At 36.9% G+C, this 137608-nt stretch overlaps 21 protein-coding genes and 1 pseudogene across 34 annotated transcripts in view; 14 read left to right on the top strand and 8 right to left on the bottom strand.

The window, feature by feature from the left end:
• Positions 1–1768, bottom strand: part of LOC119984877 (COP9 signalosome complex subunit 7-like) — a 6690-nt gene extending 4922 nt beyond the window's left edge. For both annotated transcript variants that reach the window (XM_038829019.1, XM_038829018.1), the window contains exon 1: positions 1337–1768. In XM_038829019.1, the coding sequence (XP_038684947.1) occupies positions 1337–1495 (159 nt within the window). In that variant the 5' untranslated portion in view covers positions 1496–1768. The remainder of the gene's footprint in view (positions 1–1336) is intronic.
• Positions 1769–2294: 526 nt separating this feature from the next.
• LOC119984472 (leucine carboxyl methyltransferase 1 homolog) lies at positions 2295–11401 on the top strand. Its single transcript, XM_038828448.1, has 13 exons — positions 2295–2493; positions 3119–3207; positions 3297–3439; positions 3704–3751; positions 3870–3951; positions 5304–5406; positions 5686–5806; positions 5971–6018; positions 7341–7424; positions 9010–9074; positions 9643–9694; positions 10047–10085; positions 10879–11401. Exons 1-13 carry the CDS (start codon positions 2423–2425, stop codon positions 10951–10953), a joined length of 1020 nt encoding a protein of 339 aa, XP_038684376.1. The 5' UTR covers positions 2295–2422; the 3' UTR covers positions 10954–11401.
• A 4689-nt stretch (positions 11402–16090) lies between these two features.
• Positions 16091–16948, top strand: LOC119984310 (nitrate regulatory gene2 protein-like). The gene has a single exon (XM_038828178.1). The coding sequence runs from the start codon at positions 16091–16093 to the stop codon at positions 16946–16948; it is 858 nt and encodes a 285-aa protein (XP_038684106.1).
• A 1897-nt stretch (positions 16949–18845) lies between these two features.
• LOC119984508 (serine/threonine-protein kinase D6PK-like) lies at positions 18846–24421 on the bottom strand. Its single transcript, XM_038828496.1, has 3 exons — positions 24113–24421; positions 21664–23132; positions 18846–19991 (listed from the first exon to the last, which is right to left on the bottom strand). Exons 2-3 carry the CDS (start codon positions 23103–23105, stop codon positions 19115–19117), a joined length of 2319 nt encoding a protein of 772 aa, XP_038684424.1. The 5' UTR covers positions 23106–23132; positions 24113–24421; the 3' UTR covers positions 18846–19114.
• Positions 24422–29713: 5292 nt separating this feature from the next.
• Positions 29714–42214, top strand: LOC119984200 (protein VASCULAR ASSOCIATED DEATH 1, chloroplastic). 3 transcript variants are annotated; one of them, XM_038828033.1, is made up of 18 exons: positions 29714–30013; positions 32076–32135; positions 32649–32699; positions 32971–33036; positions 33142–33237; positions 33370–33438; positions 34514–34614; positions 34705–34892; positions 35445–35485; positions 35626–35713; positions 35798–35884; positions 35985–36039; positions 37272–37338; positions 38761–38860; positions 40370–40431; positions 40528–40570; positions 40691–40992; positions 41575–42214. In XM_038828033.1, the coding sequence occupies exons 1-18, from the start codon at positions 29819–29821 to the stop codon at positions 41818–41820; spliced, it is 1917 nt and encodes a 638-aa protein (XP_038683961.1). In that variant the 5' UTR covers positions 29714–29818; the 3' UTR covers positions 41821–42214. The 3 variants fall into 3 exon arrangements, with proteins under 3 accessions (XP_038683961.1, XP_038683962.1, XP_038683963.1); XM_038828034.1 differs by lacking the exon at positions 35985–36039 and having other exon boundaries at positions 35798–35837; XM_038828035.1 differs by lacking the exons at positions 33142–33237; positions 33370–33438.
• A 6081-nt stretch (positions 42215–48295) lies between these two features.
• On the top strand, positions 48296–49460 carry LOC119984201 (phospholipase A(1) DAD1, chloroplastic-like). Its single transcript, XM_038828036.1, has one exon. It carries the CDS (start codon positions 48311–48313, stop codon positions 49391–49393), a length of 1083 nt encoding a protein of 360 aa, XP_038683964.1. The 5' UTR covers positions 48296–48310; the 3' UTR covers positions 49394–49460.
• A 6685-nt stretch (positions 49461–56145) lies between these two features.
• On the bottom strand, positions 56146–60574 carry LOC119984889. Of its 2 annotated transcripts, XM_038829039.1 has the most exons (7): positions 60398–60574; positions 60077–60115; positions 59130–59267; positions 58510–58649; positions 58319–58428; positions 57970–58085; positions 56146–57198 (listed from the first exon to the last, which is right to left on the bottom strand). In XM_038829039.1, exons 1-7 carry the CDS (start codon positions 60548–60550, stop codon positions 56422–56424), a joined length of 1473 nt encoding a protein of 490 aa, XP_038684967.1. In that variant the 5' UTR covers positions 60551–60574; the 3' UTR covers positions 56146–56421. The 2 variants fall into 2 exon arrangements, with proteins under 2 accessions (XP_038684967.1, XP_038684968.1); XM_038829040.1 differs by lacking the exon at positions 60077–60115.
• Positions 60575–63455: 2881 nt separating this feature from the next.
• Positions 63456–67815, top strand: LOC119984074 (RGG repeats nuclear RNA binding protein A-like). The gene is made up of 7 exons (XM_038827836.1): positions 63456–63918; positions 64607–64931; positions 65093–65158; positions 65572–65704; positions 66126–66281; positions 66370–66423; positions 67410–67815. The coding sequence occupies exons 1-7, from the start codon at positions 63723–63725 to the stop codon at positions 67587–67589; spliced, it is 1110 nt and encodes a 369-aa protein (XP_038683764.1). The 5' UTR covers positions 63456–63722; the 3' UTR covers positions 67590–67815.
• A 1518-nt stretch (positions 67816–69333) lies between these two features.
• Positions 69334–71307, bottom strand: LOC119984076 (nucleoside diphosphate kinase B). The gene is made up of 4 exons (XM_038827839.1): positions 71155–71307; positions 70580–70628; positions 70154–70385; positions 69334–69752 (listed from the first exon to the last, which is right to left on the bottom strand). Exons 1-4 carry the CDS (start codon positions 71203–71205, stop codon positions 69638–69640), a joined length of 447 nt encoding a protein of 148 aa, XP_038683767.1. The 5' UTR covers positions 71206–71307; the 3' UTR covers positions 69334–69637.
• A 1159-nt stretch (positions 71308–72466) lies between these two features.
• LOC119984075 (probable WRKY transcription factor 12) lies at positions 72467–75186 on the bottom strand. Of its 2 annotated transcripts, none has more exons than XM_038827837.1 (4): positions 74568–75186; positions 74395–74477; positions 73744–73923; positions 72467–72831 (listed from the first exon to the last, which is right to left on the bottom strand). In XM_038827837.1, exons 1-4 carry the CDS (start codon positions 74829–74831, stop codon positions 72666–72668), a joined length of 693 nt encoding a protein of 230 aa, XP_038683765.1. In that variant the 5' UTR covers positions 74832–75186; the 3' UTR covers positions 72467–72665. The 2 variants fall into 2 exon arrangements, with proteins under 2 accessions (XP_038683765.1, XP_038683766.1); XM_038827838.1 differs by having other exon boundaries at positions 72467–72828.
• Positions 75187–80180: 4994 nt separating this feature from the next.
• Positions 80181–83344, bottom strand: LOC119984679 (probable FBD-associated F-box protein At1g32375). Its single transcript, XM_038828748.1, has 3 exons — positions 82025–83344; positions 81526–81687; positions 80181–80798 (listed from the first exon to the last, which is right to left on the bottom strand). The coding sequence occupies exons 1-3, from the start codon at positions 83003–83005 to the stop codon at positions 80529–80531; spliced, it is 1413 nt and encodes a 470-aa protein (XP_038684676.1). The 5' UTR covers positions 83006–83344; the 3' UTR covers positions 80181–80528.
• A 690-nt stretch (positions 83345–84034) lies between these two features.
• Positions 84035–85526, bottom strand: LOC119983965 (stemmadenine O-acetyltransferase-like). Its single transcript, XM_038827708.1, has one exon. The coding sequence runs from the start codon at positions 85468–85470 to the stop codon at positions 84121–84123; it is 1350 nt and encodes a 449-aa protein (XP_038683636.1). The 5' UTR covers positions 85471–85526; the 3' UTR covers positions 84035–84120.
• A 1177-nt stretch (positions 85527–86703) lies between these two features.
• LOC119984708 (dol-P-Man:Man(7)GlcNAc(2)-PP-Dol alpha-1,6-mannosyltransferase) lies at positions 86704–94559 on the top strand. Its single transcript, XM_038828786.1, has 20 exons — positions 86704–86839; positions 86936–87021; positions 87481–87522; positions 87664–87709; positions 88329–88415; positions 88904–88959; positions 89437–89554; positions 89928–89986; positions 90315–90386; positions 91195–91258; positions 91385–91488; positions 91925–91996; positions 92231–92317; positions 92407–92474; positions 92620–92688; positions 92772–92854; positions 93246–93345; positions 93677–93742; positions 94010–94103; positions 94187–94559. The coding sequence occupies exons 1-20, from the start codon at positions 86803–86805 to the stop codon at positions 94283–94285; spliced, it is 1509 nt and encodes a 502-aa protein (XP_038684714.1). The 5' UTR covers positions 86704–86802; the 3' UTR covers positions 94286–94559.
• Positions 94560–94673: 114 nt separating this feature from the next.
• On the top strand, positions 94674–96362 carry LOC119984709 (PRA1 family protein D-like). Its single transcript, XM_038828787.1, has one exon. The coding sequence runs from the start codon at positions 94712–94714 to the stop codon at positions 95327–95329; it is 618 nt and encodes a 205-aa protein (XP_038684715.1). The 5' UTR covers positions 94674–94711; the 3' UTR covers positions 95330–96362.
• Positions 96363–98035: 1673 nt separating this feature from the next.
• Positions 98036–102861, top strand: LOC119984332 (pentatricopeptide repeat-containing protein At1g02150). 8 transcript variants are annotated; one of them, XM_038828223.1, is made up of 5 exons: positions 98036–98450; positions 99303–101086; positions 101523–101651; positions 102104–102405; positions 102480–102861. In XM_038828223.1, exons 1-2 carry the CDS (start codon positions 98094–98096, stop codon positions 100518–100520), a joined length of 1575 nt encoding a protein of 524 aa, XP_038684151.1. In that variant the 5' UTR covers positions 98036–98093; the 3' UTR covers positions 100521–101086; positions 101523–101651; positions 102104–102405; positions 102480–102861. The 8 variants fall into 8 exon arrangements, with proteins under 8 accessions (XP_038684151.1, XP_038684150.1, XP_038684146.1 ...); XM_038828222.1 differs by having other exon boundaries at positions 101424–101651; XM_038828218.1 differs by having other exon boundaries at positions 99303–101097.
• A 757-nt stretch (positions 102862–103618) lies between these two features.
• On the top strand, positions 103619–104917 carry LOC119983908 (cyclin-U4-1-like). Its single transcript, XM_038827648.1, has 2 exons — positions 103619–104120; positions 104426–104917. Exons 1-2 carry the CDS (start codon positions 103786–103788, stop codon positions 104706–104708), a joined length of 618 nt encoding a protein of 205 aa, XP_038683576.1. The 5' UTR covers positions 103619–103785; the 3' UTR covers positions 104709–104917.
• A 1674-nt stretch (positions 104918–106591) lies between these two features.
• LOC119984309 (putative wall-associated receptor kinase-like 11) lies at positions 106592–108924 on the bottom strand. The gene is made up of 2 exons (XM_038828177.1): positions 108060–108924; positions 106592–107977 (listed from the first exon to the last, which is right to left on the bottom strand). The coding sequence occupies exons 1-2, from the start codon at positions 108922–108924 to the stop codon at positions 106776–106778; spliced, it is 2067 nt and encodes a 688-aa protein (XP_038684105.1). The 3' UTR covers positions 106592–106775.
• A 5735-nt stretch (positions 108925–114659) lies between these two features.
• On the top strand, positions 114660–116767 carry LOC119984555 (trihelix transcription factor ASIL2-like). The gene has a single exon (XM_038828556.1). The coding sequence runs from the start codon at positions 115382–115384 to the stop codon at positions 116480–116482; it is 1101 nt and encodes a 366-aa protein (XP_038684484.1). The 5' UTR covers positions 114660–115381; the 3' UTR covers positions 116483–116767.
• An 8895-nt stretch (positions 116768–125662) lies between these two features.
• Positions 125663–126743, top strand: LOC119983552 (wall-associated receptor kinase 3-like). The gene has a single exon (XM_038827217.1). The coding sequence runs from the start codon at positions 125826–125828 to the stop codon at positions 126711–126713; it is 888 nt and encodes a 295-aa protein (XP_038683145.1). The 5' UTR covers positions 125663–125825; the 3' UTR covers positions 126714–126743.
• A 64-nt stretch (positions 126744–126807) lies between these two features.
• Positions 126808–130498, top strand: LOC119983551 (putative wall-associated receptor kinase-like 11). 2 transcript variants are annotated; one of them, XM_038827216.1, is made up of 3 exons: positions 126808–129068; positions 129322–129573; positions 129725–130498. In XM_038827216.1, the coding sequence occupies exon 1, from the start codon at positions 126847–126849 to the stop codon at positions 128101–128103; it is 1257 nt and encodes a 418-aa protein (XP_038683144.1). In that variant the 5' UTR covers positions 126808–126846; the 3' UTR covers positions 128104–129068; positions 129322–129573; positions 129725–130498. The 2 variants fall into 2 exon arrangements, with proteins under 2 accessions (XP_038683144.1, XP_038683143.1); XM_038827215.1 differs by having other exon boundaries at positions 129322–130498.
• On the top strand, positions 129609–130498 carry LOC119984308 (annotated as a pseudogene).
• Positions 130499–131559: 1061 nt separating this feature from the next.
• Positions 131560–137129, top strand: LOC119984841 (putative casein kinase II subunit beta-4). The gene is made up of 6 exons (XM_038828971.1): positions 131560–131695; positions 131849–132169; positions 134151–134369; positions 135922–136031; positions 136124–136289; positions 136662–137129. The coding sequence occupies exons 2-6, from the start codon at positions 131911–131913 to the stop codon at positions 136790–136792; spliced, it is 885 nt and encodes a 294-aa protein (XP_038684899.1). The 5' UTR covers positions 131560–131695; positions 131849–131910; the 3' UTR covers positions 136793–137129.
• Positions 137130–137608: the final 479 nt, after the last annotated feature.

Raw genomic sequence — 137608 nt, 5'->3', positions numbered from 1 at the left:
GAGATAAGATCTTATGCACAATTACTCTACTGCAAATGTTTTACTTGGTCAAAACTCATGGGCACATTCTTTCAGGAACCAAAATAGATCAAAGAAGATCAGCTGAGGACAAATTTACCAAATTCACTTCTCTTCACATAAAATAAGAAGGTTAAAAAAAATTTAGACAAAGACCCTAGGCTTCAATTTCCAAAGACCATTTTTTTGTACAAAAGAAAACTTTATTCTAGGGGCACAGAGAGAGAGAGAGAGAGAGCACTCACAGAAAATATACACCGAAAAAAAGAAAAATAACAGAGAAGGAAAAAAAACAACAGAAAGGAGAACAAGGCTACATAATAATGTTACAATGTCTAGAAAGCAATATTTGATCATGAACCTATATCATAAACCGATATATAACCAAGAGGCCACGCAAATGTAGCTAGTGCTGTCCCATGAAGGTGGAAAAGCACTGACATTACAAAAAAAAAATAATCAAACCACCATTCAAGAGATTATACAATGAACATGGAACCTTGCCAAGGTCAAGCCACTTTGGACCCACCCTTGCACCACTGCAAAATAAATAGGACACTAGCAGTCACTGGAAAACCACAACTGTGGCATTAATTCCCATATGCAAAAGATTCAAACTAAGCCATCCAAGTTTATGGCTGAACCCTAGCCTTCCCCTTTCATGCTTCCCTTATCCATGGAGAACATGCACTATGTAGATTCTTTTTCAGTCATTTATGGACTTGACATATGAGGATCCATATATATATATACATATATTATTCAATCAATCGTGGATTGGATTTACTAGTGTAAAATATTCGTCCAAATGCTTTGAGATTGGAGAAACACGTAATAGATATATATATTATTGCACAAACACATCTCGATATCCAAACTTCCATCTCAGGAAATACATTAACTACGCTAAAATGCCAATTCTTAAAACATCATTAATCCATCATCAACTGAAGAGAACATGGAAAATTCAGTGCGGAATACAGTATTTCTCAGCAATCTATGGACTTAACACATAAGCATCCATATCAAGAAAATAGTCCCCAAAATCCCAACTATTTATATTTCCTTACTTTCTTGTAATCAAATCCATTAACAATAACAAGACCAAAAAATAATCCATCAAAACAGCATGGATCCATCTAAAGAAGCTGCAAACAAACTAGTAGAATCAGATTTATCTCGCTTCTACGTGATTCCGAATTAACAAACCACACACACAAACTTTGACAAAAACAATACTCAACAAAAACAAGTATAAAACCCTAAAATAAATACAGCAAAATAAAGAGTGCAAACTAAACAAAGGCGTTTGTCTTGCCTCGGAAACTGTAGGCACGGCGAGAATCTCCGAGAAGGCGAAGAGGGAAGGGTGCGAGGTGGCTTCCACAATCACAGGCGCGAGAGCGGAGCCCTTGTTAGCCGATGCTTTCTTCACAAAGAGGTCGATTAACTCCGCTTGCTTTTGCTCGATGTCCATCTTTTTAAGAAAGCCGCAACACCAGAATTCAAATAAATAGTATAAATATTAAGGATGTAACGCCGTAAGGAGCAATGAAAAAAAATTAGGGTTCCCGGAAGTCTGTGTGAGCGACAGAGGTGGGTTTCTAGGGTTTTGGGGATTGTGAAGCGAGAGTGAGAGAATGGGAGAGTGATTTTGTAAGTGGCCAAGGACTGTCACTTCGGGGTACGGAGAGCCAGAGAGACGCCTTGTTTCTGGTTCCGCAACAACAATGAAACTCTTTTTCCTGGGAGTTTAGCAAATAAATAGTGATTAATTAATTTTGTATTAGTCTTTAATTAATTACTACAAAATTTTCATTATTTTTCCAACTAATTTTTTTCTTAAAAATCCCAAACATATTTTTGGAAAATAAAATTGACATATTTATGTTATATTTTGTGATGGAAAAATCCCCAACACTACATGTTAGTAGTAATGAAGTTGTGACGCCGATATCTTGAATCTCATAGGAACAATAAAGCGGGATATTATTTGTTGGCCGAGAACACTCCTATGCTCAGATTAGTGTATTTCTCAATAAAATATCATAAATATCTTATATCTCAATTAGCTTCTAGTGCGATATTATTCATTGTCCGACAATACTTCCATGCTTAAGTAAGTGTATTTCTCAATAAAATATCATAAATATCTTATATCTCAATTCGCTCTTAGTGCGTAACTCAATCTGATTGAGTTTGATTTTTTTATTCATCCAAAAATCAAGTAGTAAGTTGACATTCAGCCAATATAGAAAACGCGTTTTTTTGAAGCGTTTCTTGAGAACGGTTTAAACAAACCCTGAAAGTCTGAAACACACCACAATCGTCTGAGCTCTCATCGCATTTTCTAAAAATCTCCTCCACTTCGTCTTCTGTCTCGAGGGAAAAAAAACAGGAGAGGATGGCAGCAGATTCGCACAGCAACAGAGTGGCGGTTATGGCCACAAACGACGACGCTTCTGCTAGTAAATTGTGAGGACACTAATCATCGTTTCCGTATTGTTTGTTTCAAATTTTCTATTCATATGCTCAATTAGTTCCTGTTTTCTCCATGCGTAACCTAAAATTTTCTCCTGCTAGTCTGTTCGGATGCGTTTGAGAACGAATTGCATGGAAGAAAATTCGGATGATAATTCCCTCTGGCTTATTATGCTTGGGAAAGATCTATCGTTCGTTTATTATTTTCAATTACTGTCTTGGATTGGTTTGAATCACCGACGCAACGTTAATTTAACCTGCCACTCTGTTTAGTTATTGCTTGCATTCCTTTGTCTTCGTCAATGATGAATATTTGTTCGTATTCTTTGTACATGCTTCACCCAGCAGAACGGTGAAATTTCTAGACGGACCGTCGTATTCTGTTTTGAAATGATCTATGGTAGTTCCGGTTTTGCCTTGTGGAACTGTTTAGTATCTCCTGGCAAGTCTGTTTAGGAAATAAAGATTAGGACAAAATTTTAGATGAAAATTTTTATTGCTTATATTCCTTTGTACTTGGGAAATAACCTATGATTGTTTGTCATCGTGTGGAAAGTGCAATGATATATTTTCAACCATGTTGGATAATTGTGTATATAAATTTGTGTTTGTGTTGAAGGTCCTGTGTTAAGAAGGGGTACATGAGAGATGATTACGTCAACTTATTTGTGAGACGACCTGTAAGGCGATCCCCTATCATCAATCGTGGTAAATTTTCGTTCAGGGATGAATGATTGGCATTTGGATGTTCTTTTTTGTTACTATATGGCCTGATTTCATCATAATATTATGTGGAGGTTACTTTGCTCGGTGGGCTGCGTTTCGGAAGCTTCTTTTTCAGTTTCTCCAGAGTGAAGCCAATACTGATGAAAACAGCTGCACAAAGAAGCAGATATTGTCACTTGGAGCTGGCTTCGATACAACATATTTCCAGTTACAGGTGCCTGAGTTTATTGTCAATTGGCATAAATACAGACCATCCAATATGTTCTTTTCCATATCATGTTTAGCGTATCATATTTTAATCACAATTGCTTATGTGTTTATATTTTTTCTGAGTTCTTTACTTTTCTTCCCTTTACCTTGACAATGTTAAATAGTTTTCCCCTTTTATCCTTCTGATTGTTTTAGTTCATTTATCTACTTATTTTTTGGAGCCATATACAGCTGAGGGTTTGATGAATTACTTTTTCTTTGCTGACAGGATGAAGGGAAGGCCCCACATTTATATGTAGAGCTGGATTTTAAGGAGGTACAAGTTCAAATTTATCCATAACTATAACTCACTGTTTAACCTTTGTTACCAAGGTTTACATAAAATAAAGCGGTATTATTTGTGATGCAATTAATTGAAGAAAAACATTTCTTAGGTGACTAGTAAAAAAGCAGCACTCATTGAAACCTGCAGCCAGTTGAGGGACAAAGTTGGTGCAACCGCATCTATTTCACGAGGTGAGCACCCTCGGTCTCTGATGGCAGATTGCTGGATGTGCTCTTATAGAATGGCTCACTAGCTGATTTTTTATCTATATCTGTGACAATTGTTTGTGGCTATTCCAGGCGTTGCACTAGTTTCATGCTTTTGAATGCTTTATGCTGCTAAAAGCTTAAATTATACAAGGTTCAGTAGGAAAAATATTCAAAATATTTGAATAAAGCTCAACATTGAACAAATTTACTCATAACGAGTTATTGCAACTCATTAAAATATGATCACTCTGTCATGTCATGGACAAGGTTATTGCAATGATGGCAGGATCTGGGAACTACAGATTGACACGAACTTACGCTTGGATTGCAAAGACATTGTTGCCAGGGTTTGGAAACGTGATGTGACCCCTAGGTTGCAATAAAGTAACTCTAACACGCCACTGGACCAAGTATACTTTTTTTCTCAAAATTTTGTTGCATGCATTTACATGTCCGTATTCTAACATTGTACCCGACAATTATTGTTACAATTTAGTCATCTATTAAGTATATGAAGGAAACAACATTCTGTTTGCAACTCTCACAATGTTTGGATGGTCTGGGAAGTGTAGGCTGTATGAATGTATACAAAAAATTAGTGAGAATCAATCACATGTTTTCTCATTTGCTATTCATTTCTAGCAAAAGCTATACTCTCGACTAATTATATAGACTATACCGGCCACATCCTTGTTTATCTCTTCCATTCATGTCTTTCTGGGTCTCCATATTCTCCTTTTTATGTTTCATACTTGAAATTTTGTCAACTTCTCGCACTACCTCACTAATATTAGCATGAAGTGTGCAATAATATCTCATGCCTTGGGGTAAAAAAAACTTCCATGCAAAATGGAACAGCAATGAATTTCATATATGAATGTCATTTAAGATATGGATGATAGCATTTGGTGAAGGATGTAGAAATTAATGATAGGTGGAGAAGTTACTTCAATGTACTGCTTAATGGCAGCCACGTAGGGAACATCGAGGAACTCCATCTCTCTCTTGAGAATAGGATCCGTGGTATATAAAAACGTATTAGGATGACTGAAGTGAAAGAAGCTAAGTAGAATGAAAGGGTGTAAAGTCATGGGATATGATGGAATTCCAATTGAAGTGTGGAAATGCGTAGGAGATATAAGTATAGTATGGCTAACTAATATTTGATGCATGCTTGGCTGTTACAATTTGTTTGCCTCTGATATAATTTGTGGCAAACTTTCATACTGACTACTAAGTTACTTTGATATAAAACGTGAAAAAGTGCAATGCATGAATGTTCCCATACTAATTTTTTATTACATTGCATTATCATGGCATCTGCTGCTTTGCAGAGAGAGGAGAAGTGCTTGATGATCATTACAAGCTCCTCCCAGTTGATTTGCGTGACATACAGAGATTAGACGATGTTATTACTTTGGCTAATATGGATCCTAGGTATGTACGTAGGTCAGTCTTTCAGTCGACAAAATGATTACTTGCTTCCTGTTGAAGTTTTTATGTGAGTGTGTATCCAATTAGGGTTCTTCAAGAACCGCCCAGATCAGAAAGTCAATTTTAATTGATAGTTGCTAGCAATTTTCTCCCTTCTCCGTGTATCCTAAGTAACCAATAAGATTGTGTTTAATATATGTAGTCCTATTACCTTTTACCTATGGTGATATGTTAGTTTTATTTGTGCTGAATTAAGCTGCTTCATTCTGATATTGTTATCAGCCTGCCAACATTTATCATTGCAGAATGCGTTTTGATATACTTGGATCCTGATTCAAGCCGTGCAATAGTTGGTTGGGCTTCAAAAACATTTTCTACTGCAATATTTTTCCTCTATGAGCAGGTTCTACACCTTTTTGAAACTGAATTTCTTCATTATACATCTGTTAGTTGCAGTTGTCGTTGGTGTTCCTGGCATCTTTATTTTGTTAGATTTAAGTCCAAACAGTGTTAAACCACTTAGTAGAAAAATATGTTTTTGTTGCTTTACTAGTGATTTTTCTGCAGATTCATCCCGATGACGCTTTTGGACAGCAAATGATCAGAAATTTGGAGGTTAAATTTTTCTGAACACTTATTATCAGTACTGTTTTTCAACTAATAGTTAAATTATATTTTACTTCTGGAACTATATTCATTTAAGCCTTTCATTTTTCGTCTTTTATTTTCCCATTCTTTTCATTTTAGTTCTTTTTTATCAGAAAACACATTAAAGCAGTTGGGTTTGCAATTTTTAATATGAAAAGAAGAAAATTCAACCTCTATCAGAATATGACAATGTTTCGCCTCTTACTAAACACATACTTAAGCTTATTGCAAGTTTCTCTCCCTTTCCTTTTGATAATCTGGTTCTCTTGCCTCCCCACTTTGAGCCAAAAGGCTGTTGGAGGCTGGTTTAAACATTCTGGGCACTTATCTTGATCCACACTGAATACGTGAAAGAATAATTATGAACCACATTCTTTGTATTTGACATTTGCATTAGTTCCCTCCTTGAAGCAGTGGCATGCACCATTTCTTTCTTGTTTATTCTCTCCCTCTCTTTCATCAAATGCATCTATGGCTCTGAATGAGTATGAGTTGCTTGCTTCTTGTCTATGGTGCATCATTTTTTAACCTTGAATTGACGCAAAGCTGTCTGTCAGTCCCCTCTCCTCCCCCCTCCTCTTTCTCTCTCTCTCTCTCTCACAGATTTGATTGCTTTGCTGGTGAAAATAGGGGAATTAAATGCATGCGGTCATCACCTAAGCATTGGCTGTCAGTTTCTGGTTCTAAGTTCTTGGAGAGGGAGCCTAATGCATTGAATTTTCAAAAATCTATTAAAAATCTAACGCCTCTTGTGTCCTTATAAAATACATTTTAATGGTTAGTTTTATTGTTTAAAAAGTTAACCAAAATCAATGTAAAATTTTTCTAATGCGAGTGCAAATTCATGATGATTCACTTGTTGCGTGCTTGTGGTACACAAGGCAGTTCTGTTTTTGAATCCTCTTCTAGATACATTTGAATTAATGAAATGTTGTTATCTATAGTACAAACAAGATGAGCCACATTTACTTTGATAAATGGATAAATAGCACCAGACTAGAAGTTATGAAGAATCCCTAAATTCATGTTGTTTTAAAGCTATTAGATGGCTGATTATCCAGGATTGATGCTTATATGGCTTGCGGATTGTAGGCGCTTAGTTTGGGTTCTATTTAACAGGCATCCCCTTGATGTTTGGGCCGCATATTCTTCGCATCGATGCTTGCGAAGTGTATGTGGGTGCCATATTCTACTGTATTAGATGAAATATGACATGTAACATAATCTCCTATGGCTTGTGATTGAGCAAAAGCTTTCCTATATATATAACACTTCCCTTTGAAATGCAGAGTCGAGGTTGTGGACTCTTAGGTATATATGCTACACCTACCTTACATGCAAAGGAAAAACTTTTCCTTGATCAGGGATGGCAGGTATGTTTTCTAATCATCTACTTTTGCCGTTTCATTTCTTGCTTTTCTCTTAAAATAATTCATGTAAATAGCATATCTAAATACACCACTAGAATTTTAAACAGCACTTTGAAAATAGACAATAGGAGTATCTATGGAAGTAATGTGGTGGATTTTAGAGAAAAGATGAGTCATGATTAGTTATATTACTATTATTACGGATATGTATGACGGAGCCATAGCTAGTGTTAGGACTAATGGAGGAGTTACTGAGGAATTTCCCATCACAATAGGTTTGCACCAGTGGTTGGCACTAAGCCCGTTCCTATTTTTGATAGTGATGGATGAACTCACACGACATATCCAAGGTGAGGTTCATTGGTGCATGTTGTTCGCGGATGATATAGTTCTAGCAGATGAGACAATATTGAGAGTTAACTCAAAGCTTGAGATATGGAGGCAAACCTTAGAGTATGAAATATTTAAATTAAGTAGGACTAAAACGGACTACATGAAATGAATTATATGAGAGAGAAGTGACAAAAAATAAGGTTTTTATTATTTTTAAATATCTTGGCTAGTTTTTCCAAGATGATAGAGACATTAGTAAAGATGTGGTTAATAAGATTAAAGACGGGTAGATGAAGTGGAGGAGTGCATCCGAGGTTTTATGCGACCGAAAGATTCCTTTAAGGTTGATGGGAAATTTTATAGGTTAGCCATACGATTCACGATGATGTATGGTTCTGCGTCTGGGGCTATTAAGGGACAACATATCCAAAAAATGCATGTAACATAAATGCGAATGTTTCTTTTGATGTGTAGCCACACGGAAAGATAGGATAAACAATGAGATTATTATTTAAGGTAGGAGTAGCACCAAATGAAGTTAAGTTACCGTTTAAGATGGTACAGGCATGTACAATGTAGAGATAGTGGTGCGGCAGTGAGGAGAATCGAGAGAATTTGTATGAGAGTAGGAAGCGAAGAGGAAGACCTAAAAAGACATGGCTTGAAGTAGTAAGACGGGATATGGAATTATGGATTCAATAGAAGTTTATGAAAGTATGATCCTAGATAGAAATGAATGGTGGAAATGAATACAGGTAGTGTATTCCCGTTGATTTTCTCATAAACTCATGTAGCCGATTCCAAGCTTTTGGGATAGATAAAGTCTTGGACGATGATGATGATTTGAATGTAAATTGAATAGTAAACTAATCAGGTAAATGCAAAAGGTAAATTCCCACCTTTCTACCACAGGTAAGTTTGTTCATGTGGCAGGCATTTGATGGTAGTAGTAAAATCACTTTTTCTGTTAGTTTATTTTGTTGATGGACTGTATTTTATTTAATGTACCTTTGGAGATCGAGGTGATGCTTACACTTAGTCAAGTTTTTGGCCGATGGTTACGTTAATTGAGGGCTTAAAAGTTTTTTTTTATTTAAGGACAAAAATAAAGTTATCTGAGTGTGTTTTTTTTTTTTTCAAATTTTGCGTTTTGATTCTGTTTTGAGTTTTTTTTGCCCTCCTCTTCTCCTCTTTTAATTCACTGAATTAATTTTTTTTCTTTTCTTTTTGTGATGTTAACTCTGTGATGTGTCAGAAAGCTGTTGCCTGGGACATGCTCAGAATTTATAGCGACTTTATTGAAGCTCAAGAAAGACGCAGGTATATACAGACTGCAGTCCTGGTTAATCATAAATTGTGGGACATTTTATGAAGTTTTTCATCTGTATATACATTGCACCCTGTTTCGGCAGGTTTCATGTGTATTTTCATTGGCATGATATTTTCTGCATGTTTTTGGCTTCTTAAGCTATCATCTTTTTGTAGATACTGTGAAATGGACATTGTAAACACCAGTTTGAATTTAACCTCCAAACTGGGGTTTACGTAACATACCCAACGTTCTTTTAGACAGACAGCCTTGCACGTGCCCCCACCACCTTTCTTGATGCTGCCTTTCTGGAAGGCAAATTCCTGATTCCAGTCTTTTGGAATTCTTTTGCCTGATTTGAGTTGTGGAAAAATTCTATCATAAAAGCCCCTTCCCCTTTAAAGATTATGAGATTCTAAGGTATCTGCCAGTCTGATATAAAGGGAAGTTCTTGCATTGTTTGGTTGTGTATCTTTTCCTTCCTTATCATCCTTCCTTTTCATCTACTTCATCTTTTGTAGTTTATCCTTTTCGAAAGATTTTTCGAAAGATTCTTATTGTTGATGTTACCCTAACTAGGATTGAACGGCTGGAATTGTTCGATGAATTTGAAGAGTGGCACATGATGCAGGTAAGTCAAGCCTTCATGCGCTATTGTAAAAGTGCTTGCTATTTCAATGCTTGATAGTTGGTACTAGCATCTGTGGGCCTGGACCAAATAGAACCAACTTATGTGTGAGTGTGAGTTAACTGCAAGGCCAGTACAGCCCATGTGTGGGTCTGCTACTGACTAAAGGTCCACTTGTCGGGCAGTGGGCTCCTTTTTCAGGTGGACATTAGTGGCTGCATTACTCGTGACGTGCATGCTTATGTTTCAAATCCTGAATTAATGCTTAGCTCTGGTGATCATGAATTTCTGTTTGTTTCTCTAGTAGTCTGATTATAATTTCTAAAACTTTTTTGCATGAATCGCTGATCTTTAGGAGCACTACTGCGTGGCTTATGCAGTCAACGATGTGATGGTATGTACATTCATGAGCCCTTAATGCCAGTTAGGCTTTTTTTTCTCTTATCTGCCTTTTAACCCCCTGCCATTTTTATTTCACGCTTAATCTTGATTGTATACAAACTTGCAATTAACTAATGTTAAGGTGTAAATCCAAACATAATGTGCTGGACAACTTGAGCAATCTTCCTTAAAGCATGTCAGAGTATTAGCTATTATTGTTGCTTACTTTTTGTCCTTTCCTTTTTTTCCCGTTGTGGGCTTTACAGTTGTAACGGCCCATCCCGCAGGATCCAGCCGGGCCCATGGACCGCTACCCCCAACCCATCACCACACCAGAGCTGTCGCACAGTTCTCTAGTACCTGGTAGGTTGTTGGTGAGAGTCGTACCCACGACCTCCCCCACCCTTTAACAGAGTCCCGCAGGCACACTCTGCTACCAGCTAAGTGTGCCTGCGGGACTCTGTTAAAGGGTGGGGGAGGTCGTGGGTACGACTCTCACCAACAACCTACCAGGTACTAGAGAACTGTGCGACAGCTCTGGTGTGGTGATGGGTTGGGGGTAGCGGTCCATGGGCCCGGCTGGATCCTGCGGGATGGGCCGTTACAACAGTTCTCCTATCATTTGTAGAAAGAATAATATGACCAAATGGGTGAAATTGTCGGGATTTTTCTTTTTATATGTCCTTTTTCTGACCACGAGCTATATAAGATATATGATATCAGTTTATATATATTGCATATCTGTTTAGAAGTCCACTTAACATGGATAAAGTTTGCTTACTGATATCGAGGTTTATATGACTCAGGGCTGGTTTGGAAATTTTGGGTTCCCTACTAACCAGCAGGACATGCTGAGCACTCCTACAGCAGCATCTCCATGAGCACACAAGGCTAAACCAGTGCATCGCGTTGCCGTATTTGGTTGAACAATTGCTAGTAGCTGAGGAAGACGTGACTAACAGGTGCCATTACATGTTATGGTTTGTCAGGTGAAAAGGTGTTTCTAAAGCTAGTAGTGATATGGAGTTTTTAGCTAAAAGTCCTCATAGGCATTGATGACATGTGGATGCATTGCCAACTGCATTTTTTTGTTTGTTAGTGGGAAAAATCATCTACTTATTATTATTATTATTATAACGGTGGTGCTTGTTGTCGTTGTTCTTATATTTGTGAGATGCCATTGCTAGCTGTTTGGCAAAGAAACTTGTGGGATCCACATCACACCCAAATTGCGTCAATTCCATCAGCTGGTGGGGTCTGGCTCATGAGGGAAGCTATACACATTGTTTTGTTGCTCTTTTAAAATAGCTCCTTGATTATTATTATTTCCGTTCATGCTTGTCCTTATCCTCTTGCCTTTTTTGCCTGTTACTTGATTTGTTATTCTCTGGATGGCCAATACCCGAACCTCCACTAGAGTGGTAAAATATTTGTAAAATCAATGTGATATTGTGAAAATCATTCATTCCAAGATTGGAAACCTCATTCTTTATGTGGCTTTGCCAGAGTGACCTGCACCCAAGGACAATAGAAAAGGAATGTTGCAGAAATTTAAGTGGATTAAAAAAAAGAGAGAGAGACTTGGGTATGTGGGAGGCTATATCAGGTCAGTTTGACATTTTTTAGAATTTTTGCTAGTCATTTATTTCAAAATAGCTTGTCATAGATATTGTCATAAGTTATTGTTGTTACGTTTTGTCTTCTTCATATCTGGTCTCTAATGCATGTATGTGTTCTGAATTTAACCTAAAAGACTGTTCATTATCGTCTTCATATTGAACTTGTAATTTCAAAGTTACCCTTACTCCGTTACTCGTTTGAAAATGAATTATTACATATTTACAAAAGGGTGAGATTACAGGGGTACGGTTATGGAGCTGCTTTTTTTCTTTTGGAAAAAGAAATCGACGCTTACTGGACTGACTAGAGATATTTATAGAATGCCTTTGAATTAATAGATTCTCGAGCAATGTTGTACTTCTTTATATGTTTTCCTCACAGTATCCGAAGGATGCAAGAGCCAACAAACTCCTCACAGTATCCAAAGGATGCGGGAGATGAACTTTGTTGGCTCAAAATTTCTCTTGTTTCACACTTATAAATGTAGTCATATTTTTCTTTGTTTTCCTACTATCGAAGACCACCACATTATTACCATGCATCTAGGCAGTGTGTCCTCTATGGGAGAATGTGTGTTTTGGCTTTGGCTTTGGTCCCACCCAATTGAAAGTTTTGATTGAAATCGAATATACGTTTCTCTTTTTTTAAAATAAAGAGTACTTTCTTGGGCAAGGGCTAGGGACCAAGACCCCACTTATGTTGTTCCTTTTTAAGAAAAACAGTTCTCATCATTTTCTATTGGATTGCTTGCTGCTAACCCTTCCTCCTCATCCTCGTAGATCTTTTTGGCCAATTTCAGGGAAAATAATTTTTCTGGGTGCAGCTTTTGAGTGGCCACTCTGGTTGTGGTACCGGTACTTAAATTTAACAATAGTGTTTTGCTTTGTTCTTGTGTTGGTCGTTATATAATGCATTGTGTTGTGTCTTTTTTTCCTCCTTTAAAAATCAGACACTATTTTGATCTTAAGTTCTCCTGGACTTGGAGTTCATAAATAGTGAAGTCTGCGAAAATGATATTCGTCCCGAGCTACCAGCAACTGGGATCTACTGGACCAGATTTAAAGAGCATGTGATGTGCTCCACATGTATTTTAATTTTGGTTCTTGTACCTCAGCAACTAAGATCACTGTTGAGCCGAGTAGCAGAAGTGCTTCAAGAGTCCGTCTTTGTTGAATTTTTTTAACCAAATGTGATGGTCATCCCCTCACTGACAATCCTCTATGCCTTTCGGTTATGGTCTCAACAAATGTTTAATTTTTGGATAACTGGTGAGAAATTCGAGGTGTGGGGCATGCTGTCATCGCATAGACATTTGCAATCGTAAACATAAAGTTTTCTTCTTTATTTAATGGAAATTTTCAAAATTAACTGTGGATTATGAAATCTGTTGGAACTCTCTCAACTTTTAATTTCAAGGAAAATTTAACTTTTGGAAAACTCAATACTTTTTAAGTGTTTGTTTTGTTTGTTTTAAGTTCTCCTTTACATATTTGCATAGAAAATATGTTGACAATTTTTAAAAGCTTGATTTTCCTGGAAACAAATGGAGCTCAAATCACATAAATATTCTCCTCTTACATTTATACATGTAATAAGTGTAATGTGCATGATGTTAAATATAATAAATCAACTAAAGTAAGAAATACCCTAAATTAATCTAAAATGAAAAACAATAGGAGAAATTCCGCCTTAAGAGAGCTTGGCAGTTGGATTCGGAGGGGGTGGAATTGGGAGGGGTTCATAAGAGTTGAGTTTATGAGTATAAACTATTGCTTGAGGGAGTAGTGGGTTGGAACGTATTTAATATGTAAAATTTTTGGTGTACTCTTAATGTGAGTGATGTTCCAAATGTTCTATTAAAATCAATGATGATATTTTTGTAAGTGTTTAATGAACAAACACCTCCAAATCTATAGTTTTGAGGGGTTCAGAGAAGAAGTCATAAGAGAGGTGTAGCAAGGTTCACGAACCCTAGTCCCTACCAAACACCTTATGCTTTATTGCCAAGCGAGAGTTCGAAACAAACCCCTCCGAATCTTTAGCCCTCCGGGGTAAAATAGTGAACAAATTTCGGGGGTTCCTTGTATAAAGAGGAATTAGATGCTGGCCAAAAGCACTTTCACACCGTTTTAAGATATATGTCGAAATTGTTAATAGAAAAAAGTTCCAAGCTTTTTTTCTCGGAAAATTATTGATAAAAGAAGGGCAAAAATTTTAAAGGAGGAAAGAAAGGATGGGTATGGGAGGTGTGGTCCAGTAAGACCATTGACCTAACTCACCATTTCACTGTTTTCAATCCTGTATCCCTTTGCTGCTTTTCTTTGAAAGGATCCACTCATTGTGGTATATATCTATGCATTCTCTCTCTTTATCATTTCGTTCTTCTCAAATTTTTTAAAATCTGTGAGACTCCTGACTATTTTGGTTGCATTCTCTTCATTTTGATTTTTGTTTTTATATTTTCGTATCATGTATATATATAAGCAATATGTATAGAAGGGAGACAAACATAGAAAAGGGGGTTGAACCAACATTTTCTCAAACAAAACAGGATCTTAAGTTGAAGAAAAGACCAAGCAACTTAATCCAAAAAAACACAACACTACATTTGCTTAGAGCCTCACACTAAATGGTCTAATAATCAACCAAATGGTAGACCCATTAACTTAGTTCCTAAAGTTCTCCCCATCCTCCGCCCCGGATCCGGGAGAACCGATGCACTTTGCACCAATAGTGCACTAAAATAATTTTGAAAAATTTTACAAAAATTATAAATGTGTAGTCTTTAACGTGATGAATCTGATTCTGATGATATAATTTTTATTCAAAACAAAAATTTAATTTAGATGACAATTCTAGACCTTTAATATAAGTTCAAGATATTCCAACGATAAATTTAATTTTTATTTTGAATAAAAAATATATTATTAAATTAGTTGTGCTAAGTACTATACACTTATGATTTCCCTTTTTTATTTTCTGATTTTCTTGATACACCTGTTGTAGTACCTCCAATGCTAAGCGTAGTGGGTCCTTGGACCAAGAAAAAAAAATGTGGTTGGGTCCTACCTCCAATCCCCAACACCCACGTGAACATTCAACAACACCTTGTTTAATCTTTTTTATACCAAAAAAAAAACTAGAAAAAAAAAAAAAAAACCACCGTACAAACAAAACTTTTATAATATAACACAATTTGGCAGCAAAACTTCAAAAAAATTAAATAAACTAAACCAAGAACATATGCCATGGAAAGTAGGGCTGTTACTGGTATGGTAAATTATCCATTGGTATACCGTTACCGACCAATTGGTTACCGAAAATAGCAGAAGATTGGTATACCGTTACCAATTGTTCGGTACGGTAAATTTACCGATGATTTCGGTAACGGTAACGGTAAGCAAAGTTCAAAACCGGTAAATTTCCCGATTACCGACATATATATTAAATATATATTAATATTATTTTTAGTTTTAGTTTTATTTAATTATGACAATTAGATTGATCTAATTTAATCTAGACCATTGATTATTTTTAGGGTTATCATTTATATATCACTCGTAGCAATTTCATTAACTTTAAAGCAGCGTTTGCTACATAACAAAATGCTTTGTTGGTATTGATTACATGCTTTTCTTCTCCCTTTCCATTATGGTCTTTTATCTTTATTTATTTTGTTTCTTCTAGCTTTCCTGCTATGGAGTTTAAAACACTTCGGATACTAAAAATATTAGAAATTAATGAAATGAAAGATTTTCCGTTATAGATTGTTGGAATAATGTTATGTGAATTCTCCTTTCTTTTTTTCTCCGATTGATAGGTATTTTCTCTTATTCACATGTAGCACAATGATCCTTCTCATTAATCTATCATTTTTATTATCGATATTGTAGGCAAGATGAAAGTGTTGTAGTTTCATATAATGACTATTAATCACAATGCTACTTGATGCATTTTTTTTCTTCTCTTTTTTAAATAGGTTTAAGAATTGGTAAATTTACCAATTACCGACTTACCATTACCGATCGATCGGTATACCGACCATCGGTATACCGACTCTTCCGGTAACGGTAACGGTAACATTTTTTGAGTTACCGAAAGAATTGGTATGGTAACGGTATTCCGTGTTTGGTAACGGTAATCGTACCAATAACAGCCCTAATGGAAAGACATTCACAGACATCAACACTAGGCAGTATTTACAAAATTAGATATAATATATTTATTATTTTATATACCTAAAGTACCAAAAAAAATATTTATCGGTGATATTTAAAAAAAAAAGAATATTATTATTTTATAAATAGATTTACTAAAACAGACAACACTCTAAAAAAAGTCTCAACTATAACCTTCTTCCCCCTTAGCTTCACTTCTCCACTCTGTCACCAAACCACTATGGGTTGTGCAGCTTCCAAGCTCGACAATGAGGATGCCGTGAGACGCTGCAAGGAGCGCCGCCGCCTCATGAAGGAGGCGGTCTTCGCACGTCATCACCTCGCCGCTGCCCACGCCGATTACTGCCGTTCTCTTCGCCTTACTGGCTCTGCTCTCTGCTCTTTTGCCTCCGGTGAGCCCCTTTCAGTCTCCGACCAGACCCCTGCTGTCCTCTTACACAGGACAAATCCGTCCCCATCTCCTCCTCCTCATCCTCTCTATTCTGCTTCCTCCAATCCGATCCCTCCACGTGTTGTTCCGCCGTCACCTGCTCCTTCGTCCATCCACCCGCCGCCGCGGCCGTTTTTTCCATCTCCTTCTGCTACCATTGCTACTTCAAAGCTGCCTCACATCGTCTCTGCCTCGAGTATGGACTCGGTGGTCAATCATCGTCGCCGGAAGCCTCCAAGAACGAAGCTTCCGCACATATTGTCGGAGACTAGTCCTTCTTCGTCACCGAAGTCGAATTTCAGTGCCAATTACCAGTTCCCGATGGCGTTCCAAGCCAATTCGACTTACTCAAGCACACCTTCTCAAGCTTCGTCTGTGTGGAATTGGGAGAATTTCTACCCTCCATCGCCTCCGGACTCTGAATTCTACGAGCGGAAAGCACACGCGCAAGCTCAATCCCCAAATCAAAGCAAGCATCACTATAGAAACGATCACCACTTAGACACCGATGATCCGGACTCTTCATTTTACCCGGACTCTTCATTTTACCCTGTCGTACTGGTGTCGGATATTCATGACATGGGTACTGATATGATACCTGGACTCTTCACTTTACCTTGCCTCCCTCTATGGCGACTTCCAATTTGAAGAACCCGTCACATGAATATGTATTCATACCCGACACTCGTACCCGAGTCTAGGTATCATCACTTGTTGAGTCTTTTTGAAAATATCTTACAATCATTGACATGCATTTTATGTCAATGATTTGATGAATTCCATAGTGGAATCCACAAGTAAATCATCACCAGTAATAGTTGGAAGCAACATAATGATGTACATTGATAGCAATCTTAGATGTACATTGATATGATAATGATTCATCCGCCACATGTTTCAAATAAAAAATGTGCATCACACCAAAAAAAAGGACAAAAAGAATGTTCAAATATTCCACCTTTAAAATTAATGATTGGTGGATCGCAACCCAATTGCAAGAGCGGAGCTCTACCAACTGAGCTATATCCCCCCGAGCCAAGTGGAGCATGCATGAAGGAGTCAGATGCTTCTTCTATTCTTTTCCTTGGCGCAGCTGGGCCATCCTGGACTTGAACCAGAGACCTCGCCCGTGAAGTAAATCATCGCACCTACGGTCCAACCAATTGGGAGAGAATCAATAGATTCCTTTTCGGGAGCGATTCATCCTTCCCGAACGCAGCATACAACTAACTCCGATGAGAAGAAAAAGAAGGCGTTAAGAGACAGCTACTGGTCCCTAGACACTCTAAGGGGAAAATATCAAGGGACCAAGTATGAAAGAAAATTTGATGCTACTGAATTTTTGGGTACAAATTGAATGGTGTGACCGTCTGTGTGGCCTTGAGAAGCCCACATTGCCAGGGCAAGTAAGCCCCCAAGTAGATGAAGGCTGAAGATATAGAGAGGGGACCATGAGAGGATAAAAATTAAAAGCAAAGGAATGATAAGTTTGTGGGCCACAATCCTTTCTGCTAATGCAAACACTTTTTGGTTGCTGCTTTAATTTTATTTGTTTTTTCAGTCATATCAAAACATTTTACATTTCCCAAAGTGGTCCTGCTAGTTGGGGGTGACAAAAAATCGATTTCATGTCGAACAATAATACGTGTTTACGAAATTTTTACATATCTGAACCCTAATCCGGATTGAATTTCGGACATACTTAATTGATTAAATCCATATTAATTTTAATTCATACAAGTAAATCGAACAATAATCTAATCCGGGTTAGTGTCCGGATAAGTAAACCGGAAAAGATTTATGTGCTTGCACTTGAACCCGATTTTAAACTGGACAAAAAAAAATTGTTTAAACCCGGATTTCGGACATAACTTATGTCCAAACTTGGTTTAATCCGGGTCGGACAAATTCGGCCATCTAGATCGGATAAAGTTTTGTCACTCCTATTGTTGATGTATATCGCTTCCAATTATTGATAAACAACTTCTTTGATGCCTATAATGGTGCTAAGAGCAAAAACAATGGTGCACTTTCATTTATGACTTGGATGCTCATAAAGTGATGTTTACTAGGGCATGGAAGAATGGATGGATATAACAATGACATTTTGACGGTCTTTTTTTGTTGTGGCATGGAGAGAAGAGGGGACTTTGCTTGGTCTACATCTTGATTGAGCCCTACTTAACATTACAATCAACAACAAATCTCTCATTCTCTCTATCATTTCTTTCACTACCACTACCATTGTAGTATGTGTCACATATTCCTTCCCTTCCATACTCTGCCACATCAGCATATCACACACACTTCCCAATGATTTCTAATGACCCCAACTTAAGTTGATCATCCCTTATAAAAATCAATTCACGAGGTATCTTTAATAAATATAGGAGTGTGACTAAAGTTTACCACCAATATATTCAACCGGCCCGGCCCACAGTCAGCTATCATACGGCCCTTGGCCCAATGGGTTCCAAGGGGCTCAATCCCCCAAAATGAAAAGAAACTGCAATAGGCACTTACCATCTCTCTAGATTGCCCAGGAGAAAAGAACCTGCAATAGATGCCATAGATCATGACTCAAAAGATGAAATGAAACCAATGTCTGTAAATCTATTGGGTAGCTTTGCTGAATTTCATTATCAGGCAAACTCTTTTGGGATTTTAACTGATGATTACCCATAAAACATAGAACCAACAATTCTTTAATCAGAAACTAAGGCCTGCTTGGGTTGAAATTATAAAACTATTAGCCCCTCAATAACCCTCAGTCACTTAACTTTCTGAAACATAGTATCATTGCAACATAAGAGCTTAGAAGAACTCGAAGTCGAGATAGTTGCCCCCACCTTTCATGTCTGTTCCTACAATCCTTTTACTGGTGCTGCCAATGCCAATTGGGTCGACTTGATCGAATTTCCGTGGAACTTCTGCCTCTACTGGTCTTGGTACCTCTGGTGGTGTGCTACATCTTATTAGAGCCCAATTGACACCTTCAAAGAAAGGGTGTTGCTTGATCTCAGTTGCACCCCTCTTCACTCCTAGTCGGTGTTGGGGCTCCTTCACCAGCAAGCACCGGATCAAATCCCGGCTTGCATAACTGGTTGCTGGAGAGTCTGGAAATTTGAGTTGCTGCCCTACCACATTGAACAGTGTAGCACGGTTACCTGAGCCTTTGAATGGGGTTTTACCATAGAGTAGCTCGTGCAAGAAAATGCCAAATGTCCACCAATCGACTGCACTACCATGGCCTTCTCCCTTGATAATTTCAGGGGCTAGATATTCATGAGTTCCAACAAAAGACATGGATCGGGCTGCGGTAGGTTCAGCAACAAGCTCTGGAAGCCAGCTAGCTGGTAACCCAATTTCTGAACGAGGTTTTCGGGTTTTCTTACTCTTTTGGGGGAAGAATCGAGGAATGAAGCAGGCAGGCTGAATGCATACTGATGTAGGCTCAATACAGGCAGGTTGAACACAAAATGCACCACCAGCTCCCCTTTTTGAAGGGTCAGAATCATAAGAGGTTCTGATCAGAGTGGGTGAAACTGCACATCTAAGTGAAAGGTCAAAATCTGACAGCATTATATGCCCATCATCACGGACCAGAACATTTTCAGGTTTTAAATCCCTATAGACAACTCCAAGCATGTGCAGATACTCCAGCGCCAACAAAACCTCTGCGGCATAAAACCTGCTTGCACAAGGAAAAACAATGAATAAAAAATTCATCCGATAATAGTATTTCCACAAGAAGTAACTCCTCATCAAATAACGACATACCATTTAGCTTGATTTGGCAAAAACTTGAGTAGCATAAACATCAAGTAGGCAAACTACTTTTATGCCACCAACAACAATGACAAGCAGCCCCAATACCAAACATTTAGGGTTGGCTACATGAATCCTTAATAGAAACTATTTGAGGTCCCCAAGTATTTGCACTGAATCATTTTAACCTTCATCTCTTTTTATACATTGCTCCGAACCTCTGTGGAAACCTAGATATTTAAGAGGCTTGCTAGCCCACAAGCCATGATGCAGTTCAAGCATGGATCACTTTGTTGAGTGAATGGTCCAAAGCTCTGATGCCTTGCGAGCTTTGAACAGAGCTGAGCACAATGCACTTCCAAAGGTTGGTTTCCTAGTAAGTCTAGTCACAATGTCTTGGATAGTTCATCCGTTTGTTCAGTTTGTAACTTCTTTTTCACCATCTATATACAGCAAACACACTTTCAACTTGAATGAAACCACAGGATATACTTCCAGCATATGATAAAGAAAGCTGATTAGCTAATCTAATTGTTGCTTAGTCATTCTCCAACTATGGGTTTATAACTTGTCATTTCTCCAAGGTTTCAGTGCTCTTTGGAGTTTGGTCTTTAAAATGACCTTTCCTTGTTTCTTTCCTTCTTTTTAGGTTATACCAGTTGCAGGACGTTTTTGGATCATGATACGATTCTATTTTGCTTCAAAGAAGGAAATATGTAGCCAATTAACCAGTGACAATGCATGAAGCAGTTTGGCCATGAATCTAGTAACCTGGAGTACACGAATACAAGTATAATAATTTACTCAGGACTCACTAAGTAAATTACCACAAGCGAAAGGTATCTTAAATCAACAACTACCCCATATGCAGATAGCTTTTCCTCTGTTAACTTCCAATAAAGTAGGAAATCATTATAACAAGAAGAGTAAACCATGGTCTTTGTCATACTAAATAGGCAGACAACAGTGCACAAGTAAGGGTAAACTCTGAGTGAATATTAATAAAGGCCTGAAGCAGCCAAGCATTACTTTTTAGCATTGTAGCTTATTTAGCTCTTCTGATCAAACGTTAGTTCTGGCAGAGAGAAGAATCATGTGCGGTGTAAATTCAAACAGATGAAACCAAGTATCACGCACACGCCATTCCATATAATAGCTGAACCAACATTTTCTTTGAACAGAGTAGTTGAAATAACATTGTGTTACATGATTTATGCAACGTCGTCTAAATGAAACTGGTAGCTACAGAAGCAAACATATGAAACAAGACAGCAAGTACAAGTGAGCGCCATTTTAAGTATTCAGAACCATTTTTTATTCCATTTCTACGCTATGAAGTTGCAGAAAAATTATAAAATGGCAAGCAAGGGCAGCAAAGAAAACAAATTCAGAACAGAAGCCTTCACCAGATGCTAACTTCAATAAATGCAGAGCAAAAATTACAAAAAAGGAATTAAACAAAGACGGAAATAACATGACAGCAAAATAAGGTAGAATGCTAAGCCTTTAATCATGGAGGAGAAGAAACGGTGGAGGAATGCTAAATGCCCAAGATAGTTAAAACTTAAAAGAATGTCAGTGAATATAAACCATACCGTGCAGCATATTCAGAAAAATGTTTGCCAGGTTGCCGTTGCCTCAAAGTGTGCAGATCCCCCCCAGGGCAATATTCCATTACCAAACAAGTAAATCTGTCGGTTTCAAAGTGTGTATATAAAGTTGGAAGAAATGGATGGTCCAACAGCTGCAAAATTTCCCTTTCTGTTTGAGCCCTAGTCAACTTCTTCCTGCTTGCAAGGGATTCCTTGTCCATCACTTTCATTGCAAAATAACAATGAGTTCCACTCAGCTCTGAGAGATATACACTGCCAATATCACCACAACCAAGCCGTTTGAATAATCTAAAATGACTCATGCCCAAAATTCTATCGCGTGCTCGGATGGCAAGAATGGCCTTCCACCTAGGGTCATTTCCTTTGTGAGGTTTATTAGCACTCCCAGTAAAGTTGCTCCAATTACTGTCATCACTAAGACCACTGCTGTGACTTGCTCGACTAAGACTAGTCTTTGCACTTTCAAGTAAATCCCCTCTAACACTCCCTTTTGTGCCCTCACAATTCCTGTCCAGGCTAAGCAGCCCATCACTCATAATGGTATCACTCCTGTATGTACTGGAACAACTATTGACAATGCTCATAGCTGTGACGACACCCATACTGTCAATGCTACTATATGGGCTTACATTACCACTCGGAGGCAAAGAAGCATCCCAAACACATTCATTCTCCTCTGAATCTGGGGGAAGGAGCGAGTTATCTGTATTTTGCGATGCCCGGAGAACTGAAAATGGAGGAGACGAAGTAACCATGTCATTAGGCTCTTCAACTATACTTTCTGCAGGGGAAAGAACAGCTGGACTTGGTTTCTTAGCAGGGACACGGATAGAAAGATCTTCCAAAAAGGGTCCCTTCACAGACATACTCTTCATCAGGCAACTAGCTTCGGATTTGGTTTGACCAATTGGTACATAGACTTGTCTCATTAAATCAGTATCAACAGGTTCTGGGGGATGACTAGCCCCGCAGAACAAACTTGTGCCACCTTCATCAAAAGAATCACCACTGCCTTCGAATGAAAGAACATCGGTCATCAGTTCTTCTGGCTCAGGCAAAGAATCTTTACCTTTCCATGTTCTGATGGGTGCAGGCGAGTCTGAATCTCGGGAGTCTCGTCCATTATAATGACCCAGATCCACTCTTGCAAAACGTTTGTGCATGTCAAATGCTTGACCAACTTGTTTAGATAGAGAGTCTTTTTGTGTCCATGTTCTTATGGGTGAGGCTAAGTCTAAATCCCTGGAGCTTTGTCCATTAAATCGATTTACTTGTTCTCTTACTAAGCCTCCTCTGTGCATGCTTGATGCCTGACCCACTTCCCTCTTCGAGGTCATGCTTGTATTTGGTAACTCAACAACTATGGGCAATTTCCCGGGAAGAGCCTTTGCCTTTGATTCTGGAACCCTTTCCATGTATAACATTACAGAAATTATCTTCAGCGTGAAACCCTGCGAATAAGTAACATGATCCACTGGGAATGTAAGTTCCACACCAGCTTCTACTTCAATTTCCCTCTTACAATACATTTTTACTTAATCAAGAACATAGAAGCAGCAAACGAATATCCTCAAATTCTAGCTTGTTTAAGGAGCATTACATTCTGTTAACAAATTAATTCACTAGAAGTCTAGGACACATATCAATTTTTCAATAATTGGTGGAAATGAATGTCGAAGAACAACCGGAAAACAAGCCACCTCAACCCCATGAACGAGGTCCCAAAATAAAGTAGGAAATAACATAACTCAATTGTATCTTGTTGATTTAATTTCTAAAAGCAGCACTATCATAGTGTATAGGCATTATAGCATAAACACATAGATTACTATGTGCCTTTTGAGCGGCTTGAGCCGGAAATTTGTCTTATCTCATCCCCTCCACAAAAATTAAAAATAAAAGGGTAAATAATCCAAGAAAATACAGCTTTCCCAAGTCACAACAAATGAAAATCAAATGCCTTATATAAGATAAACTACAAGTCTACAATAGATGCTAACCTTCACTACAAGAGCCTTGTACCATCAAACCCCTTGATGTGGAAAAACACTATTTTCTAAGAAAAAACCTCTCACCAAATGAGGCAAATAAATCATATGCTTAGCTGCAACAGCTATAAACTCCAATACATTCATGGTACACTAAATACAAATAAAAAACATAACAATATCAAAAAGTGCAAGAAAAAACAAGCCCATTAACTCAGCAGAGAAAAGGAATCGAAATTCTCTCGCACTTCTTTTGTTCCCATCTGCGCACATTCCCTATATAAACCCTTAAATTCTACGCAAAAACCCAATTCGAATCTAGTTACATAAAGAGATCTCAAAAACCATAAAAGCATACGGAAATTTAAAAAAAATAAATAAAATCAAGCCGACTACACGAAAAATTACATTAAAAAAGGGGACCAAAAAATGGAATTACTCACCAGCTATAGCAAGAGTCCGTACGGACGGGCATGTACAAATCGGAGGACTTCCTAGAGAAGGAGAATGAAGCTCTGGCTCTCTTCACACTACACTACACACTTCTTTGAGATTCGTACTCCACAAAGCCTTTTTCTCCAAGTAGCCGTTCGAGATTTTAAGAGATTTTCAGAGCCCAAGAGACAAAGAGAGCTCTCTGTCTCTGTCTTCTCTCTGCAACCGAAGCTTTTCTTTTTTCTCTTGGATGGCTGTAGCTGGTAGTAGGAATTGTAGCTTTTGCTTTTTCCTCTTTGGTTCTTGCTTTGTATGGACAGAGCCGGTGGCACTTTAGCAGCAGAGAGGGAGAGAGGGAATGTGGGGTCCACCGTAAGGGTAAGGTGGGACCCTTTTTCCTTGGGACCCACTGTGTTCCTTCTTTAAGCTACACTACTTTACAAGCTTGTGGGTCCGCTTCCCGCCTTTCCTCCGTGTCATCCTCATTCACCAATAAGCCAAACTTTTACGGGTTCGGATTCGGGTTCGGGAGTTCTTAAATTCGAGTATTCGAGTATGCCAAAACTCAATAGCTCATGGTTTCTAAAAAATATTATATGGTATAAATATTATGTTATAATTCATTCTCTCCAACTTATTGTTTATATGGCTCTATATTTGTTATGAGTTAGAGTCACACATCGGTTGGACAATGCTCAATCAATTTGTTAATAAAATCAAACTCCACCCTTAATATGTAACAAATGTCTTTTTTTACCCTAAGTAAGTTGAGTTTTTTGACCCATGGATTTTGGCCCTTAATAACTAGGTTAAGGAGAAACAAAGTCGTGCGGGTCCGATATATCCACGGAAACCGAATAATTCAAAACGGACAATATTATTGACATGTATGGGGGTGTGGGATTTCTGATAACATTATTTTTTTTTCTATACAATGCATCCATACGTGCTTAATATTTTGTGGTGAAACATGTTAAGAGATTTTAAATAGATAATACATTAAAGACAAGATAGATTGGAATAATTAAAAATTAATGAGAACATTAGTTTTGGAACAAAACTTAGAGGATAATGATGATGATAATTACTCCTTAATTAATCTAGATAACAATATCCATATGATAATAGAATCATTTCACTTGATTTTTAAAGAGAAAAAGAGAGGCAAATATAATTATTTTTTTATTTTTGGGAAGGAGAGATTGTTTGTGGGCTTCGACACGATGGCACCATACATTTGTATAGGCCCACATGGGCCCATTTCCATATAATTTGATTATTGGGAACTTTATTAACATTGTACATACCATCATTGGACAATAGGCATTATGGATGAAGGGTATGTGGTGGGTATTAAGGATGGCCGTTGAAGCTAAAAAATGTCATTTACAAATGACACTATAATAATACAAACATTCTTTTTATTACAGGAGAAGGGGATGGGAGAAGCTTGAACTCGGGATCTCTATGAGATATAACATATATGAGCGTCATCTAAGTTATTGGTATTTCTAATATAAAACATATATTAAATATAAATAAATATGTAAATGGAATAAAACTTTTCTTGCTAAAAAAGGAACCAGGAAAGTAGTGGGCCATGGTTATAAAACTTGTCTTCTTCTTCTTTCTTCTCATTCTTATGACGGTCAAGTTAGGCACATTTGTCGTAATAATACTTTTTTATTAATTAATTTATTTTATTAGTTAAAATTGTGACTCTCTTTTTTTGTGAAACAGGGATTTGGGGAGGAAGTATGATTCAAACCCACGTCTTAATGGGTGGGTAATCCCTTACATGCAATGTGGTTGTCGTTCAATCAACGACTCACTTGCGACACTTTATGGTCTATATTGTATGATTTTTTTTATTAATATTTTCATGGTTATTGGTTCTCTCCCAAGATATTAGAAGGTCTAAGGTTTATCATTATGAAATCAATTTAAGAAGCCAATTGTTAAAAATGGCCCAACTCATTGAGCAATAACATGCCCTTTTGTTTATGTCCTTTCACATTTTTCTATCATTAAAACCCACTTCTTGTAGTTCATCCAATAAGAAAATGTTAATGCTAATATGTCAAAAAAATGTAATCAAATACTGTTGGAAAATTGATTAATTTTGTAAATATTTGTATAACTTTTTTTTTTTAAATGAAAAATGAGGGATTCGAACCTGATCACCATGGTGGTGATATATTGGTACGATTTTCACCACTTTCATTAGTGGTTCGAGTGTAAATTGTGTAAATTTTAATTAAATATCAATTTAAGAGTATTATAATTTTTAAAATAAACGAGTGTTTGTCCATTAAGGGAATATTGGTGTCATGTCATGTCATACGGGCGTGACCCTACGTAATTAGAAGGGCGCGTTGCATAGTACAAGCGAATCTTAATAATTCCCAAGACGAATGCACCCCTCACTGGATTGTGTATTTGTATAAAATTAATTTACGTCATCAGACAGAGGTCAATTTGGGAATTGAGGACAAGCGCGCGTGCAAAGGTCAGTCAGCCAGCGTCGAGCATGGCAGTCCACAATAGACAAATCGGTTAACAGACACGGTTCGGGGTTTACGGAACAATTGGAGGGTGGGTTCGGACCAGGTCAGTGAGTGGTCAGCTTCTTCTGAGTCCTTTGTTGGCCTAAAGTGTAGCTGCTCAATATGCGTACTCATTTTTAGTTTTTATCATTCAAACAGAATTATTATCAAATTATGTAAATTTAGATTCCCTCCTATGAGCTCCCAATTATATAAATCCGTAGAGGAGAGAAAGAGTGACTATATATATTTTTTGAAGAGCAAAAATGAGTTAATTAATTTATGAACTATTGTTGGACAGAAGAGTTTTTAGAAATTATAAACAAGAATGTAAACTATTTTTGAAGTATGTATAATACACATTTGAAAACGCATTTTACATATCATTGTTGGAGTTGCTCTGAATCAAATCTCCAATATTTGAGCCTCTATTTCGCTTCCAGCTAGCTTTGAGCCTTCGAAATATTTGGGAGAATAATTTTTTCCTTGTCACATATATAATAACCAAAAGTGAGAATAAAAATGGGAGATATAATATATGCTTCTCATAAATAAATGTATATAAACACAAAATAGAATGCTAATTGAGGACATAGATATATAAAACGTAGGACACATTAGTGAATAAATTGTTAACCACTTGGGTGATAGTCTAATTAGTAAATTATTGGGAGATTATCTTAGGATCCTCCTTCGACAATACCATGAACAAGAGATAAATTGAACTTAGAAAAGCAACACAATCACAAAACAAACAATTTACGTGGAAAACTCCAAACCTGTAGAAAAAAATCACTATCGTTGTCAAAAGACAACCAGAGAAACTTCACTATATGTAGAAAAATTTATACAACCACACTCCCAGTGATCTTCTCTACAAGAGAAACCCAAGAATACCTAAGGGCTCAAGAGATTTTCATAAGCCCTACTCCAGAACCTAATCTCTACACTCTATACATCTTTGAATCTCTCACAGTCCCATACCAAAACTCAATTACACTAAAAGATAAACCACAAAGTTTTCTCACCTTACTCTCTCTCTCTCTCTCTCTCACTCACTAGGTCTAGCCGCCTCTCTAACCCATGTTTAGAGAAAACAACACAATAGGAACTTAAATACTTAATTACAACCCTAGAAAATACTTCTATTTATAATAAAAAACTGTAGTCCCGACAACTACTTAGCCCGTTCAGAAGGATAGTCCTTCAGATGTGTTTCCCAGCATACTCGTCCCGACGGCTAACACAAATTTCTCTGGGGCCAAATCATATTGACTAGGGAGTTCATTAATTCGATTCCCGATGTGAGTCATACAATTTGGGCCACACACTGAGCTTTGGCCATACTTACTCTATCGTCAGGTGAGAAATTTTTGTTTTCGCGAGTTCGAGTTTGAACTCACTATCAGATGTCCAAATAACAAACTTGTATGACGTCGTACTTGGTAGAAAAAAAAATTTAGATTGTTAGTGTTTGCTTTGCTAAATTTTTTGTTATTTATTATTTAAATTAGATTCTAGAAGCTTATAAAACTTTTACCTTACTTGCAAGACCAACATACCCACATTATTTAAAGACTAAAAAAAGTGAAGAACAATCATGTGGCAAGACAAAACATGGGTGATGTGGATCATGATTGAGCAACTTTAAAAATGTTAAATAAATATTTTGTCTATTTGTTTGTTGATGGTCAAGACCAAGACTTCTCAAATCCCATGAAAGTGCTAAGACTTACTTGTGATTAAAATGATTAGCACAAATATTTTACTACTCATTTGAGGAATATTTGCCCGCATTTCCAAAAATAAAGTGTTTTTTTTTTTTGAAATCTATGTGGTGGGGCTTGGCTGGCTTTGCTTTATTGAAAAGAACACAATTAGAGGTTTGAAAGTATGAGTTTGTGTTGGAATAAGGGAAAGCGAAGGCATTCAAAGGTCGGTTCGGATTGGGCTATACTCCATTCTTTCCTGATTTTTAGATACAAAATATTTTTAAAATAATAAATAAAATTATGTAAGATTTTGATTTTTTAGGGGAAAAAAACGATAATTTACACATTTTGTATCCAACAATTTATAACCATTTAAGTTTTTCATGTAATTTTTAATTAATTTAATATTTTTATTAAACAAAAATACAATATTAGATTCAAAATCATTGATATTTATCATTTACTATTTTTGATTTTTTTAAAAGTAGCATACAATAGGGTGGGTTCTTTCATGATTCCTTTCTCACTTACTGTTTTTGGTCCACCGAAAGGCTTTTTTCAGTGCCCATTATTGGTTTATTTCTTAAAAAAAAGTATGAATCCTCCCACTAACCATGGTGGATATGTTTACCATTTATGTTCATCTTTGAGCTTCTGTTTGATGGGAGAAAGAGAGGATTTTTTGAGCTAAAATTACATGTAATCCAAGACACTTTTTTTTTGATTAGTGAAGGGAATGAGGCTTGAACTCAGGGTTTGAGATTATATACGACCCAACTCGCCAACTGAACTACTCGAGATTTGTACATGTAATCCAAGACCTAATAATCGGAATTCATTTATAAGTGGATGATGCAATGTGAGAATCCAATGAAATACTACTAATCATTAAGACAGAATGCTTGATAAACACAGATTTTAATTGCAAAAAGTTTCCTTTTTTTCTTTTTTTTTTAAAATAAAAATAACAAGGCCCAAACCATTAGGGTCATGGGAACTGGCCCATAAACCAAATAAAAAACTTTCAGGATGGAGCCCACAGGCCCAAGTTGAGTCCTAGCAAAGTAACAATGCTCTGACTCTGAGGAACAAATCACCCAATGGGCACAAGCAATTACCAGGCCCAAGAAAACCGGTGAGGCCCAACTGGCACTAGCAATTATCAGGCCCATTACAACATATATACGAATTCTTGACCAGTGACCTTCCTCTAACGGTCGCTAAAGCGTTCTGTTTCAGCGGGGCCCAAATGTAATGATTGGCAGATACAGTGCCACGTCAGAAAGAGTCGACGTCACAGTGAGTTAGGAATCCTTATTGAAGTGAAGCCAAGTATTTTTTACTTAACCGACACCTCCTTCGATCAGTTTCTGGAAACCCAACAAACGCCTCATTAGTCATTCACGCTCTCTATTGCGCGCTCGCTTGATCCTTTCGATCTCTATCGGCCATCGCCATGGGTGCTGTTGCGAGTCCAGAGAGGATCGATTCGTCGCCGCAATTGGATGCGTCTCCTTCGAAACGTAACTCCGACGCGTCGTCTGATCGTTCCTCCACAGCTACTCTACCCAGCACCGCCGACGCGCAGGATCGCAGCGATCAAGAGCTATCAATTTCCGGTTCCAGCCCTAAAAGAAGCGTTGAATTTCAGGTAGTTCTATTTGAATATTTTTTGTGCATTTTTTTCCCCTTTCTCTGTTCATGAGAAAAAAACAGTAACATCAAAAGGAAGACTGAGTGTTGAGTTAATATGTGGACTGAGACACACACGTAAAATAATTGAGACTAGGTAGCAATAGCATAGAGGCTTCTTCACTGTAATCCTCAAATTCTCAATTCGTGCGGGTTACACCGGTTGATTTACATATTAAGGCTCCCTTGTTTCAAGAAATAAGGCTTTGGGAAAATCTATGATTCCTTTTGTTTAGTAGTAATTAATTCAGCTATTCGACTAAGTTGATTAGAATGGGATGAGAATAAATGGCGTTTTATTCTTCTAAATCTGATACGTATGTGGTCTGGAGACGTTTAGTTTTTGTATTGGAATATGTTAGGGTGGTTATGGTCAGGTCACCAAAAGAACTTGACGTGTTATAGGGATATCAATATGATTTTGAGGTACAACCTCCAAGCCCATAGCTATTCTCCAACAGACAGCCACCCACCCACAAAATATGTGGAGTACCCCACTACTGTCTCTGCGTTGGGCATGAGGTTGGGAGACCAATACTGTGTCTTTCGATGAAAAGCAACTTGGAAGGGTTTTGATGATTCCAAATCTTCCGAAGAGGTTGAAGGGCTTGGTCTGCGGGTGCCATATACAATAGGAAAGTGATGCACGATGCTGCAGCCTGCAGCATCTTATTTAGTGTTGCCTTTGGAAAAAACAACTTCTGGACATGGATCTAAATATATGAAAATTTTCTGGGCAGTATCTATAGTTAGATGATTAGCTATTTGCTTGGAAAGGTGTGTATTGTTGTAGACAGAGGGAAAAATTAATTTCTTCAATCCTTCTAACAATCATTTAGCGTAGAGGAAGAAAAAGAGGAGATTCTCGTGTGCGTCAAGTATAGAAGGTCTTATGCCCTTCTTTTTTTTTGTTTGGTATTTGATTCCTTGTGGATGATCAGCATTTTGAGGACCTCATTCTCTCTTTTATCTTTATAGCATCTTTTACATATGGCTGGTTTCCCATTCGTTTCCTGACTGGTTGCACCGATCGAAAAACCATTTGAAATTCGTTCTGTGAGTATATCAATGTCAGGCACCGGAGAAATTGGCTTGGTCAATTTTATCAACTCTTGTTTAGAGTTTAGACATAAGATGCAACAAAGGTGGGTACTTGAATTATCATGGGCAGTGTTATAAATCTTGCCTTTGCCCCTCCCTTCACATGTGTTTTTAAATTTCTCTTACTTCTTCAAGAAAAGGAAATAATACCTCTGGACAATGAACACATAAAGTTAATTAATAAAGGTAAACAACTTCCGCGCATAAGTCTCCCACAGTGGTCGAGGTCTGGGACATGTAGGATGTACGCAGACCTTTGGGTTAATCATTTATTAATATTTGAAAATTTGTGTTAATTAGGTCTCAATTTTTTCCTAGTTAATCTGTACATGGAAGATGAAAGCTCTGAATTATTTTTATTTTTTTTCTTTTGAAAGAAATAGAGGAATTCTATTACAAGGGCAGTAAGTTAGTGCAGCCCAATGAAACAAATTACAAGAATCTTGACAAAACTAGACAAAACTGAAATCTACCTCCTGTTACGTAGGTTTTGCTATAAGCTAAGGACTTTCTTTAACTAAACCCAGTGGTGATGGTTTATTGAATCTGACTTTCGTAAGATTGCAGGTGTATCAACATATTTGTCCATGTTTAGGTTTGTACGCACCTGCCGTTGACTTCATCTGTTAGATAGTGTTTAGTTTTCCCTAGAATTACATTGAGCTTAGATGAATGGGCTTTAATTGTTAGAAATCTTTGCTTATATAGTTAGCATAAGCATCTCTCTACCTCTGCACACTAACAAATAGCTTGCCTGGTTTGGATTGTTGAGGCAATTACTACCGAATTTATGTACAAGTTTTTTCCATGTTCTGCTGTTTTAACTGTTTCTTTCACTTTACTGTTGTGTTGTGTGGAAATGAGATATTTTCTAGTTTGTGAAGCTCATTTGGTGTGTTAATTGTGTTTTTCTTTTCCAGTCTCCATCAGCATCGAAAAGTGAAGAGTATCGACAATTGTTTCGTCTTCCGCCCGACGAAGTGAGTTGTCTAGTGTCATTTCTTGACATGAAACTGACTATCCCATGGGTTGAATCTGGAAAACATTTGTGAATATATAAGTATTTTCACAGACTAGTGTCATTTCTTGACATGAAACTGACTATCCCATGGTTTGAATCTGAAAAACATTTGTAAATATTTAAGTATTTTCACTGAATAGTTTTCAGAAGATAAAAGAAACTTTTTTCAAGGGGGTGCAACTCCCTACATCAACCAGAGACACAAACATAAACCAACGAGATAGAGAAAGATTTAAAACTTCTAGAACAGAGCATTTATTGAAGTTTCAACTTCTGCTCCTTGAAAAAGCTCTTGAATTCCAAGCCAACCAGATTTTCCAAGATATAAAAATAGAGATAAAGAAATCAAAGAAATAGTTTTTTTTACCATTTCTTTTAAGATACTTCTAATTTGTGAAGTTCACTAAATACTTATGAAGGTTTTCTTCTCTTCTATCTGTCTAAAAATTTCATTTGTTCTTTAAACTGACAGGTCCTTGTCCAAGACTTTAATTGTGCTTCTCAGGAGAGTATTCTTCTCCAGGTGATAGTGATTCTGCCTTGTATACTAGAAGTTTCGTTTTGAATTGGTATTTGTTAAGCATGCCTCTCACAGTGCAATTGCGCTTTCCTAGCCCTTTTAATGACTGCATATGGTGACTTCTCTTCTTCTATATAAGACTATTTGGGCAATAGTTAATTTAAGCTAAATTTGTGTTTTCCTGACTTTTGTGTATATTGAGCTCTGTAGCTATGTGGTAATCTCTGCAAACTAGGACATATGTTTAACATTTTTACATTTTAACTTGTTTCAGGGTCACATGTACCTGTTTACTCGGTACATATGCTTCTATTCCAACATATTTGGATATGAGACAAAGGTAACTTCCAAACATTGGTTATCTCTCTACTTGCTTCTAAGAGTATAATGTGCTTTTTTTTTCTCAATCCTGATGATGTTTTGGAATTTCGTTTTTATACTGTAGAAAATAATTCCATTCCTTGAAGTCACTAGTGTAATAAGAGCGAAGACAGCTGGAATCTTTCCTAATGCTATAGAGATAGTTGCTGGAGGGAGAAAGGTAGTTCTAGATCAAGAATATTGTCTTTCCCATGTTCTTTTGTGAGGGGACGTCGTATGGAAGTATTGCACAATTTTTTTTTGGAGTTCCTATTTGAGCGGTACTTTCTAAATCCAATTACTGATTTTGCAGTATTTCTTTGGGTCCTTTCTATCCCGTGATGAAGCTTTTAGGATCATTAATGATGGATGGTTGAAGCAGGTTAGAACATCAGGTGTTATAAGTAAACTTATTAAGTGGTTTCTTATCCATTCCTAAAGAGTAGTTATTTCTTTAATTTTCCAAATCTACTTCTAGATGTCAAATTAAGTTTACAATTGGGTGTCAATCATGATGCAGGTATACCATGTTTTGCCTCTGCAGTATGTAATGATGGCATAAGCTTGTATTTGGCCAATTTATATAATTTGATACTTGATAGGGAGACTTTTCCACTATCTATGGACTCATACTGCCAGTGTGCCATATTGGGAATTATTGCGTCAGCTCGATTTGTCTTTGAAGACTCTACTGTCGTACTTCCTGTTCTTTGTTGTTTCTAGAGTAATGGTATTTGAGGATGGACTCTAGCCTAGTGGAACGGGCTCTTCACCCTTTCGAATCCCCCAAACCTCAGTTGTTGTTCTTGCTTACAAAAAAATTACTGTGTTATTTATACATCTTTTTGAAAGGAAGAATTGTATTCTAGGCTTTATTGTTGCTAAATGACATAGGAATGCAATAGATAGTAGGTGAAACTATTAAAAAAAATGGAGTTTTTGGGATAAGGATGGTAACTTGAAGACTATCAATTATCAGAGATAATGCAGTTTTAATTTTATGTGAAAATGCATATTAGTTAGCTGCTAGTAATATGAAGGTTGATTTTTAGTGTCGCACCATTGTCAAGGCGTCCAGTCCTTGGTCACTTGCACATTGAATGGAATGCCTTGCTTCTTTTTGACCTTTTTTGTTTTTCATTATAAAGCTTTCCTCATTAATTCAGGGGTATTAATTTGTGGTTTTATTTTTCGAAATTCAAGATTTTTTATATATATATTGACATTTTGTTAATCAATTTACTGACACAAAAGCAATGTTTTTTGAACTACCCTTTTCAAAAATATATTTCTAGAACTGACTGCCAGAGTGAGTATGCAGCGCATAATGTGCATGAATACTGCTTATATAATCTTCTGAATCCTATTATAAATTGATGAAAATTTTTGGTTGGATTATGGTTCGTGCTTTCTTTTTTTTTTTTTCCCTTTTCACTCACCTGTTGGTTTTACCTCAGGATTCTATTTCTGAATCTGGCAGCCTAGAGAATGGAAGTATTGCGATTGAAAAGGATAATAGCTCCAAACAGCCAATTGATGAATGGGATACTATTGAGAGGTGGCTTCATGAGCAATATAATTGCTAAATCACTTATTTCAGATTTATTTCTTGGGAATTAATATAGGGTTACTGATATATGTCAATCAGGGATAAGGATGCTCTCTATCCTACTGATCCAATGATTTTACCAAATGCTGAAAATGGGGTTCTTTCAACTACCCATACAGAAGTAAATGATAATATGGAACAGGATGTTGAACCATCTGTATGTTCTGACCTTTCATCTTCAACAAATGCTTGGGCATGGAAGGTGGAGAATTCTGATCCACTTGAGAGTTAGTGCACTCTTCCTCTTAACATTGACTGTGACACTTGTCTTCTCTAACATGCCAAATTTTAGATCACTGTTGTTTAATTCATGCCAGCTAATGTCGCTCAGATTGTACTTGTTATAGCTTTGAATTTCTTTTAGGACACTTAATCATCTAACTATTGTCTTATATACTAAATAGTTAATGTCTCTCAGATTGTAATCAATCTTTTATAGCTTAGAGTTTCTATTAGGACATTTAATCCTCTAACAGTTTGCTTATGTACTAAATAGCCCATAAAGGCTCGATAAATGGACTAATCCCAAATTAGAGCATCTATATCTTAATTACGCCTTAGGTTTGTCAAAATATGTTGAGCTTTATGACGAATGAAAGCCATATTTCACCAAGGACATAACAACCACAGCGGACATGAGTGGGTCCTTGTCCTATGTGAGGCTCATGGGCATTATCTTTGGATTTCGAAGGAGAATGCTTCTTTTAAGACTTGTATTTATCATTCTGGGCGTTCTCTGATAGTCTGATTATTATAATCTGCTGTTTTGTAACGTGCAGTGCCAGAGTCTTATACGAAAGTTGCAGAAACAAAGTTTCCGGTAATGCTTCAATTTTCTGTTGCAATAAGTGTAATAAATAATTTAGAGTTTTCTTCTAGTTTTACAGAAATACAGATTGAAGTGTCTATGGCATGTTTGAGAACTCTGATATGATTTCATATACAACATATGAACTGCAGATAAAAGTAGAGGAGTTCTTCAGTTTGTTCTTCTCGGATGGTTCAACTGGTTTCATTGAATCTTTTCATCAGCAATGCAAAGATCAAGGTAGTCTGCTCTGGATTTCCCCTGGTCCCTTGAGCCTAATATTTTCAACCTTTATGTGGTGAACTGTAATATTTTACTTTTCAGATTTTTTGAGCACTTCATGGTCTCAACATGACGAATTTGGGTATGCTCGCGATGTTTCATTTCGACATCCTATAAAAATATATCTTGGTATGTATTTGTATGATTCATCTTCAGATTGATAGATCTAGAGTTTTTTTTTTTTTTTTTTCTATCAATGCAAAATTTACTCTTCTATTTTTCCTCGAAGGTGCTAAACTTGGTAGCTGCAAAGAGGTCCAAAAATTTCGAGTTTACAGGAACAGGTTATAATAGTATAACATTTTATTAAGCCTTGTGAAAGCATTCATGCACTTAGTGCGGACAGTTTCTAATAATTTTCTTAATTTAGTATTGGCTGTAACTCCAGTGATTACTGATCATGTAGAAGGAGGATGTGCCAAAACTTTCCTTCCTTAATTTAGGGTAATGAGAAAACAAAAGTACAAAGCTGAAATTAAGGCTGCGGATGTTTCATGAATATTAAGGCTGCGGATGTCTCATGAAATTTGGGAATGGGATTCCTAGAGTTTTTGTTCAAAATCCCAAGCTTTTATAGTTTTATTCCCATACTAATTATTTGACTGAGAAGGGTCGAGTATGAGGAATTGGTTTAGAGATTCTGTTTGCCAACTAACCTAATGAATGGGTAATGATGATGATAATGGGTGCTGGCGTTTAATGGACGAGGCTTATTTGGATTTTAAAGAGAGCAGAGAGAAATGAGGTGAAGAGGGGCGGTGATTTTCTCATTAGGTTATAGCACAGGGGTTTCCATTACGGTTTTTAACTTTGCAGTGGGCATTTCTGGGTTTTCTTCTTTATTCTCTTGATTCCGCCCATCGTAGTGAAATTTGGCCTTAAAATGACTGTAATTTGTGATAGATGTTTCATTAGTTCAGCAAATAGTTCAACTTTTGTTGAGCTTATTTCAGTCTCAGAATTGAATTCAATGTCTAGGCTGTTTCTAGGCGTTCAGTGGTGCTTTTTGGAGAGACTAGATGTGGATGTCATTGATGTTGACAGTTGATATGAAGAGAAAGACGGACTTAGTTCAGTGCTATATCATTGAGATAACTCTATACTATTGCTAGTTTATGCATGTTTGGGGAGCAGAAAGATCTTAAATTTCTCCTGTAACTGCTGTCAAGCTGATGACTGATTGCTGCATGTATTTTAGCATCATTTTCTTTGGAAAATTATCTTCATATGTTCTCTATTTTATATTTTGAACCTCTCTAACTAGCGCATTTACTATGTTAAGTATCGAGCATAAATCATTTTGCTGGTTTTTAATTATAATCTGAAGACATTGATCATCGTCTTCATCTGAGCCTTTATTCCAAAAGTTTGGGATCGGCTACATGAGTGCATGAGAAAATCAATGCGAATTCTATTTAGGATCATACTTTCATCAACTCATATCAAGTCCATAACAATTTTTTACTACTCCAAGCCCTATAATCTGATGACATTTATTTACTTTTATTTCCTCCAGTCATTTGGTTATTGAGACATCACAAACAGTCAATGATGTACCTTTTGGTGATTACTTTAGCGTGGAGGTATGAGTTGTATTCTCATCACTGACATGAATGATTTTTTTTTCTTCCATTTTCCTACAGTTCAACTGCATCCACTTTCTTTAGGTATTTTCTCAATTTCAAATATGTTATTAAATTGATTATATAAAGGCATTCCTTAATATGTTGTGATCAACAAGTGTATATTACAAGATGAACAACTCTTCTTTATCTATTTGAGTGCAATAGTGAACTTGTTTGACTTTGAATGAGCTTGAGGTACTTTTCCATATGGCAAGTCATTAGGTTTCATGTTTTTGCTGTAAAATATCATAATAAAGATTACGTAATAATCTCATTTTGCTAAACGGTTGTGATGATTGTCAATTGATTGCAGTTAAGTTGCCTATGGTCACTGGTAATATCTTATTATCTGTCCACAAAATTTCGTAAATCTCTTAACCTTCCCTTCCTTCCTTACATGTCTTTCAAAAAGGTGCTATTGAATTAGGAGAATATTATTAATTAGTCGAGAAACCTTACTAGGTACTTGTCAACAGGCATGTGATTCATGTGGGCATATTACACAGACTGCCATGCTATGTCTCATAATTAGTGTGTACTTTTCTTGTTGATGCATGGCTAGTCCTTTGCAATTGTTATAATGTGACTTAAAAACTCAGCCCCTCGATTTTCCAGCTTTAAATTTTCATTTAAGTTCCTCGATTCGCTTCTTGGTTATGTCAGAGTTTTAACATTGAGGTGCAGTGCAAATGATATATCTCTATTAGATTCCCATGGCAAAGTGTTGGCTGTTGTGGATTGAAAGTGTTAAGAATTAAGATTAGTTACTTAGCCATTCAATCCAATAAGTTAACTTCTTGTGTTGGGGTATTTCACATTATTTATACATAATCTAAGACTCCCCCTCACGTGTGGGCGGGGCAATCAGACGGTCCAACATGCGCTCAACCCTAGGGTCACTCTCACAAAAGGCCTTAACCCTCGATGACCATACCTATAACATGTTAAGATTAGTTATTTTGACATTCAACCCCAATAAGTTAACTATATGCTAAGTAAAGTAAAAATGTGGCTTCATAGTTCTTAGATTGCCATGGCAACGTGTTGGCTGCTGTGGATTGAAAGAAATAACAGAATCCTGTGGGACAAAGAATCTCGCTTGATGACTATATGTTAAGTACTGTAAAAATGTGGCATCATAATTCTTATGGTTACATCTTTTAAAAAAAAGACGACATGCCAATTACTGAAGTTTTAAACTCATCATTGTTGAACTGGATGTTTGGTGGTATCAGCTTCCTATTTGGAAAGAAATATTATTGGCGTGGCTCTCTCGGTGTTCTTCTCTTAGCTGATACATTTCTGACATTGACTGAAATTCTTACCTTGTGGCTTTTGTATTTTCTCCCCTCTTCCCCACTTGTTTGGGTTCAATATCAGGTGCGTTGGGATGTACAGAGAGATGGCGATGAATCAACAGAAGGCTGTGTTTTGCGGGTATATATAGATGTGAAATTTACAAAAAGAACTTTCTGGAAAGGTTTGCCTCTACCAATTTGACTTATTGAAACATCTTCTCATGGATCATTTGGTTTGTTGTTAGGCTTGATATGTTAATTGAAATGACTGGTGGAGTAAATGATTTTTTTTCCTTAATTCATTCATCTTTTCTGTCTTGGACTCTCTTCTTTTTCTAGTGTTTTTAGATTTTGGATCACACAGTACTTGGCCCCTTTACCTTACCTCATATGATTCCTACTGGCTACTTTGATTTTCAAAAACCACACTACTAGTTGTCCTTCTATTCATTCTAGTTTATGCTTTAATTCAGCTATTTGGGTTCTAATGAATAGTTAAAGGTAAACAACACTCACGCACAAGGCTTCCGCAGTAGGCGGGGTCGGGGACATGAATGATGTACGCCGACCGCCGACCTTACCCTCACATAATATGTGGAGAGACGGTTTCTAGGAGTTGAACCTATGACCTCTAGGTTGCACAACACATGTTTTGCTGTTTGGTTCTAAATGAATATGTAATGAAAGTTTTTCTAGGCTAATGGCCACTTTCTTTTCTATTCTAAACAAGCTTCATGACCTATAAGTTTGTTGTAGAAAAAATGTAATAAGAAAATACATACTGCAGGGTATACTTTTATATTTACTGATGTAGTGCCGTAAATACAAACACACAAGTAGTATAAGAAAGTGGAGATGAACTAGTCAGAGAATCCAAGATACCAATTCATTGTAGTTTGTCCCCTTCTTTTTAAACAAGAGAAGCACATACTGTCAATCCATGGACTGTCAACACCAGACTAGCTTCTGCAATCGAATCCAACCCATCAATAGAAATCTATGAATCCAATGGCTGAATCGTAAACTTGAATCCAATTATACGCAGAACAAATAAGAAGAAACAATAAGTTGTACATAGCAACGTATATGCCACTGAAGTGACAGTAGGTTTCAACAATTGTCCCGAAATGAATTTCTACGCAACAACCTGGGGAGTTTTTCAATGGGAAATTGCCAGAGCTGACTGACTGGACATTTCTTACTGACAGTGACCAGCTGAGTCATCCATTTCAAAGTCAGAGCTTTGACAGGTATTGAAGAGCTAGTTCTTTGGGGGTGTAATTTGGGGCACTAGTTATTTTTTTAACACGAGATGTATGCGATTCCATTCTAAAACAACCCCATCCCCAGGATTTGGTAATCCAGCTATAGATGGCTTTCTAAGGTATGATGGATATTATGCTATCCATTTGGACGGCCAAACACATTAACATGGATGGATTACATAAATGATAAGTTATGCTACTCACCTACTTATCATTTAAATGACCTCTTAAAGGACTTGAGCTTCAAAAGTTTGATGAGGATCTCCAGGACCCTTTAATCTTTCGAATATATGTCATGCAAAATTTCTCAATTATGATATCATACTTTCAATTTTCCTGATAATTTCAATCTTTTAAATAGCTTGCTTTGCTTTTTGTTATGAATATGAGCACAATTTGATGCCATACAGGTTAATGATGTTACAGGCAAAATAGTGCAGTCTACTCTGGACGAATGTCGTGAAGTTTATGCTTTATGGATTCAAATGGTTAGGTCTTTTATCTTTCGATATGCATATGTTAAATTTTATGTCAAGCTAAGCTTGATTACCTAATAAGAAGAAGTTCAACAATAATTTGCTCAGGCACACGAATTTTTGAAGCAGAGGAACCTTGAGATACAAGAAGGTTAATGTTGTTCTTTGATCAAATGAGTTCAATAAATGAATAATATGTCATGATTTCTGCTGTGTTCCACGTAAAGTAATGACTAACTTTATTTGGTTGTATTTCATTTGCTTTAAGCAGAGGTGGATCTTGCTGTGAACATGATTCAGAATGGAGAAGTTAATTCTGAAAGGGAATTAAAGACTAGAGAATCTTTAGAAAGGGTGCAGGAATCCATTGAGATTATAAGGAGGCAGCGGTTGTCTGATTCAACGGATGTTAACCGACAATCTGGCAGTTTTATGCAAAGAAATCCGAACACCACCACATCTAGTTCAAGTTTGTTGAGTGAACATGTGGAGAAATTCTGTTCATATTTGAAATGTCAGAGTCCAATTTCACTTATCCTAGTTATTGCCTTTGCTGTGATAATCCTGATGCAGGTAAGCAACTTCCAGCTAATCTGTGAAATTCCTCCCACTCATTGTGGAAAAGTTGAATTTAGTTCATTTCTCTAATTAGCTGGAGACTAGTGCATTTGTGTGATTAGCTGGTTCCGTGTTCATCCTGTGTATTTTCTGCTGGTTGGTAAGAGAAGCTTAGTATTTTATGAAAAAGCATAAAAAAAACATTCAAGTTTGCAGATACTAGCCCCCTCTTAAATGGGATGAAAAGACAGTTTGTGAGATGAGGCATCTTCAGGAGGCATGGTTGAAATTAGCTATGCCTGGTCCTCTTATATTGCCTTCACTGTTGATTTGGTTCACAGACCTTTTAAATTATAAAATTATATATATTCTCGATGCTAGGGCGGCTTCTATCCCTATCAGAATTAATAATTGATATTCTATTTCTTGTTTATTTTCCATTAGTTTCCATTCTGAATTATTGCTTTATCTAGTTTTATGTGCTTTCTTCTGTTATAGGAACTTTATATTGTACTTTTTATTCCATGTTCTGTAGTTGCTACCTTCATATCCATGAATTAGATATTGAACTAAGGGTTGCCGTCTTTTGTACTGCAGGTAAGCATACTTGTGCTATTAAACAGACCCCAAAATGTCCATGTGGCTTCTCCAGTAGAATATATGTATGGGTTGAGTGGTGGATCTGGTGAAAGATCAGCTGAAGCCCTAGCGTGGTTGGAGAAGAGGATGCACCATCTTAAGGACGATATGTTTATGGTCGAGGCTCGGCTGGAGAGGATGCGAAATGAGCATGCTTTGTTGAAAGCTCATATGAAAGACCTAGATCTTCGCCGGCGCAGATGATACTTACGTTGTTATGTCTATTACTCAATTGTATATCTATTACTCTTCCTTTCTTGTATATGTTGATCACTTACAATTCATCTGTAAAAGAAACTTGTCATCCGGGGAAGAACGCTGTTAGGTAAGTGGAAGCATTGAGGAATGTGGGTGTACATTCTGTTCCCGCCATTATTGATGGTCGGAGGCCATAGCGAACTGGACGACTGATCGGTCATTGATATCGGATTCCACGGCTGATTTCGACCTCTGATATGCACTGTACGTATTTTCCATTACTTTAATTTCAGTCATCTACATTAACCGAAAGTATGGCTAGTGTTTTGTTTGACCCAATTTCGGACAAGGCTGTTGTACTCTATTTCAAGTTGAAGTATTATCCTCGTGACCATGGTTCGAATCCCCTCTCTCCCGTTTCTAAAAAAAAAAAGGTCGAAGTATTAGAATAGAAAAATGAAATCCACCTTTAATGTATAACTATGGACTATCAGCATTGACACAAATTTTTATTATAAAAGGGATCATTGTCAGGCAGCCATTAATTTCTTTCTTAGAATAGAGATTCTAATTTCGATGTATCAATTCACTATAAATGTGAATTTTCACGGTTTGGTCATAATAAAAGCTGAATATGTAAATGAAGAGGGATTAATTAGTTGTAGGAACACTTTCTTTTCGCGTTTGTTTTGGTTCGCTGAAAACATATATTTGGTAATATTAATTGTGATAAAAAAAATAAAAGGCTTAATCTACTCGTTTTGCAAAGTAGGACTTCTGTGATATTTACTCTTTTTTAATGAGATAACTACTTATCTTTGATTTCGCGTAATTTGATATGGGTTATTATTTGAAAAAAAAAATTCATCACAACTAAGTTACAGCGGCAGTACTCCTCGTGTGTGTGGAGTACATCCCTTGATCAATTAGTTGATTAAAGAAGCATATATATTTGATATTTCCTTTTAATCGTGATTGATTGATTACATATCGAACATATACATGTCTAATCATTGCCCAAAAAAAAAAACCACAATGTTCGTGTGCCCTTTGAATCTATACTTCCATACTTCCATATGTTGTATATATATGCATTGATACACACACACACACTACCTATGTTTAAATGTCCATAAACATATGTATATATATGTGTGCGTGCATATATGTGACGACGAGCTATGGTGGACTTGTAATATAATTAAGGTCAAAACAATGAATGAGCCTATACTTACGTATGGTATCAATGTTTGGATGTCTTAGTAATCACAAAGTGTCCGTTTGGGAGTGCTGTGAGGTGAGGTGTTGCGAGGTAAAAAGTTGTGGTGCTGTGAGGTGAGTTCTGTTGACAAAAAACGTTTTACGTGTCACAAAAAATTATTGTGCTATGAGATGAGGTGCAACTAAACGCACTACAAACATGCTGTCAAACCTCACCAAAGTAAATATATAGGGCTTATATAGAACGTAATAATGTAATAGAGTAGTTTACTATTGTACTCTTAACACGTACGGCACATCTTTTGATGAATTGATGCAATTGCAAACAACATGCAATTGCAGGAAATCCAAATCCAAATCCAATTTTAAAAATATGGCCATAAATATATATGTCTATTCAATTGCGAGAATCTTAATTGTACGTAATGTATTGTTTCCTTGATGTCTCTAATTATTTTATTACAATACACAAACAAGTTATCATCGATCGTGGCCACCTTTAAGCCATGCACAAGTGAAATTCCAATTCCACCTTTCAAGGCTCATGGACCTAATCATGAGCTACCAACCTTTCCTTTCAACAACAGTAATGTGCTTGCAACCTCTGGGAGACATATCAATTGCTCACTTGGTTCTGTTCCTCCCCAAACAAACACTGAATTACATCAACACCAACTTCGCCTACCTACCTTACTCTGCTTATATATATATATATATATATATATATAGGGATGGGAAGAATCAGAATGGCCCATGAACTTTGATGACTCGGTCGAGTGAGCCCTTGAACTTCATTTCGGGTCAAACAAACCCTTGAACTTTGATGAATATCCTCTGTTAGCCCTGTATCATAATTTTCATCCAAAATCGTTGATGTGGCTCTTAATACTTGACATGACACCCTCATTTATAGAATTTTAAATGACATGGCTCTTGAAGTGCTTGTCAAACCCTGAATTTTCAAAACTTTTCCAACACCCCAAGAGATCTATTTTACGGAAAAATCATGTCTGGTCAACGATTTTGGAAGAAAAACATGACACTAATAATAACAAATAATTCGAGTAATTTCTTTAATGGAAAAATCATGCCACATCAACTATTTTGGAAGGAAAACATGATAAAGAGCTAACGGAGGGTATTCATCAAAGTTTAGGGGCTTGTTTGATCCAAAATAAAGTTCAGGGGCTCACTCGACTGAGTCGTTAAAGTTCAGGGGTTATTTCAATTTTTCTCCATATATATATATATATGAGTAATTCCCACATCGCATCAACTTTTTGCATTCAAAATCTAATGGTTTGTAATAAACCATAATAAAAATGGGGGCCACACATTTACAGTGGAGCCACAATATCTATGACTGAAAAATAAGTACGTAAAATTGGTGCGCATGCGAGAATTCTCATATATAGGGCCAGTACTTCAATAATTTCAAGTACCTAATTAACTTCTTGACGGTATAGGGATCCCACATAACTTAAAGAAGAAAAAGAAAGTGGGACCCGTCTTTTTTTAATGTATACGTATTTTGTACATATAATGGCAACTTTTTGCATCGTTCATCTAGATATTTATAAAGCTCTCCCTAAATAGATGGAAACAAAGAGAGGAGAGAAAGAATAAGTAATAATTAATATATTGTTTTCATATATAATGTTCCTTCCTTATTCTTTGGAAGAGATTGTTTCCAAAAAGAGAACTAAATTTGGCGTTTTTGGTTGAAAAGGGCAATATTGTATATCTATGATGAACAAACTTATAAAGTCATAAGTTTCAAAAGCTTTGTGCATTCCATTCCACCTTCCATGCAAGGGAACTTAACTCTTCCGTGGAAGAGAATCATTAATACCTACTCTCTTTATATGTTGTTATGACTCGAAGTCCCACATTGTTTGGGACAAAACCAACCGAATGGTTTATAAATTATAAGGGTAAAGTCTATCCTTATCATGCAACAATACATTTTCCTAACCCAATTGAGTTGGGTTTTGACCCATGAGCTTCAGCATGTAGTAATTGGGCTAAGGAAAGAAAAAATCGTGTGGACTCACATCGGAATCGGATAACCCAATGTGGATAATATTGTTGATATGTATGGGGGTATGGATTTCTGATATATATGTTGTCAAATATTGTGAAAATAAATATATATGTTATTGAAATAGCTAGATATTTTCATGGATAATGTTGACACTTTTTTTTTTAATCAGGTGGGAAGGGTGTAGGACGAAAACTCGGCCATCTTAATTAGTAGTGCTTTCACCCGAATATTTTTTATTGCAAAATTTTGATGGGATTGATATGGTTGTATTAACAGTATTAGTGTAGGTATGATTGCACCCAAGAGACTTTTGTATGAATAGAAAACTATATATATATATATATATATAATTCTTAATAGGTATAGTTCTTGACGAGAACAAAGTGAAAACGAATACACGTAGTAAATTTCAATTTCTACCACCGATGCCAAATAGTTTGGAAGAAATTTAAGACTTTAATGATGATGATGTTTTGTATGTACATATATATATACACGTATAGTAAAATAATTGAAGTGGAACATCGCACTAACTTTTGCTGTCACAGTCTGTAATTTTCCTTCTTTACATTCATGCATGGCTTCTGTTACAAGAAACTATATATACACTTTTTCTCATTTGCTTTAAAGATTAGGTGTGGCTGGTAGAAATATATAAGATGTTAAAGAACTGATAGTTTATAACTTCTCACATTACTTTAGAAGTTTGGAATAAAAGGACAGGTCGATGAGGAAATAAGTGTAATATTAATTAGGACTAACCAGTTTTCCAAAATGTTTGGTCTGAACCCATTTATGATAACAAGATATATACATGCCAATTCTTCCCAAGTTCACTACACGCAACCAAAAGCTATTTCTTTAAGGGAAGCAGACCAAACCCAGCTCGCAAAGTCTGAATTTCTATCACTTTCAATAAAAAAAAAATTCAAATATATATTCACTCTCTAATGTTGTTATATGAATAGCTTTATCTGGGAGTTTCTCAATTTGTTTAGAATAAGAGAATCTAAAATTTTAAGCCAATGATTTAGGAGGGATTTGGGGGTTATGTAATTACTTAGAGTCTACAATTTAAATCCAATATTGAAGAAAAAATTAGACAAGTTTTAAATATATATATATATATATATAGTTTGATGTAGCACACCTCTCACATCATTATATTCAAATTGTATACTTCATAATTTTAAACGAATTGCGGAGCCCCTAGATCCATTTAGGAGATGTGTCACATTAATTACACCACACTTTTGTTTTTCTATTTTTAAAATTTTTGTGACTTTTTCTTCACTATTAGGCGACATCCCCTAACTTTTCCAATAAAACCAAAAAAAAAAAAAAAGCTTTAGATATCTCCTTAACAAAAGAAAGAAGTATGAATGCAAACACAAGCGTGGCCTAAAAAAAAGGATTCAAAACATGCACGAGGGTGTAACATGAAAGAAGCATGAGTTTAATGTGTAAATTAAAAAAAACAAGTCTCACTTCTTATAAAAAGTTAAAACTGCAAGCCCCTCCCACAGCATCTCAATTATGGGCCACAATTTTATTTTTTTAAAAAACATATTTGCGTTTTAATAGATTTAACCGTTTCAATATTTTTTTTTCCTCTCAAACAAAAATTAAATTTATAACAAGAAATAAATAAAATATTTTGAGCTTATTTTCAACTATTCATAATTGTTATGTATTTTATTATTTTTTATATTGAATTTGATTTTTATTACAAACAAAAATATTTCTGAACTCGAAAGAAGATGAAAACACAATTAATTTACTTTTTTTTTAAAACAAAATTGTTGGCCTTTATTGGCGGGCCCTGCCCCTCATTCTTTTCACATCCACGTGTACAGATGGAAAGTGGAGTCGAGGTGTTTGGAGTCTAGTAGTTTTTATGGTTGAACTCGTTCGTACCATTTCGGCGGTCAAAACTCTCTTGTTTGATTGGAAGTGGAGTGGACCGACCAGTCAAAGTATTCCAAATGATATGATATCATTGAAATACAAATGTTTAGTAAGGACTACATCATCGAGAATCACGAATAACTCATATCACACTCATGTGTATCATCTCATGTGATGGATTGAACTTGGGGTTCTTCCCTCTTTAATATGTTAACCCATAACATAAATCTCCAAAACATCTATATGTAGATTGAGGTTTTTTCAGTTATAAATTTCGTGTCCCCACCAACCAAATGTAAATGCTACAACATCTACACCTTCCACTATAACTTTTTTTAAAAATAAAAACGATATCCTACAAGTTTGTCATTTCAACATCTGATATAAATCTAAACTCAAGCCATCAACCCCGCGTGAGCAGAAGTTTCTCACTTAACTACTGGGTAATTAAGTTGAGTTAAAACTCAGCGCGTGGCCACAAGGATATTGTTCTTAATAATAATCGAACTCAGAACCTCTCGAATCTATACAATTTGATCCCATAAAGATTCACCAACTAAGTTATCACCTTAGTGATTCAGCTTTCACTATACTATTGGACCTTCGGACTTCGGTTACTTCTCTACTCTACAAAGTCACTTTTCCGTTATACATTATATGAACCAACTAATTGACTTTGTTTACTACACCCAAAAAAAAATGCAAAAATCGAAAGCAAAAAATAGTTTTTCCCCATCCCTCTTCTTGAATTTGCATATTAAAAAATATGAAGAAGGGAGATTTTTAAGCTTCATACTCGCACACAAGCAATAACATACACTTACAAATATGCTAATTCGAACTTCACATCATGAACAGAAATATAAGAATGGTTAGCCAATTGAGCTAGCACCGGCCGGCATGGAGGTCACCTTTCTATTCTCTCTCTCACCCCTTGCACCTTTTGTCTCTACATCATTTGTTGCTCTCACACACTCAATGTCTCTGTTTGAGGCCTTTTGCGCTTATAAAAGGCCACTCGCACTCCACCATACATGGACACAACCAATTATATTACCATCACTTTTTCTACTACACATTTTTAATTCCTTCAAAGAAAACCCTCTTCTGGTCTCTCACTCGGAGACAAATACGACAAAAAAGATGAGACTTGCAAGGCCATGCACACTCCCACCCACTCTTTCCACACCACCAAGTCACGTGACCTTCCGTTGCTGCACCACCCTCTCTAGAGTTAACCAGAAGTCAACTCGGGTTAATTTGAAGCGCTTGCTTGACCCGAATCCGATCACATCCCAACCCGTCAAACTCGGCCACAGGTGGATGGAGTACCAAGGAGTTCGAAATTGGGAAGGATTACTTGACCCTCTCGATGACAGATTACGCGGCGAGATATTACGGTATGGAAAATTCGTTGACGCAGCTTATCAATCCTTTGATTTTGATCCCTCTTCACACACCTACGCTACCTGCCGGTTTCCCAAAACCACATTGTTGGACCGGTGTGGTTTACATCAAACCGGTTACCGGCTCACTAAGAATCTTCGCGCAACATCCGGGATTCAACTGCCACGTTGGGTTGACAAGGCTCCTAGCTGGCTAGCAACTCAGTCCAGCTGGATTGGATACGTGGCAGTCTGTCAGGACAAGAATGAGATTGCGAGGCTCGGACGCAGAGACGTCGTGATTGCCTTCCGTGGCACCGCCACATGTCTAGAGTGGCTCGAGAACCTCCGCGCCACCCTCAGCCCAGTCCACGATAATGTCCAATCTTCCCACGGGAAGCCCGGTCCAATGGTGGAAAGTGGGTTCCTCAGCCTGTACGACTCCGGCACGGCCACGTCACCGAGTCTGAGAGACATGTTACGTGAAGAAATCAAGCGTCTTCTCCAATCCTACGGCGATGAGCCTCTCAGCTTAACCGTCACTGGCCACAGCCTGGGAGCAGCTCTCGCTACACTCGCCGCGCACGACATCAAGACAGCCTTCAAACGTGCGCCGCTCGTAACCGTCATTTCCTTTGGCGGTCCACGTGTAGGGAACCGTTGCTTCAGGCGACAGTTAGAGAAACAAGGCACAAAAGTTCTCCGGATAGTGAACGACGACGATTTAATAACCAAAGTACCCGGGTTCGTCATAGATGATGACGTGTCGAAAAATAGAGAAGTATACGTGGCCGGGCTGCCCAGCTGGATCCGAAAACGGGTGGAGGAGACGCAATGGGTTTACGCCGAGGTGGGAAGAGAGCTTCGGCTGAGAAGTAAAGACTCGCCGTACCTGAAGAGCGTGAATGTGGCCACGTGTCATGAGCTGAAGACATACCTTCATTTGGTAAATGGGTTTGTGAGCTCCACGTGTCCCTTTAGAGCCACCGTCCAGGATGTCTTCAACAACCATGGGTCATGAAATGCGAGTTAGGGTTTCTGGGTATATGTGTAGATGGTTAAGTTGGCATTTATATTGTAGGGATATATCATCAATCTCCAATTTCTGTACATTTATTTAGGGATAGCAAAATTTTATTCAATCTGAATGATCGAATTAGTCTTACTCTCGGATTAAACCAAGTTTATACATAAGTTATATGTTTAAAATTCGGGTTCAGATACAAAATTTTTGACAATTAAGTTTAAAATTGGGTTCGGATTGAAATACATAAATTTTATCTAATTTACTTGTTCGGACCCTTTACCATATTAGGTTATCATCTGGATTTAAATCAATTCAAGTTTGATAAAATTATGTACGTTCAAATCCAATCCAAATTAAGATTCAAAAGTACAAATATTTCATAAATAAGTGTTATTATCCGAATTGTAACCAATTTTTTTGCCACCGCTTCATTTATGCACCAATTGCGGGTTACAGTAGAAGGTTATAAGTGGTATTTTATCTTTGAAACTCCGTACAATACATTACGGGGGGAGAAGACGGATTTACTATAGTGTACTAAGCGCCGACCATTATTACCGTTGTTGCCATTGAGATTGTGCCACCGACCGAAGAGGACACTGAAGTGAAGATTCTTTCGTAACACCAATGACGTCGTCATTCGATGGAACGCGCCGTCCATGCCGAACTTTTTTAAAAATTGAGAATGACGAGTACAAGTTTGTTCAATCAATATTCGGTATCAGTTTAAATTTAGACATTCAGATACATATATATACGGAAGTTTCTCACATGACGACATGATAAATTAGGTCGAAACCCAACGCATAAAATAAAGGTATTATTCACCGTGAAAATCGAACTAAGGATCTTCAAGTCCATGCGATTTGATCGCAAAGAAATTCATCACTAAGCTATCATGCAAGTGGTTGTCCACCAAACTCATTGTGTCATCTTCCCGCGAATTACAAAATTACCATGAGATTGTCTCTTCCTAATTTTGTTCTTATGCTTTTGTCTCTCCTATATTTGTATTCTTTAATTTTGTTTGCATGCTAATTACGTGTGGATTTGTAATTAATTAAACTTTGTTAAATTGAAGCTTTAAAAGAGATAAGTTTTTCTTGCTACCTAGTAATATCAATGCTACTTGGTTGTTTGTCAATATTGAAGCGTTTAATTGATTGATTTAGGATCATTTTAGAGCTATGGGTTGGTGATGATGCCGATGTTTGCATATAGAAGTGGAGTGTTTTATTTGGCTTGAAATTATATATATATTCAACAAAAAAACGTACATTCCATGCCATTAGATGGGGAATCAATGCATGCAGAGAAATTAATCAACAAATTAAATTCTTCCCTACTTGTATATATATGTTTTTTTATTTTGAAACGGAGAGAGAGATTTGAATCCTGGTCATCAAAGTGATACACACCATTTTTACCGGCTCGGGTGTTACTTGTATAATTATTAACCCACTTATAGACATTTACTCAATGATAAAGAATTCTCGGTGTGAAAATGCACAAGTTAAAAAGGCAGCCTTTTGAACAGGGAAATTAGTTGATATATTTATGATTGGTCCTCAAATAAAATGACTTTATGATAAAGATTTTTCGTTTCGAAGACCACCATATAATAATATTCCTTCAAAAGTTTCAGCCTTTAGTACACCAAATCATGTGGTACGTAGTATGCAATATCTTTGTCAAAAAACAAGTCAAAGTATAAAGAAGAATTAACTTAAACCAATAAATCAAAACAAATTAATGGACCCAAAACTAAAGCTTTAATAAAATACCATGTAAAATCTCTAAATGAGGAATCAAGTTTCGAATAATTACTTAACGGTTAGGAAAGAGTATTCTCTTTTGAGGCCATAGATTCAATTTCTACTGAACCCGTATATATGAAATTTTTATAAACCTTTTTGTCATTCATAGTGTGTGGGCTATTGCGTAAAACCGCAAAGTCATGAGGTTATCCGGTACACGCTCGAAAGATTATCAGGATGGATTCTCAAATTTCTTACATCATAAAAAAAAAAAAATAATGATAATAAACACCGATGATGGTGACCCAGACCCTAGCTTGCTGCACCAGAAATGATCACCACATATATGTTTCGTGTTTGTCTCTACATGCATGGACTCCGAACAAATATTTTAATGCATGAAAACCTCAGAGAATAAAATGATCACCACACACACACACATATATATGATTTTTCTGGCCAGCAAGCTAGTACGTATTACTATAGTACTATGTGGTCCAATCACTCAATCATGAAAATATATGCCAATAATTGACGTTAAAATATATAAATTAACTAGTGATAATAGAGGAGGAAGTAGAACGATGATCCAGAGAAAAATTTGATTATATACGTTGTGAATTAACATACAAAACTTAAATATAGAAAATATGCAGAAACAAAAGAGAGAAAGAAAACACAAGATTTAAGGAGATTCGACACAATTTACCAAACAAGGCAATTGAAAAGTTCTCTTCCATTCTCCCAAATCTCCCAATTCAAACACATTCAAAATATCTCATTGAAACTGAGAAAACAAACTTAATATACTAATTAATTTAACAAATTAAATTATTTTTTTTGGCAGAAACAAAACAAATACTTAATTATATTGAAACATACACATGTAGTTATTTTTTAAAATTTTTTTCTAATATGTGAGGATGACACCTCCAACTTTCTAAGTGTGTGCGTACGACAACCTTGGCATGTTGTTGATATGGTGCCACCGCCACGTCGGTGGTTTGGCTTCTAGTTCTAGCGATACCGCTAGCTTCTCCCTCTAATTCCAGTATTTTTATGAAGGTAAGAATGGGAGAGTTCGGGGTCCTGCAGTCGAAATTTTTGTAATTTTTTTGCATCACTGTCACATCTGTTCAACAGTGTGGCACTCACCCTATTTTTTAGATTTAAAAAACAGATTGAAACGGTGAGATAGGAAATTGTCTGCAATCTCCACTACATGTACACCCAACTCGACAAGAGAATGAGACCTTCATTAGTTTCCATAACTATTTGTTCATACATTGTCATATGATGTAAAATATCTCTATTAAAAATGTTTAGGTTGGGTTTGATTTGTTTTTTATTTTTTTTGAAAATAAAAAATAAAAAAAATATTTTTTCGTTTTCTGTTTTCAAGTAATTTTAGTTATTTACCTGTTTTTTTTTCTAAATGGACAACCCGCGTGTATTCCGAATTTTTTTTTTAATACAAGTACAAATACAATATACGACACACCACCAGATCAAGCCTATGAAAGTACAGGTGTCAACAGACCCCACGCAGGAGGCACAAATCAAGCTCACGCAAAGGCAGACTAAGCCCACACATCTCTTTATAAATATTCGGAGGAGGTGAGACTAGAACCCATGACCTCAGTCAGGGACATGCAAAGTCATTCTGAATTATTTTATGAAAAAGTAAAAACTGAAAATGCATAAAAAACAAGTATACCAAACTTATAATATAATCGTATTTTGGACTTAAGAGTAATATTAGTTAGCCACTTAAAATAGTGGAAAACCAAAGAAAATTCTGTCACTTAAATAAATACGTTCATACACAATTACTCATTCTTTTTTTTTGAAAAGAATTACTCATTCTTTTTTACTTTGACAGAACACAGCAATAAATATGTTCATAAACAGTAACTCATTTTACTTCTACAACGAACAAAAAAAATAGCGTTAAAAGAGAGTTATGATATGAATCCCACCAGCTGGTATCTCGGTTAACCCAAATATAGGCACATGATTTCATGTGCATCATAAGGGACACCAGGAGCTCATAAATCCATTTAGATCTTATGCGTCCAATTCAACAGTTGAGATGCCTATGATATCAACAGTATTCTTTAAAAAAAATAGATAACAAACCAATCAATGAGTTACACTTGTCAATAACCCACAAAACCTTATCTGCACCACTTAGGGGGGGGGGGTGAAAAGCAGGCAAACTCTGCCTCGTTTACCAAAAACAAAGGAATTTGCGGCTTCAAAATTTGGGGAAAGTTGAGTGGGAATAGTCATCCATCACCATCAGTACTCCCATATACCAAACTTAGAATCTTATAATATAATAATTTTGGAGGTTGATTGGTGGTGAAGTCAAGATCATGAAAATCTACTAGTACATTTTTCATATCAGTGAAAAAGAAGAAGATTGACAGATATGTAGATGGTGATATTTGAGAAGGCAAAAAGATCAAATCAAACACGGCGAAACAAGCATTCACACTTTTTTAATTAACACTAGTACCTAACTATTTCTCCTTATCCGAACATATTAAAGATATTGTCTATTTTGAGCCACGAATCCGCACAAATTTGTTATTCATAGGCCGTACGTTGTCAGTGATGTTTAAACTAGAAAAACGTATCTAAGATGTGAGAGGAGTTGTGCTTTTTTTTTTTTATAAACCACTCGACTGAGTTATGTTAGAGTGATGTTAGATTTTAATCTTGACAGAGAGAGTATATATTCATGCACCTATCTATGTTGCACAATGGTGGATTCACTAAGAGGTGAGGGTGGGCAATTGCCACTAATATTATGTACGTACAGAGATGCCTTACTCTTTCCTCTTGACTAAATTGCGAAAGCAACAATTATTACAACTTCCTTTCTGAATGAACAGAAAAAGTGTACATATTTTAACCAAAAAAAAATGGAGGCCCCACTTTGCTGCTTTTCCATCTTTATGCGGGACCCTCTCCATATCGATAAGAAGTTATTACTATTATTACTCTAAATTTTAAAATATTGATCTCATATATGTATGTATAATTATATATATGTAGGTATGATCGTAGGGTAGGTACTTCATTATATGGTGTGTTGATAGTAAAATGATGAAACTATAAAAGTCCAAACGAGTATACAATAGTCAACAATTTTGGGTTTGTGTTACGACTTACAATATCCCGTATCGTTTATCATAACTTAAACGATGTGATTTATAAGAAAAATTCATATATTTATCATTCTATGAGTCATTTTCTTTGGGTTTAAGTATCAAAATATAATGGTTTAAGGAATAATAAAGTCGTGTAGACCCGATATATTCACGAGAATCGATAAAACCCAAACTAGAGAATATTATTGATGTGAGTGGGCTTGAATTTGTGACAATTTGAACAATTTACATGACCCACACTTGTTTATGACTTTTTATTGAATTCATAGTATGAATAACTTTCTAAGATAAACCGAATTAAGTGTTAGTTCATGGACTTTGTGGGGCTCGTTTCCACAATCAAAAGAAGTCAAAAGTCGTTGATGTGGACCAGTAGCAATCCTGCAAAACAAAGACGGAAAGGTGGGATGCTCTTAACATCGGTGTGGTGTCGGTCAAGGAAGCTCGAATGGTCAAGTCAATGAGACAGTGGACTTGAAGATAATGCGGATGAATGCATTGTGAAGAGGGTTTCTGGCCATGAATGTGGTAGGGGACGGGCGAGAGATGTTGTTTTGGCTTCAGATTCTATGGATTCTCTGAGAGAGAGAGATTTTTGTCAGAGAGTTGGACTTATCTTCTTTGGGAAGAATGTTCATTATATATAGTAGGTACGAGGTATGACGTCAGCCTTGTGAATGACGATTACAAGACTTGCGTGGAGAAGAGAGATTGATTGCAGACTTGTGTGATCAAGAGGAATGTCCTGTGACAAGCAAATGAAAAGGTTTGATAATTCGGCTCCATGCCGGAGAAAAGATAGACCTAAAGTCTCAAGGTAGATGATAGGAAAGATACACGGCTTGTGGTTGGCAAATGGTTGGTATGTCGTAAGATCGTCTCGATGTCGAGACTTGTAGACGGAGGGAAGGTAACAAAAATTGTTGGTTCAAATGGTTAGTTAATTGTTTGAACCTTTTAGCGCATGTACGTGGGAGGTCATAGTTCTAACAATCTCTCTGGAATGATTTGACGTTATTTTCGCATTGGATTTCAACTCAAGACTTAACCGACCCATATGGTTTGTAGATATTACATGTGATGGTCGTGAGTTTACCATTAGGTTGGAGTCCAATGGTCTCTATTTTCGATGGATTCTCTCATCACCAAAAAAAAGTGTTAGTTAACGATTGTTAGGGATAGCCTGACTTGGGCAGAAGGCCCATCCATATGTATTCATTGTGTACGAAAAAAAAAATGAGAACTTCAGAGCTGTCATGCCTGAGATAGGCCAGAGACTTGCCGTCGGGCCGCCTTCGTGTTCATGAGCATTGGACTTGTTTATGAAAGCGAGCGGATTTTGGCCCCTACAGAATTAGACAGATAATCGATGTTTATATGGAGGGTAATACAAAAGGGGTAGATTAATTAATTTATAGGAATAACTACATTACCATAGCTAAACCAGTAACATGTCATGAACCCAAGTTGGGTTGGGCTGCCAAAAGAACAAAATGGTTGAGTCAGGCTGGGCTGAATTAATTGGACTTTAGATTCATATGGACCTTGAGCCTTAATTAACTGAGTTTATTGCTTTATAACTAGGATTGGAAGAAGGGAATGCATTCATTGAAGAGTGATTCGTCTAGAAAGAAACCCAATACAAAGACTGAAAGTACTCTAGAATCACAAGTAACTCAAATGACACTCATGTGTGTGGTTTCTCATAGAAGTCTAAGTCTCAAGTTCGAGCCTTCCCCCATCCCCTTCCAAAGAAAAAGAAAAAGACTGAAAGACTCGCAAACAGCCATCATATTTGCCACTCAATTAATGAATTAATAAGGGAAAAAAGCATGAAGCATTAAGATTTAAGATATTTGAATATCCTACAGAAGGATTTCCATAAACAAAACAACAGAATTTGAAGATGCAACATCAATTAAATAACAGCTCTTGCCTCACCCAATTAACATCATCAATTTGCTCGATGATGTTCAAGTCATTTTCTACTTCTTTTTCTCTAGTTGATTGTCTTTAACCTTATATTTCTGATTTTGATTCAAAAACTTAAATCACTAGTGAAAGGCACAAATGGAAGTATCACGTTTCACTGATTTGGAGGACCATTCTCCTTTCTAACCCACTGTACTGTTTGCTTTCCCTCACTTGGTACTCCCTGATTCCGTCGGCCAGAGTTCCGCTGCCCCTGGTTGCTAGGCCTATTAAATAATCTACTAGCATTTGGTTCAGAGGTAGGATCTCTTTGTTGTGTCCCACTGGCATCCCCTCTCCAGGTTCTTGGATGCGTTGAGGTGTGTTCTGAGCTTTGATTGCCCCGGTGACCAGGCCTATAAGGGGAGCCACTGGAACTTGGTCCAGAGGAAACTGTTGGATCTCTTTGTTGTAGCCCAGTGGCTTCCCCTCTAGAGGTTCTCGGATGTGTTGAGGTGGGTCCTGAGCTTAGATTGCCCCGGTGACCAGGCCTATAAGAGGAGCCACTGGAACTTGATCCAGAGGAAACTGTTGGATCTCTTTGTCGTAGCCCATTGGCCTCCCCTCTCGAGGTTCTCGAATGTCTCGAGGTTTGTCCTGACCTTTGACGCCCCCGGTGGCCAGGCTTATAAGAGGAGCCATTGGAATTTGGTTCGGTGGAAACTGTTGGGTCTGGCTGTTGTTGCTCAGTGGCTTCTTTTAATGTCTGTGAATCTGTTGAGACTGGTTGCGGGAGAAACATTCCAGGCAACACAACTAGATCTCTTTTGGGTTCAATTAAGCCACTGTTTTCTTGCTGTAATTTTAGTATAGCTTCAAATTTCTGTCTCCTTATGTTCTCTGAAGTGGCGTCAAGGACCTCATTATCACTAACTTCATCTCTATCAGAACTCTGCGAGCCAATTGGCAAAGACAATGATATTACTACAATTTAGAATATAATGGAAGGCAATAGTGTGAAGTGTTTGGACATATAAACCAGAAAATATAGTCCAATCAGTATTAAGCTGGGACATAACATAATCCAATTAGTATTTAAGTTCCCAGTTTGAAACTCGGGTATCAACACATAAGAAGTCTGATCCTCTTGAAACAAAAACAATGTTCCCTATATTAATGATGAATAAACCATTTACTGTAGTTGTGGAAGCATCAAATGTACCAAATATTAATTTTGCAATTGTGTAAATATGTAAGGCGTATCATCAGAATGTCAATCTAACTTGGGGACATTCACGTAGTAATAGTTCCAACCGCTAATCCTATATAGACAATATCATTGCACCCTTTCAATGTTTGCTATTTCAAAAATAAAAGCTAGAACACGTCCCTGGAGTGCTCCAGAGACTCTTCTACACTCGTAGCACTGAAAACGGCCTAATTCTCAACTTCGAAATATTTGTCGGTCCCGAGTATGGTTCATTGACTCATGTGCCCTTACGCCCAAATACCACAGAGGGAAGCTAAAAATCTAAATCTACAAGCCCTATTAAATTGTACTACATTATGTTATTTCTTATCTAAAGTTAACTAGACAGCCTTTCATTTGCTTAAGAATATCAATCACAGGGCCACAGGACTAGAGTTGTCAACAGACACAACACAACCTGCAAGTAATGCAAGTGCCGAAACAACAAATCTTTTAATCAACAAGAAGGCATACCAGTTGTGATGAATGAGTCCCAACCAGATGAAGCACGTGTTCAAAATCCTTTGCATGAAAAACCTTACGACAAACAGGACAGTTTCCCATACTTTCCTCCTTTACTTCATGCACATCTGGCAACAACAGTACTTCATTAGAATTGATTTATCACAGAGCATTCTAAGGGTTTTCAGATAAACAAAATGTCATACATAACAAAGCTCTAGTGCCAGAATGTGCTTTACTTCCCATGTCATTATAGGGACAAGCAATATAACGGCATGTAGAATGGCAGATCCCGTAGTAACTCTCAAAAAATTGTCCCCATACTTTCTTTCGGTATTTGAACCCCATTTAGGTAACATACCATTTTGATGATCCCCATCTCTCATTGGCCGCAGAGTTGTACCGTGAGAATAATTAGGATCAGTTTCCTTCTCTGTCCTAAGCCATTTCCACCATCTGATAATGCACTCACTGCCATAATTTTATCAAGTAAAGGAAATGAAAAAGAGAATTGAACAAACAAGGTCAATTAAAACAAGAGAATTGAAGTACCTGTGAAAGCAATGAAAACAAGACATCAATTTCATAAACGGCAAGGTTACACATTGCTCATCTTCAGAAACCAAAGGGCACAAACACAATGGACAATCGCCATCTGGATGATTCATGGCTGTGAGCTTCTCCACTGCTGCCTAGAAATAACTCTCAGTTAGGGCCTCACATGGAGACAGACAACTAAGACAGTCTATACATGCAACTTTAAATCACATCTGACCAGACAATTTAAACCTGCAGCTCAAGAATTTAAATCTCACTTTCAAGGACACAAATAGGATAGAACTGTTTTTGCAGGCGAAAAAACTCTGAAGCACTGTATTAAACTTTGTTAAGAGAACATGGAAATGGTCCAAGGTATTCCACTAAGAATATAAAGCCATATTGCATCGTCTAATTTGTAAAACTTTTGTTTCTAGACTGACTTACTGACAAAACAGTTTGCTGTTTGCAGATACTTCAAATAGCTCAAAATTTTCAATTATTTTAAATAGAGTACAAACTGTTAGAATCATCCATTATATCTAAGATTGAAACATATCAAAATTAAAATTTCCCACACCCCAAGACTTCCAAGAAATTATTGCCACTTGCCAGATTAATAGAGCAACAGCTACCTCACATAGTGTTACAAGCATTGAACAAGAGGATAGTTCAATTGCTTTGTCTTGTATACTACTTATCAGGTGACTTTGCCTCAGTTCATCAAGACCCTTGGATTCTATTAGACTAATGCAAGGTGGCTCCTCTGGATACTACAAGTGAAAAAAAAAAAGGATGGAAGTTAGAGGACAAACAAAAAACCATAAAGCACTAAGACCAATGCATGTAGGTTGAGCAACAAAACTCTATATGGCCCATGATAGAACAGGGATGAAAAAAAAAAGCTGGCAAAAATCATTTTAAAGTCCAACCGAGATACAGCAGTGGCTATGTTTTGCAGTCTTAAATGGTTTATCAAACAGCAAGCATAATTAGGAGAAATGTTGTCATGATTTGGAACAAGATTGATGAGTGGAACAACACCTAAGGCAAGTGATCAAAGAATAACGATCAAGTCAAAATAATCTAGCAAAACCATAGTGATAAATGGAAAGGAAGCTGCATCATAAATATATAAAACTAGCAAAGGGGAAAAAAGGAACAATGAATGAAAGAAAAATGACCAAAGGAAGGATGTAAAAAATAAAGAAAATGCAAGCAAAAGGATGAAAGAGATTATTTGAGAAAAGTTACAGAGCAAAAATATTCTCTCTAAGAATATAACTAGCAACATGAATGCAAACAATGTTGAATAGCTAAGAGTTGAATAACCATGTAATCCCATCTCAATTACAAGGGTTGAAGAAATCTAGACCCAAGCGGTAGATTTTGTAACATCTCTAATGTAAAACTTGAACTGTTGAACAAATGATCTAACACTAAGTCCTATAAAAAAAATTTAAACAAAAAACCCAACAAGTCAAGATCTTTTTGTCACAAATTCCTTGAGCAGAATCATCAAAGGCAAACGCCTCAATAAGCCTATGCATTGTACCTGTCTACATAGTATAATAAAACGTACCTTGGAGCCTGCTCGTATCCCTATAACTGCCTCCACAAACTACAATTCACAATCAGTAATTCGCAAAAACAAATTAGAAACAAGATTCATAACCAGGAACACCACAGATATAATTCAAAATTTCACAAATATGTATCGAACATGCCACTTATACAATAAACCCCTTTATACAATTGGATGCGATTAGTGTTAACTAAGGTAGTCAACTCAATCTAAAAACTCCTCCAATAAAGACATGATTAACCGAATTTCTCAGCATCCAAGCAGAAAATCATATCCGAATACCGATAGGAGTGAGAGGTGAGGGGGGATTGGAGGGACCTGCTGAGAGGAGATATCAGCGGTGCGAGGCTTCAAGTGGAGGTGAAGATGAGGGGGAAAAGAATCAAGCACTACGAAATCGTCTCCATACACCGCTTGTACGGCTTCTAGTTCTATCAACATTTCTTCTTCTTCGGCCATCTCCGCACACATGATACATGGAAGGCTTCTTCCTCCTTAGAGTGACGGACTGGTATGAATATTAATTGTTCCTCCAATATTTTGGGCCCACATTGACATGCCCAACTCCTTGGCCCATGGGCCGTCGATGCACGATTTTTTTCGACAAAATATAACATTTGGTCGCTCAATTATACCCTTAGTTTCACTTTCGTCTTTAAATTGTTTTTGCTCTTTATTTCATCCTTCAAGTGATAGAGTAGTCGAAAAAATCTAACGTGACATATATTTGACATATCAGGATAATCATAGTTGACAAACGGGAATGATATTATCCATAAACTATTAATATTTAATACTTTTAGTGCTTAAACTATACAACAAAATGGTTTGGGGATTTGGAAGAGTTTGATATTTTGAGGATTTTGTGAGAAGATAGGTGTAAAATTTAAGCCAAGTGAGATGATATGTGTAAAAATTACATAAACTGGGATGTCAAGTATGATTTTTCTAATGTAGGAATCATTTGAGGGATGAACGGAGTACCTTTGAATATTTGAGGGACGATTTTAAGAGAAAAAAAGTTTAATAATAAAACTGAAACTAATGTTATAGTTGAGGCATCAAATGTATATTTTTGTTGATATTTTTCATATTGGATATTTAAAAATAATCATTTATATATATATATATGTGCACAGGCTAAAATGTTTAGCATAATTAAATACATAAAATTGAAAATTATTAACCTATAAAATTATCTTATCATAGAAAAAAAAAAGGTTATACATTCACAAGTTAAAGAAAAAAAAACCTGAAACTAAATGAAAAATATAATTCAAAGGAAATTACTATTATAGAAAATTAAAGTGGAAATGAAAATATAAAATAATTTTTAAAATTTAGAATCATCTCAAATTACCCGAAAACATATTTGTTTCCAATATATGGAAAATAAGCATCTCTTGAAGTTGTGGAGAGTTTTATATAGTAAAAGTTATAATACTCTTTTAATTCCTGATACTTAAGCTATCTTGTTACATTAATTGTACTTTGAATTTAATCGATTTTATTAATTTAAGAGTTTTATCTATCATCTAATTATCATACCAAGAAAGGCTAGGAGAGTCATAATATAATTACAGGGGAATAATCGAAATGACCCCCGAATTTTGACAAATCGGTCGAGTGAGCCCCTGAACATCATTTCGGATCAAATAAACCCCTGGACTTTGATGAATACCCTTCGTTAGCTCTATATCATATTTTTCATCCAAAATCGCTGATGTGGCTCTTAATATGTGGGATGGGATTACTCACATACCTAAAGATTTACCCGTGTAGGAATTAGGAAAGATTCTAATGCATTTTATCTTTGGATGGTTTAGAAGTAATTGGCTTGTGCTACTCAAGAAAATTGCAATCCTTTCAAAGAACCTGGGGGAGGTCCAGTGTTGAACAACGCTAGACCCAACTAGTGCACCATTTCAATGCACCAATTTTTTTTAAAAAAAAAAATCATAAATATATAGGTTGTGTTTGAGAGTCTAGTTTTCATAGGTTTTTGGATGTTTTCATGGTTTGAGTTATGAGTTACGAGGTGTTCGACTCTAGAACTCCCTTAATCCCCGTCAAATTAGTGCATCGGTTGACGGTTGCCAGGATTTTATAACTAACTGGCTTGCGCTACTAAAAGAAAAGAACTTATTTTATTTCGTATCCAAACAAATGCCTTGAGAGAGACCCAATAATTGATATGCCTTATCCCCCTTTTGAGTTTTGTCCCTTTCTTTAAATTTTTTTTTGTCTATAGTCTCAGACGTTCATAGCAAGGTGTATTATCCTAGTCCTTAGATAAGGAATGATTCTTGAAGTATTCAGCACTCAGCAATTTAAAGCTTTTGGGTTGATTATCTCATTCAATAGACAATGTTGATACCAACGAGCAGTGGTTCGATTGGCAATCGACTGAATTGCATATGTGCGTCCAATATCCGATTTCAATGAAAAATAAATTTCCAATGATGTTTAAAAAAAAGAAGAAGACAATCTTGGTACTCTTTTGTCCTGATACAGGATTTTGGAAGAATTTGTGAGATCAAAATGACAGCATACATTTAGAGCATCGTCCATTTCAATGGGGATTTTCTATAAATACAAAGACAAAAGACAGTTTTCACATGTGGGATGTTTTCATCTTTTATCAAGACTTTTAATACCATATCGGACTGTATAATCCACTGAGTGACATATAAACAAATGCCATGATTCTTGCATACTATAAATGTATTTTCTAGGCTTAAGTACTACTGAGACGGCCTATGAGAATAAATCGTGCGGGCCCGTGACACAAATTAAGGCGGACAATATTTGTTGATATGTATAGGCTTGAATTTCTAACATGATATACGGATCAAAGGCTCGATCCATTTGGCCTCGACCTCTACACATGTCCATTTGTTGGGCCTCATATAACCGAATCTACAAAATACGGAGGAGTGACAAGACTTTAATCCGACAACGGATTGACATAACCGAACCGAGTAGTATATAAATAAAATTCAAACATTTCTCGCACAACAAACATGCGTTTTCTGATCCAGCACTACGAAACGACCCAGGACAACTAATTTGTACAGGACTATAACCCAAAACAGATAATATTTGTTGATTAGATTTCTAACATGAAAACCCAAGTGAAAAGAAGAATCGATTCTCATCAAACAGACATTCTTTAACGATAAGCTCAAAGGGCAGCATGCGAAGCGCGAAGTGGGAAGTGGGAACACTAAGTGGCACATACGTAAATAATCGGAATCAAGGTCTCAAAATGTAATTTCCTTAGATAATAAATAAAAAAAAAATTCAGGCGAATATTATAAATTTATAATCACACTCCATACGAGCTCCATCGAACGGACACCGCCGCCCCCACCACCAACTACTAATAAATTAAGGGGACGTTTTAGATTAGGTTTCGTTCTCACTGTCTCATCTCCTTCTGTCTCTCTCTCTCTTGCGGCTAGGGTTTTTCTCTCTCTACTGTAGCTTCTTTTCTGTATCTAACGCCGGAAACTGTAATTTATAGATCTATGTATACGCATCTGTGTTTATGGAGGTTTTGAAAAGCTAGGGTTTTGTCTTGGTCGCCCGAAGAGGTGAAGTTGGTAGAGAGTCGAAGGGGAAGTTTTGGAATTATTCGGAAATGGCGACCATGAACCCGTTCGATTTGTTGGGAGATGACGCGGAGGACCCGTCGCAGCTGATCGCGGCGCTGCCGCAGAAGGTGGCTGCTGCGACGAAGAAGGAGTTGGGGAAGGGGAAGCCGGTTGCGGCGGCGGCTGCTCAGCAGAACAAGCCCGCTAAGCTCCCATCGAAGCCACTCCCTCCGGCTCAAGCTGGTGACTTTCTTCACTTTGCACTCTTCTATTTTTGATTCATGGCTTAAGTGTTTGTTGCATGTAGTTTGTTTTCGCTTCATCCGTGTTGCACTTTTTGTGTTGCCTGTTCGCTAATGTGTGATAGGTTGATAGTATGTGTTGCGTTGCTCTGTGAGTTGTAGTTGTGGTATGGTATTGACGTTTGCCTAAGTACTGATTTTGGTTTTGAAAGATACAATCTTTTACAATGTTGTTTGAATTGTTTTTTGCCTTTATTCTTAGAAAGTGCTTTCCTTAAGAGAGACTAAGGGAAAATATTTGAAAGAGTCTTCGCTGTATGTTGTGGTTGTTTCCAGTGTTTTTTCCCAATCTGACCAAACACAGTCTTCTGGTTGAGAATCGCTTCTTAATCCCAGAAAAAAGATATCTTCTTTTAGTGGGTGTAGTTGGACTTCTGGTCAGAAAATTGTAACTCGGACACAACAGCACCAATTTTCTTGTTCTCATGACTTTTTATTGTTAATAACCTTAAGGAAAAGAACCGTTTAAATCTATAGTAACCAGATAATATTGTGTGACATGTGGGAATGTTTTAAGTTTTTCTTCTTCTTCTTCTTCTTTTCATCTCCTAATGATTTAGAGCACAATGTTGTCCATCTAAACATGATTATACATAACTATATCTGAATCTTTTTTGCATGACAAATAGTGAGGGAGACAAAGACTGAAGCTGTCCGTGGCGGAGGTCGTGGAGGTGGAGGTGGACGTGGTTATGGGCGTGGGCGTGGTGGTGGAGGCGGACGCGGATATGATCGGGACTCCGTTTTCAACGAGAATTCATACAACAGTGGAGCTCCTGCTGGTCAAGGTGCTCCGGAAGATGGAGAGGCTGGGAAATCCTCTGAAAGGCGTGGCTATGGTGGAACTCGTGGTCCTTACCGCGGTGGTCGCCGTGGTGGTTTCAGTAATGGAGAAGTCGGTGATGAGGAGCGGACTCGTAGGCCCTTTGAACGTCGTAGTGGCACTGGGCGTGGGTAAATATTTATTTTTATAGTTCTTTCTCTTCAAATTTTCGTTCAAAAAAAAAGATAGTTAGTTATCTTCACCAAAGTCTTTTTTGTTATAATTTAGTTGATAGTTGATAGTTTTATCCTTACTGTTTTTCTCAAATATTGTTCCCTGTTCTGATGTGCAGAAATGAATTTAAACGTGAAGGGTCTGGCCGCGGGAACTGGGGAACTCCAACTGATGAACTTTCTCAGTGAGTGCATAAATTAAAAACCATCTCTTGTATTTGAAAATAATGACCATTCTTTATATGCTCTTAGAACACTTTCTTTTGGTTTGAAAGGGCTGCCAGCGGTGATTCTGCCTCTTGGGTGCTTGCCTGGGTCCCCAAGTGAGCAGAGGCCTTAGGTCTGTTTTTGTGTTAAATCAATTGATAAACAAAATTACATTCTAGCTAATAAATTTAAGAAAAAAAGAAAAATTATAAATCCTAAGCAGGTGGCCACTTGATATTTGTGAAAAAGATGGGATAGTTGGGTTTCAGTTCAATTTCTTTTACTTTAGACATGATGATGATACAGGGTCTTGGCTTCTTGTGCTTCTAATGCTACCAGGAGTATGCTTGTAATATCTGTAAACTTTATCTTTTACTGATCTTACATGTAGGGTGACCGAGGAAGTTGCTAATGAGAATGAGAAGAGTCCAGGTGCCGTAAAGCCTGTGGGGGAGGAAGATACAACTGATTTGAACAAGGAAACCCCTAAAAATGAACCTGAAGAAAAAGAACCCGAGGATAAGGTAAAGATTTTTCTATCATCATGTTATGGCTGCTTTGTTTGGATTTATGTCATGCCTCTGTTTTTTTTTTTCCTTTTCTCCTATGAAATTTTGTGTCAAAAACGTTGTAAATGTTTATTATGTGAGATTAATGTCGTTATGTAATGTACTGTCACAGGTTTAAACTGTTTATTTCGTGCTCTAAAGCTGCTTTTCCCATCCATTTGTGTGGCAAGCTTCTTTTTTTATTATGTGGTTTTTGTTCATATGAACAAACTGTTACTCTCTTACCAGGTTACACAATTTGTACTTTATGATCAAAAACCTTTATGCAAGTTCCACATGAGCTTCACATTCGTACTGCAGGAGTGGTGGTTTGGTTTTGCTCACTTTATGTGTTTTATCAAATTGATGAATTACTGGAAATTGGTCCGATATATAGGAGATGACTCTTGAGGAGTACGAGAAGGTCTTGGAGGAGAAGAGAAAAGCACTCCAGGCGCTTAAGACTGAGGAAAGAAAGGTTGATGCCAAGGAGTTTGAATCCATGCAACAGCTTTCAAACAAGAAGGGCAATGATGATATTTTCATCAAATTGGTGAGATCTCTATGGTGCCTTCCCAAAATTCAATTACCTTCTAATTTATTGATCTAAGTATATCTACTTACACTAATTTTTCTTTTAGGGATCTGAGAAGGACAAGCGCAAAGAAGCTGAGAAGGATGACAAAGTGAAAAAGGTACCACCGTCCATTATATCAACTCCATGTCATTAGTTATACATGAATGTCAGAGTGCCTCTCATGTTTTTGCTATTTATTTTCTGATATTTCCCGTCTTCTGATGTAATAATGCAGGTCTTTGCATTATTATTGTCCACTCCTCTATTTTCAAGCATCATCCTTCCTTTCTCCTATGGCTTATTTATTCATTCGTTGACTTGGTTGGCCTGTTGGCTTTTTAAAAATGCTTTGTATTCTTCGTGTGTTGAAATTAGCTATAATAGTATTCTACTTTGAACACTCCTTAACCCATTCTCTTGCTTGCGGTCTATCCTTTCCATTTGCCTTCATCATCCTAATCTAGACAAAATATTTTAAAGTTACTTGTAACCTGGATTTTCGTCAGATTGACATAGGCAAGCTGCTTATGACTTATGTCTGTCCTTCGTAGACCTTTCAACCACTGCCTGCAGAGGTCATGGTCATGGGCATTGGGCTTTTTGGCTTCTCCAGCAAAAAGGGGAGAAAAAAGAGATAATACCTTCAGTCTCCCCAATTCTCATCTTTGAACATTGCTGACAAAATTTACATTCCGCCTTGCACTTTCATCGTCTCCCATTAGAAAAGGCTACGGGAAAATTTTTTAAAGGGAAAAAACTGCATCGTTTGCCATGCCAATATGGAATGCTGTTCCCTTTTTCTCTCTAGTAGATGCTGCAGGATTTTATTTCTACAAACCCATATCTAATCATATTCTTTGATCTCGCATTCATGACTTAGCACGTTTACATTTACTCCCTGGAAAAAGGTAGATAGAGAGATTTTTTGTTACCGAGTTTCTTTGACTATAGGCCTGTTGTTGACTATGTTCAAAATGTTCCTTGGAGTTCTAAATTTTCTCAGTTTATAGGTTTTGATTTCATGTTAGTGTAATGTAATTTCACACTTTTCTTAGCATATGTGACAATACTGAAAGGTGGTATTTTCTGCTTTGATGTTCTTAGTCTGTGAGCATCAATGAATTCTTGAAGCCTGCTGAAGGGGGGAGGTACCAAAGCCCAGGTGGCAGGGGCCGTGGACGTGGTCGTGGTTCAAGAGGATTCAGTGCGAGAGATGGGACAAGCAATGTGCAAGCTCCTGCCATTGAAGATCCTGGGCAGTTCCCAACGTTGGGTGGAAAGTGACCCCACTTCCAATCTCGTTGGTTTTTTTTCTCTTCCCAATTTTGATTTTCTTGTGGGGACAGAAGCTACTAAGAATAATGTTGTCTGTATACTATAGCTGTTCCTTTAGTTCATTCGTGTGCTAATGTGCTATGATACAACAGATTAAATGGAGGATCATGTGACAACGTATTTGTGACCTATATAGTTCTTTACTCGGTTTTGATAATTGATCATTGTCATCAAAGTCTTTATCTCAAAAGTTTGGTTCAGCTTCTGTTTTGATAATTGTTTTTCTGTTTTGATAATTTCATTGTTGCAAAAATCGGCCTAGTCGGCCGACTAGGTGGTAGTCAGCGCTGGCCACTGTGCCTAGAGTGTAATTGGGTCACTTAATCGGTGACCCGATTAAGCCCCTTCTAGTTGGCCTAGTCGGGGCTAGGCCTTGTTTTTTGGGCAAAAAAAAAACCTGCAACCCTAAATCGCATCAAAAACAGTGTGGGAGTGTTCTTCTTCCTCCCCATTTTCTCAAACAGAATAGTGGATAGAGATCGATGAAGATGCAAACAGAATAGTCGATAGAGATCAACGATGATCACGAGATCGACCAACAGCCCAGTGGTGACTTCGATGATTTCTAACCAACAGAGATTGACCCAGTGGTTACGTTGTCTTCCGACTTCGATTTCTGCCCTTAGGTCTCTTCTGATTTGTTTCGCTGCTACATCTCTGTTGCTTCGTCTTTGGAAGCTTCTGGTTGTGGTCTCCTTCTTGGCTTCTCCACCCTAGCTCAGTATTTCACGTGAACAATAAAGTATTGGGCAGTAAAGTATTGGGCTCTAGTTGTTTCTAAACAATAAAGTATTGGGCATGGTCACACTATTTGAGTGGGGCCTTGACACTTGGATATATTAATTGAAGTATTGAGCTTGATGCATGACTCATTCAAACAATGTTGTTATGTGTATATAATATTCTCTCTATGAGAATGATTTATTATTAGTCTCTATGAGTATTGCATATATTAAATATATATATATATATATATTTAATTAAAAAAACTCAAAACTATTAATCCGATTAATCCCCGACTAGTCCCCGATTAATCCAATTAATCCCTAGTCCCCGTGAACCGCCTAGTGGCCGACTAACGATTTTTGCAACATGGATAATTGTTATGGAATATATTCAGGACTCCTTTCTCTTTTCTTCTCTTGCAAAATGGAAAAACCACAAGATTAGAATGTTTTTAAGTCCCAAGTTTTTGCATGTATCCTCGGGCAATCTGATGGGCAGCTGCATGTGGTAGGTTTTGTTGTTTAATTGTTAGCGTGATTGTTAAGCATGAACCTTGGCTGGAGCTCCGCAGATCTGATGACATGTTTGTGGTTGTACTCTCTTTTATGTCTACACTCTCTTTTGCGTTACATGTTCATAATTTATGCACTTATAATGTGTCCATAACTTGATAACACGAGTAAAATGTGAGACTATAACTAGGTGGTATAAGGAGAAGTAAATGTGGAAACCATTTAGAGTTAACAAACCATCTAGATTATAGACACGAAAATTATGGACACATCATTTTTGCTCTCAAAATCCAATGACAATAAATGAATCGAGTAATACATCGAGCCAGAATAGATTGGGGTTTGAAAAAAAACAATGATGAAGCTTCATTCCTCAGCAAGCCCCTTACTTTCTATTAGATTAGTAAAGGGGCTGCGAAAATGGAACATCTTACCTTTTGATTTTCAGAGAGAGAGAGCACAAACAGTTACATCCAGTTATAACTCGGAATTACCAACAAACGAACAGTGAATTGATGCCAGACGTGACTGCCAACCTACAAAGTACAAACCCAGCTTACTTCAATCTGGTGCTCGACCAGATAGATAACTTAGTCCTACTGTCATTTTCATTGACCTCGTTCTAAATTCATAGTTTACCAAATCAGGATCACTACAACTCACTTTCAAATTAAACTTAAAATAAGTCTGAACATACGAAACACGAGTTTAAACATAAATGGAATGATAAGATGCAACCATCAACCCAACAGCCCAAGTCTATTCATAGATCCACGGGTGAAGGCTGCTGCTCCAGCTGACGGGGCCATCAGGGAACCACAATGCAATTTCTTTCCTGGCACTCTCTACTGCATCGCTTCCATGAATGACATTCCTGAAAAGTACAAGAACATAAATCAGATATATCGAATCTCATCTCAGTAGGGAGCAATGCAACAATTGGGAAGCAAATCAAAGGCAATTCATGGATGTACTAAACCTAAAGTTTTCATTTGAAACTTCTTTATCAACACATGACTGTATGACTGTTTACTCGAATATAAATTACACCTAACCATCATGGCAGGACAATGTTTCGTCTTGGCTGAAGAAAACATCCCAACATGATCACTCAATAACACCTAGCCCATAATATTGCAATATTAACTTTTTTGGGCATAAAACCAAATATCTACAAATTTATTGACACCAATGTAGACACATGGTTTAGGAAAAAATGATAATGGCTAACACCATCATATAAAGTATCAAGAGCATATTAGAGGAGGTAGTTACCTGCCAATCTCAATTGCAAAGTCGCCACGGATTGTTCCTGGGGCAGACTCTGCCGGGTTTGTGGCTCCAATTATCTTGCGGCCAGTTGTAACGACATTCTTACCCTCCCAAACCATAGCAACAACAGGGCCTGAGATAATGTAGTCAACAAGTCCATTGAAAAATGGCTTTGCAGAAAGATCCTCATAGTGTTTCTCAGCAAAAGGACGATCCACAGTAATAAGCTTCAGACCTGAACACAGGTAGCCAATTACAGCCAAAGGCAAAAGGCTTATATCCAAATTCAGAAGGTTGATTAATTTCAGTCATGGTAGTAATTATCATAACCAAACCAGGTAAACTATCAGACATTTATTTAAGTTATATAGCAAAAGTTATCATAACCAAACCACGTAACCAACGGATGTTCAATATAGCAAAAGTTACCTTTCAAAGTGAAACCCTTCTTCTCAAATCTGCCAATGATTTCACCAACCTGGAAAACTTAAGCTGATAAGAAAATATGGATTCCCCCTCATAATCAAACACTTAAACTGACTGATCGAACTTAAAACTAAATAATCATTATTCAGGCTATAAACAGGCTTTTACAAACAAAAATACGAATCAGGCGTTACATATGGACCAAGCTCAATCCGAATCAATAAAAGAAGCAAACCGAAAATTCAAATTAACCTTAGAGATGTGAGTTATTGTCTAATATCACACAATCACAAGCTCTAACTAAACTTGAAGAAGCAAATAACCAATCAAAATCAGATTTAACACAAATAAACATTCTCATTTCATATGCTAACCGAAAATATACTTAACAACTGCAATAAATCTCGCATCGGCGCATCCTGTAATTCAAAGGCAATACCAACTAAACACAGAAACGCGAGATTTCTCTTCTTACACTCCACTCAAAACCAAATCAGGTTTAACAAAAAAATAACCAGACATTTCGTCTTCCATGCAAATCATCATCGAAGCCGAACAGCAAGGATCGTGAAACTTACCAGGCCTCTTTGGACCCCGTCAGGCTTGATCATGATGAAAGTCTGCTCCATCTTTGCTCTGCTATCTGGTTCAGCCTTGGGTGTCGGGATGTAGAGTACTGTGGAAGGAGTGAAGGGAGTGAAGGGAGATGGGTTGTATCTATATATATAGTAATTGGAGATGGGAACCCTAACACTACCTCTGAATCTCTGATTGCCAAAAGAATATTCGGTTAAGATTTTTAATTTTATTGTTCCATCCCACGTGGAATGATGACGTGGGCCATTGAATACCGAGTAGTGAATACTGATTTGCTTTCACGGCTCTCTTAGGCCTTAGCCCAGCCCATCTAATGCAATTCTTTTTATTCGGTCCACTTCAGGATGGCCCACAAATTCTAATTCTCTTCATTCAGCCCATTTCAATTGGGTCCACTTTAGATCAGCCCACTTCTTCTTCTTCTTTTTTAATTGTAAATAACTATAATTTTATGGTTCTGCTAAAAATTTCAGTTTCCAGTTCTTAACGGACATTCCTTTTTCTTTGGAACTGGATTCAAACGGTTGAAATTCACAGCCCAACCACTACAATAATATTATTCTCTTTGGTCTTGAAGCCGCAAGTCTTTGTATAGAAAACGCTTTATTGAAGTGAGAATGAATGAGCTTTGCTTATAATCACTTGAGTGAGATTATATCAGACTGAGTTAGACATATGTGTATCTAATATTCAATTCCAATGAAAAATATATTTCTCAGTGATATTTCAAAAGGAGTATATTTATTTTTTCTAGTTTGGTTTTGAACACCCACGAAGATCAACCATTTTTCAGAATTTGTTCTTATGCTAGTGATATAAGTAGTAAATGTTCTTCTTCTAAAAAAAATTCACCCCAACACTAAGATCAACTAATGTTGAAAATGAACGATGGAGCTCGTTCAAGACAGAATCTTAATCAAATAAGGAGTTCTTGGCCTAGCGTAGTAGCGTGTACATAGTCACTGTTTATGGTTTCGAACAGGTTGAATGTTAGAATCTTCTCATACGCTAAAAAAACAAATAAGTAATGAAATCAACATTATTCATATATGTATATATTAAACAAATATCGACAAGAAAATAAGAAATTTTGGAACTTTAGAATAGAAATTAATCCTAATCTTCAACTTCTATTGTTAAAACTGAAATCTCATATCGGTTTGGCATAATCTCCAGCTTCTACCGCTATTATTAAATGTTAGTAACTATCTGAACCCAAAACCTTCCTCCTAGCAATTTTGGGTCTACAGAACTTCATGAGCTATAGAACATTAGAACTTATGGAAACAATAGTTGGCAAGAGAAAGCAAATGTAGCTATAAATTATAATTGTTCAACATTGTAGGGAGTTCCACAAAATAACAATCTTATACATTGTGCACAATACATACATACATACATATATATATCTCAAATTAACAAGGCTTTTGAAAAAGTGTTCCTTGTATAAATGGGGAAGATATATAGATATATAGATAGATATATAGTAGAGCTAGAAAGAGGTGAAGCCGTTGTCATGGTCGGAGGAGTTGGAGTCATCACAGGGAGAGTGATTGTGTCTACCTTCATAGGTTGTTATCACCATTCGACAGTCTTCCGATAGCCTTTCCACTCTTTTCTTCACTCGACAGTTGTTGTGCGTGCATCGGTAGTAACTTCTGTCAACAATTTTCACACAACACAACACTATTAACAAATCACTCTTAACATTCCAGTTTCCATGAACAAATGTAACTGATCAAAGGCTATAAAATTCCTCTGCAATTTTCTTTCATTTACAAAGAGGGGAAAGAAAAAACCACACAAATTTTATAAGGAGCGAGCTAGAAGAAAGCTAAACATGATAGGAAGAAAAAACAATGAAGGAGTTTCAAACTGTCAAAACTTGTAGTCACACATCGGATTGATATATTGGTATATTAACAAAGGTCCAACTCCTCTCAGACAAATGACATGTTTTTATATAAGTAATTTGGAGATGGCTCAAAAGAACAAACTCATGTGAGCATTCGATGAGAGCGGACAATAATATCCGTATAGAAACAACTCTATTTTTTTTAATATTGCATTAATTAGTACATGGCATCATCCCTTATAATTTTGATTTCAATTTGTTTTCATTAGTTAATTGAATAATCTCATCTACATGAGATCATCCCATATATTTGTATAATAAATTAACTGAACAAGAGATGGTTAAAATAATTAGTGAAAAGCTAGAACAACTTAATTTCTTTAACAAATTAAAAATAAGACTACATGTTTAATTCTCTCACAATCACGAGTACATATTCAGATTCAAGATGGAAAAACTAAATCTTAACCTACGTAAATTTTGATTTTGGAAGATGCCTATGTAATTATATATATATATATATATGTGTGTGTGTGTGTGTAGGCATTACTAATTATCCAAACCCAAGATATATCAATGAAATCCAAGCAAGCTTTGAAATGAAAAATTATTGATTGCAGCATATATATATATATATATATAATTATATATAGAGTTCTATGTAAGAAATGAAAATATTAAGATGGAAAGAAGAGATATATATATATATATATACCTTGGATGGAGGCTGTTCTTGACAACTTTTTGGCCATATTTTCTCCACTTATAACCATCATCAAGTACATCCACATCACTCCTTGTTTGGAAGCAGAATCTTGGTTCTCTCAGTTTCCTCCTCACTTTCATTTTATTACTATTTTTCTGGTCTATGGATCCTGCTGATGAGCTCCTCCACCTGACAAGATTCCCAGTAAATCAAACAAGGCCCAATCACCATATATGTATATATATCTATAGTTTATACACAATTATCTTCACAGATTTGGGCATCAATGGGTATCAAGACTTTCTTGAAGTCTGTCATATATGTATGTATATACGTGTACTAATTAACTGCAACCACTAGGAAAAGAAGGAGAGAGAGAGAAAGGAAAAGAGAACATCTCTCTGAAGCTGTCTATTCCATGTGTGTGTATATGTATACAGATCTCTTAATTAGATTTTTGAAGAATATTTTGTACGAAAACGATAAAATTCTCTGTAGTTGATATCCCAGTTATTGAATTGGACGCACATGAAATTCTGTGCGTACAACTTAATAACTGGGATAACTGGAATACCAAATACTAAGATCCTTATCATAACTGTATTTTCTAGGGCATGATGCAAATGATTGTACATACAATTAATTCATAGACATATATACCATGAATTGTTGCTGCCATCGTTGGCATTACCAGCTGCGCAGTTGTCATCGTTAACAGTAGTCTTTGGATCCAATGATCCCACCTAAAAATTTTTATTACAAATCAATCAAAACACAAACAAATTAATCAAGCCTAGCTAGCATGTTAAAGATGAAAATCCACAAATTATTACCTGATTATTGTTGTGATTATTAAAAACGATTGAAGCGGAAGCCGCCACCGCGGTGGCGGTGGTTGGAGGCGGAGTGTGGTGGTGATGAGAAGATATATGTTGGGAGGGGGACAAGAAGCTTAAGACATGGTTTTCTTCAAATTGGACAAAACCCATTTCATGAATCCCTTGTGGAGTAGTACTAGTAGTACTAGATGGGGTAGAGAATGAGACCTGTAAATCATAACTACTTGGAACAACACCTCTCAGCCTTTCTGCTTCCATTGTTAATCTGATCTCTACCTCCTTTTCTTCTTCTTCTTCTTCCTCTTCTCTCGTTATCGATCTCTGTAAGCTATATATATATAGAGAGAGAGAGAGCGAGAGAGATTTCAATCGGTGCAATCGCTTGCTGATGATCCTGTTGAGCTCTGGAGCTGTGTGTTCCACGATTGTTGTTGTTTGTATAGATGCTTTTGGTCAACAAGAGTAGACGCGGAATGGAATGTTTTATTTCTTGCTGGGAGAAGAATTCCTTCTCATAAAGAGGAAGAGGGTATGTAGAAGAAACAAAAAAGAAAGAGCTTAATTTTGTGTACAGGGTAACTCAGAACCAATAATCTAAGGATTGTGTGGTGGGTGTGAACTTTGCTATGGAAAAAGTGTGTGTGTATATATATATATATACACATTGACCTAGTAAGGCTGCCCTCAAGGTCTGAATTAACACTAAACCTCTGGAAAAAAAGAGTCTATAAACATGAATAGTTGGTAAGTTTATTTAGTCCACCTTAAATAATTAATATTTGAAATAAAAAATGAATTGGTTATATATATAAATACGTACACACACTTGAGTCTGCCGACCGGTGTAGTGACAACTGACAAGGATAGTATGTATTTCGTTGATAAGTAATAACTAGGGTTCGAATCTCATATGTGTAAGAATAAATCCACTCCTTACCTTGTAACCACAAAGCCTTACCTAATATATATATATTGGAATATGGGGATTTGGACAAGTGTGCATAATAACATGTATTCTCAATATATATCTTGAATAATTTGGAATTTTTTTAAAAAGTGAAATTATTATATATTAATAATCAACTTACACACAATATATCAATATATACTTTTTGAGCTTAACATAGTAGTCCTAAACCCTAATTATCAGGATATGGAAGTAGACTATCTTTGTTACTCCAACCAGCAATATTGGCTTAGGTCTGGTTTTCTTAAACTATCAATATAGATGAGGTGCAAATCACTATAATTCTTTAAATGCATGTAATCTTATCCCAATATTTGAAAAACAAAACAAAAAAAGTAATTTTTTTTCTTTTAAACTCACGTAACACATTAACATGCAATTCACAAAAACTTTCAATCATGGAGATATATATATATATTACTGAAAGTGGGAATATAGTTATGTTCAGGTACATGTCCCCTCTTGTCACTAAAAAATTGAATATGATTTCTTCATCAATTTAAGTAAGAATCATTAAGAAGAAATGAATTGCTTCAGAACTCATGTTTCATTAATCTCTATTTAATTAGATTTGAAGCCTTATAAATTAAAATAGAGAATTAATTAATTATAGAGAGAGAGAGAACTATAGTCTTGGGGAGCAATGAGTGTTGGAGTACATAAGAACTCTCCATCTATGTCAATATGTCTCTCTATATTTAATAATGGAGCCTTTCAAATCCTGCCATATCATATTCCATTATGATATATATTCACAAATATATTTTTTATTTTCCTGGAAAAAAGATGAGAAAAGGGGAAGAAAAAAAAACTATGATAACCCTAGCCTTCCACTCACTCCTAACCCTGCAACTTCTTCATATACTCCACTGTTTTCCCTCTCTCTCTATCTCCTCTTTCTTCTCCCTCTCTATTTTCCATGAAAAGACCTTCCAACTTCCCCCATTACACCAACAAGTAGCTATAGAGAGGGCTACCTCTCTCACAACAACTCCCAGACACAAACAATATTTGCTTGTTTTTCATATTTTTATTTTATTTATTATCTTCTTATTCAAATTTCGTCTTGTAATCTTTTTATGTACACTGGATCCTCAACCATAATACAAAAAATAAACAAAAAATTCGGCCATTTCACATTTGTAGGTAATGGTTACAGAGGCAGATCTGTAGTAGAATCACTGGGGAGTTGGGCTCTCATGAAATTTTGAAAAAAAAATAATTATATTGAGCTTTATGAACTGGCTTAGGAAAAAATTAATTAGGCTTCCAATGAAAATTATTCAGTCATCCACTAAAAAATAATTAAATCCATTCTCTACATAGGTTTGTCCTGTGTTTGCATAGATTGCTCCTCCTCTTTTGATTTCTTTTGTCAATGGTAATTAGGGCTTGTGGCTTTCGTAGATCGCTCCTCCTCTTATTTCGATTTGTATGCAGCAACACCTCCTCTTTCCATGTTTCAATTCTCTCCTCCTCTTTCAGTTTCTCTTCGATTTGTATTTGTTGATGTAATACAAATCGATTATTTGGGTGTTGAATTGTAATTCTTCCAAGTCAATACAATTGCGTGTTGGGTGAGTTTTATGAATTGAGTATAGTCGAATTGTTCGAGTGTTTGACAATTTGAATATTGTTAATTATTATAGTCTTCATTGATTGTTTGTAGTGTGATTTTATTGCATCCAGGCCACGGGCCTACATGATTATAAACGGACAGGTAGAGGTCCGTCCAACTGGATTGAGACTTGCTTTGATATTATGTTGAAATTCCTAACCCAAACACTTTGAAATATTATTCGCTCTTGGCCACAGGGCCGCACATATTTGTTCTTCATGTACTGTCGTCATCGATTATTAGGCTCAAAAAATACGTTTTCAATGTGAAAGGAGTTGAGTTTTGCTTGTAAACTGTACTTGTCTGGTTTATATTCAAGTCAACAAAATAGCAATACATCCGCCGAAAATTTTGATTGTATATTTGTAATTGATTCAAGTATCCGGAGCTTAGGGTTTACTTGAGCCGAAAAAATTTTCTTCATTGAAAAAGAAAGTTATTTTATTGTGAACCGACCAAAAGATTGAAAGGAACTAATTAATGATGATGAGCCATAATGTAATTTCAATCTTAAAATTATGTACAACATGTGTGACTAATCTCATTCAAGATCATTTCTGATTGTGAAAGCTGAAGGTGATGTAGAGAAATACCTATAGTAATAATGATATATATATATATATATGTATATGTATATGTATATGTATATATTAGTACATGAGGAGGTAAAATGTTGATTTGAATTAAAATTTTGATTGAGTAGCTAATATTTTTGCCTATTATACCCTTGAAAAACAAAAGTATGAAAAAGTAGATACCTACATAATTAGTTTATATTTGAGGAAAATAAACTAATTCTTTTAAAATTGATATTAGCTTATATTTGTTAATTTTTGAAATAAGCTTTCATTGATGGAGTTTATATTTTTTGAACGTATTACACTAAATATCTGGTGCGTTTGATAAAACGATTTATGCTAACGCATATGTTTTACTGAACAAACCCTTAATATTATGACGCAAAGTAACAAAGTAAAAAAGTGGGACATACAATAGAGTTGATATTTAATTATATATTTCAGAAAAAAAAAAGAGAGAAAAAGATAAAATTATTATCAATGGGAGGCACATTTAAGTGACTTCCTCTGTGCCAAGTAATGATTGCAGAATTTTTTTTTTCTAGGTCACCTCTTGTTGTTATAAAATCACTTGGGTGACAGTCTTGTGAGGTCAAATCATATGATTTATATATGTTTTGAATAAATTTCTGTGCACATGATGGACCTAACAACATGAATTTAGACTCACATTAAATGCCTAAAAGATAAACATGCATAATATCATCTTTGGTCATAAAAAAAGATATTCTTATTATACACCTACTAGGGTAATACACACACATTACCTTGCATTGTTGCTTAACTTTATGAGTCTCTCACTATTTGATACAAACCCTCACGCTTGCTGGTATTCTATAAACCAAAAAATAATTAGACATACAAAAATAACAATAAAATGGTACTTTTCATCCCTCAATTATTGGTCAGGTTTCATTTTTGTCCCTTATCTTTTTTTTCCCTCCCATATTCGTCCCCCAATTATGAAAAAGTACACCGTTTGTCCCTCGAATAAATCCGGCAACGGAAAAATCCAACGTGATATCCTATTGTTCGTTAGATTATATTTCTCCGACGTACCATATAGCTGCCATGTAAGCATTTTCCGACCCCAATCTCACTTAAAGGACAAAAATAGGAGAAAAAAAAGCTCAGGAACGAAAATGAAACTCGCCCCATAGTTGAAGGACGAAAAATACATTTTTATTGAAAAATAACATGTTAAAAGGATTCTAACAGCTTGTTACAGGGTAATTTAACAAAATATAAAAGGGTTTGAATTTGATGGTTCTATGTTATTCTTTCTTAAGAAAAAAGATCCTTGTGAGAATTAGTTAGTTCCGCTTGGAGACGGCAACTGAACTCAATTCTGTACTACTAGAGAGGAAAATCAACCTAAATAAGTTCTGGCTTTGGGAAACCAAGAAATTCCATTCAAACCTTACACACTCCAGTATCTTGTGTGCAAAACCCTACATTTCAATCAGGCAAATTAAGAAAAAGGGACCACACGGTTACATTGACCCCGTCCTACATGATAAACCATACGCGATTATGCGATTCTCCGTCATGCTTGCAGCTCCAAAGAAATTTGTTGGACTTGTGAGTTAAACCTAGGATCTCTTGGGTTTAACAAAGAGTTAATCCTGACAATTTATCACCAAGCCAAAAACTTGAGAAAAGATTGTAATTAGAAGCAATAAGAGAGAGATAGAGAGGGAGAAAAAGACAGAGATAAAGCCAGTACATGCTGAATTCCATGCAACAATCATAGCCTTCTCCATCAAATTTCAAAAAGTCTTTTCCAAAATCTAATGATGATAGATTGAGGCATCAGATATATAGAGGGTCCCAGTATGTCTCTCAGATCCCTTGTTCCATTCTTTACTACTTTCTTTTTCTTCTAATCTTTTGTTTTTTCCTACAAGAGAGTATATATTTTCTTGCAGGTAAGACTCAGCAATCTTCAACCAACCTTTACCCTTACTCATTTATCACTATAATCTATGAAGACTTCCTCAGACAACTTTCTGGGTCTTAGATTCTACAGGAAGTAAACACAATCTAAAAGCATGACCTAAGTTGTGAGAAGGATTCACTACAAGAAAATGGACTTGTACAAGAAAATGCAGGTATAAATGTATTATACCTGCGGTTTACAAAACCGCGGGTTTTTTTTTTACTTATACTTGCGGTTTATCTCACCGCAGCCGGGCTGCGGTCGTATTGATCGCATGAATAAAATAACATAACACGGTGTCGTTTTGTACTTTCAATAAGAGTTCCTCATGATTCCCAAAAAAAAAAACAAACTTATCAGCTATAGCAAATCAACCTATACAGCAAATTTTAATTACTTGTAGAAACACTATAAGAGATTAAACAGAAAATAAGACACCTAACCTCAATGAAAGTATAGCTTCTGCAAAGTCTACAGCATTCATTTTCTATACAACCACATCAAGAAACCCTTACTTTTGGGAAAAAAAAAGGGTCTTCCAGTATTCATATCTACCTCTTCATTTTATAGAACTAAAGTTCATATATAACAACCAACTTTTCCAGTAATGGGAATCTTACAGGAAAAGTAGTAATTGCAGAACTGTAGTAGAAAAATAAACAAAAATTACAATGACATGTAATCCTATTTTCTTAGTTTAAGGCCTTTAAACTGAAAGGGAAATAATGTTAATAGGGCACCACAAAAAAGGGGTGCCATGCCAACCATGTACATCAAATAGTTACAGTAAGGTCAAAAGCTTCAAGCACATTAGGTATATCAGAATCACTTACTTTGGCCCAAGAACCAAAACCTAAAGAAATGTTATGGAAACATCTGAAGAGGCTTTTGGAAACGCCATTATTGCCAACCCATTTTCGATTATTTCCATCGGTTTCTCCACATTCAAGGACCAAGTAATTGTCATCTTTTCAAGCAAGCACCCATTCCTTAACAAAAACCTTATCAACTCAAGGATGTTTTCTTGCCCTTCAAAGTTGCCTATCTCAATGGTTTTGAGACAATACATCAAACATGCAACAGCCTTGTCCTCTGATTCCCAGCGATTATTCCTATCACATTCCTAAAAGCAAAAGGAATAGAAAATAGGGTTCATAGATATCAATAACACGACAAATCAAATAATTAATTATGTGCAAATAGAAGTAAGCACAATGACTTTCTTCATTACCGAAAACAAGAGCACAGTGGAAGATGCAAAACAAATTATCATTTAATAAAGTGCGACCGTTGCCGACTGAATCAAGTAACAAGAAGCTTTAATATGGTCCATCAATTAAAGCAGCCATATAGTTCAAGAAAGAGTTTGGCCTGATTCGCTTTTATTTTTTTCCCATGTTTTGATATTTAAAAGCAGCATCTATGCTCGATATTCAAGGACTAGTTTAAAACAGAAAAAGACAGTTGATTACAACTACAAATTTTGCAATCAGAATCACAACTGAAGCAAAGCAGTATTAATAATTGGTCAAGACGAGTCATCATATCTAGTCAAGCCTAGTACTGCTATCAGGGTATACATCAACTATGTGCAAGCCAACTAGCCAAGATAACTTCAAGCAATTAGTATAGGAAACAGGAGTTAGAAAGGGAAAGGAACAATTCTTGCAGCCTAAAATACAAAAACATGCAGTGCACAAAACTAATACAGCTTTAAAGCCACTCCTTTTAAAACTAAAGGAAATGAATGGAAGTCAAATAAAGAAAAATGAACGGTCATATACTACAAGGATAAGAAAGTGAAAATCAATAGCACAAATCGGGTTCACTTCCGCAAAATATATAATTACCTTGAAATCGATTGCAAGGGTCTCTAACATTGGAGAGTGCTGAAGCAAATGCAATATAAATTCCAGGTTGCGTTTATCTGCTCCAGTGTAAAGCTTTACGAACTCCAGATTTTGAAATGGAGCAGGGAAACAATCTGGTGCATTAATCTTTGGGAGATAAAACTGGACGTGCAAAAAATATTTTAAAAAATGAGAAATAAATAACCAAAGAGATAATTTCGAAATTTATTAACAAAGAGAATTACAGAGAAGGGGTATACAGATTTGCAATCAAGAAAAGCAAGTTACAGTAAATGTCACATAAAACTACTACAGTTTAAACCCAGTACAACTGAATAAACGACTAAATAGACTTGTGCAGTAGTCTTGACATAGAAGCAGCCAAGAAACAACAGAGCATAAGAGTATCAGCAGAAAATAGCCTCCAGAACAGAAAAGCATAGAGGTAAGTTTGGAGAATCACGAATAGGCTATTTATACATAGGGGAAGGTTGCACACCTGCAATAAATCAATATGTAGCTTCATAAATTTTGTGCTATGGAAGCCGGTGAAGAGTTTATACATTGGGCAACTAATGCCTCCCTCCCGTCTAGTCTTGAAGCCAATGAATAACTGAACACACACATCGGTTAAGGAGGCTGTGTCTTGTAAATCATAATCCCACGCCTTAGGACCCATCACCTTGAGTGAAAGGAGATTGGGTGCGAAAATCTTGAGTCCAGTTTTTGTCGAGTCATCATTGCCCATTCCAACATTGTCAATAGTTAAAGTCTTCAGATTGATTGCACGTATAATGAGCACTCTCATATTTTCATAGATGCACCTATCCAGTACCAAATGCTCAAGAAGCTTGCACCTCAAGAAAAGCATACGTGCCGAATTACTATCAGGAAATCTAACGGATATAAGATGCAATGAACTGAGCTTACTAAAACGACCCATCATCGGTCTAGGCATTACAAGAACATGATTGAATAAATTCAACTTCAACGTTTCCAAATGATCAGAATCCGCAAGGCACTGAGGTAACACCATTGATTCCTCAGGGCAAACAGTCAAATCAAGCTCCTTAACATTGTGACTCATTAGAACAGTAACCCACATGTCGACCCACTTACTGCAATAGATAAAACTCGACAATCGAAACCTCTGAATATCACTACCATCTCTGAACATTAATACAGATGTCACAAAGTTTGTAAATTTCACTCCAAACTCCAATTGGTTTCCAAACTTGATATGGGGTGACCAAAAGTAGCAGTGGTCAATATCTAAGAAAGGCATTGAGGTCCAAAAATACCTCCATCTCCTCGATAGCAGGCTGCACCTGACAACGTCGATGGTGGGAACAAACGAGAAGATACAATGAAGAATTGGGTTGGGCAGACTACTGAGCTTATCAACCTTGTCTCTCACATCAACGTCATGGTCTCCCCTCCTACGTCCTTCTCGAGCAGTCTCAGGGTCGTTTGAGTCCATGATCAGTAATCCGCCAGTCAGTGGGGAATTTCACCGAACAGGTGGCGAACTATAAAAACTGGAGGTGGAATGCTCTTGGGATCGTGCTTGTGGTTGTGAGGAGCCGGGCTGCCATTCACGCCGGACATTTGAGTTGGTGCCAACAGAGTTAACATCATTGAGCCAATCGACGGTCACCACGTGTGCTGGAGGAGTCTGTAGGTGATATTTGTAACGGACGCCGCAAGTGTTCGGACTTGGATTGTGGCCCTGTCTGGGATTCCATGCATGGTAAGTTTGGTTGGACTTTCAATGAGGTCACTTTGGTCATTACACGCTTTTTCCAAACTCAGACCGTCAAGCCTACGTACACAGAAATTTCTCAACTGATAATAGAATACGTTGGATCAAAACTCAATGTGTGGCCGCAAAAATATTATTCTTAGTCGGAATCTAATCGGGATCTCAATTGTTGTTGTCCATTCTTACCTCAAACTTACCTATTAAAAGAAAAAAAAAAGTGATGGTGGATCAAGGATTAAAGTTGTGCCTCTTTCTTACCTGTCTTTTCCCCACTGTGTGCTCTCCTCTATCAAATGTAGTGGTGCCTCCATCTTCTCCCAACCTGCACTCCTCAATATATACTAATTTGGCCTCCAATTTGTTTCAAAATTTGTTCTATCACTTCATAGTTCATATCATCATTTCCCCACTAATTTTGTGTCCCACATAATCCCATACTTAAACATCAAAATGGCATTGCCAACAGGGTAGTACGATTTGTTTATATTTTATCTACAGGGAGAACTTTGCGCCTCACAAACACTTGTAGAGAAGGGTTCATTGCCAGTTGATATTCTGTTGAGGTTGTGATGACGGACTTTACCCTTTGGACAATAATTATAACTTAAACCAAACATTTCATAACGGATGAATACTCCTATGATCATGCTCAAAAGGGGTTTGCTACACTAGTTGTCCCTCTTCGCTAATCAAAATCATAAAAAAAATCAAAATGGCATCCAATCATGGAAGTGATAATGATAGAAATTTTTTGTAAAAAAAATACAGCAGCACGAATCATATAATTCATCAAGAACAGAGCATAGCATATTTGACATACAGAGAGGCATAATCTAGGAGGATATATCTGGGTTTAGAGTGGCATATGTCAAAAGTTCTGGATCACTCTCAAATATTTCCATTTCTTGCTTATCCAAAACCACCCATGCTTCTATTCCATCGCCAGAGCTTGTCTCCTTCTGAAGAATAAAATTCTTCAACAATGTCTTCACAACTGGACCAAGAGCAACCCATATAGGCCTCCCCCACCCAAAATCAGCTTCATAGAAACCCATTGTACACATACTTGCAACTCCATAAATGATTGGCTTTCTTGAGTCAGAATACATTCCTTGCTCTTCTTCTAATGACTTGTGAATCTCCTTGTAACCTTCTGTGCCTTGCAGTTTCTTCAAATAGTCCAAATCAACTTTGTCCACTGTTTTCCTTATAAGACTAACCAAGCGAGGTAGTTCATCACTGATTGTTTCACTTGTTGGATCGTAACATGTAGTCTTTGTTAAGATAATATTGCCAACAGTATGTTGTGGTAGCGGTGGCTTCAGTCTTGGTCGAAGATTGAGGGAAAATGTCAGTAGCGACGGTCTTTGGAACTCTGAAGATGTCTCTCTAAATGCTTTCAAGGCACATTTCCAAATCAGCCCAGATACAGCTCCTGAGCGAGATGGGTTAGGGACTTGCTCACTTCTTGCCTTAGCCTTGAGAGTAGATAAGGAAGAAGCATTGAACACAAACCTCTGGATTCTCCCCTGGGCTTCTTTAGCCATGGAGGCTAGCTCTCCCGTTGCTGCCATAGCCGGAGAAAATTCTTCATTTGGTGGAAAAATTGTCGCTGCTGTGTTATTGACATTCACTTCTTTATCACAATTTTCACGAGCAATGGTAGCCCATGCTTTCACAAATGCAGTAAAAGTGGCTGCATCGATGAGTTTGTGGAAAAAACACATGCCAAGCGCAATGCCACCGCATGAAAATATGTTAGCCTTAACAGCTATCTGTGCTAACTCCTTCGGCGGCTCCTTACAAATAATTTCACAAGGGAGGAAGTTGTCTAGTAACTCAATTTTGGGTGGACTAATACATTCACTCAGAGAGCAACTTACTCTGGCTTCCACATACAGAGCTCCCTCATCGTTACAATCAATGGTGGTGGCATCTTTGATCCTTCCTGCAATTGGGTAAAAGAGAGTTAGAGCTTTCGACAGTGAATCTTTAAGCTGTGCAATTTTTTTCTCTACTGGGATTTGGTCACCAGTAGCAGGGTAAAAGAACACAAATGGGAAGTACATTAAGGGAGACGACTGGTCTAGAAAGGAGAGCTTGAAGGTTCTAAGGTGAGGAGGTGTTGGCGAAGATGGTTTAATGGCTTCCCTTGTAGTGGCTTCAACTCCCATCTCAACCATTGTTTTGGAACAGTGTGTTAGTTGGACTACAGCATGATCAATGTTTCATTTCATGCTCAGTTATAAAGGAGTGTCTCAGTTTGTTTCTCGTATGAGCACACAATTGTTGTCTGAATGCTAATAAGACAAAGTCCTAAATTAATCAAATATTAAAATCACACACAGCAGACGAACATGTGACCCAGTGATCCTGCCCGTCTCGAGTCCCACCAACTGCAGGAGTGTTGGGCAAGAATTGTTTACTTTTTTTAAAAAAAAATAAAAATAAAATCATACACAACACATGTAATATGAAGTAATCTTACTCAAATAAGCTGACTATTGTTGACTGGGTGATAATAGGACAAAGGATTGGATTAGTGCTATTATAATCATAACACATTTTAGAAAGAAACCCCATGGTCAGGTCAACAATTGTCTGCTCATTTGAGAGACAAAAACAACCACGTGCAATACATGCCTTACTCTTCATGATCAAAACATTATGGATTCTTTGAACTAGCATATATATTGACACCTTGGTTTCTGTCAAAATGAAGCTTTGGCCTCCTACAAATATAACCAGTTTCAGGGTCTTTTGAGTGATGATCAGTATAGTCTGGTCGTCAAAGGGGAATTTAATCAAACGGGTGGTCTGCTCATTTTGGATGGTGGTAATATGGTAGTTGTGAGTTGGTTTGCCACCTTGGCGTCCATGAAGCTATTTTTCATAATACACTTTTACAGCAACCAGGGTATAGTGTAAGTATGAAACATTCGCCTTCAAGCTATTTTTCATTAAAGAAATGGGGGTGTATATTTATACCTTTCCTATATTTTCTCAGCAAAAGTTTGTTTGGCAACCGAGAATAGATGTGTTAACTTCCCACAAATTCTTAGCACTTAGCAACCAAGAATTTATCAAACAAGGAACTAATGGGCCATATCAATCAATTTTTCACATTTTATTGTGTAATTTTCCCACACTTTCTCAGCAACCAAACATTTTCCTCAAGCAATAATCCACAATTCAATAGACAATTGGTAATATATATGACCACTAACTAAAATTAACCCACAACAAAACTAAGCCCAGAAACCCAAATGAAACAAAGAATCCAAGCAAAACGTATTACCTTGGCAGATTAACCATAGAGAGAACAACAGAGGAGGCGAGAGGGAGGCAGAGGGATTGAACAGAAGAATGATAAATAGGAGATTTTAAAAATCCCGTTTAGTCCCTCCCAAATCCCAACCGAGGTCTTTCCCAGTAGGGGTAAAACCGTAAAAAGGCTTCCCCTTCTTTTAAACAGAGGTTTCCTCTCCCTTCCATCAGACCTTCAGGCTGCAACAATGGCTAACAAAGCTTTGAACTTTCTCTCTGTGTACGGTGAGGATACCTTTCTCTTTCAATACCTTCAATATATATACAGACCCACATTCTTTGATTTTTGTTTTATTTCTCATAAATTAATGATTATCACAGGCTACGACTTAATATGGGGATCGATTGCTGCCTTTTATGTCTTCACGGTACCATACACTAAGGTTGAAGAAAGCTTCAATGTTCAGGTAATTCAGTTTCACTACTATGTCAATCCGATTCTGAGAAAATTAAGGAAATAACGACTTAAAATGGTGGGTCTTAGGGTTTTTTGTAGGTGGGACTTGAGGAAATAAAGATCAGTTCTTAGCTTAGCTTAGTTTTTTGAAAGTTCGATTCTTTCGTTTCGTTGAGCCTGGCTCTAACATTTGGAATTGTGGCTCTCATTATACTCATTGAGCTGAGATCCTTTGGTATCGATATCAATTTCAAACTAAACGCATGGAGAATCACAATATATAGCGTTCTTCTTTCCTTGTTCTTTTTGAAATTCTCATTCCTCCACCTTGTTTAGGGTTTAGGGTTTAGTTCCAAATATGATTTTTGCTCTGGTTAGGTTGAATTCTAGATTGATCGAGGTTGTATGAATTCAACCAATTTGTTATACACTAACTCTATTCCTCGTTTGTTTTTGTTCATTTATCAAGGCAATCCATGATATTCTTTTTCATCGGCATCACTTGGATAATGTAAGTTCAAATTCTCTTCTATTTGTTTTATCCGTTGGAGAATTTATTTTCCTTTTTCTTTAGGGTAAGGACTTTCTCCAATTGAATGTTTTTGGAGTTTAGACTGATTTATTTATTTTGAATATTTGTCTCCTATTCTAGTATGATCATCTAGAGTTCCCTGGAGTTGTTCCTCGCACTTTCATTGGTAAGCTTTCTTTTCCACCAAATATTAATTAGTACAGTTTCTGTTTACTTTATTAAGATTATCAATACAATTTGGGGGTTTTTTTTTTCCCTTCCATATGACAGACTAAGATATACCCATAGGAACCTGTCTGGCAGTAGCGTGGTTTTATTTATTTATTTATTTAATTTACTAACAATATCTGCTTGTTAATCAGATCTATAGAAACTAAACTAACATTAGAATTTAGGCTCTTCGAGTATGTTATATGTGTTCTGTTCATATATAGTTTAGGTCAACTGTTAAATTTAGTCTTTATATTTGTGAAGAAGGAACCAAGAGAGGGAGAAACCCTTGTTTGAGTGAATATGCGTTGAGTGAGTCTTCACCTCACGCTTGAGTTATGTATATGCTAAACAAGGAGTGTTAGGCAATGCTAGCTATACAATGTGGGACTAAAATATAAACAAAGAAAGCTATACACAATTATACAACGGAAGCTACACTCGTATATTCACCAATATTCAATATTTGGTTTTCGTGTAATGCATGTCAGCAAATTACAATATCAATTGAATTGAAGGGAAAAAAAAACTTTATATGCAAACCAAAACTCATGCTAAAGAATTTTTTTTTTCAGGTGCCCTGCTTGTATCAATTTTGGTGTCTCCTATTGTATTATTGATGAGTTTCCTGCACTTGCCAAAGATATATGGACTGATTGCAGGTTAGCTCTTATATTAGCAGCTCAGCCTTTTCACCTACTTTACCTATAAATTTTTGAGCTTATTATTTGTCATCGCGTCCACGACGCTGCCCACTGGGAGCCTTGTGCACGGGTATTTTCTACCATTATTTGTCAGTTCACCCCTCCTTTTCCTATCTTAACATTGCATGCAATAAAAATGATTCGTAGTGTTGACCTTTATATCCCTTTGGAAGCAACATTTCAAAGTCATGGCAGACTTGCTGTTCAAACCCTCATCCACCAAACCCGAGAGAGAGAGATGACTATTTCATCTTTTGAAAAATCCTCATTCAAGGTCTCAAGCTCTCAAGCGATTCGTTTTTCTCTTTTCAAAACTAATATTCAATTAATCATTGGAATGTTTTACTATCAGCTGTATGTTGTCTAGTTTTCATCAAATTTATGTCTAGTTTTCATCAAGTTATGCATTGAGCTATCTTAACGTTTATTTTATTGTTGTTTGCTAGCCAGATTGGCATTAGGTTGCATCATACTATTTACATTACGAAGTTTTCGTATGCAGGTATGCTCTTGGTTTTATTTCTTTTATACCTTTCTCATTTGCTTTTATTCATTGACAAAGTTTTCATGGGCTGCAGATATTCTGTTAGGCCCTTTACCATCTTAGCATATGGATGTATGACAACTTAACATGTTTACTTTTTTTTAGTTAGGCTTTAGTTTATCACATGTAACTAAGATTCAATTTTCATGCCTGTCCAGTTTTTTTGTCCATTCATAGGAAGTTTATCACTTTATCCTGTAAGCATTTGAGTTGACAATGTTGGACTTGCAAATTTATCCTTTATCACAACTCGCAGAATCTATTCTTGACTCGATACATTATAGTAGGTATTCCCAAGATAGCCAAAGTAAAATAACTTGTCTTGCAAGGTTAGCTCAAGTAACGTTTATTATGTCGCGCTCTTGTTGTTTAGTTCTCTCTACAGTTACAATACTTGGTTGGTAACTTCCACCACTTTTAATGTGTCGTGTGCAGGTTAGAGATAAGTTTGGACATCATGTAGAAGCTTTCTTTGTGATTTTGACTTCACTTCAGTTTCACACGCTTTTCTATTGCACGCGCACTCTTCCAAACATACTGGCTATGGGTGCAGGTGATTACGTCTTGCCATTTAACCTTATTCTTATATATGTTTTCCTGTGAAATTAGCTGGATTTTGTTTTCTCATAGCCTCAGATAATGTTGGTTTTTTCTAGAGATGCCATCCACGCCCCCTGCTCAATATTCTTTTCACTTCATGTGCTTCTTGTGATATCTATGATCAGTTACAGTGGATTACTGAAAGTCATCTTGAATGAGGACTGTTTGGTTCTTTAAAACTATTTACTTAATTATTTAACACACCATGAAGACTCATACATTAGGGTTCTTCGTTATTTTTATTATGCATGCGTATTTTTCTTCCCAGTCTACGAAGAAAAGCTTTTCATAAGTTTGACTAAATTTCCTTTCCTTTTGTGTTGTAGTCAATTTGGCATATGGGTACTGGTTGAAGGGGAGATTTCAAGCGGCATTAAACTGTTTGGTATGTCATTGCTAAACTTTCAGGTTATGCATGGGATATTCATTATTAATGTATACTGAATGTCGCAAGCTCTTAGTTTTGCATTTTGAATTTTCTGCTGGTTGTGCTTCTTGTTTCATCTTAGATTGAAAGCATAGTAGTATTCCAAACTCTTTTTATATAGTCTCCTCAAATGCATACTTTACGATATCTCATTCATTGTACTTGCACGTATAAATTTTTTGTTGAAGTATTTTCTTGTTTTAGTAGTTTATCTTGTATACAGACTTAGGCATCTGAGACTGGCTTTCTTCACATCTTCTCACAGCTTCGTGTTTTTGATCATCAGATTTTTGCGACAATCATCTTTAGATGTGACATACTGTTACTACTTTGCCCTCTTGGCCTGGAGCTTTTGCTGGTATGGAGTTGCTCACTACCCCATCTTTTGTTTCTTCGGTGTAATTTTACTATCCATTATTCTTTTCTATTGTTAAAATGAGATTACTTTGGATTCAGTCAAATTGTGACTTTGAATGTTGCCTGATTTTTTTTCGTTTTGATAAAATTGCATTTGAATTGGAAGGATACAATTCTGTCATGCTATCAAACATTCTTTTGATGCTCATTAAAAACTTAGCACAAGGAGCTGGGATAAAGGGCAAAACAACAAAGCTGCTTGACAGCTAATATCGTGCAACGTGCTTTACTTGACATATTACAGATGACACCAATAATATTAAAAATATGATTGTACTGGATTTTGAGTACTATTAATCAACTAGATTCTTGTTATAGAATTCCGTCGTAGTTGACTAAGTGGGTGATGATTTCCTTCTTTTTGAATGCTGAAAGTTCTGTTTCAGCACCATATTCATGCAACCCTGGCTCTCATAAAATAACCTGGCTTGTCAGTATGGCTCCTTAGAGAATAGAGACGCATATCTCCAGGACCCCTTTAGGTCAATTTTGACCATCCCCAAAGTCCAAAACATGTTTTCCGAAGCTTGGAAATGAGCCCCAGTATCCTGGTTTTATTAGAGACAGTTTTGCTTGCTTGGTGCTTTTCAGATGGTTCTTTTTAGTTCACTGAAGCCACTGACATGCTATGTTTCATCATAAAAGTGCTACTATGATGTCATTTCTGATCCATTGAAAGCTATAACGTCAAGATAAGGTAAATTATTATTTTTTGCCTCATTATAAAAAGTTCAGTTTTTGAATGACAGACTAAATCAATCTCATTATGGGAAGCGTTTAAAGGGTGCCTCAGAACTGCTTTGTTGTGCATAGGTTGGTGGATTATTTTATTTTCGTTAACTATTTCGTGTTTTTCTGTATACCTTATTTACGTTTAGTGAATTTTTATGTTACTAGTTCCCACATTAGTATCTGACATTTTAATCATTCACAACACAGGTCTTACCATATTGGTTGATTCAATAATGTGGAAGAGGACGTTATGGCCTGAATTTGAAGTTTTATGGTTCAACTCTGTTCTGAATCGGAGCTCTGAGTGGGGCGTATCCTTTTTGGAAGCCTTTTGTGTTCCAAATTTGATTTCTTGTAGAACATGGAAAATGCATTTAAATGGCTTAACTCAAGAAAATCAGAGAGCCAAAGTTGTGCTCTCTCTAATACACACTCACACATGAGGTGTAGTCTTTTCCATTTTCCATTTTCAACCTTGCAAACCTTTTATTTCATGCCCATTTTTATCATAATTCTGTTGAGGACCTGGTTAAGAATCCCATAACAAACAAATCCAATTCAATTGAAAGCATCAACAAACAAAATAAAAGATAGATTTGATTGATATAATTCACTCTAAGTAACTTTCACTCCTATGATTCTCATCAAATTCCTTGGCTTTCTTATCATTTACTTTTGCCTCTTCAAGTAATTGTTTTCAAACTGCTATATGCCTATGTGTGTTTCTTGATCATCTTTTTCCATCAGACACATTCCTTTCACTGGTACTTCACATCAGCGCTTCCCCGTTCGTTGCTGGCTGGATATCCGCTCTTTGTCGTGAGTCGATGTTGTATATTAATCTCCTGATATATAATTATATCAATCTTCTTTGGGGTTTGTTATTATTTCTTTGCAACGTAAGCCTGTTTTCACTGGATGCTATAACTGGTCAACTCTATGCAATGTACTTGATTTGCTTTCTTACTGTGATAATTACCCCGGAAAAAGGGCTAACGATTTGAGTTACAGGTAGCGAGTCTTTTTCTAACCTGATTTTATTTTTTCTTGCAGCTTGGGGTCTTACTCGATAGAAGGGTTCTATTCTATGTCCTTCCAGTTTTTTCCTTTGTTTTGCTTTACTCTAAGCTTCCCCACAAGGTATTTCTTCTGAGATGTAAACTTCATTAGCTACTTGATTGCTATACGTAACTTGACACATTTACATTGCCTTCTATTCGATGATGTAGGAGCTCCGTTTCATCATCAGTTCAGTTCCAATCTTCAACTTCTCTGCGGCAGTTGCTGCTAGTAGGATGTATGTCACTTTTGTTTTTGTTTTTGGTTGCCTATATTTCTGTATTGGTAATCTTTGATAAATAGTGATAAAGATAGGAAATTCTCCGTGCTTCCAATTTCGTGGCTGACTCAGTTTTTCTCTTCCTCCTTGCAAATTTGTTTAGCTACAACAATAGGAGGAAGAGGCTTTGGAAATTTCTGTATTTCACTATGCTGGGGTTATTTCTAATCAGGTTGGATCACGACCTTTTTTATTTTTAAGTAAAATAATTATATAATTTTACTTTCTTCATATGTACTCATTTGTGTTCTGTAGTCTAGGGAGCACCACCATATCATTCATGGCCTCCTATGAGAACTATCCTAGTGGTTATGCATTGAAATATTTGCATCGGATTGGTAAGATCTCTCTCTCTCTCTCTCTCATACACACACGCACACATGCATTCACTTTTGCACATGTTAGTGCGATGAGTCACAAAAAAATTAACACTTGGTTCCCTTAATACCTAACAAGTTGATGCAAAGCCTAATCTCATTATTCTTGATCTTAGCATTGTCAAACTAGGACCGTGTTGCTATCTATTACTGAATGAAGTGGACGGCTGTGTTGTATCACTCTGCAAAACTTGTTGATATCTTAACCTAACACGTTCACTCGATAAAAAAAAATGAGCTTTTTCTTAGATTTTTTTTTTTTGGTTTTGGATTCCTTCTCTGGATTTATCTTATACCCTACTTTCCATATATCATTGTTTCTGAAGAATTATAATATTGTTTGCTTTTACAGGCTGCCTTACTAACAGCACGGATGAATATTGGGTTCATATCGACCCATTTTCAGCAATGAATGGAATATCCCGATTTTGTGAAAAGGATTCTCCTTGGAGGTATGTACTTGATTGCTCCAGATTTGTATTATTTCTTGTAATATATTTGCTGCACTTTTGTTTCCTGGTAAAGTGAAGGAATAAATTTGGGTTGAAAACTAAACACAAAGTAAAAAAAAATGATGCAGCTACTTGCTGAAAATAAAATAAAATATGACAATTGTAACAGTGTAACAGTAAAAGAAACTATTTCATTCAGTGCAGACATATAAGATCTTTTTCTATTGGCGTGTATCTTTTCATGGGCAATGTTCATTTAACATTGTGCACTCTTCCGCAGAGTTTATGCAAGGTTTGTAATGGTTCATGATAATGCTGCTACATAATGCAGGTACTCCAAAGAAGAAGGGATTCATCTGGAAGAATTTCGGTGGAGAAATTTTACGTATCTTATAAAGTAGGTTTTCTCTCATCATCTTCGTTGCTACAAGACTAGTAGCCTTTGTCCAAAATTATGTTTGCGCTCACTTTCACTGAACTTTTGCCTCTCACATAGATTATTCTCTTTTGAAAGCTTTTGTTGATGAGAAAGATGAACTTTAAAAAGATGCTATCTTCTGCTAAATAACCTTGGAATGAGAGAGCATTTTTGTAATGAGCGAAAATGCCTCCTTTGTGTGGCTACATGAGTGATCTTAATCTTTTTTTTCCCTTCTTTTAACAGTGAGCATTCCAACATTGACGGATTCAAATGTTTATTTTTGGTAAACGGCTTCTCAAGGGCTGGTGTTCGACTTCATCTTCCGTTCATCGAAATGGTATGAAGTCAACACAATTGCACTTTAAGCAATTGCATAACATCATATGACAAAGAATTTATTACTTATGCTAATCTCTGCAGAGTTATGAGCCCAAAGTATATGTTCATGGGAATACCAACATTGAAGGCATTATGCATAGAAACTGGCCAGGATGCCTCTTGAGTTTTTACAGTCAATGACCACAACTTACAATTTCTATAGAAGCGATCATGTAAGTTTGAGAATTGTATTGGATTTGTCACTTCCAAGGTTTTGTGTGGGTGGCTGCCATGCCAGTTGATCTGACTTTTGAGAATATTTTTGTTTCTTTTCGCTCTTCTTGTTGGTAGGAACTTTAAATTTATAGAAGCTTTGAAGATTACAATGGTTATTAGGAGAACAAGCAGACTTCAACTCTTCAAAGTCTTGTAAATGTTTTTAAAAATCAACAAATGCATTTAATTATGATTATCAGATTGTTAATCTTTATGACTCCTGACTTGGTCTTGGCCGTCCCCTTCTAACTTTTCTTCCTTTGACGTAAGCGTGTTCTTGACTTACAGTAAGCGTGTTCTTCTTCTTCTATAAACCAAAATATTTTGCATCTCCAACCCAATTGAGAAGCCATGGCTAACTATGGAGCCACACAAAGACCACACTTGAATTCCACACCACCGTCCGATCATGATTTCGATGACTCAACAGGAAAACAGAGGAAGGAGTTCAGGTTTGTTTGCCCCTTCAACATCCCTTCAACCCCAGAAGCTGCAGCAATCAGGATCATCAAGAACTTGCATCATTTCGGATTATACTATTCACTATTTGTATGGATTGTGCTCTTCATAACCCTGATTCCAAAGCGTAAGGTGTCTTTGATTTACTTGGTCATCATGACATATGTGACCACTGTGTATGTGCTACTGATAAGGGCACTTCCTTCGGCAAGTTTCTTACATAAGATCATTGGAAGAGGAGTTGTGTTGCCTTTGATTGGTCTTGGGACCATGGTTGAGCTCATTTTGACCGAGGCTGGCTTGCATCTTTTGATTTGTCTTGCTGCCACCATGCCTATTGTTTTGGTTCATGCAGTTTTGTGGGTTCGAGATGATGTGGTGGTGGGGGTGGAGGTGGAGGTGGAGGTGGACGGTGGTGGTGGTGGTGGTGGTGGTGGTGAAGAATTGGTGGCTTTTGTGCAGAAGAGTGACACTCCTGGTGTTGCTGGTGGATCTGAGTCCATGGTTTAACTCTTTGTTTGACTTTTCTTTTTCTTTTTTTGTCTTCTGGTGTTGGAAAAAAAAATGCAACTAGACCCCTTAAGTTTGATCTACTTGCAGAGACGCCCTTTAAGAAAGGTAAATTCTTTAGATGAGGACTATTTGCACCCCTTACTTGACTAAGCACACCCTATTCTAAATAAACCCTAGACTAAAACATAACATTTCTGAGTATACCTCAATTTCAGTTTTTTTCAAAATTTTCAATCTACACCTTATAATCTCAGCCGTTGGATCTCACCAACGGCTGAGATTAAAGGGAAAAAAAAGACAAATCATCTTCTTCATAACCCTAAATTCATTTCTTCATCTTCTTCAACCGTTGTGGGTATTTCTTTGGCTGGGTATACGTTTTGCCTCGAAATATAAGGAAAACAAATAAATTATGGGTTGTCTAGGTGTTTGATGTTTTGCATCTGTAAAGTTTCCAGGAAACAAAGTACATACCTTCTTGATGTTGTAGGTCATGTGTTTGAAGCTGAACTTCTCTAAGCTATCAAATGTTCTCTTGGGCCCTGGCACAATGAAAGGCGTGCACCTGCATGAACCCGGGCATGTCTGTCACCAACACCTTCACTTGAAGAAATGCAGCCACCGATCCCATATTTGTCTCCACGTGAGACATTGATTTTCTTGCCTCCACCATCTCCTCTGCTCCTCTCCGTCGTTGGCTGTCACCATTGTCAGTTTCTATGTGCAAGGTCTGGCTTCGTAAGGGAAACTGCAGAGATGGAGAGTAAAGGGAAGAAGGAGAAACAAAGGAAGGAGGGAACTGATATGTGGTAGGGACAGTTGGAGTATTATTAGATAAAGGTTTTTTTGTGATTTTGGGGTGCCTTTAGTCAACTTTGGGGTGCAAATAGTCCTCATCATTCTTTAACTTCATGGGAATTGTTTGAACATTCAACAATTTATGGTGATTATTGAGGTTTGATTGTAATTGATGGAAGTGTAATTTGTAAGGTTTAGATATCAATAAATAATAAAAAAAAAATCTTGTTTTTAATAGGTTAACTACAATCATCAATCAATCATCAATTTATATATATAAAGCTAAGGATTCACAGGGCTTCTCCTCAATTCATGGTGCCACGTGGACGCCTTTACAAAAAAGCCTATATAGACAAAATAAAATTTAAAAATATATTAGAAAACTTTTAGACCCACAACCACACACATAAATGTATTGCAAAACTTTAATACCCACAACCACACTCATACACTTTAAACCCACAACCACACTCATACAATTAATAGTATTCAAATAATTTAAAAATCATATTGAATTGTATGAGAATTAATGTTTCATAGGAGTGGTTTGATGTTGTTTTGGTTTCTCAAAGGCCATGTATTGCTAATTATGAGAGTCTTTTGATGTGACTCAATGAAATTCATTTGTAGTATTTAGTTTGAAAACATTTTGTGTATTTTTAGCATTAATTACCATCATTTTGTGGGGATTTTTGTGTGTTTTTATTATTTTGTGTGTTTTTGATGTATTTTGTGTGTTTCTATAATATTTAGTTGATGTATTGTGCATGTTTAGAGTTTCGCTAGGTTTAGTAGTCTGTTTGGATTGCAGCATACACAACATGAGAGGCTTTTCTCATGCTATATTGTTCTAATGTGTAAGTAAATTCAACCCATTTGGTATTGGAACATGTAAGTGGTGACAAGAAAGCATGGTAGAATTCAATGAGTTGTTGAAGGTCAAAGTGATTATAGGCATAAATCTATCAGTCATACATAACATTTCAAAAATATAAATTCAAAAATTTTATTCTAAAAATATTAAGAATTTTATTCCAAAAATATAATTTTAAAAATACTACTTATGCTACATTGTATTTCTCGATATTAAATGTCACTTTGTAAAGATTGTTGTACTAACCATACAATATTGTCTCATAAACATGTATTTGGTGACCTATAACACTTTGTAGATACTAGCGACGCAAATAAAAATTGATAAACTCTTAGCATACTTATTCCTTATGCATCAAATTTCTTACACCTTATTAGAAAAATTTTTTCTTAACAAATTAAAAAACAGGTATTGTACATATTTTATCTCCATCTCATAATCATCTTTATTTTCTACCATTAAAGCTCTATTGCTCTTCATGTTAATAAAGTATCGAAAAAATTTCACACGTATTTATTTTCCAATCAAAATATGTGCCGCGCGAAGCGCGGGCATGCAACTAGTTTTCTTCTAAAATCGAGAAAGACACTATTTGGTATGAGTTTATACGAACACATAATTTTTCACCTGATGACATGATGTAAATTGGGTTAAAACTTAATGCGTGATCATAGTTTATATTTAAATTATAAAAAAATATCAAAGATTTAACAACATATACTAAAAAAAAAATGAAAAATTGAGATCTAGAGAACACTAATTGTTATTCTATGCAATAATATATTCAAAAGAATGGGTAATTTTTATAAAATTGTGGGCAGTATTCTATGAAGTATAAACAGTAACATTAGCTTCCATTTATCAAATAAAAAATGGATATATAAATTCATAGAGGGATGTTTAAAGAACAAATCCAAACTCTAGGGGTGTTTATACGTATTTTCATAAAATTACGGACAATCTTGAACACAAAACTTACAAAATTTTAGCAACCCCCGACCTTATGGTAATTTCACGTACTTTATCCCAAAACACTGGCGAACTATTACTTGCTTCACTGAGGGCGCTCTCTGCAAAACCCTAGCAAGAATGCTTCTCCAACCTTCTCTTCACCACCACACCAAGGTGTCTCTCTCATCAACCCAAGCATACTCTATAATTCCCCGTTTTAATCGTCCCAAAACACTGAGTTTCCGTAAATCCCAGGTCACAGTGACATGCTCAATTTCACAAATCCATAGCTATGGCACTATGGACTATGAGAGGAGACCCGCGATCAAATGGAACGCTGTGTACAAAAGAATCTCTCTCATGGAGAAACCTGAACTGGGTGCTGCTAGTGTGTTGAACCAGTGGGAGAAAGAAGGCCAGATGCTCTCCAAATGGGAGCTTTGCAGGGTGGTCAAGGAGTTGAGGAAGTACAAACGCCACGAACATGCTCTTGAGGTCAACGAAACGCTCATCTTTTCACTTGTGGGCCTTTTGTTTTATATGCTATTGGCTGTTAACTACGTTGATGAGGGGTCTTTGGTGCTTTGTTATATGGGTCTGTTTTTTTTTATTGATGTTTGATATTTTTCTCAGGAATCAATGAAATGCTACTCTTGCTTGTTGTTCGACATTTTAGCATGTTGTCTAAGTCTAATGAGCATTTGTTAGTGTTTTTTGAAGCCATTAAATTTGTAGCTTGTTCTTTCAAGCAGTTGAACTTTGGGTTTTAGGTGCAGATAAAACTTGCTTTATTGGATATCTAGTAACAACCCTTTCTCTTATTGGGTTATGTACTGGAGCTCACCTTGTTTGATAATTGAATCCGTGCCAATGTCGCGAGAGAGCTGTTTTATTTTCAGGAGAGTATTTTTCAGTTAAGGATTGGATAATCATTTATGTTCAAACCCGATGTTGTCAAGTGATGAGGACCAAGATCACATCAGTGGAGTAGAAAAAGAGGATAAACTTCAAGCTCGAGCCCCTACCTATGCAATTGACATAGAAATGCCTAAATGAGGGAATATGATGCTTTTTAACCTTTGGAAATTGTTATGGACATTTTTTGAGGTCAAAATTGACAGCAAAATAGTTTAGTCCAAAGCCATATTTCCGTAGGTATTAGTCTTTCGTTATATAATTAGTGCATAAATGCATGATATTGTTTATTTAATAGGTTGCATGTTTTGTTTCTTTTATGTTGAAGCAGGTGATATATTTTAAGTTTTTAACATATGGTTAGTCCTTTTGAAGTTGTGTTGACTCTTTCCTGACTTATTATCAGTTCTGAAAGATCATTTGATTCCGCAGGTGTACGAGTGGATGAACAACAGAGGTGAGAGATTTAGATTCTCTAGCAGTGATGCCGCAATTCAGTTAGACCTGATTGCCAAAGTGCATGGAGTTTCTAGTGCAGAAGATTTTTTCACTAGGCTTCATGATTCTTTGAAGGATAAGAGGATATATGGGGCTCTTCTGAATGCATACGTACGGGCTACTATCCGAGAGAAGGCAGAATCTTTATTTGATGACATGAGAAGTAAAGGTTATGCCACCCACCATCTTCCATTCAATGTGATGATGACTCTGTATATGAACCTGAAGGAGCATGATAAAGTTGAATCCATAGTTTCAGAGATGATGCAGAAAAACATACAATTGGACACATATTCTTATAATATCTGGTTATCATCTTGTGGATCACAAGGATCTGCGGAAAGAATGGAACATGTATTTGAGCAGATGAAACAGGACAGGACCATTAATCCCAACTGGACAACATTCAGCACAATGGCTACCGTGTATATTAAGCTGGGACAGCTTGACAAAGCTCTGGATTGCTTAAAGAAGGTTGAAAGTAGAATCACAGGTCGAGATAGGATACCTTATCACTACCTCTTAAGTTTATATGGTAGTGTTGGCAACAAAGATGAGATTTATCGGGTGTGGAATATTTATAAAACAATTTTTCTTAGTGTTCCAAATATGGGATATCATGGAATGATTTCTTCTCTCATCAGGGTTGGGGATGCTGAGGGAGCAGAAAAGATTTATGAGGAGTGGCTGGCCGTGAAGTCAGCTTTCGACCCTAGAATCGCAAATCTACTAATGAGTTGGCACGTGAAAGATGGAAATCTGGATAGAGCTGAGAGTATTTTCAATGAAATGCTTGAAATGGGAGGAAAGCCAAACTCCATTACATGGGAAATACTTGCTGAAGGTCATACTGGAGAGAGAAGAATTTCTGAGGCTTTGTCTTGCTGGAAGGAAGCCTATGCAGCTGTAGGATCAAACAAATGGAAGGCAAAGCCTGCCAGCATTGCTGCCTTCTTCAAGCTCTGCGAGGATGAAGCTGACATGGAAAGTAAGGAGGCCTTGGTTGAATTGATGAGGCAATCACATGTTGGTTCGTTTGATGGAGCTCTCATTGGCAATAAAGTATCTATAGTGAACGGCGAAACTGATAATGACAATGATGAAATTGAGAATGAGGAGGTGCTTCTCAATCAGGGGCAGGGTAGTATTTGAAAGCTTGTGGTTCTGTCTTTGCATTGGACAATTTTGTCTGGACCCTAAGTGCAGAAAAACTTTCTGCCAAGTGGCTTTTCCTTAACCTTGAAAGTATTATGAGCTTTTGATAGACCTGTTACTAAAATATCCAAGAAGAGGGACAGTAAGCAAAAAAAGGGACTCGTGGCTGAGATGAAGAGGAACACTTGTTGTGTTACTATTATTGGTGCAAGCTATTATTCTAGTATTTTCTGTAGCTTAGGGGTGGTAGCCAGAGTAGGGGAATTAGGTTTTGAGAGTTTGGTGAAATTGGGAGGTCCTATGCTCCTTGAAAGCTAGGGTTGCACATTTTCCTTTAATTGTCTCTGTAATTCTAGTTTCATTTAGTAATATCAGTTTGATTTTCTCATTATCGTCTGTGGGTTCCTATCAGCTTTTAATCACTGTTGTCTGCTAATTGTTACGCAGAAAATGGAGGTTCTCTGTGGTTGCTATGCATCACATGCTTGCTAATATAAAAGGCATTGCCTTGCAGGAGAATACCCTTGGAACTGATGCAACTGCTAGCTTTCTTATTTTCTCCTGTATGGGCTTGGTATAAGTTTTCATAAACTTTTGTCTAGTACTTTGAGCCACGAAATTGCAAGCTTCATGCATTGTGAAATGATTCATATCATGTTACATTATTACCAGATCCTGGATTGATTTGTATTCTCCTAGGTTGAAAATTCTCTTTTCAACTCCTCTGTTTCTACCCTTCCATTTTTTGCTTGAGCGTAAAATTTGAGAATTATTTTAAAAGCCGCAGGGGATTGTTTAAATACTAGGGCAAGAATCAGTAATTCTTAATTTATTCTTCTCAATAATTGTCAATATTGATGGCAATCTTTCACTGCTCTAAATAGAGGTATGATGTTGCAGATGCATTGTCGCCTTTCGCTTCGTTTTTCTCTCAAGTCACTTGTTCGTTCAGCTAGCGCCTCCAAAGGATTTGTAGTCATAACTGTCTTTCTTTGGCAGATTTGTATACAGGAGAATCTTCTATGAAGGCATCTACTTACTTTGGTGACATGAATCTCAATGGGTAATAGCCCTTTTTTAAAATTATCTTCAGGACCGATGAAGGCTATGTTGCTGAACTGTTTACAGGTATGTTTACCGTCGCTAGAGTACTTCTATAATCAACCCTATTGAGTTTGGTCTAGACTTTAATGCTTTATTGAATTGATGTAACTAGACTTGAATCTCAATGGGTAATAGCCCCTTTCACTTTAGTTAATGTGCCTACTTTTATGCTATATTAAGGTGCGACCTGAAAACTTGGCTGGTTATGCAGTTGGCAATACGAACACAGAAGTCCATTTCATTTAAAGCAGTCTATAAACAGCCTGATTTGTTGCTTCGAAGTGGACAGAAAACCACTAGTGGTCCTTGAATTCATTACTTCAATATTTTGTCATTGCAAGACTCACTTTCTCATGTGGCTTGAATTTTGGCCCCTTAAATATTAGCCTTTCATGTACAATGACTGATGATAACTTCTTAAAACTGACATCTTGACTACAAGCATTCTTACTAATAAGTTTTTCCTTCTTGATCAGCTACTTGACAGACAAAGCAGTCGGTGACAACATCAGCTTGACAGAAGATCAAGAAAATATCACCAGGTAGCCAAGAACATGTGCTCCACAACCCAACAAATCCAAAAGGCTTTGATGGCCATATCTCTTCTGTCACAGCTTGATTGGTAAAAAAACCCTAGATTCTTGTCCAATTATTGTGTTGTACTATTCATTTTTGTTTATTGCTGAAGAAATTAAGTACTGTACTGTAAAGTGTCAATATTTTGAAGATACAGGAACACCCACTTGCATGCATTGAAGAGAAAAGAACAAGTTTGATGGTCTATACTCACAATTTGCTCTGTATTTTAGATTTTTTTAATTAAATCAATTTTTTTGTGGTTGGCTATTACAGGAGATTGTTCACATGGGACATCACATGGGTTGGAGAAGACACTTGAAACAGACGGGCTTTAGAGTTTGAGAGTTCTTTAAGACACTATTGACCCCTAAGAAATGCATGCTTTGCTCTTCTTTCACTCCAGTGAGTAAACATGCCTCCAGCTTGGCAGATTACTATTTTTCAAAGATTCCCAGCTCGGATTTGAATTTGGATACTACCAAGTCGAGTATATCTAGTTAACCTTGGCTAAGAAACTTGAGGACACCTAAGAAGTATTGCTGTACAAGTAATTCTTCTGTTCCCTACAAATTGGTTATATGAGTGCTTTTTTACTTTGTGTGTAATTTTACTTGCATAACTAGAAATGCTGTTTTTCTGGTTTGAACTTGTAAAACTCAAATCTTAGACACAATAAGTGCATTGCTTAAACTAGCCAAATGTTTGGATAGATCATGGTCCTCTAATGGGATCTTATTGTGCTTTTGAATTTGGGGACCAAAAGTATGCAGAATCCTCATATACTTCCATCTTAGTGATTGCTAAAGCATACCTTTTGTTTGTGTCATGTTCAAATGACCAAAAAAACCCCCAAGGACTTGAAGCCTAACTCCTCATGATTCTGTCCATGCTTGGACACAACACAACAAATCTGGCTAATGTCAACCAACTATCTATGGGAATCAAAACACATGCAAGATCTCAAAAAGACAAAGAAGTAAAAAAAGGAAGTGGGTACCTTCTAAAGTTAAAATGAGAGGTTCTTCTCACATGTAATCACATGATGGGTATGGCAATGCCCATGATCACCCAATGCCGAAAAATTAAAAACATCCACAAAGAAAAAAAAAGAGAGAGAGAATTCAATCCCCACTGAAACCCATTTTTGTGGAGAGATTTTTCAAATGATTCTGGCATGTCATGTCATATGATGATGTGGTGTATCATAATCAATGGAATGATGTCAATTCATAGGTGGTTGGTGACAATACATGAGTAGTTGAGAATTGAGATGGATAGTTTGCAATTTAAATTTAAAAAATGCATCAATCGCCTGTGAATTAACACTTTGTCATTAGTTTTGGTGCATGCACCACATCATGGTGTATTTGGACCATTAAATACTTTCCCTCTAAACGCAAATTAAGTTTTGAATAGCAAAATTAATAATCATTAGCACAAAACTCAAAAAGGGACATGAAGGTCATAATTCAAATTCTTGAGGGTGTTCTGAGTTTCTTACCTATAAAAATACCTGTCTACTAGTATTACTACCACCTTCACCTGTTCTTTCTTTCAAAGCACAAAACTTTGGTCATCAATGGCAGAGCTAGAGAGCCCAAATGCGATGTCCAAATTGATTACATTCCTCTCTTCTCAGCTCCAAAGACTAGCGGAATCGAACGATCTCAACCGTAAATTCCAGCCCCAGAAAATCTCAGTCTTCCATGGCCTAACTAGGCCATCCATATCAATCCAGACCTACCTTGACAGAATCTTAAAGTACGCAAATTGCAGTCCTTCTTGCTTCATTGTTGCCTATGTTTACCTTGATCGGTTCGCTCAGAGTCAACCCTATCTGCCCATCAACTCTTTCAATGTTCATCGATTGCTCATCACAAGTGTCATGGTTGCTGCCAAATTCATGGATGATATGTAAGTAGGATTCAAAGTTTTCTTGAAATTGATTTTCCTAGATGGGTCTTCATTTTTCTTGAAGTTTGCTTTAATGGGTTCTCAATTATTTTTCTTGGATTGGAACTTTTCCAAGTTTTCTCATTTAAAATAAGCCTGTAAATGTCAAAGAAACAATGATTGTCAGCACTGTTTAATTAACAACAAATAGTTAGAAACACCTATTTTATGGTAAATATTATAATAGAAAGATCATTTTTACCTTGTTTTTCTTTTTGAAAATTACCTTATTAATATTCCTTGTTTGATGAACTATTTTTTTTCAGGTATTATAATAATGCCTACTATGCAAAAGTTGGAGGAATCAGCACAACAGAGATGAACTATCTTGAACTAGATTTCTTGTTTGGGCTAGGCTTCAACTTAAATATTACTCCAAACACATTCTACATCTACTGTTCCTACCTCCAAAAAGAGATGGTGATGATGCAACCTCCTGTCACTTCAGCTGGAGACTCTTCTCTAATGAGATCACCAAAACTACACTTGTGTTTCAATGAAGAAGAATCCTCCCATCAAAAGCAGCAACAACAAGAAGTAACAGTTTAATTTAGCAAAACTGCTAAAGATCTCAATGTTTTCTTTTATTTTAAATTATCTCAAATGTTGAGATAAACGCACATCATTCATGTAAAATCATGGTCTCCACATGCCTCATATGATTTATATGAACTTGTGTACATCTATCTCAGCATTCGGGAGAGGTTGGGACAAAAAACAAACACTAGGTCCGTAAAACTGCTGTTAATTTAGTTGGGTAGTGAAAAAAATTCATTTTGATTTCTGGGTCCAATTTATTTTTTTTGGTTGACCCCTTTTGGGCTTTGTGGTATGTACAGATGGGTGTATGTTCTTTACAGTCTGGCTAATGTGGAAATCTTTTCTTTGTATGGATTGGCCAATGTGAAGTCTAGATCATTAAAATTGTGTGGAACTTCTTTTGGTTCATTTTTGTGCTTATCCCCATTAGGGAATCCACTACATGTAGAGGAATATATGAGTGGTGGGTAAGAGATGAATGGGAGGTACCAAAAAAGTGGTACTATCTTGTTGTCGGTGTGTAATTATTGTTGATTTCTCCATGTAAAGACAATGAAAGAAGACAGACAGGGAGTTGTGAATTATAAACTGAAAACACAATCACAATGGTTTTGATATTGCCAAACCAGAATTTAAGGTCTTGATTAAGGAAAGACATTGAGACAAGATAGACCAACAATCATCCTTCAATGTTTTATTTATTTTTATCTACTATAATATGCTTCAAAAGTTTGATTACACTCATGAATGGTCTCAACTGGTCCATGAGATTACGGGGTATTTCATGTGGCTCGGGGTTAACTAGTTAGTTGTCCGGTAGACAGCTGGGTAGGTTCACCCTACAAAAAAAAAAAAAAAAATTTCATGTGCTGAGTCCTGACTGGCAATTCAATTATGAACACACAGTACTTCTTGCTTGCTGGATTCCTGCCAAGTTAAGCTTACAACTTGCCTTTACAGCTCCTTTTCTTGTAAGGATTTCCTGAAATCCTCTTTTGCATGCTTTGGTTTTGGCAAAGTTGCAGAAAGTCAAGAGCTTCCAAGCCTTTGTATTCATTTCTAGCACTCTCTTGCTTGTGAAATCTCCATTGAACAAGTCGTAAACCTGTAATCGTGGTCTCTAGCTGCACTAAAAAATAAAGGAGGATCTGAAAACAATAATTGTAAGAAAGATGCAGAACAAATACCTTCATATTTACATTGAGAGCAATACACTTTTGAGCACGCGTTGGGTTTTGATCCAACTTACTCTGTCGTTAGGTGAGAAATTACTGTGCACATGGGCTTAACGGCCCAAGTTTAAGCCCATATTGAATGTCCAAATGACAAATTTGTATGACGCCATTTTCTGTTTTAAAAAAAAAAAGAGTACCTTCGGCCAATGAAATCTGTACTGTGCAGGATGGCGTTGCCATAGTGATCTGCTTCTGTAAGAAGACATCCAACTTGTTGAACTGCTGGAGATGCTTTGGCAAGATGATAAAGGCTTCCTACTGGTTGTTCTTCACAGCAATATCAAGTCTCTTACTGAGGTGTTACCTCATCGACTGAATCAGCACAAGCGGATAGTTAATTCTTTATGACAAATAGCACTTGATCTCTTTTTCTTTTTACCAAAATAGCACTGGACGCAGTTGCAAACAGCGTCACTTACGATTTGTTTTCTTTCACAATTATGTTGTTTCGAACAACTTCATCGCTTTGGAAATAAAAATAGGCTAATGATGTTGTTGCGAACAACGTCTTCAATCTCTAGAGGGTCTGCGTCTTCAACTCCATTAGAATTGGTTTTCGATGCCTCCGTGAGACAAAGTGTCTGATTGAAACTCGGATAGTGTCTTTTCAACTATCAGAACATAGGAAATGTCGGTGTTTTCAATGCCTGATTGGATGACAAGAAATTGACAGTACCACATTTCCATTACACACAGGTAATAAGTATATGCATGCATAATAAAAATCTTCCAACTCCTAATAAATGGCATCAATGCCTAAAGAACTAGTTTCTGGATATGATTCTGTACTTGAACAAAGAAACTCCTCCCATGTCCTTGTTGTTTGATCAGTTCCTATGTCCTAAAGCTGCTCTTCATTATCTTGTAGAATGATTGAACCCGTTTGTGACATTCTGAAACTTTCCAAATGTTGCACGACCTCTTTCATTGCTGGTCTGTTCTTCCCATTTAGGTTCAAGCATCTTTTTGCAAGGTTAGCAACTGCCATAACTTGTTCCTTGCTAGAATGCCCCAAAACTTGAGTATCCAGAATATCGAAGACATTATTGTCTTCCATTGATATCACAAATAACGAAGCTAAACCTTGTGTTTCTTCCAATGTTGAGGTGATTGGTTTCTTTCCTGTTAGGAGTTCAACAAGAACTACCCCAAAACTATAAACATCGCTCTTCTCAGTGAAATGGCTTGATTGAAAAAACTCAGGATCCAAGTAACCAAAAGTACCTTGTACTCGAGTAGTGAGATGAGTTTGGTCAATGTCAATTGATCTTGAAGCACCAAAATCCGCGATCTTGGCTTTATACCTCTCATCCAAGAGAATATTTGAAGACTTGATATCTCTGTGGTAAATGGGTAAAGATGCAGATGAGTGAAGGTAAGAAAGAGCTCCTGCAACATCTGTGGCAATCTGTAAGCGCATTTCCCAAGTGAGCGGAAATTCCTCGTTCTGTTCGGAATGCAAGTACTGATAAAGTGTCCCATTTGGGATGAACTCATAAACCAGTAAAGGAACTTCTGTTTCCAGGCAACACCCCAATAGCTTAACCACATTCCTATGACGGATTTGTGAAAGTATGACAACCTCGTTAATGAACTGTTTCACCTTTCTTTCATCAATTAATTTCGACTTCTTCACCGCCACTATTTTTCCATCAGCCAGCATTCCCTTGTAAACAAACCCTTGCCCTCCCGAACCGAGTATTCTGAAGTTGTCAGTAGCCTTCTCTAACTCTCTCGAATTGAATATTCTGATCTTATCAACATTGACTTCATTAGACGATAGTTGTTGCTGTAAAAGTAAACCTCCATTTCGCTTGAAGTTCTTCTCTTTAAGCTTCTTAATCTTTCGTTTTGTAAGTAATCTATGTAGCCACCACAGCAGAGAGAGGGTAAATATTGCTAACCCAAGTCCCCCTACAATAGCTGATAAAATCAAGTGTTTTCTGCGCTCGGAGAGGTAACAAATGTAAGTTCCTGGACGGTTTTCGCAAATCATTGGCGACGGACAGACACCATGTTGTGGGGATTGACATTCATCTACATCTGAAAGATTTAACAGAACATATTTTGTAAACGAAGAATTCACGATCCTCTTATCAGCTTGAGCAAGAGAGAACTAGTGTACCTTGACATCCTTCATGAAGATAGGGATTTCCCTGGTAGCCGTGATTGCAGCGACATTGAAAGAGCATTAAAGAAGGAATTTGTCTGCTGAGAGTGGAGTTGCATTGGGTGGTTGAATTATTATAACTTGGAATCGTTTCGTTTATTGGCAGAAAATAGAAATTCATCCCCCAATCAAGAAGCACCGGAACGTGTGTCATGTTATGAACTATTTCCCAAATATTAGATTTGGAAGAGTCAATCCATTGCTGGTCTACCAGAAAACCATATCTGCAACCAGCTCCCATGGAGTCGTTTCTCATTGTAGACAAACTAACATTAAACGCCTTGAGTAATGAAGGGATTCCGGTCTGGCAGCAGTTGATGCCTAAACAACTAGAAGTAGTACTCAGAGGATATTCATAATTTTCGCACATTGACACGCAACCTGCAACAATAGATTCAACCCAGTACGACGACATGGAAATTAAGTTGTTGCAACCCACTCCGGTGAATCTATTAACAGTGCCGTTGTACTCAAAAGGGGATTCTCCCAAGTCTACACTTGCGAAAGTAGTTCTGGTATTAACTTGGCAATCGGAAAATATTGGATGATTTACGCGAATGTTGCTTTCTTCCGCTGAAATACTGAGAACCTCCAGGCCAGTGCTTTTTAAGAAAGGCTGGTGGTCTTCTTTGCAATCGATGTCGAACCAGTTGTTGAATGAACAACCTGCTCCAATGCCAAAAGGAAATGGTATGGTGATGTTTCCGCATTTCGACGGACAACCAGGCGTTGCCATAGAACGAGGTTGTGATGCTTGTGCCGATACACCAACAAGCCACATTAACAAAACACATACCAGAGAAACCAATTGTGTAGCCATGGTGCTTTTCTTGTTTATCGGTCGGAAAATATTGGAACTTGAGATTCATTTCAATTATCAAACAAATCTATATAGGTGTTTTCGATGCATGTCATGACAAGTTTGCTAGTTGTTTTTACTATTGGCATGTCTTTATGCATGGCCGACTGCATAATAAGCTATTCCATTACAGGTGTGTAATAAAACAATTCCAACTTTTTTTTTTTTTTTCCTTCCTTCCTGGATCAAGGAGTTGTTTTAGAGATGAGATCGAGGAGTAATAGAGTTTGTCTCCACATTTGTTTTGGTTATACATGATAAATCTGGGACACTACTTGAATCCCTCCGTCCAACATGCACTTGGTAATTACGAGTCTTAGAAAACTATTTTCATATTTTTATACAAAACATTGGTAACAACAATTACAAGGCATCAAATATTACTTAAAATATATATTTACAATAAATGGTGACTTAGTATTTTTTTTTTGTAAGATACCAAGTGTTAATAATATTCTTCTTCTCATTTGAATGAAAAGAAAATTTAAACAGAAATTACAGTTAAGACTATCCTATTTGTGCATTTGCAAAAGTTCTAAGTCAAAAGGTATCCATGGTGACTTCTGTAGGCTTCTTATGGACCTCCTGAGTCCTAACATAGATAGAACAACAAAAGATCAAACCAATGTTTTAAAGGATGAAGATGAAATAATTTTCATTGAATTATAAATTGAGTTACAACCTATATATATTGTATACAAGCTTAACGGCTATAAACATACAGTACAAGAGCAATCTGTCACGTACAGATATTGTGACAGTAGCCGTTTGAGAGAATTCAAATCACAAATTATAAACATGGTGGGCTTTACTTGATGGGCTTGGGCTTGAACTATGATATCTCTGATACGCTCCCTCAAGATGGAGGGTCTTGTTGAGACACACCAATCTTGTCACGCAGAGTAACAAAACGAGTACGAGCGAGAGATTTGGTAAGGAGATCAGCCAACTGATCCATAGTTGAAATTTTATGGACCAAAAGTATACCATCATTGACAAGAGCACGCACAAAATGAATATCAACAGCAATGTGCTTCATACGAGTGTGATGCACAGGATTGAAGCTCAAGGCCACAGCACCTTGGTTATCACAGTAGATGGTAGGTTTACGAGAAATAGGTTGTTTGAGATCACGTAGCAAATGTTTGATCCAAACCAATTCAGAAGCAGTAGAGGCCAAGGCACGATATTCAGCTTCAGTTGAAGATCGGGCAATGGCACGTTGCTTTTGAGATCGCCAGGAAATTGGAGTGGAACCAAGAAAGATAATGTATGCAGAAGTAGAAGAACGATCATCAGGATGTCCGGCCCAGTCAGAGTCAGAGTATGCTTGTAAGTCACGGTTGACAATTTTGGAGATAGCGATGCCAAAATTGTAAGTGCCTTTGATATAACGAAGAAGACGTTTTAACAAGGACCAATGTTTATCTGTTGGAGTACTCATGAACTGAGCAAGTCTATTAACAGCAAAGGAGATATCTGGGCGAGTAAGACTCAAATATTGGAGACTTCCAATCACTTGACGATAGAGAGTAGGATCAGGCATGGGAATTCCATCAGTAAGCGCAATAGTCAGAGGAGAAGGCAACGGGGTGCAGACTGACTTGGCACCAGCCATGTCCACCTTATCCAAGAGATCCCGAATATACTTTTGCTGGGAGAGGAATAGGCCAGTGGAGGTGGGAAGAACCTGAACACCCAAAAAATAAGATAAGTCACCAAGATCTTTTAAGGAAAACTGAGTAGCCAGAGCTGTGGTAATCCTGTGAAGCAAGTTAGAATTAGAACTGGTTAAGATTAAATCATCCACATAAACCAAGATATACATAACATTAGTTCCTTCATGGAGCATAAATAAAGAGGGATCAGCAAGAGAATTTACGAAGCCTAGACGAAGTAAGCTGTCCTTGAGAGCCAAATACCAAGCCCGCGGAGCTTGTTTGAGTCCATAGATGGACTTTTTGAGTTTGCACAAGTGATGAGGATTTGTGGAATCTTCAAAACCCCTAGGTTGCTTCATATAAACAGTTTCATGAAGTTGACCATTTAAGAAAGCATTATTGATATCAAGATGCTTTAAAGGCCAGGCTGAAGAAACAGCAAGATGAAGTACAATACGAATAGTAGTAGGACGAATAACAGGACTGAAGGTATGATTGTAATCTAAGCCAGGACGTTGTGCAAAGCCTTGCGCAACTAAACGAGCCTTATACCGATCGACAGTACCATCAGGTTTGTATTTAACACGGAAGACCCATTTGGAACCTATAGGGCGACAGCCAGGTTCAGGAGGAACAAGATCCCATGTTTGATGGTGAAGAAGTGCTTGATATTCCTTAAGCATGGCTTGATACCACAAGGGATTGGCTAAAGCAATAGACACAGAACTGGGTTCAGCAGAATCAGGAAGAGGGTGCAAGGTGGTATGATGTAGGGTCTTAGGCTTGAAGACATTATTCATAGAGCGGGTAGTCATGGAGTGTTGTCTAGGCTGTGAGGGGGGAAGAGTATCGAGATTGGAAATAGGTGTTGTTGGTTCAACAGTCAAACTAGGTGGTGGTGCAACAGGCAAAGTAGGTGGTGGTTCAACAGTCAAAGTAGATGGAGAGACAACTGATGGAGAAGTTTCAAGATTAGAGAGAGTAGTAAAATCAGGAGGTAAAGATGGAGCAGGGGTTGTTGAGAGAACAACTGTAGAGGCAGGTGGACAGGTGGAAAAAATAGGAGAAGGGATAGAGACGGAAGATGATGGGGTTAGGTGAGAGGGAGGATAGGAAGGAAACACTTTTTCATTAAAGTCAACATGACGAGATAAAAAGATACGGTTGGTAGTGGGATCCAAACACTTATAAGAGCTCTGAGAAGTTGAATATCCAACAAATAGACATGCCTTGGATCGAGGTTCAAGTTTATTGTGAGTATAAGGACGAAGCCAAGGAAAACATTGACAACCAAAAACACACAATTTTAAGTAGTTAACAGGTTGATTAAACAGAAGCTGATAGGGAGTGGTAGAGGTTAGAGGTTTAATAGGTAGCCTGTTAATAAGGTAGGTTGCCGTTTGAAAAGCAAAACTCCAAAAACTAGATGGCAGATGGGCTGTGTGAAGAAGAGTACGGGCAGTTTCTGTAAGGTGACGATGTTTGCGCTCCGCTAGAGCAACATGTTGAGGTGTATGAGGAGGGGACTGCATCCAGCTAATACCCGCATGGAGAAGATATGATTTAAGACCTTGATATTCTCCACCATTATCCTTATAGAGTGTGCGAATGGAGGAACAAAATTGTTTTTCGACAAGTCGTTTAAACTGTTGAAAAATGGATAGAACATCAGATTTGTGATGGATGGGAAATAACCATGTGTAATGTGTGAAATGATCAACAAAAATGACATAGTATCGAAAACCATCAATGGAAATTTCAGGTGCAGGACCCCAGACGTCACTATAAACAACGTGTAGAGGAGAATCACTATGAACAGTAGAAATGCCAAAAGGTAATTTGTGAGATTTATTCAACTTGTAAGAGGTACACGGTATTGATGTAGTAGATAGAGATTGTGTACAGGGCAATTGAGCACTTTTCAAAACTTGAGTAAATAAACGAGCAGAGGGATGTCCTAAACGACAATGCCAGCCATCTAGAGTGGTGCGAAGTCCTGGAGTAGTGGTAGTAGTAGCAAAACAAGAGATGTGGCTAGGCTCAAAAATGTAGACTCCATCACTGCATTTGCCTTGAGCCATGATCTGTCCAGAGGGTTGATCCTTGATAATGCAAGAAAAAGCAAAAAATTCAACAGAAACATTGTTATTTTTAGTTAATTCATGAACAGAAAGTAAATTCTTTTGAAGAGAAGGAACACACAAGATATTGTTAACTGCAATAGGACGAGTGTTTGTGTGTAAATTCGTGTGACCAATATGAGTTATAGCCAAACCTGTACCATCACCTAGTTTGACCTCATCGGTGCCGTCATAATCAGTATGAGATTGAAGATTGTTATAGTCGTGAGCCATGTTATGGCTTGCACCAGAGTCAAGTAACCATGGTTGTTGAGATGAGAAATGTGGTACAGCAGAGGCATAGTTTGCAGAGGCAGAAACATGATTGACAGGGCTGTGAGAGTATACTTTGAATTTTCTACAAGTATTGGCAGCATGCCCTGGTTTGTCACAAAGTTGACAGACAAGTCTTGAGGGACCACGGCCACGACCCCTGCCTCTACCTCCATGATGAGGTGGACATGAATCAGACCAATTATGTTTGGAATGGTTCCATGATTGTGAGGATCCCTTAGTGTGAGAGGACTGATTATTAGATCCAGGTTGATGTTGATGAAAATTGGCAGAGGCCATAGCAAGATCTTGAGTTGCATGGATACGACTGAGAAAACTTTCTTGAGCAATGAGCACGTCCTTAAGTTCCTCAAAAGTAAAACATGTTTCTCGGGTACGAATTGACCCAACAATACCAGTATACTCCTGCCCCAGGCCATCTAGAATATAGAGGGTGAGATCGTCCGATGAAACTGGGTGATCAATCAAAGTGAGCTCATCAGCAAGACCTCTGACTTCATGTAGATAGTCTGTCATACTCTTGCCTCCTTTTTGACATCGAGAAAGCTGGGACTTCAGCTGAAGCACATGTGAGCGAGAACTATTGGCGTATAATGTGTGAACTTTACTCCACGCAGCTGCACTGGTTTTTACATCACCGAGCAAAGGAAGAACTGCTGGATCTATGGAGGCTACTATGGCATGAAGGATAAAATCATCTTGGCTCTGCCAAGTGTGAAACAGAGTATCTGAGGCAGTGCTGGACGAAGTTTCAGTGAGCACAGGAGAAGGGGGACATGGATAAGTATCGTCTACATATCCCATTAATTTGTAGGCTCGCAATAAGGAGTACATTTGTAGTCTCCATGAAGTAAAATTAGATGAAGTAAGTTTGCAGGGAATGGCTGAAATGGCATGAACAGTTACAGTAGAGGAGGATTGGGGAACTGCAATGGTGGTTGTAAGAGACTGAGAGTTAGCAGGCAGCGTAGCCATGGTAGAACTAAGGTTAAACTCGTTGGAGTCTTCCCGAAGCTTCGATACCATAAAGGATGAAGATGAAATAATTTTCATTGAATTATAAATTGAGTTACAACCTATATATATTGTATACAAGCTTAATGGCTATAAACATACAGTACAAGAGCAGTCTGTCACGTACAGATATTGTGACAGTAGCCGTTTGAGAGAATTCAAATCACAAATTATAAACATGGTGGGCTTTACTTGATGGGCTTGGGCTTGAACTATGATATCTCTGATATGTTTGATTGAAAATGATAAACATCGGAATCCATTTAAAATTTTGAGAAAAAATTCTTTAGGGTTTTGATTAGTTTGATAAAATGACAGCTAGAACCCGTTATAACATTAATATGAATTAAAAAAAAGTAAAATATAAAATTACAAAATACTCTTAAAAATATAAAATCATCATAATGTCGTTTCGCTTCAATGAATCAAATTTCATCAAAAAAATATGATTATGTGTGAGTTGCTCGATGGTTTTCGCAAACTATTTACATTCATAAAAATATGATTATGTGTAATTCTTGAAACAAAAATTAAATTTAAAAAATAATTGAAAATTAGACCTCATCTTCTCCTCCTGTCCTGTCGTAAGTAAGTAACCAACCAACCAACCACCCCTCACCCAAACACTCTGCATAAAAATGCCAAACCTAACCGCACCCAAAACCTCCCTGTGCGGTGATGATCATGACCATCATAATTATGATCACGGATGGTGGACGGTGGTGATGGTAAGAGTGGTCTTTCATGTGCACCAGATCAATGTATCATAACTCAAGGTGCATGTTAGCCTTGTCCCTTGCACCACCCCCACACCCACCTAACTGGTGGTGGCCTCATCCATCCATCCTTTTGTAGATCTCAAAATCAGCCGCACACCCGCTTTAACCCCACCCAACTCTAGCAATCAATCAATGATGTCACCAAACATCAACAACAACCCCACCACCTTCTCCTCCTCCTCCTCCGCCACTCCCTCTTCCCCTCTTTTTTCTCCTTTGCTATCGTGCGCCGCCTACCTTATATTCCAACCCGGACCAATTCTACCTCCACCGCAATCATCTAGTTCTTTCCTTATCTTTGTCAAGCAGCTCCGTCATCCTCCACCTCTCCTTATCCAACCCAGTTAACGTGCGCTGATTCCCTTATCCTCCGCCGACCACAACCGAGTTATTCCTTTTGTTTATCAAAAAACCTCCTCCGCCGTCCTTATCCTGCACCCGCGGCCGGCATCTACATCGCAAGATTCTTCCTTTTGTCTCTCCAACAATTCCTCCCTGATCCCCCGTTTTACCCTTTTGGGCTTTTTTTTGGTTCTCTTGGAATTAGGCCATGGCTACGACTCCGACGTCATCCTCTCCGCAAGAGACGTCCCCTCTTCCGGTCAACGCTCAACTGCTTCCGGTTCTTCCAGCTCCGCCGCAGCCGTCGTCGGCGACTCCGTCAACGAACCCACGGCGCCTTCCACCGCCTTGCTGGTCCCACGATGAGACCGTGGCACTGATTGATGCCTATCGTGACAAGTGGTACACCCTGCGGCGTGGAAATCTGAAGGCTAACCACTGGCAGGAGGTCGCCGAAGCTGTGGCTCGACGCTGCCCTATTCCTTCGCCTCCCAAGACTGCCGTTCAGTGCCGGCACAAGATGGAGAAGCTGCGTAAGCGGTACCGCACAGAGATCCAGCGTGCGAGATCTATGCCTGTCTCTAGGTTTTCGTCGTCCTGGGTCCACTTCAAGCGTATGGACGCTATGGAGAAGGGTCCATCGGCGAAACCCACTTACAATTCCGGTAGTGATAACGAGAATGAAGACGATGATAGCGATCATGAAGATAATGGCAATCAAGATTACTATGAAGACGGGTTGTTCAATAACAGTGCGAACAGAGTTTCTGATAATATGAGGAGCGTGAACAAGATGTACCGGAATGGTGCTGTCGCCGGCTCTAGCAGTGGAGCTGCTGGAGGTGGGTTTAGGCTCCGAATACCCACTGGTGTGAGTATAGCCCAGCCGGCTCCGTCTAAATTTTATGCAAAAATTGATAACAGCTATAGTTCAATCCCGAACCCTAATTTTAATAGCAACAACAACCCTAATGCTATATCCGGGTTTGGGGCTAGGGTTTTCAGGGAGTTTGATGATAAGGCAAGGAATAGGGAGAGGGAGAGGGAGAGGGAGAGGGGAAAGGAGAAGGAGGAGAAGGATCCAATTGCTGATATGGTGGCAGCCGTAAAAGTGTTGGGGGATGGGTTTGTGAGGATGGAGCAGATGAAGATGGAGATGGCAAGGGAGATTGAGACTATGCGGATGGAGATGGAGATGAAGCGAACAGAGATGATTCTCGAATCCCAGCAACGGCTTGTGGAGGCCTTTGCAAAGGCCATGTCTGATAATAAGAAGAAAAGTAAGAGAATGCCTTTGCCGGAGTCTTAAGGACATAAATGTGCTGGCTTTAGCACTCTCTGGCTTGGTTTTTATCAAGATGGAGTCATGTAAGCTCAAGAGTTTTAATGTTCAGTTCAATTTCATGCGGCATTTCTATTATATCTTGAGCTAATATAGAATGATTTAGAGCTTAGAAAGGTTTAGACTGCTGTTTAGATTCATAGCTCAAGAGTTTTAATGTTATCTTTGTAATTTGATTCAATGTGGAGGAACCAAGTTGTTTCATATTCAGTGATATTTTGCTTATGCATCATGGTAAAGTTGTTTCATAAATGATTCCTTGTTTGCTAGTTGGATTTCGGCATCATGGTAAAGTTTGTTTTATCTTGCAAAGGCGGGACGTTAACGACTTGCTTGCTTTTGATTGCAGAGATTTTCATTATTAGCATATCCTTGTTAAGGTAGTAATTCTTTTGTAGTTTGAAACCTAGTTGTCTCGCCTTTTCGCAATTTCTGCTTCCGCTGGTCTGTAAAATGATTTCTCTACTGCTGTGTTATCAAGTTCCACTTTCTTCATATGATGATGCTTGAATTGGGGATTAGAGGATATTCAATGTTGGTATACCCTTGCATTGGCTTGCAATGGAAGTAAATATACTGTTTCCTTTTGTAATTTGTTGCAATGCAGAGGAACTGAGGAACCAAGTTGGCTCATATTTTTCCAGTTGGTCAGTTGGTGTTTCTGCCTATGCGTAAATTGGTTTCTCATAAGCTATAAAGGTTTTGCCTTTAGCCGTCAAAGGATGCTCGATGTTGGCATAATTTGACATTGCTTGCTTTATCCCTTTTGTTGGTATAATGAAAACTTTTACCAGTCATGAATTATGATTAAATTTGAAGTCTTTTTCTTCGTAGTTATTAAGAATATGCTTTGATTAGACTATATTTTATCATTACCCAAGTCTTCATCTAAAACATTTGGGATCAAGTTGATGAGAGAATAATGAGAATGTTTTCGCCTTATTACATGGGCACCGATTGACAGTCTCAAAATAAGCTGAAAATAAGCTAACAGGTGTTTACAGAGCAATAAACCATCAGGTGTTTGGCAAAACATAATGGTAAGCTATGTCAAGGCTGACGCAGCTTATAAGCTGTCAGGTTTTTAGTGAAGTTTATAAGCTGACACTCGCTTATTCTTAGATTAGCATTTAAGTATCAATAAATATATGAAATGATTAATATACATTAATCAGAAAATTCATACATTTGAGTTTAAATATCAAACAAATAATGTTGTTTACATATTTAATAAAAAAATGTAGGCTTCCTGCCTATGTCTCCCAAGGAAAAGTTTATCGGCAATCTTATCGCGCACTCGATCCATTGTTCCATCATCTTCCAACATCATCTCTTCCAATATGAAGCAAAAGCTCATTGTAGACCGCACCCAGAAATATTTGCATTCAAGGACTCTACAATCGCTTCAATGTAATACTCCGCTACTCAAACAGAAACAAAACTAAGATGAAACAACTTTTGTTTGCTGCCTGTGAAATCAGCCCCATATTTCTTGACCAAAGCAACTCAAGAAAATTGAATTGAAGACAAACAAGACAACCCTAGACAAATCTCAGATATGAGAACCCCTGCAAACAGTGCAAAAGAAGATCTAGAGGACAAAAGGTCTAGAATTTATCATACCCAACACCCAGTGCAAACAGATCAGAGAACCCTTCAGCAACTAAGTCTAGAAGTAAAACACTCGGGTGGTAGCAGAGAAAGAAAACGAGAAATTAAACACTCAGGTAATGAGACAATCTTCCATCACTGTTTGGCCAAAGGAAATCAAATCAAAGGAAGACCAACCGATGGAGAAGTACCAGAGAAGAGTCCAACGGAGAAGGTGAAGCGAGGGAAGTATTTCGTAAATTGCAATGCGCACAAGCTCTGAAATAAGCTTCAAATGGAAGCTTATTTTTTGGAGCGGTTTGATAGTGGTACCGCTAGCTTAACCAACCCGTTTGGCAGCGCTTGTGGAGCTAGCTTATAAGCTAAGTTACCCGCTCTGTCAAACAGACAAATTGGCCCTGTTTGGTAGAGTGGTTGTGTTGATTTTCAACGTTAACGGTTAAGGTGTGGAAAAAAAGCTAAGCGTAAAGCTGTGAGGTGTTTGGTAGAGCTGTTAACTGTTGTTAGCGGTTAGGTTGAGTAAATATATTTTGTTTATATTTTTTCATTTTAATTTTTTATTTCAAAAAAAAATTAATTATAAATTTAATAAATAAATAATGATATTTAATTTATAAATATACTTTATGAAGTAAAAATAATAATTACTTTAGTTTAATATTTATATTGTGATATATATATATATCATAATGTGGATGATAATTATCTACATACTATTTACTTTACACATCATTGCCAAGTGTCAATATGATGTACATGTGTAAGTAATATATGAAGGTAAACGATGTATATATAGTGTAAAAAAGCTATTTTGCATGATAGGGGGAGAGAGACAAGAAAGAAACACTTCTGATTGTATCTATATCTCTATATCTCATTCTATATAGTTCATAACACGTTATCAGCACGAAGCTCTACCTGATCAAGATCCGTACGTAAGCATTCCAATAGTCAATATTGTTCTTCTAAGTGGTAAGTATAACTATCCTATTACTATCATGTCCAACCTCACAAAACTTGAGTTCTTGCCTCTTGATGTGTCTGGTGAAAATTACTTATCATGGTGTGATGATATTGAAACTCATTTTGTGGCTTCAAATCTTAGCAAGACTATTACAGATGGAAGTCATGAATCTCCCCAAGACCGGGCTAAGGCGCTAATCTTTCTACGCCGTCACCTTCATGAAGAATTGAAATCTAAATATCTTTCAGTTAAAAATCCACTTGACTTGTGGAAGAATTTGAAGGAGCGATATGAGCACCAGAAGTGTGTAATCCTCCCAAATACTCAGTTTCAGTGGACTAATATGAGATTACAAGATTTCAAAACTGTTCGTGAATACAATTCTGCTATGTTCAGAATCACTACACGGCTGAAATTGTGTGGTATTACTATTACAGAAAATGATATGTTGGAAAAAACATATACTACTTTTCATCCTTCGAATATGCTCCTGATGCAGCAATATCGAGGACAAAAGTTTACTAAATATGCAGAATTGATTTCATGTCTTCTGTTAGCAGAACAGAATAATGAACTTCTATTGAAAAATCACCAGTCACGTCCTACTGGAGCTGTTCCGTTCCCTGAAGCGAACGCAGTTATGTACAATGGACGTGGAGGTAGACGTGGACGTGGAGGTAGAAGTCGTTGGCATTATCGTTATGATCGTGGGAATTTTTCTAATACCCACAATGCGCTAAACCACCAAAAGAAATTTGATAAATTTGAATCAAAGCAATCAAATCCTGAAGATTTACCAAATAAGTCCCAGAAGGATAAGGAAGATATATGTTATAGATGTGGTGGTTCTGGGCACTGGTCACGTACTTGTCGTACACCTCAGCATTTGATTAAACTTTATCAAGAGTCAATCAAAGGGAAAGGCAAAATGGTGGAAACCAATTTTGCAGACAAGATAGTGGAATCCAATTGTGCAGACTACATTGGATGATAGCATTTTGAGTAATGAAGATGGATGTTTAATAGATAGTGCAACCACTCACACTATCCTTCGACATGAAAAATATTTCTTACAATTAACATTTCTTGAAGCAAATGTTAACACTATCTCAGGCACTTCTAAATTAATTAAAGGCTCTGGAAGAGCTAATATTGTGTTACCTCAAGGAACAAAGATTTATATTGACGATGCATTATATTCCCCCAGATCAAAAAGGAATTTGCTCAGTTTTAAGGATATTCACCGAAATGGATATCACATTGAGTCTGGTAGGGAAAACAATATAGATTATCTATATATTACTTCAACTGTCTTAGGCCAGAAGCTCGTGATAGAAAAGTGTGCATCTTTATCTTCATGTTTATATTATACAAGTATAAAATGGATTGAAACACATACTGTAGCCTACCAGAAGTGGCAACAAAAGTATTTTGATTCGAAGGAATCTATACTATGGCATAATCGTCTCGGTCATCCAGGTTCCACTATGATACGTAGAATAATTGAAAATACAAGTGGACACCCACTACAAAACCAAAAGTTTTATATACCTAATGACTATATATGTACTGCTTGTTCAAAAGGAAAATTAATTATGAGACCATCCAACCTGAAGATTGGCATGGAAACTCCTAGTTTTCTACAATGTATACAAGGTGATATATGTGGACCTATTCATCCTTCATGTGGGTCATTTCGGTATTTCATGGTTTTAATAGATGCATCATCTAGATGGTCACATGTTTGTTTACTTTCTACTCGTAATGTTGCATTTGCTAGGTTACTAGCTCAAATCATTCGTTTACGTGCACAATTCCCAGATTATCCCATTAAGTCAATACGACTGGATAATGCTGGTGAATTTACTTCTCGAACTTTTAATGATTTTTGCATGTCACTTGGAATTGATGTTGAGCATCCTGTTGCTCATGTTCATACACAAAATGGTTTAGCAGAATCTTTAATAAAACGCTTACAATTAATTGCTAAACCACTACTCATGAAAAGTAAACTACCTGTTGTTGCTTAGGGACATGCTATTTTACATGCAGCATCTTCAATACGAATTCGACCTTCTGCATATCATACATATTCACCTTTACAATTAGTGTTAGGTTATCAACCTAATATTTCTCATTTACGTGTTTTTGGATGTGCTGTTTATGTTCCTATTTCACCTCCGCAACGTACTAAAATGGGACCACAACGTCATCTTGGTATTTATGTTGGTTTTGACTCACCTTCTATTATTAGATATCTTGAACCATTGACAGGTGAGATTTTCAAAGCTCGATTTGTTGATTGTCATTTTGATGAATCAGTTTTCCCTCCTTTAGGTAAAGAGAATTTTCAAGCATATAAACATAAAGAGATTGATTGGAATACCTTCACACAAGCTCATTTTGATCCTCGTACCAAACAGTGTGAACATGAGGTACAAAGGATTGTGCATTTGCAAGGTATAGCTAACCAATTACTTGATGTTTTTACTGATACATCAAAAGTGTTACAATCACATGTTCCAGCTAAAAATGCACTAGCACGTATTAACGTCCCAGATGGACAAATAGAACATAATGAGATACAACCATGTCAGAAACGTGGAAGACTAATAGGTGCGAAAGATAGATTTCCTCAGAAGAGAAAAGCACATGTGTCCACTAAACCTCTTGACGAGGATGCACTAGCAAAGCTAGCTCCTGAAGAGTTTATTCCAGCAAAATCTATATCCCAACATTCAACACAAGAAGTAGTACCTTCTGACAAGGTACCAATATCTGAAAATAATTATAATGAGTGCTCTATGCATCATGATGAAAGTTGGGATAGACGACAAATTATCATAAATGATATTTTTGCATATGAAATTGCGGTTGACATTACCAATGGTAATGAGGATCCTGAACCTCAATCCATCAATGAATGTCAACGTAGACATGATTGGCTGAAATGGAAAGATGCCATCACAGCAGAATTAAATTCTCTAGAGGAAAGAAAAGTTTTTGGACCAATAGTCCGGACACCAAAAGATGTTCAACCCGTTGGATATAAATGGATATTTGTGCGCAAACGAAATGAAAAGAATGAAATCACAAGATATAAAGCAAGACTTGTGGCACAAGGTTTCTCGCAGAAGCCAGGCATTGACTACGAAGAAACATATTCTCCTGTTATGGATGGAATTATGTTTCGATTTCTAATTAGTTTAGCTGTTACTAAACGATTAGATATACGACTAATGGACGTAGTCACAGCATATTTATATGGCTCGTTAGATGCTGAAATATATATGAAAATCCCTGATGGTTTTAAATTGCCAGAAACAAAACCAAAGGAGTTATATTCCATTAAACTTCAACGATCGCTATATGGATTAAAACAATCTGGACGTATGTGGTATAACTGACTCACAGAATATCTTGTTAAACACAGATATGTATATGATTTAATTTGTCCTTGTGTTTTTATTAAAAAGACAGAGTCTGGCTTTGCAATAATTGCTGTCTACGTTGATGATCTTAATTTAATTGGGACTCCTGAAGAGCTCACTCACGCCGCTAATCACTTAAAAGCAGAATTTGAAATGAAAGACCTTGGAAAGACTGGATACTATCTTGGTCTACAGATTGAGCATCTGTCTAATGGTGTTTTTATCCATCAATCAAATTATACCCAAAAGGTATTACGATAATTTTATATGGATAAAACTCACTCCTTAAGTTCTCCTATGGTGGTACGTTCACTTGATATTAAAAAAGATCCATTCCGACCTGCAAATAAGGAAGAACCCTTACTTGGTCCAGAAGTACCCTATTTAAGTGTTATTGGTTCTTTGATGTATCTTGCTAACAATACACGTCCTGATATTTCATTCTCTGTTAATTTATTGGCAAGATATAGTTCTGCTCCTACTCGACGACATTGGAATGGAATCAAGCATATTCTACGATATTTACAAGGAACTGTGGATTTAGGCTTATATTATTCCTTTGATTCTAAGCCTGAATTAATAGGATATGCTGATGCTGGATATCTATCTGATCCTCATAATGCGAAATCCCAAAATGGTTATGTTTTCCTCTATGGAAACACAGCCATTTCTTGGAAATCTATGAAACAGACGCTTACAGCTACTTCTTCAAATCATGCTGAGATCATAGCTCTTTATGAAGCTGGTAGAGAAGCTATGTCACTACGACGAATGACTTGGTATATTCAAAAAAATTGTGGACTTCCATTGATCACAGATACTCCGACAGTAATATATGAAGATAATGCTGCTTGTATAGCACAACTCCAAGGTGGCTATATTAAAGGTAACAATATTAAGCACATTTCTCCAAAGTTTTTCTATACACATGATCTCCAAAAGAAAACAAGACAAGTAGATGTCCAGCAGATCCGTTCTTGTAATAACCTAGCAGATTTATTCACTAAAGCCCTGCCATCGACAACATTCAAGAAGTTGACACAATATTGGTATGCGCCATCTCAAAGAACTTTCCTGAAGAAAGTTATATATCAATCAGGGGGAGTAATCACCACATTCTGGATAGTACTCTTTTTCCTTTGCTCAACGTTTTTATCCCACAGGGTTTTTCGTTGATAAGGTTTTAATGAGGCTATTCTATCCCACATGGATCCAAGTCAGACATAAGAAGGATGTACTCTTTTCCTTCACTAAGGTTTTTATCCCACTGGGTTTTTCCTTAGTAAGGTTTTTAACGAGGCATATTTATCTTATGTTAATGATCATCCAAGGGGGAGTATTGTGATATATATATATCATAATGTGGATGATAATTATCTACATACTATTTACTTTACACATCATTGCCAAGTGTCAATAAGATGTACATATGTAAGTAATATATGAAGGTAAACGATGTATATATATTGTAAAAAAGCTATTTTGCATGATAGGGGGAGAGAGACAAGAAAGAAACACTTCTGATTGTATCTATATCTCTATATCTCATTCTATATAGTTCATAACAATTTAAATAAATTTGTAATATAATATATACTATATAAATGAAGAAAATGTCAAATTAAAAATATATATTATTATAATTATTAATATATATTTATAATTATAAATCTAATTTATTAAGTCTAAATATATCTTAGTTGAGGTTTATTAATAATATTTATTATTCAAGTGGATCCCATCATGTTTTTTTATTTAAAAGGGAAAGTTTGACTTTAAAATATGTGGGGCCCGCATAAAAAAATTTTTTAAAAAAAAGTGAGGGCGGTTTTTTAAAAAGGGAAAGTTCGAGAGCGGTATTAGGGCGGCCCTCAAATTCATGCTGTCCACTTTGGTAATCGCCCTGTCGAACAGGCACATTATATTATGTACAGTTTTGAAGCAGCAATATTAATCGAAAATAATAAAAACAAAAGCATCAATTGAAGTTATGCAGAGTGTCACAGATTTATCATCAAAACAGAGTTTCGTGCCCAGAATATAATCAAATCTGAAGCCATGTTTTTCCTGACATTGATTTGCCTCCACCAATTAAAGGTGTCGGCCAAATTACTGGCTATTTTTGATACTCTGTAGTCTACTTTGTGATCTGGGCATAAAAAATTCAAACACTTGTTTCTGTAATAAAAGAGGCCACTCATGTACAAGGTTGTCTGTCAAGCTTGTAGTGTATTACTTTCAGTCACATAAGCGAATCTGCCGTAATCATCAATTGTTATAAGCAATTTGAAGCTATGTATCTGCTATAATATCTCAAACACAAAATGAATTTTTCATAGATTGAAGAAGAGTGAAATGCAGGGTCCTTTGAGCCGGCTTCTTGGGGAGGCCAGACAGACAATTGCCTAGGGCCTCTCATGGGGGAGGGGTCTCACTTTTTATTAAGTTGTATAGCTTTTTAGGTGTTTAGAGACAGTACAGTGTACTTGCAAATTGATATAAGAAAAAAATATCTTAATATTGCTATTTAAGAAAAGAAACACATTAACTCAAACACAAAAGGACACGTCATCACATATATAAAAATTAAAAAGTGTAATTCATTACCCTAGAACTTTGATTGCCGTGTAACAAATTAAATCCGAACCGTATAAGTGAGACCCCTCCCCCATGAGTTATTTGGTTTCATTTGATGTAATAAATTTATAAGTTTGAGTTGCTTAATTTATTGGATATTGGTGATAATTTATGTGTATTTAAGAATTAATTATATTGCATTTTGGATTTATTAGATATGCTGGATTTCATATTTATAAAAAAAATTATTTTAGGGGATGAGGGTCTCATTTTCTTAATTTGTCTAGGGCTTCCAAAATGCTAAAGACGGCCTGCAGACAAAAAAAAAAACATTAAAAACATCAATAGTAATGATGTTTTCTATGAAAATATGCATTGTTGATGACTTGTAACTGTTGTGTTAATTGCCTACTGCATGTTGGACGGAGGGATTCACGTTTTCCGAATGTGGAGGCAACTCTAGTACAGTTTCAATGGTTAAAATCAATTCAACTTCATCCATAAAAACAAAAAAAAAACAGTTGGAATTGTTTTATTACACACCTGTAATGGAATATTTATTACGCAGTCGGCCATGCATAAAAAGTATCTTTTAATAAATAAATAACAAAAACAACAACTAGCAAACTTGTCATGACATATTGAAATGCATTGAAAACACCTATATAGTTGCAGAAATGAAATTTGAAGTTCCAATATATGCCGACCAATAAACAAGAAAAGCACCATGACTACACAATTGGTTTCTCTGATATGTGTTTTGTTAATGTGGCAAATTGGGGTAACGGCACAAGCACCGCAATCTCCTCCTATGGCAAATCCTGGTTGTCCAGCAAAATGTGGAAACATCACCATACCATTTCCTTTTGGCATTGGAGCAGGTTGTTCATTCAGCAACTGGTTCGACATCGATTGCAACAACAACCACAAGCCTTTCTTAAGGAGCAGTGGCCTGGAAGTTCTCAGTATTTCAGCGCAAGAAAGCAGCATGCGTGTAAATCATCCAATATTTTCCACTTGCCAAGTTAACACCACTACTTTCGCAAGTGTAGAATTGGGAGACCCTTTCGCGTTCAACACCACTGTTAATAGATTCACCGGAGTGGGTTGCAACAACTTAATTTCCATGTCGTCGTACTGGGATGAATCTATTGTTGCAGGTTGCGTGTCAATGTGCGAAAATTATGAATATCCGCTGAGTACTTCTAGTTGTTTAGGCGTCAACTGCTGCCAGACCGGAATCCCTCAATTACTCAAGGCGTTTAATGTTACTTTGTCTACAATGAGCAACAACTCTAAGCGAGGTGCTTGCAGATATGCTTTTCTGGTAGACCAGCAATCGATTGACTCCTCCACATCTAATATTTTGGAAATAGTTCATAACATGACACACGTTCCAGTGGTTCTAGATTGGGGGATAACTTCGAATTTTCCGCCAGGAATAAACGAAACGATTCCAAGTTATAATAATTCAAACGCCAAATGCACCAACACTCTCAGCAAACAAATTCCTACTTTAACGCTCGTTCAATGTCGCTGCAATGACGGCTATCAGGGAAATCCCTATCTTCACGAAGGATGTCAAGGTAAACTAGTTCTCTCTCGCTCAAGCTGATAGGAGTGAATTTTTAATATTCAAGAATAAATATTCTTTTTTTTCTTCGTTTACATTTACAAACTATGTTCTGTTAAATCTGCCAGATGTAGATGAATGTCAATCCCCACAACATAGTGGTTGTCCATCGTCAATGATTTGTGAAAACTATCCAGGAACGTACATTTGTTACCTCTCAGAGCGCAGAAAACATATGATTTTTTCAGGTATTGGAGGGGCACTTGGGTTGGCAATATTTACGCTTCCCGTGCTGTGGTGGCTACATAGATTACTTAAAAAAAGAAAGATTAAGAAGCTTAAAGAGAAGAACTTCAAGCGAAATGGAGGTATACTTTTACAGCAACAACTATCATCTAGTGAAGTCAATGTTGATAAGATCAGAATATTCAATTCAAAAGAGTTGGAGAAGGCTACTGACAACTTCAATACGGTAAGAATACTTGGTTCGGGAGGGCAAGGGTGTGTTTACAAGGGAATGCTGGCTGATGGAAAAATAGTGGCAGTGAAGAAGTCAAAATTAGTTGATGAAAGAAAGGTGAAACAGTTCATTAACGAGGTTGTCATACTTTCACAAATCCGTCATAGGAATGTGGTTAAGCTATTGGGTTGTTGCCTGGAAACAGAAGTTCCTTTACTGGTTTATGAGTTCATACCAAATGGGACACTTTATCAATACTTGCATTCCGAACAGAACGAGGAATTTCCGCTCACTTGGGAAATGAGCTTACAGATTGCCACAGATGTTGCAGGAGCTCTTTCTTACCTTCACTCATCTGCATCTTTACCCATTTACCACAGAGATATTAAGTCTTCAAATATTCTCTTGGACGAGAGGTATAAAGCCAAGATTGCGGATTTTGGTGCTTCAAGATCAATTGACATTGACCAAACTCATCTCACTACTCGAGTACAAGGTACTTTTGGTTACTTGGATCCTGAGTTTTTTCAATCAAGCCATTTCACAGAGAAGAGCGATGTTTATAGTTTTGGGGTAGTTCTTGTTGAACTCTTAACGGGAAAGAAACCAATCACCTCAACATTGGAAGAAAGTCAAGAAACACGAGGTTTAGCTTCGTTATTTTTGTTATCAATGGAAGACAATAATGTCTTCGATATTCTTGATACTCGAGTTTTGAAGCATCCTAGCAAGGAACAAATTATGGCAGTAGCTAACCTTGCAAAAAGATGCTTGAACCTAAATGGGAAGAACAGACCGGCAATGAAAGAGGTCGTGCAGCATTTGGAAAGTATAAGAATGTCACATATGGGTTCAATCATTGTACAAGATCATGAAGAGCTGCATCAGGACATAGGAACTGATCAAACAACAAGGACATGGGAGGAGTTTCTTTTTTCAGGTACAGAATCATCTTCAGACACTAGTTCTTAGGCGTTGATGACATTTATTAGCAGTTGGAAGATTTTTACTATGCTTGCATATCCAATCAGACATGCATACCAGTATGTAAAACAACAATTAGAGAAGTAGGCAGGGCAGGTATCGAAACCACCGACATTTTCTATGTTCTTAGTTATTCTTGGATATTTGAAGCTAGGGGCGGACGCAGGAATTTATGTGGCAAAGTTAAAGGGAGTCTGAGGGCAAAGCTTGCGGAATTTTTGTTTGGTTTATTAATTATGCATAAAAAGTATAAAAATTCAGTTATTTTATCTATGAACTTCAACAAATCAGTTTAGGTTGTCAAGGCTATACAATTTTTTCTATGAGTTTAGGTGTATCAAATTTCATTTCGCATAAGGCATTGGAATGGGTAAAATGTCACAGGAAGAATTTCTGGAATTCAAACACAAGTTATGATAATCTAAATCACAATGTTTGTTCATTCCTATCCTATTATAGAAATTCATAACACAAATCATTCTAAAAAGGGAAGCAAATCTTTCCCCGGAAAGTTTTAGTCACATTCACAAGCACTATTCTCTTTCTTTTCCAAAATTAGAAAGTGAAAGAAGTGATCAGGCGGAACCTGGCAGTCAAAGTGGCGTGAGAGCGAGTAGAGGAGATCTGGTTCACGACCCGCTTCCCCAAGCTCCTGGTCCCTCTGCTCTCTGCATTTCGGAGGTTGCCAAAAGAGGGCAAATGCCTAATTCGTACTCGTAGCAGAGAAATACGAGAGGCACAAAGAGAACCGGGCTGGGCCAAAGAAAGGCCCAAAGCATATCTGGGTGTAGAAAGGAAGCCGAAGAACTAAACAACTTTCCATGTCCCTTTGACAACCGGAAAACAAGCATCGGTTCAAGTTAACATCAGAGGGGAAAGCAAGCCCAGGCGGTGGTATTGGCGATCCGAATCAAGTCAGTGTTGGAAGTTTTTGACCGCACACTAATGGTTAGGTATGGATTTCTTATTCAATCTTGAATTCTTTACTCCCTGTTGATTATTGGATCAGTTTGATATATATATATATATATATCCTGCATCTGGCTTCATCTTTAGAATGGTTGCGTGCTCATTTGTTCTCCTTGAATCAAGAGTAATCATTATTGGATTTGTGTTGTGCTCTAATCCCCTTTTATTTTCATTATCGTTCTTGGTTCCTCGGTTACTATGTAATTATAACTAATTATTTATCAATACTTTGTGTAGGATTTTTCAAGGACTTGCGTTGATTCTCTGGAATCGAAAGGAAACGTGTTTTTCCAAGATGGGCACAAGAATGTTGCTAAACACTTCAGATTTGGTTGAAAGATATCTGATTTGCTCTGCAATTTCCATGTCCTGGGGAAGAACATGACCAAAAACACTGTATGCTCTTCTCCACTCATTGTGGTTCGCAGTTCCCACAGGCCAGAATCAACCCATGCAACCTATCCTCGTCTAATTGTCTGGCAGGCCATGGTCAGAATTTCCTTAAACTCTATACCTAAATATTAAATTCTAGGGATAAATATGAAAATGGCCCCGGTACTTTGTTTTTTAGTTCTAAAAAGCCCCTCAACTATTCTCTTTATTTCCTTCACTCATCTGCATCTTTACCTATTTACCACAGAGATATTAAGTCTTCAAACATTCTCTTGGATGAGAGGTATAAAGCCAAGATTGTGGATTTTGGTACTTCAAGATCAATGGACATTGACCAAACTCATCTCACTACTGGAGTACAAGGTACTTTTGGTTACTTGGATCCTGAGTTTTTCCAATCAAGCCATTTCACTGAGAAGAGCAATGTTTATAGTATCGGGGTAGTTCTTGTTGAACTCTTAACAGGAAAGAAACCAATCACCTCAACATTGGAAGAAACACAAGGATTAGCCTCCTTATTTGTGGTATCAATGGAAGACAATAATGTCTTCGATATTCTCGATACTTGAGTTTTGGGGCATCCTAGCAAGGAACAAGATATGGCAGTTGCTAACCTTGCAAAAAGATGCTTGAACCTAAATGGGAAGAACAGACCAGCTATGAAAGAGGTCGTGCAGCATTTGGAAAGTATCAGAATGTCACAAATGGGTTCAATCATTGTACAAGATCATGAAGAGCTGCATCAGGACATAGGAACTGATCAAACAACAAGGACATGGGAGGAGTTTTTTTGTTCAAGTACAGAATCATATGCAGAAACTAGTTCTTTAGGCATTGATGTCATTTATTAGGAGTTGGAAGATTTTTATTATGCATGCATATCCTTATTACCTGTGTGCAATGGAAATGTGGTACTGTCAATTTCTTGTCATCCAATCAGGCATGTCAGGCATCGAAAACACAGACATTTTCTATGTTCTTAGTTATTCATCTATCTATGAAAGATCTATGCTTTAATCCAGTTTATTCAAATACTACTATTTCAGGCATGTCATCATCTGCTAAACTCTCACACACATTCCCATTAAAGGACTCTTGCCTGATTCAGTGAAGAACTCACAATGCAAGACAGTGTACCTTTTTCGGAACCCGGAAGACAATTTTTGTCTGTAGGAATTCTTGAACAGATTTATTCAAATACTACTATTTCAGGCATGTCATCATCTGCCAAACTCTTTCACACACATTCCCATTGAAGGACTATTGCCTGATTCAATGAAGAACTCACCATGCAAGACAGTGTACCTTTTTCGGAACCCGGAAGACAATTTTTGTCTGTAGGAATTCTTGAACAGATGTATGCAGGAATTCAGTAAAATTCAGACCGCATTTGAGCGTTTCTGTAAGGGAAATCACCTTTATGGGCCACTCTTTGATCATGGATTGGAGTACTGGACAGAGAGCTTGAAGAGGCCTCACAAGATATTGTTCTCGAAGTATGAGGAATGGAAGAGAGATAGAGGTGAAGAGGTTGACTTTATTTACACCCCATTATTTTTAAATTACACGTCACCTTTGGTAAACTTAGTTTTGACCCTCTATTTAGGATTATCACACCTTACCCCAAATCTTCAATGAGATACTTGCGAGCAAGAAGGGTGACTTGCAAGCACGCCATCCCTGCCCTACACCGCTGCACATGTCATCTCCGTTCTATCACAATTGTGAGTTTTTATGTTTTCTTTGTTTTTTGATCTATCGTTTGCATCAATTCAGGGGTTATCAAATTCTTATTAAAATTGAATTAGTTTAAGGTTTATATGTTTGTCAATTGCATCATTGCAAGTTGATGAATCAGTTCAAGTAAATGCAAAACACAGCTCTAACTTTCACTACAATGTGGGGTGCAAAATTTTTTGGGGTGTGGTTTTAAAATAGTGGAGCGCAAAGTGCAAACAAATTTAGACATAAATTTCAACCCAAGCAAGACCGTAGGGAAAAATACTTTAGTTTATCTAGCAGGCCGGGCCATACGACCTATAAATAACTTAATGTGGATCCGGTATAGGGGCCTGTACCAAAAGAAGGCCCACAGCCCAAGACTGATAAGAGAGGAACAGTTTAGGACGAAAAACAAGAGAGACAGAAGGAACCTTAGAGGAGCTCGTACATGCAAAAAATCTACTTCCCTCTCTCTCTTCTTTCTCCGGCACCGATTGTAAGCCCTAGTTTTCTCCGATTTTCCATTCTCTCTCTGTGATTATTGGCGTTTTCCGTGTCTATCTCTCTCAGTTTTCTCATAATCGCTATATTTTCGGCCCTGCAAAACCCTAACTTTCTCCCTTGTTCCACCGCAATTGGGTCGTGTTAGGTGGCAGAGGTTGAAGCTCTTGCGGACCAGAACCTTCGGGGCTTGAATTTTAGGAGGGAAGTATGTACAGGGATCGAGAAGGCGGGGTTGGCGGGTTCGGCAAATCGGAGATTGTAGGAGGAGGAGGGCCTTTGGATCGGAAGCGTATCGTGAATGATGCTCTGGACAAGCATCTAGAGAAGTCCTCCCCGTCCACTTTGAGGGGATTCAACATTAAGGATAAGGAGAGATTGTCGGTCCCTTCCACTTCCACCGGAAAAACGAAGCTCGATCAGCGTGAATCCTGCTCCGCCTCCCTCGCCAAGAACAAATGCTCTGATGGTGAGTCCTTATATTTATCTTTCTTATTTACATTTAACACTGTTCTTCCTCTTCATGTGACAACCGGTGATTTGGTTATCTTGGTGCTTGTATTGCTTCTAACACTTGTGGGATCTGGCTTGCTGGTGGTATTGCAGTTTCCAGCTAAAGTTTTGAAATTTTGTTAATTTTAATAGGTTAGTTGATTTAGTCTTAGCTTTGTTTCTTAATATAGAGTAATTAAGTTGTTTTTATTTCTTAAAGGGCATGGGACATCAGTTGCTGTATATATTCTGTTTAAGATCAAAATTTTTTGGTCTGTCATTTCAAAGTTTAGTCATGCTAGTAGTGTTGTTATTGAGATAGTGGGAAGCTATCTTAGGATGTTGAATTTTTTTCTTGGTTTCGTTGGAAGCAATGTTGTTATAGAAACCTGGGTCTGATTGTTTCTCTTTTTTGGGGTTAATACAACTATTGGCCACCAAAAGATGGCTAGTGTTCCAATTTGTCCTCCAAATGTGCAATTTGCAATTGTTCCAAATTGATCACTGACAGTTCAATTTGGGCCAATTAAGCCACCCGGGCAGAATTGGGCAATTTCGGTCATGACTGTTAAACAATGTCAGATAATGCTGATGTGGCAAACGGCTCTTTACATGACCAAGAAGCTTATTCCTTCTCCCTTCAAGCTCCTCTACCAAGAAACGCCACTGTTCTTTTCCTCAAATCCTCTCAAAGAACTCACATACCCTTCTCTTAGAAAAGCTGTAAACCGCATTTCTTCTCAATGATCTGGAACTCTTGCATCCTTTGAACTTCTGAATTTACTTCCTGCAATCGATTTCTTATTCGAGTTCAATTTTTGAATTCATCAAAAGCAAGTTTCTTCGAGTCCTTGAATCCTATCTATGCTTTCAGTTTTCGTTCATCTATTAATCTCTAGAAGAGCAATCCTTCGAGTCCTTTGATTGCTCTTCTTGTTGCCGTTCATGATGATGGTTGTGGTGCTTTCTGAGGATTTTTAAGCCAGTGTGGAATGGAGCTTTGCTTGGCAGAAGGCTAAAGAACAACTATTAATATTTTCTTTTTTTCTCATAATATTTAATAAAAAATTTAATTATTTGCCACTGTGGAAATTATTTTCCAGTTGGAGCAATGGTTTAATAGTCAACCTGCCACGTCAGCAGGTTGACTGACCGAAATTACCCAATTCTGCCCGGGTGGTTTAATTGGCACAAATTGAACTGTCGGTGAACAATTTGGAACAATTGGCACAAATTTGAAACACTGGCCATCTTTTGGTGGCCAATAGTTATATTAACCCTTCTTTTTTTAAATATCTATCTGGGCTTGTTAGAGGGTTGGAATCTTCCTTGTGTAATATTCAATATGTAAGGTGTTACTTATAGTCTTTTGTTGTGTTTTGAGGCGGGGTGGAGGATTAGTGTGATTTTGTGGGATCTGGTTTTACTGGTTTCTTTCTTGGTGTGCTCTTTAATAAAATTCTTTTTCCCATTAAAAAAAGGAACATTTGACAGTGTATAGTGTCAGTTATTTTCAAAAGTGGAATACTGTTAATTTTGGGTTTTATCTCATCTACATGTCAAACATATTTAGTATATTGCTATTTTTTTACACAGATTTCCTTCTGGCAATGTCTAACCAACCATGAATTTTGTACATGCCAAGTTGTTTTCTAAGCTTTTTTTTTTTTTTTCATTTCTTGTCTTCTAAATTTTTGTGACCCAGTTTTGCTATGATGCTATATGCTCTAGTGGCAAGTTCTAGTTATGAGTGATGTGAAAGTCCTCCACCTTTTTGGACCTTTCCATCTTTTTAAAGGCTTGAGTTCTTCTTTGTCTACATGCTGTCTACTTACCTAATGTTGCCAAATTTTCCAAGCTGTATGAGCTACATTTTTTGAATTTCAAGTTTCAAAGTGCTTTGGGTAGCCTTTTTTGTTTTTAATTTGCTGAGGTGGCCTTATTGGCACAAACTGCAGAGGAATCTGAAACAGACAGTGAAGAGTCAGATGTCAGTGGTTCTGATGGAGATGACACTTCTTGGATTTCATGGTTCTGCAATTTGCGGGGAAATGAGTTTTTCTGTGAAGTCGACGATGAATACATTCAAGACGATTTTAATCTTTGTGGCCTGAGCAGTCAAGTTCCTTATTATGATTATGCACTTGATTTGATTTTGGACGTCGAATCTTCTCATGGTAAGCTTTCACGTCAGATTGGCTTTACTTTTCTTGTTTGCAAATATATGTGTAGTGTGATCTTTTTTTAAGCTCTAATTTGTGAGGTGGGTATTACTCTAGTTGATTCACATCTCCACTTAGTTTATAGATATTACTTGGATAATTTTTTGTTGTACTCTATTCTGAAAGTTGGAAGGTGTATTAGCTTTCCCTGATTTAGACCAAACTCGAGAATTTATTAATCATCTTGATGAAATGAATTTTTATTTTTTTAGAATGTATCTTATTAGATCTTTAGTTTAGGTGCGATTGTATGGCAATCAGTTTGGAAGGTGTATTGCTTGTTCTTGAGATTGTCTGTATTGCTTGTTCTTGAGATTGTTTCTTATTAGATCTTTAGTTTAGAGTAACAATACTAACATTTGTTGCTTGTTATTCATGTATCAAAATGTTACTCCAACATTTGTTGCTTGTTATTCATTGCTTGTAGCGATTTGTGGATCACTGTTTTTGGTTTTATAGATGTCAATTTTAATATGCAGTTGAATCCTATCTAAATTTGATGTGGAACCCTATACCAGTATTTTCTTTTTGAATTTAGTGAACCCTGTGCTGTGTACACGTAAACTCTTGAAGTTACCAGTCACTCCGATAATCTGTTAAATCATTTGGGTTTTTCCGGCATAGGCTCAAACTATTGTCTCCCAGCTGAAAGCAATATCCCTGGTCAACTCATACATGCTGTGGAGGAAAAAGCCTCTACCACTATTTCATCAAAATTAATTTGTATGTCTTAACTCCTAAGTTTGAAAGTTATCCTTGAGATTGCATATGCAGTGAATGGACACATCTAGCTTGTTCATATCCCCCCAATGCCATTGCTTTGATTATCTTGAACTGTCATTTTGTGTTCCTTTTATAAATATGATGTATTGAAAGGTCTTCTTTCTCAATAAAAATAATGGAGGCACTCTTTTTTGAGAGGAGAGTTCTTATTCTATTCTTGCGTGGTTTGTCAGTCAAACACGATGTACCATTTCACTGAAGTTTTTATGCTTTGTATTGGTTTCTTAATAGTATTTTTTAACCTTGTTGATGTGCAGTCATCTGATATCTCAGTGTGTGATGTGTTGCACCATGCTTCAGCTTCATGTTTTTCTTTATAAATCAAAGTTGATGTGGAAATTGAGATCTTTGGTTTTTGTTCAAGTGTTCTTAAGTTCCGAACACGCGACCTTATAAATTTCACTTGGGAATCGGTAAATTCTATGGATGGGATGGAACACAGTAACACACTTGTTTGTGAAAAGTAGAGTTGATTATTGGAGTTGGTTCTTAATTGAGATATGGGAGAAATTTTTGCAGCGGTTCCAAGAGAGGCTTTAGCATGTGATTTTGCATTGTAATGTAACTTTCTTGTAGAGAAGCATATACTTCTGATCCATGACTTTGCTATTCACCTTTCTTTCCTCCCACACTCCCAACTGCTTGCCCTTTGTTTTCGTGTCTATGTCCGTTTGTACGCTGTTGTTGTTAAAGCCACTCTTTTGTGTGTTATGGGCATGTACAGGAGATACGTTCACTGAAGAACAGAATGAGTTGGTAGAATCAGCGGCTGAGATGCTTTATGGTCTGATTCATGTGCGTTACATATTGACTACCAAGGGAATGACTGCCATGGTAATGTTCTCTGTTTCATTTGTCTATTCTTGTGATCTGTTTGTACATTTTGTGTCATTTTGGTTCTAATGTTCGTGTGGGAATTTTTATAGTTAGAGAAGTACAAAAGCTATGACTTTGGAAGATGTCCGAGAGTTTACTGTTGTGGTCAGCCGTGCCTTCCTGTTGGTCAGTCGGACATTCCTCGTTCGAGTACTGTTAAAATATACTGTCCTAAATGTGAGGACATATATTACCCTCGGTCCAAGTACCAAGGCAGTATCCTTTCCGTTGCACCCTCTGTTTGTGAGATCTCTATCACATGAATTTTGCGTCTGCTTGTAATTTTCTCACCATTATAATATGTCTTTAACATTTATTTTTTGTTCAAGATAAGCATGTTCACAAATTGACTGTCATGATCTGTTGATTCATTTCATATTTGCATTCCTGCTGCTTCTTTTTTTCTCGTAATGTGTACCAAGTTGAATCTTGCATTCATTTCTGTATGGCACTGCTAATTTTGTCCCTCCTATCATCTATTTTGGTCCATTTGCGTTTATTGTGGCTTCATGTTACATATATGATTAGTTCTCACACTTTTGTTTTCCCCCTATTCCTTGGTTGATAATTTCCCTCAACGACACCAAGATATTGATGGAGCTGATTTCGGTACAACTTTTCCTCACTTATTTCTTATGACGTATGCGCACCTGAAGCCGCAGAAGCCAGCACAAAGTTATGTCCCAAGAGTTTTTGGCTTCAAGCTTCACAAGCCCTGAAACTGGAGTTGGGATTTCTCATTGTCCATTGGTGGCGTTGGATCTCGCTTGGCCTTCTGCTCTGTTGAGGTATTAAAGGGCTCTCTATTCTCTAGCCGGTGAGTATTACGATTGTTGTATCCAGTGAAATGTTTAAAAATGCAGCAGTATCAGCATCCAATATGGTCAAGCATGACCTCTTCAATTTTAATTCTTGAATCTAACAGAGGCTTTGTAAGTTTCTTCTTTCTTCTTTCGTTTTTTGGTTTGAAAATTATTTAATGTGGTTTCATATGTAATTTTTGGTATACCATCTCCTCTTCTTATGTTTTTAAGCATTTTCTGTCTTACTATCTTATCTGTGTGTCTGTGTGGGAGATTTTCCTGCATATATAATGTGTATGGAAGCTTTATTATTCGATGGAAAATAGAAATCAAACATATTAAACGTAAGAGTTAAAGGTGCGCAGAGATTGTTGGCATCACTAAACATATTAATTGTATATAAAATAATTACATTGTCAACTGACTTTTGTTTGAAAGGGTGTAAGCCCTAAATTCATTCCTTCTAACGCCACGATAGTAGTGTAAGAAATTATAAACCGAAGCCAAAAATACCTAGGCACCAAGACTAAAAACAACAAAAAAAACGTGAACACTGGACAACACTTTATTGGGATGAATTTAGACAAACTAAAACAACTTTGTCTTGAGATAAACCCAAACGGACTAAATAACAATACTAGGTTTTTTTTTTTGTATAATTTTTATTTGGCAATAGAAGCATACATACGCACTATGCATATATCCCTCCAACTCACACACACATGCAACCCA

The sequence above is a fragment of the Tripterygium wilfordii genome, chromosome 18 (genome assembly GCF_013401445.1).
Source record: "Tripterygium wilfordii isolate XIE 37 chromosome 18, ASM1340144v1, whole genome shotgun sequence".
In the NCBI taxonomy this organism is placed as follows: Eukaryota; Viridiplantae; Streptophyta; class Magnoliopsida; order Celastrales; family Celastraceae; genus Tripterygium; species Tripterygium wilfordii.
The sequence above is the reverse complement of the archived record's forward strand: the minus strand, read 5'-3'. Positions and strand labels throughout refer to the sequence as shown.

What these genes read in the sequence shown, in the direction of transcription:
- LOC119984472 (XM_038828448.1), top strand. Translation starts at nt 2,423, where the DNA reads ATGGCAGCAGATTCGCACAGCAACAGAGTGGCGGTTATGGCCACAAAC. An exon ending in TAGAGCTGGATTTTAAGGAG is followed by an intron (nt 3,752 to 3,869) that starts GTACAAGTTCAA and finishes AACATTTCTTAG; the next exon opens with GTGACTAGTAAAAAAGCAGC. An exon ending in TCCTTGATCAGGGATGGCAG is followed by an intron (nt 7,425 to 9,009) that starts GTATGTTTTCTA and finishes GTGATGTGTCAG; the next exon opens with AAAGCTGTTGCCTGGGACAT.
- LOC119984310 (XM_038828178.1), top strand. Translation starts at nt 16,091, where the DNA reads ATGGGTTGTGCAGCTTCCAAGCTCGACAATGAGGATGCCGTGAGACGC.
- LOC119984508 (XM_038828496.1), bottom strand. Translation starts at nt 23,105, where the DNA reads ATGTTATACATGGAAAGGGTTCCAGAATCAAAGGCAAAGGCTCTTCCC. An exon ending in TTTTCTGAATATGCTGCACG is followed by an intron (nt 19,992 to 21,663) that starts GTATGGTTTATA and finishes TTGTGCAAGCAG; the next exon opens with GTTTTATGCCGCAGAGGTTT.
- LOC119984200 (XM_038828033.1), top strand. Translation starts at nt 29,819, where the DNA reads ATGGGTGCTGTTGCGAGTCCAGAGAGGATCGATTCGTCGCCGCAATTG. An exon ending in GTGATTACTTTAGCGTGGAG is followed by an intron (nt 37,339 to 38,760) that starts GTATGAGTTGTA and finishes GTTCAATATCAG; the next exon opens with GTGCGTTGGGATGTACAGAG. An exon ending in CTGTGATAATCCTGATGCAG is followed by an intron (nt 40,993 to 41,574) that starts GTAAGCAACTTC and finishes TTTGTACTGCAG; the next exon opens with GTAAGCATACTTGTGCTATT.
- LOC119984201 (XM_038828036.1), top strand. Translation starts at nt 48,311, where the DNA reads ATGGAGTACCAAGGAGTTCGAAATTGGGAAGGATTACTTGACCCTCTC.
- LOC119984889 (XM_038829039.1), bottom strand. Translation starts at nt 60,550, where the DNA reads ATGTGTGCGGAGATGGCCGAAGAAGAAGAAATGTTGATAGAACTAGAA. An exon ending in TGCTTGTAACACTATGTGAG is followed by an intron (nt 58,650 to 59,129) that starts GTAGCTGTTGCT and finishes AGTTATTTCTAG; the next exon opens with GCAGCAGTGGAGAAGCTCAC. An exon ending in AGATGGGGATCATCAAAATG is followed by an intron (nt 58,086 to 58,318) that starts GTATGTTACCTA and finishes TGTTGTTGCCAG; the next exon opens with ATGTGCATGAAGTAAAGGAG.
- LOC119984074 (XM_038827836.1), top strand. Translation starts at nt 63,723, where the DNA reads ATGGCGACCATGAACCCGTTCGATTTGTTGGGAGATGACGCGGAGGAC. An exon ending in AAAAAGAACCCGAGGATAAG is followed by an intron (nt 65,705 to 66,125) that starts GTAAAGATTTTT and finishes TCCGATATATAG; the next exon opens with GAGATGACTCTTGAGGAGTA. An exon ending in AGGATGACAAAGTGAAAAAG is followed by an intron (nt 66,424 to 67,409) that starts GTACCACCGTCC and finishes TGATGTTCTTAG; the next exon opens with TCTGTGAGCATCAATGAATT.
- LOC119984076 (XM_038827839.1), bottom strand. Translation starts at nt 71,205, where the DNA reads ATGGAGCAGACTTTCATCATGATCAAGCCTGACGGGGTCCAAAGAGGC. An exon ending in ACGGGGTCCAAAGAGGCCTG is followed by an intron (nt 70,629 to 71,154) that starts GTAAGTTTCACG and finishes TAAGTTTTCCAG; the next exon opens with GTTGGTGAAATCATTGGCAG. An exon ending in TTTGCAATTGAGATTGGCAG is followed by an intron (nt 69,753 to 70,153) that starts GTAACTACCTCC and finishes TGTACTTTTCAG; the next exon opens with GAATGTCATTCATGGAAGCG.
- LOC119984075 (XM_038827837.1), bottom strand. Translation starts at nt 74,831, where the DNA reads ATGGAAGCAGAAAGGCTGAGAGGTGTTGTTCCAAGTAGTTATGATTTA. An exon ending in GATGGCAGCAACAATTCATG is followed by an intron (nt 73,924 to 74,394) that starts GTATATATGTCT and finishes GAATCTTGTCAG; the next exon opens with GTGGAGGAGCTCATCAGCAG. An exon ending in AAGAACAGCCTCCATCCAAG is followed by an intron (nt 72,832 to 73,743) that starts GTATATATATAT and finishes AATTGTTGACAG; the next exon opens with AAGTTACTACCGATGCACGC.
- LOC119984679 (XM_038828748.1), bottom strand. Translation starts at nt 83,005, where the DNA reads ATGGACTCAAACGACCCTGAGACTGCTCGAGAAGGACGTAGGAGGGGA. An exon ending in TACATATTGATTTATTGCAG is followed by an intron (nt 81,688 to 82,024) that starts GTGTGCAACCTT and finishes TTGCACGTCCAG; the next exon opens with TTTTATCTCCCAAAGATTAA. An exon ending in CCCTTGCAATCGATTTCAAG is followed by an intron (nt 80,799 to 81,525) that starts GTAATTATATAT and finishes TTTTGCTTTTAG; the next exon opens with GAATGTGATAGGAATAATCG.
- LOC119983965 (XM_038827708.1), bottom strand. Translation starts at nt 85,470, where the DNA reads ATGGTTGAGATGGGAGTTGAAGCCACTACAAGGGAAGCCATTAAACCA.
- LOC119984708 (XM_038828786.1), top strand. Translation starts at nt 86,803, where the DNA reads ATGGCTAACAAAGCTTTGAACTTTCTCTCTGTGTACG. An exon ending in ATCGGCATCACTTGGATAAT is followed by an intron (nt 87,523 to 87,663) that starts GTAAGTTCAAAT and finishes CTCCTATTCTAG; the next exon opens with TATGATCATCTAGAGTTCCC. An exon ending in TACGAAGTTTTCGTATGCAG is followed by an intron (nt 88,960 to 89,436) that starts GTATGCTCTTGG and finishes TGTCGTGTGCAG; the next exon opens with GTTAGAGATAAGTTTGGACA.
- LOC119984709 (XM_038828787.1), top strand. Translation starts at nt 94,712, where the DNA reads ATGGCTAACTATGGAGCCACACAAAGACCACACTTGAATTCCACACCA.
- LOC119984332 (XM_038828223.1), top strand. Translation starts at nt 98,094, where the DNA reads ATGCTTCTCCAACCTTCTCTTCACCACCACACCAAGGTGTCTCTCTCA. An exon ending in GCCACGAACATGCTCTTGAG is followed by an intron (nt 98,451 to 99,302) that starts GTCAACGAAACG and finishes TTGATTCCGCAG; the next exon opens with GTGTACGAGTGGATGAACAA.
- LOC119983908 (XM_038827648.1), top strand. Translation starts at nt 103,786, where the DNA reads ATGGCAGAGCTAGAGAGCCCAAATGCGATGTCCAAATTGATTACATTC. An exon ending in GCCAAATTCATGGATGATAT is followed by an intron (nt 104,121 to 104,425) that starts GTAAGTAGGATT and finishes ATTTTTTTTCAG; the next exon opens with GTATTATAATAATGCCTACT.
- LOC119984309 (XM_038828177.1), bottom strand. Translation starts at nt 108,924, where the DNA reads ATGGCTACACAATTGGTTTCTCTGGTATGTGTTTTGTTAATGTGGCTT. An exon ending in TCTTCATGAAGGATGTCAAG is followed by an intron (nt 107,978 to 108,059) that starts GTACACTAGTTC and finishes TAAATCTTTCAG; the next exon opens with ATGTAGATGAATGTCAATCC.
- LOC119984555 (XM_038828556.1), top strand. Translation starts at nt 115,382, where the DNA reads ATGGCTACGACTCCGACGTCATCCTCTCCGCAAGAGACGTCCCCTCTT.
- LOC119983552 (XM_038827217.1), top strand. Translation starts at nt 125,826, where the DNA reads ATGACTACACAATTGGTTTCTCTGATATGTGTTTTGTTAATGTGGCAA.
- LOC119983551 (XM_038827216.1), top strand. Translation starts at nt 126,847, where the DNA reads ATGATTTGTGAAAACTATCCAGGAACGTACATTTGTTACCTCTCAGAG.
- LOC119984841 (XM_038828971.1), top strand. Translation starts at nt 131,911, where the DNA reads ATGTACAGGGATCGAGAAGGCGGGGTTGGCGGGTTCGGCAAATCGGAG. An exon ending in CAAGAACAAATGCTCTGATG is followed by an intron (nt 132,170 to 134,150) that starts GTGAGTCCTTAT and finishes CACAAACTGCAG; the next exon opens with AGGAATCTGAAACAGACAGT. An exon ending in TCGGTCCAAGTACCAAGGCA is followed by an intron (nt 136,290 to 136,661) that starts GTATCCTTTCCG and finishes AACGACACCAAG; the next exon opens with ATATTGATGGAGCTGATTTC.